At 42.1% G+C, this 144,179-nt stretch overlaps 1 protein-coding gene and 1 pseudogene across 2 annotated transcripts; both read left to right on the top strand.

The window, feature by feature from the left end:
* Positions 1-41,469: 41,469 nt before the first annotated feature.
* LOC128051839 (uncharacterized) lies at positions 41,470-41,621 on the top strand (annotated as a pseudogene).
* Positions 41,622-44,220: 2,599 nt separating this feature from the next.
* Positions 44,221-122,449, top strand: PJA2 (praja ring finger ubiquitin ligase 2). 2 transcript variants are annotated; one of them, XM_052642916.1, is made up of 10 exons: positions 44,221-44,303; positions 65,239-65,356; positions 68,534-68,734; positions 70,365-71,412; positions 83,558-83,743; positions 97,415-97,600; positions 103,250-103,361; positions 116,307-116,421; positions 116,810-116,931; positions 119,352-122,449. In XM_052642916.1, the coding sequence occupies exons 2-10, from the start codon at positions 65,326-65,328 to the stop codon at positions 119,475-119,477; spliced, it is 2,127 nt and encodes a 708-aa protein (XP_052498876.1). In that variant the 5' UTR covers positions 44,221-44,303; positions 65,239-65,325; the 3' UTR covers positions 119,478-122,449. The 2 variants fall into 2 exon arrangements, with proteins under 2 accessions (XP_052498876.1, XP_052498877.1); XM_052642917.1 differs by lacking the exons at positions 116,307-116,421; positions 116,810-116,931.
* Positions 122,450-144,179: the final 21,730 nt, after the last annotated feature.

Here is a 144,179-nt window from a genome sequence, read left to right as displayed (position 1 = left end):
AACCAAAGTCTTCCCCTCTCAGCTGACTCGTCTCCTCTGCAGCAGTGAGCACACCTCAGCAGCCTCTCTGTCCGCACACAGTGGTCCTTTGGCGTCTTTCCTGGTTTCCTCCTCTCTCTCTCTGGCTCCTCTTTATTCTCACCTGCAGGCATGGCTTCCTTTGCATGTCTATTACAAACATTTCTGTTTTTGCATGGTGTATTCTTCCCCATTGAAGATTGCCTATACCCATTCAGGTGTGAATCAAAGTATCGGCATCAGAGTAATTTGTGGACTAAGAAAGCTTTTTCAGAAGAGATGAGTCTGAAGGATAAGGAGGATTTAGCTAGAGAAGAAAAAGAATCCCTGGGTCCGGAAGATCCCCTGGAGGAAGAAATGGCAACCCACTTACAGTATTCTTGCCTGGAGAATCCCCTCTTGCTAGACAGAGGAGCCTGGCAGGCTACAATCTTTGGGGTTTCCTAAGAGTCGGACGTGACTGAACACGTGTGTGCGTGTGCAAAGATATTTCTAGATGGAGGGAAGAGCATATAGAAAGAAATACAGATAAAAGAGGGACAAAATTTGCAAATAGTGATCAGCTCAATGTCTAACAACAAATATTTGTTGTGAATATTGATTGAAAGGATGAATATTATAAAAGGCATTTTTAACAGAAAAGAATTATTTTGCTAAATCATCCATGCAAATTATACAACCTGAATGAAATTAAATGGAACCTATAAGAACTGGATCTGTGAGCAAATTGAGTGAATAAAAGTGAAACCATTTGAATGTTTTAACTGGTTAACTAGTGTCTCAATCTGCTGGTCATTTCGACATAGCAGCCTGCTTTAGGTCAGCTTGCTGTGTGGGGAGCTTGTCACAGCTTTGCAGAGTCTCTGAGCCTCTCTCCATCTGCTATAGAAGATTCTGCAGCAGAACCTTAAAGTATCCTTCACCAGAGGGCAAGACCTTCACTGTTAATTGCACCGCTTTTTAAGTCTATCAAACATAAGGGCATGGCAAAGTCCAGTTGCTTTCTCTCAGCTGAGAGAATAGAACAGTCTCCGATAGTTACAAATTCATGGCCAAAAGCCAAATGAAAAGAAGCCATTCAGCATCTCTGCCTCTGTGAGGACAGCATTTTGACTGCGAGAAGGTGAAGTGAAGGTGAAAGTTGCTCAGTTGCCTCCGACTCTTTGCAGCCCCATGGTCTATACAGTCCATGAAATTCTCCAGGCCAGAATACTGCAGTGGGCAGCCTTCCCTCTTCCAGGGGGTCCTCCCAACCCAGGGACTGAGCCCAGGTCTCCTGCACTGCAGGCGGATTCTTTACCATCTGAGCCACCAGGGAAGCCCAAGAATACTGGAGTGGGTAGCCTGTCCCTTCTCCAGCGGATCTTCCCAACCCAGGGATCGAACTGGTCATGGGAATTTTGTCTTTAACTGAATACTTCCAGTTGTTTAATCTTTTTTTAAAAACTTCATTTATTTATTTTAATTGGGGGATAATTACAATTTTGCGATGGCTTTAGGCATACATCCACCTGAATCAGCCGTGGGCATATGCTGTTCCCCATCCTGAGCCCACGCCCCGCTCCCTCCCCGCCCGACCCCTCCGGGGTATCCTGGAGCACGGCTTTGGGTGCCCTGCTTCAGGCATCAAACATGCGCCGGGCATCTACTTCACACACAGCAATGCACGCTTCAGTGCTCCTCTCAGATCATCCCACCCTGGCCTTCTCTGTTGCTTAATCTCAATTTTGTTAAACTGACTGTCTGCATGTCCGTAAGATCCCTCTAGCTGCATCAGCAATGGTTAGGAGCCTGAGGAGCAGGTCCCCGTGCAGAGTCGGCACTATGGCCAAGTCTTACTGCTCCATCCCCCTGGACCCCGCCACCCTCATCTGTGCTAACATCACAGAACTGGTAAGAGGGTCATATAAAATAAAACTGCTTCTTTAGATCTTAGAATGCGGTCATAGAGTTGCTGTAGAAGTCTCCTGAACTTGGACTTACCTCTGTTTGGGTTAAATTTCTTCTTATTGCAATGAGAAAGAATTAACAATTTACCAACAGATAGAGCATTTCATACTGCCTTCATTCCCTGTGAATTCCATGTTCCCATAAGAAAAAGGAAATCATCAGATGGAAATGCCAGAGGTCTTAAGCCCATTTGGAAGTTTTTAGGAAGCTCTCTCGTAACAAGGAGTATGACATGATTGCCGAGGTAAGAAGGGCTGGATTCTATGTCCTACTTGTAGTGTGTAATGCTGACAAGTCGCAACCTTTGCAGGATATGTTTCTTTACCAGCAAAATAAGTCCATATGATCTCCAAGACCCCTTACAATTCCAAAACAAACCATGATTTTTCTTATGACAGCTGTCTTTAAATGTATAAATGTTGATGTCATATATTGGAAGGGATAACAAAATAGAATTTTAATTTCTCAGTCTATTTCAATGACTTAAAAATTACAGTTTTTAAATCGAAAAGGCAAAATCTTTAGTGGTGCTAATAAAGGACCAATAATGATTTCTCTTCTTCACGCAGATGTATTTAGAAGGATGCTAGCCACATGGAGGCTAATTTTGCACTGAGCCAGAGCCGATCCAGTGACTAAGCCTGAACGTCCATCTCGGCGAGATCGCAAAGGGCATTGATAGGAGAGGAGGTGAGAGGGGATGAGGTCTCTGTATCAAGTAAATTATTGATTTGCACCTAAAAGCCAAGGTGTCTATTCAAAGGCCATGTTTTTGAAAAAGACAAATATTCCTTGGCTAGTTCAAAAGCTATGAAGCCATTTTGGGGTTTCTATTCAATAGACTGAAAGGGAAGAACTGAGAATTCTAAGTTCAGTTCAGTATTGAAATACTTCTGAGTGTCAGCTTGCTGCTAAATATATGCTAAATGCGAAATTTCTCAGTTATCATAGACATAGAGAAAACTGACTACATCTCTCAGTTTTCCGTTAACTTTGAAAAATTAATTTGATTTGGCATCAGACGTTGTCAACACATAATTTTAAAGTAGTGAGATCAGGACTTTTTAGGGGAAAGTCAGCTTGGAAAGGTTGAACTTAACAACAACAAAAAATAAAACCCTTGATGTCCTCCATACAAAGATAATATGTGTGTTCCTACATATTTTTTCAAATGCAGGTGGGGTTGCTCGTCTTAATCTGCTTTTCTCACCAACACTGCATGTTGAACACCCTCATGCGTCCCTGAACCTCACGTGTGTAAACAGCAGTTTCACGCTGGTGCTCTGAGGAGGCCCAGGCTTTTCCTGAGGTTCCTGAGGGGTTTCCAGGGTTTGGACTGTGGCCGAGTGGACAGAGGGCCTCCACACCCTGACCCCACCCCGAATCCAACCTTCATCAATAGCAGGCTTTCAAACACATGCTTTACTTAAAAAAAAAAAAAAAGCTTTTCTGTTTAAAAGATTCTGCCTCTAAAAAGAAAAATTTTGAATCACTGCTGCTTTTTTCCAGTTTTGTTTTATTTTTGGCTGCACTGGGGCTTCACCGCATCTTGCGGGGCTTGTCTAGTTGCGGTGAGCAGGGGCTACTCTGCCGAAGTGCATGGGCTTCTTACAAGGCAGCTTGTCTTGTTGCAGGGCACAGGCCCTGCGTGCACGGCTGCAGTCGTTGCAGCCGCTGGGGCTCAGTAGGTGTGGAACACAGGCTGAGTTGCCCCACGATGTGTGGGATCTTCCTGAGCCAGGGATGGAACCTATGTCCTCTGCATTGGCAGGCAGATTCTTAGCCGCTGGATCACCAGGGAGGCCCGAGGCAAGTTTTAATGTCTGTAATTGTGAGCATGTATATATGCATCATGGGGTTCCCTGGTGGCTTGGGTGGTAAAGAATCTGCCTGCAATGCAGGAGATGTAAGTTCCGTCCCTGGGTCAGGAAGTTCAATCCCTGGGTCCCCTGGAGGAGGACATGGTTGCCCACTCCAGTCTTCTTGCCTGGAGAATCCCATGGATGGTTGAGTCTGGGAGGCTACGGCCCATGGGGTCACAAAGAGCCAGACGTGACTTAGTGACTATATAAAGCAGCGTATGTATCATATTCCGATTAATAGACTCCTTTTGACACAATAGGTAAGAGTCACTTCCTAGATTTGAATCCCAGCTCTGTCACTGGTGAGCTACACCACTGTGGTTGTCTTAAAACACCCATAAATTCTTTGACACTCCTGCCACAAATACATATATTAATCAAGAACCTGTGTTAATCAGAATGCATTCAGCTTCAACGACAAATAATCCAACCCAAAATGACTTTTGCAAAAAGAAAAAAGAAAAAGGACTTATCTACTTCCATAGGTATTCATTGGAGAAGGAAATGGCCACCCACTCCAGTATTCTTGCCTGGAGAATTCAATGGACAGTGGAGCCTGGCAGGCTGCAGTCCATGGGGTCGCAAAGAGTCGGACACAACTGAGCAATTTTCACAATTTTCAAGTACAGGTATTCATATTAGCTTCAGGCAAGGTGGGATCCAGGTACTCATCAAATCTGTTTTTAACTCTTGACCACTCGGCCATCCTTACTTTCATGATCACTTTATTTTCAAATTTACCTTCACATCAGGGTCCCTGAAGTTTCCGGATTTATATCTAGAAGTTTCACATTATGATCAGAGTTCTTACTTGTAGCTATACACACTGACTCTGAGGATTAAACAGAAAATGAGTTTATTAAAAGACTACTTTGTAAGCTGCTGCTGCTGCTGCTAAGTCGCTTCAGTCGTGTCCGACTCTATGCGACCCCATAGACGGCAGCCCACCAGGCTCCGCAGTCCCTGGGATTCTCCAAGCAAGAACACTGGAGTGGGTTGCCATTTCCTTCTCCAGCTTTGTAAGCTACAGAATTGTAAAGGCAAGAACCACGCCTGCAGCCAAGCTTCCAACAAGAATGGTCTAAAGAAACCACCACGAAGCTGCCACGGGCTCTACCAGCGCTGGACGCTTTCTGTACACTGGTGTCAGAACATTGTCAAATGCTGATGGGAGTGAAGCCAGTCCCCGTCCAGAAACTCATCCATGCAACCGCTGCCACCCTCAGAGCCGCTCCTCTTGGTCATATTCCTCGCCAGCCCGGTAGGACCCCCAGAGCGTCCTTCCTTGAGCTGTTGACTTCCCAGTCAAAGCGTCACACAACAGAGTGCTTGATGAAGGCACGTAGGCCGTATGCCGATTTCTTCACTGCTAAAGAGACCGGATCTTCTGTCTTCTACCTTGGTGAGACAGACCTCATAAAGCAGAAATTCTGGGAACCTTGGGACTTCGGTTCAAATGTGCTGGGCCAAAGCCATGGCAAATATCCCGAAGAACAGCGCCGGGGGCGAGTGACTTCGCAGCAGTTACAGACCCAGCCGCCCTGGTATCCACATGCAGAGCTTGGTTTGACTTCAGCACTGCCTGCCTCCTACCAGAGTCAGAATATTAGCCTGTATGAACCAAAACCAAGCTGGAACAGTAGGCTCCTTCCCAGAATGCTTCCAGCAGACGAGCTGTTTCATACAACTATCGTATTGTGAGCTTTTAAAAATGCTCTAAAATAAGGGCCACGTGAGAAAGGAAGTTAACTTGGCAGATAGGCAGAACATAAAATTGTAAATGAGTTAATGACATTTCATAATTTTTAAACTTTGCTTATTTGAAAAATAATTGAGCTGTATCACTACATCATATGAATAGTTTAAGGAAAGAAGAGCAATGTGCAGGTGGCGGCATCTGAGCAGTTTATAGCTGATAACACAATTCCTTCGGTATTATTAACGTTTCGACCTTTCATTCAGATATGTGCTATGGTCTTCACAAAAGGGTCTCAACCTTAATCACTCATTCTAGAAACAAATTTACCCTCATCTGATGCTGATCGCCATTATACAGTTAATAAGATATGAACGCATCAAATATTAAAAATCAATTATGTTACAGAAAATGTGATGAATGATCGGAAAGGATTGAATGCCATTTAGACTAAGAAAAATCTTCCGCTGTGATTATTTTAAGAATACATCTTTTATAACTAATTTAACTCGGTAACTCAACATTTTCGCACCTGTCTATTGCACTTCATAATATAAAGATAAATTTCTAAACTAATATCTGTCAGTTTCTTACATGTTTTTCTCCATATGGCAACAAATTGAAAATGCTGTGCTTGTCAGAAACTAGATGTGATGGGAACAGAGAAGCATATATAGAGATGGCCCTCAAGAACTTAGAAATGAAGGGGGTGGGTTGCTGTACGAGACAAGCTGTAGCATGAGTATAATTACCATATTTTGATGGACACGTTCTCCTGCAAAAGGGATAACTTGCTAGGTCTTCAGAACTATAAAGTGTAGATGCTGTCTATCACGTTACTGTCAGGTCAGCCAAGAAACCCAGAAAAAAGAGGGCCAGGAGGTTTGGGGTCCTTCCCCACACACACAAAGGAGAGTTATCAAGGATAACATTGGCCATGTCCATCTCAACAGATTCTTAATGAGAAAAGGGCTTAGACATCACGTTTTGAATACCGTCCCTAAGGCAAAACTATATCCATGGAGTTTTGGATACATCAACCCTGTTAGTAACAGACCTTTGATTTATGCAATTCCTGTTACTAAAATCTTTATGTGTAGGGAAACTTTTAGTCACATAATCTTGATTATAAGAAGGGGAAACTCTTCATTCTGACTGTGGGTCTTCTAGTTCTCGTGACAGTTATTTCTCACTTTAAGCTAATAAGTATACATCCTGATCCTCCCAGATCTCCTGGGCAGCTTACCTTTAGTCAGTGTCACAGGACTTGTAGAAATTGACCATTGTCAGTGGCCTCTCCCTAAACCCCCTTGCAAGCACTGATCTATCTGGGGATTTTATACTTGATCCTAAACTAAGCTATGGCTGCAATACTAGAAACCAAACCGAGGTCTGTAAACAAAGAAACCACAGTTGGCTAAGAAAAAAGAGTTGGGGATGAGTGATTTCTCAAGCTGGATTTCAACAGCCACCACTGGGTAGGTGGTCCAATCAGCTGAAAGATGGTGCTGCAAATGAGCATCTTTTCAGAGCCCGGGACGGACGCATGTGGGACAAGAAGGCCTCCAAGTGAGGCATTCCTCCTTGCATAACTCTTTTCTAGATTCATTTACTTTTGACTGGAGGATAATCTGCTTTACAGCATTGTGTTGCTTTCTGCCGCACATCAGCATGAGCCAGCCACGGGTATACGTGTGTCCCCTCCCTCTCGAGCCTCGCTCCTGACTGCCACCTCAGCCCACCCCTCTCGGGTATCACAGAGAGCTGGGTTGAGGTCCCTGTGTTACCCAGTAACTTCCACTGGCTATCTGTTTCACTCAGGGTAACGCATGCTTCCATTCTACCCTCTCAATCCACCCCACTCTCACCTTCCCCTACTATGCCCGTAAGCCTGCTCTCTCTGGCTCCATTTCCGTTGCTGATAGTCACGGAGTTGGGTTCAGTTCTTTGAGATCCCAGGGACTCTAGCCCACCAGGCTCCTCTGTCCACGGGATTCTTCAGGCAAGAATACTGGGCTGGGGTTGCCATTTCCTTCTCCAGGATATTTTTCTGACCCAGGGATTGAACTCAGGTCTCCTGCATTGCAGGCAGATTCTTAACCATCTAGCCACCAGGGAAGCATCTCCATTGCTATTCTGAAAATAAGTTCATCAGTACCATCTTTCTAGATGCCATATACACCTTCATAACTCTAAATTTTATGGTGAACAATGTGTGTGTGTGTCCACATGCAAATGTATGAGAGAGAGAGAGGCTAATAGACTTTCCTGATATCAGGCCTAGAAGTCAAACTATTGCCAAATCAAAATCGTCACTGTGGTGGCCAGTGTGGTAGATGTCGACCATCTGAGTGAGAAAGGAGGAGCAGGCTCAGAGTGCCCTCCATGTAAGGATGTATCCTGGGCCTGACCTAGGAGAGGGTCCTGATGCGTGCATTGCTGCCTCCGTAATGCCCACTGTGGTCACTCTTACACTCCTTCCAGTCTCCAAGACCTACGAGGGAAGTGTGTTTCAATTTCAAGCTGTCCGTGAATGGAAATTTTCTCAAACATGGATTTTGCCAAAAGTCGAATAACAATTTACTAGCTGACATTAATCAACCACAGCAGTACTCTTGCCTGGAACATCCCATGGACGGAGGAGCCTGGCAGGCTGCAGTCCATGGGGTCGCTGAGAGTCGGACATGACTGAGCGACTTCACTTTCACTTTTCACTTTCATGCATTGGAGAAGGAAATGGCAACCCACTCCCGTGTTCTTGCCCGGAGAATCCCAGGGATGGGGGAGCCTGGTGGGCTACTGTACGGAGTCGCACAGAGTCGGACACGACTGAAGCAGCTTAGCAGCAAGCAGCAGCTGACACTAATGAAGTGCTTCGTATGTATCAAGTAGTTACGACTGACTGGGTTAACTAGAAGTGCAGCGATGTAGTGGGGTGGAAGAACACTTTTCCACAAAAGGGAGCACTGTCTCCAAGAGAAGAAAGATGTTCTGCAAAAACAAAATGAGCAATGTTTTGATTTGAGTTTCTCAGTCCCTTGGTCTGCAAGGAGATCAAGCCAGTCAATCCCAAAGGAAATCAGTTCTGAATGTTCATTGGAAGGACTGATGCTGAAGCTGAAACTCCAATACTTTAGCCACCTGATGTGAAGAGCTGACTCACTGGAAAAGACCCTGATGCTGGGAAAGATTGAAGGCAGAAGGAGAAGGGGACGACAGAGGATGAGATGGTTGGATGGCATCACCGACTCGATGGACATGAGTTTGGGTAAACTCCAGGAGTTGGTGATGGACAGGGAGGCCTGGCGTGCTGCTGTCCAAGGGGTTGGACACGACTGAGCGCCTGAACAACAACAACAATATCATATAAGTGAAATTGAACAACTTTTCACATCTTTATCGGCAGTTTTTATACTCTTTTAGGGAATTGCCTGTTTCTGTCTTTCCCCCATTTTCCTAATGCTTTTTGCTTCTCTCTCCCTCTATTTTTTTGATCTTATTTCAATTTTAACATAGACTTTGTTTCAGAACAGTTGTAGTACGAGCCGGTATTCCACATGATGTCCCACTATTGGCTTCCAGAGGCTGCACGCATTCATTGGCTTATAGTCTCTTTCAATCTCTGAAGCCAGCAACGGCAGATCATGTGTTTCTCAACATGTCTTCTCTTTCTGATTCTTCTGCTTCCCTCTTCCCCATTTAATGCTGTGTGATTACATCAGGTCAATTGAAATAGTCTCTTCATCTTAAAATCAGCTGATTAGCAATCTTAATTTTATCTGCAAGCCCAATTCCCCTTTGCTGTGTAGCAGAATATATTCATGCGTTCTGGTGACTCAGTTCAGTTCAGTTCAGTTGCTCATGTCCGACTCTTTGTGACCCCATGGACTGCAGCACACCAGGCCTCCCTGTCCATCACCAACTCCTGGAGTCCACCCAAACCCATGTCCATCGAGTCGGTGATGCCATCCAACCATCTCATCCTCTGTCGTCCCCTTCTCCTCCTGCCTTCAATCTTTCCCAGCATCAGAGTCTTTTCAAATGAGTCAGCTTTTCACATCAGGTGGCCAAAGTATTGGAGTTTCAGCTTCAGCATCAGTCCCTCCAATGAACACCCAGGACTGATCTCCTTTAGGATGGACTGGTTGGATCTCCTTGCAGTCCAAGAGACTCTCAAGAGTCTTCTCCAACACCACAATTCAGAAGCATCAACTTTTCGGTGATCAGCTTTCTTTGTAGTCCAACTCTCACATCCATACATGACCACAGGAAAAACCATAGCCTTGACTAGATGGACCTTTGTTGGCAAAGTAATGTCTCTGCTTTTGAATATGCTATCTAAGTTGGTCATAACTTTCCTTCCAAGGAGTAAGTGTATTTTAATTTCATGGCTGCAATCATCATCTGCAGTGATTTTGGAGCCCAGAAAAATAAAGTCAGCCATTGTTTCCACTGTTTCCCCATCTATTTCCCATGAAGTGATGGGACTGGATGCCATGATTTTAGTTTTCTGAATGTTGAGCTTTAAGCCAACTTTTTCACTCTCCTCTTTCACTTTCATCAAGAGGCTCTTTAGTTCTTCTTCTCTTTCTTGCCATGTAGCAGAATATATTCATGGGTTCTGGTGATTAGCTTGTGAACATCTTTGAGGAACCATTTTTCTCTCTACAAAGGCCATCAGTATTCCTTGTTTACAGGCAATAGAAATTGTCTCCAACTTAGGCAGATAGAGAATTTATTAGGTGAATAAAGGTTTAGCTCATAGAATTACAGAGAAGCTGAATAACTTTGTGTTGGAATGGATGTGAATCAGAGCAGCTCTGGATATCTAGAAAGTAGGGGATGATTGACAATCTTTTTAATAGACACTACTATCTTGATGAATAGCTCTCACTATGCTTTATTCTTATACTGCTCAAGATTGAAATTCCAGGGGGAAATAGACTCTGACTGGCGTTTCATAAGTAATGTATCCACTCCTAAGCCAAAATTGGGAGGAACACCTTGATTAATGAACCCACAAAGATTGTATGCAACGAGAGGTGGTTCTTCCCCAAGGCCAATTCCAGACATTATTACCAGAAGAAGAAATGTATGTTAGGCAGGCAAGATAGGAGATATCCACGGTAGTATGGGAAGGTATTCTGAGCAATAATAGCAGAGTCAGCTAGACTGTAGTGGCATCGTAATAAAGTGTGTATGGTATGAACAAGTTTCATTTGCCTAGCAGGGGGCATGTAAACAGCCTCCCCAGATAACAACAGGAAGATAGACTCAGCCGGTAGCACTGTCCCGGAGTGTGCAGATGAGAGATTTTACCCAATGTCACAAGGCAAAGGCAGCTAGCAAATGCTTTAGCTTTGAAGAATACTAATAGCAGCTACAGTTAAGGAAACTCAGGTCAACGGACCTGGGAGCAAACGGAGTCAGAAGTTAGATTCAAAATGTAGTTATGCCACTAGCAGGTAAGCACAAATCTTACCTAGTTATTTCCATTCTCTCTTTAGTGAAAGACAAGTCTGATTTCCTAGAGATCAATTATTTCTTCAGATCTTTGCAGCAAGGAGGCAGGACACATGATTTTTGGTACTGTGCTTAGTCACTCAGTCGTGTCCAACTCTTTGTGACCCCATGGACTGCAGCCCGCCAGGCTCCTCCATTCAGGGAGGTTCTCCAGGCAAGAATACTGGAGTGAGTTGCCATGTCTTCTTCCAGAGGATCTTCCCAACCCAGATATCGAATCCAGCTCTCCCGCATTGCAGGCAAATTCTTTACTGTCTGAGCCAGCAGGGCAGCCCAAGAATACTGGAGTGGGTAACCTAACCCTTCTCCAGGGATCTTCCCGACCCAATAATGGCATATCTAAAAACTCCTACGCAGTGACTCAGCATAACCTCTCATAATGATAACCACAGAAGCAAGACTACACAAACCTTCTTTATCCTACTCCATTCGTTTTTGTCTCTCAAGCCCCGTAATTATCTGCCTCATTGTTCTTTGTACCCAGTAGCCATTCTTTCACAGTTAGTCAGTAAAGAAATTTATACATTCATCCTAGCCAAATCCTTGACGAGAATGTGCTCCACATAAAATTGCCAGATGATTTTCAAAGAAACTAATTTTAAAAGTCACACATTTGAAGGTTGATGTTTAGGCTTCACAAAGAGAAATCACTAAAGTAAAATGATGCTCAAAAATACTTGCAACTTACATCTATGACAAAGATAAAAAGGATTCCTGGTCAGAACTACTACTCGTCAGGAATCCTGAAAGCAATATGAGACTCAGGCTGTGAATCTGAAAAGGAATGTGAAGTATTAGCAAGTACTATCAATGTACCATCATCATTGCCTAGAAATATTTCCCCCTTGCTTCTGAAATAGCATCCGTTTTTATCTGGATTATAGCCGCTCCTCCTCTGTCCCCCTCGTTTTGCTGGCCAGTGGAATAGATGATTCATCTCACCATCTGGGCTGCAGGGAAGAGAGCTGCATGGCTGAATAAAGCTGAATATTATCTACATAATGATGGCCCTGCAGTCCAAAATATCTCTCTTTCTCAGTGTCCTCATCGACACTTAGTCTTTCTTCAAAACAAAATTAGGGGGTATTCTACAAAAGCAATTTCTGGCTACTTCTTCCCACCTCTAAGTCAACATTTCCAAACTTTTGGCAATATAGACTCCAGGCAGCACTGACTTTTCAAAGGCTTGGTAATGCCTGAAAAGCCTAGATTAAATTATTTTAGCAAAATATTATAGCACCATGTTTTTTGAGGTGCCATTCAAAACTCTTCATAACACCATTCCTCAAAAGCAAAGTCAGCACCTGAAGAGACAAATGTCTGTCTTTGCTTTGAGATAAGATTTACGGTTGCACAAATGTGGCAGATTTTCAGTTTATCATGATGCCTGTCTCTGTGTGTGTATGTTTATATAGTCTTTGCTAAATGCCAGGATACAGTGGAGAAGAAAAAGGCATGCATCTTGCCTTCATAGAGTTTACAGATGAGTGTGATCAAATATACAGACTATCTGTAGAATACACATGTATTTCTAAGCATATAAGACCTGTGTTTAAAACACTGCTGCTGCTGCTGCTGTTGCTGCTGCTAAGTCGCTTCAGTCGTGTCCAACTCTGTGCGACCCCATAGACAGCAGCCCACCAGGCTCCCCCGTCCCTGGGATTCTCCAGGCAAGAACACTGGGGTGGGTTGCCATTGCCTTCTTCAATGCGTGAAAGTGAAAGAGAAGTCACTCAGTCGTGTTTGACTCTTCGCGACCCCATGGACTGCAGCCTAGCAGGCTCCTCCGTCCATGAGATTTTCCAGGCAAGAGTACTGGAGTGGGGTGCCATGCCTACTCCAGTTTAAAACACAGGTAATCAAATTCTGTTTATGTAAGATTACTTTCTTTTTGTAAAGAGCTAATGCAAGCCATGTGGTTCATAGCTTTATATTGTTTATATATATATATATATATGTGCACATATAGGCTCCAAAACCACTGCAGATGGTGACTGCAGCCATGGGATCAGAAGACGATTGCCTCTCGGAAAGAAAGGTATGATGACCCTGGGCAGTGTGTTGAAAAGCAGAGACATTACTGTGCCAACAAAGGTCTGTATAGTCGAGGCTGTGGTCTCCCCTTTGGTCACGTACAGTTGTGAGAGCTGGACTATAAGGAAGGCAGAATGCCGAAGAACTGATGCCTTCGAACTGTGGCGCTGGAGAAGACTCCTGAGAGTCCCTTGGACTGCGAGGAGACCAAGCCAGTCAATCTTAAGGGAGATCCACCCTGAATATTCCCTGGAAGGGCTGATGCTGAAGCTGAAGCTCCAGTATGTTGGTCACCTGAGGCGAACAGGCGACTCATCGGAAAATTCCCTGATGCTGGGAAAAATTGCGGGCAGGAGAAGAGGGCATCAGAGGATGAGATGGCTGGATGACATCACCAATGCAGTGAACATTAACTTGGACAAACTCCGGGAGATGGTGAGGGACAGGGAGGCCCAGCGCGGTACAGTCCATGGGGTCACAAAGAGTCGGACATTATACATATATATATCCTTATGCTCTCTTTTCAGTTTCTGAAATATGACTAAGAATTTCAGGTATCTGAAGAAACAAGTCTACTAATAAAATAATAGTCTGAGTACTGGCAAGCATTGCTGAGGAAAGGGAACCAAGACTGTGATGAGTCTGTTAGCTTACACAAGGCACAGCTGAGGGGACTGGTAATGTTCAGTATGAAAAACCGTTGGCATGTGTAAATCTCAGAAATTTAGAGCTGAAAGGGATTTTATTAGGATGGTGCTGGTTTAGGTGCTAAGTTGTGTCCGACTCTTGCGACCCCCTGCCTTCCAGTCTCCTCTGTCCACAGGGCATCCCAAGCAAGAATCCTGGAGTGGGCTACCATCTCCTTCTCCAGGGGATCTTCCCGACCCAGGGATGGGGACCGGGTCTCCTGCAACACAGGTGGATTCTTTACCGACTGAGCTACCGAGGAAGCCCTTTTACTAAGATAATTTAATCCAAATATTTCATTTTGCAGGAAAAAAAAGGATACAGTAACTTCTTTTAGACTGTGGACTTGGCCAGTGGTAGAATAAGGTTTCGGAGAAGGCAATGGCGACCCACTCCAGTACTCTTGCCTGGAAAATCCCATGGATGGAGGAGCCTGGTAGGCTGCGGTCCATGGGATCACGAAGAGTCAGACACAACTGAGCGACTTCACTTTCACTTTTCACTTTTATGCACTGGAGAAGGAAATGGGAACCCACTCCAGTGTTCTTGCCTGGAGAATCCCAGGAACAGAGGAGCCTGGTGGGCTGCCGTCTGGGGGGTCGCACAGAGTCGGACACGACTGAAGTGACTTAGCAGCAGCAGCAGCAGCAGCAGCAGCAGCAGAATAAGGTTCATGACTGGAATCTCGCAAAGTTCAATGTTCCTTCTTCAGTTTCATTCTGTATTTCCATGCAGCTGACTTTTAACTTCAGAAATGCTGTTTCCATCATCATCAGTGATTGACTAATCAGCCAGTCAATCATTGTCATCACTAATATTTGCTGAATGTCCACTCTGCTGGTTACTGATCTATGCGCTAAATAATTGCATTATATCTCATAGCAACTCTCTAGGGTAGTTACTGTTCTAATCCTCATTTTTCAGTTGTAGCAAACAAGAATTAGAGCAGTCATCCAGCTAGAAAGAAACAAAGTCAGAAATCAAATATTGGTCTGAGTCCAGTAGTTAAAATAAACTTGTACTTCACTGTATTCTGAATAACTAGAGTCATCAGATCTAGGATTCATGAGTGGATGTTGTAAGAGAGAAAGTTCATCCTATATAAAGAGGAAACTTCTAACATTACACTACTAACATGTCAGAGTTGGAGTGAAACTCTATTTCAATGAACTCCTCAAATACTACAAGTATTGAAATGGATCGTGGGGGAAGATTTCTGCATTGACTAAGAAGCTGAACCATTGATATCAACTCTTTCTTCTAAATCCTTCATTTTTTATCTTTCAGAAATCATTTGATATAGTATTTTAGATCTCACAACCTGTTTATCTCTGCATTTTGCTGTTACTGTAATTAGAAGAATCTATTTTCTAAACACATTTAAGCATTCACATTTCTAAAAGTCATACTGAATGTTGGTTCTGAATATCAGCTATGTGCTTGGAGGTGGCCATGTATTCTGTCTTTTGGCTACCTAGAATGCAAACCTCTTTGCTGTTTGAGGAATTTCCTACTATACAAATCCTGCTGCTGCTGCTGCTGCTGCTAAGTTGCTTCAGTCGTGTCTGACTCTTTATGACTCCATAGACAGCAGTACACCAGGCTCCCCCGCCCCTGGGATTCTCCAGGCAAGAACACTGGAGTGGGTTGCAATTTCCTTCTCCAATGCATGAAAGTGAAAGTGAAGTCACTCAGTCGTGTCCAACTCCTAGCGACCCCGTGGACTGCAGCCCACCAGGCTCCTCCGTCCATGGGATTTTCCAGGCAAGAGTACTTGGGTGAGGTGCCATTGCCTTCTCTGATACAAATCCTAAGTGGAGGCAAAACTTTCCATTATAGCAGCAGAAAATGCCAGATACCTGCTTTCCTACCCTAGTGGCACATGACAGGCTCTGGTAATCAGATGCCCCCTTCAGGGACTTTGGCTCAGGAGCCAGTGATTAAAGCAGCACAGTCAGAGAATAATTCTTTTGGCAACAAGGGCAATCAGTTTTCCAATGCAGAGCCACCAAGAGCAAAACTCAGCACTGGTGCAGGTGTACCATCCAGTGCTCAGTGGGATGGTGTATATACATAACACTTCTTCTTTATCCATTCGTTTGTTGATGGACACTTAAGTTGCTTCCACATCTTGGCTATTGTGAGTCATGCAGCTCTGAACACTGGGTTGCATGTACTTTTCGGAATTTGTGTTTTCACTCTCTTTGGATGCATACCCAGCAGTGGGTTTGCTGACTCGTATGGCATTTTGAGAAAATCTCTGGTGGCTCAGATGGTAAAGAGTCTGCCTGCAGTACAGGAGACCTGGGTTCAATTCCTGGGTCAGGAAGATCCCCTGGAGAAAGGAATGGCCACCCACTCTAGTGTTCTTGCATGGAGAATCCCTATAGACGGAGGAACCTGGCAGGCTGCAGTCCGTAGGGTCAAAAGGAGTCAGACAGGACTGCGTGACTATGCGCACAGCGCATGGTATTTTGGGGCTTCCCAGGTGGCGCCGGTGGTAAGGAACCCATGTGTCAGCGCAGGAGGCATGAGGGGTGCAGGTTCGATCCCTGGCTCGGGAAGATCTGGAGGAGGGCATGGCAACCCACTCCAGTATTCTTGTCTGGGAAATCCCATGGACAGAGGAGCCTGGCGGGCTACAGTCCATGGGGTTGCCAAGAGCTGGACACAACTGAAGTGACTTCGCACCCCACACACATGTGGTATTTTTAGCTTTTCTGAGAAACCTCTGTGCTGCTTTCCACAGTGACTACACCGGTTTACACTCCCACAGACTCAGTACACTAGGGCTACTTCCTCCCGAACATTTGTTATTTATAGTCTTTTTGATTCTAACCTTACTGACAGGCATGAGTTTTTATTGCAATTGGTTTTGATTTGCATTTCTCTGATGATTAGTAATGGTGAGCATCTTTTCATGTGCCTGTTGGCCATCTGTATGTCTTCTTTGGAATAATGTCTTTTCTTATCTTCTGCCTATTTTTCAACTGGGTTGTTTCGGGGGTTTTGATATTGAGTTATACAAGCTATTTATATTATTTGTATAGTAACCCTTTATTGGTCATATCATTTGCAAATATTTTCTTCCTTATACTAGGTTGGCTTTCCATTTTGCTAATGGTTTCCTTTCCTGTGCAAAAATTCTTCAGTTTAATTAGGTCTTGTTTGTTTCATTTTGCCTTTGTTTCCTTTGCTTTGCTGCTAAGTCGCTTCAGTCGTGTCCGACTCTGTGCGACCCTGTAGACGGCAGCCCACAGGGCTCCCCCGTCCCTGGGACCCTCCAGGCAAGAACACTGGAGTGGGTTCCTATTTCCTTCTCCAATGCGTGAAAGTGAATCACTCTGTCGTATCCGACTCTTAGCGACCCCATCAACTGCAGCCTACAAGGCTCCTCCACCCATGGGATTTTCCAAGCAAAAGTACTAGAGTGGGTTGCCATTGCCTTCTCCTCCTTTGCCTTGGACTTATCCAAAACATTGCTAGGATTTATGCCAAAGAATGTTCTGCCTATGTTTTCTTCTAAGGATTTTATGATTATACTCATATTTATATCTTTAACCCATACTGAGTGTATTTCTCTATATGATTTGAGATGTTGCAATCTCATTCTTTCACACGTAGCTATCCAGCTTGCCCAGCACCATTGAGTAAATGAACTGTTTTTCTCCACCGTAATGCTTACCTCCTTTGTCACAGACTAATAGAACAGGCGTGTGGGCTTATTACTGGGCTCTCTATTCTATTTGTCTGTATGTCTGTCTGATGCCAGTACCGTGGCATTTTGATTACTATAGCTTTTTGTAGTATAGTCTGAAGTCAGGAAGTATGGTATTTCCAGCTTTGTTCTTTTTTCTCAAGATTACTTTGGTTATTCAGGGTCTTTTGTGGCTCAATATAAACTTTAGGATTATTTGGCCTAATTCTGTGAAAAATGTCATGGATATTTTGATAAGGGTTGCATTAAATCTGTAGATTGCTTTGGGTAGTAGTGCCTTTTAACAATATTAATTTTTCCAACCCATGAACGTGAACATGTTATATTTCCACTTATTTGAGATATCTTCAATTTCCTTCACCAGTGCTTTACAGCTTACAGAGTATAAATCTTTTGCCTCCTTGGTTAAATTTATTCTTATATTTTATTATTTTTTATGCAATTATAGATGGGATTTTAAAAAAATTCTCTTTATGATAGTTTATTAGTGTATAGAAAATCACAGACTTCTCTCTATTAGTCTTATATCCTAAAACTTTACTGAATTCATTTATTAGTTCTCATTTTTTTGGTGGAGACTTTAGGGTTTTCCATATATATTACCATGTCATCTGTAAAGAGTGACAGTTTTATTTCTACCTTTCAAATTTGGATGCCTCACATTTCTTTTTCTTGTCTGATTGCTATGGCAATGACTTCCAGTATACTAAGTCCCCTACACATGAACTTTCACGTTGCGAACTTTCAAAGATATGAGCATGGTTTGTGTGTCCAGTCACATGAGTTAGTCCCCATACCTGGCATACACTGTCACGTATGTTCATCCTCTACGAGTGGCTGTGGTCTGGTGAGGCTGAGCAAAAGCAGCCGGCTACGACGGACCGCGCAGAAGCATGGCTGAGAGGAGCTACCCCACGCCCAAGGTCAGGGGCAGCAGCCAGGAGGAGCTACCCCATGTCCAAGGAGTGGCGGCTGCTCAGGCGCAGGAGGGCCTAGAAGAGCTATTCCACGTTCAAGGTCAGGAGGGGCAGCCGTGAGGAGATACCCCTCGACCACGGCAAGGAGCAGTGGCTGCACTTTGCTGGAGCAGCCATGAAGAGATACCCCACGCCCAAGGTAAGAGAAACCCAAGTAAGACGGTAGGTGTTGCAAGAGGCATCAGAGGGCAGACACACTGAAACCATAACCACAGAAAACTAGTCAATCTAATCACACTAGGACCACAGCCTTGTCTAACTCAATGAAACTAAGCCATGCCGTGTGGGGCCACCCAAGATGGGCTGGTCATGGTGGAGAGGTCTGAGAGAATGTGGTCCACTGGAGAAGGGAATGGCAAACCACTTCAGTGTTCTTGCCTTGAGAATCCCATGAACAGTACGAAAAGGCAAAATGATAGGATACTGAAAGAGGAAGTCCCCAGGTCGGTAGGTGCCCAATATGCTACTGGAGATCAGTGGAGAAATAACTCCAGAAAGAATGAAGGGATGGAGCCAAAGCAAAAACAATACCCAGCTGTGGATGTGACTGGTGATAGAAGCAAGGTCCGATGCTGTAAAAAGCAATATTGCATAGGAACCTGGAATGTCAGGTCCATGAATCAAGGCAAATTGGAAGTGGTCAAACAGGAGATGGCAAGAGTGAACGTCGACATTCTAGGAATCAGCGAACTAAAATGGACTGGAATGGGTGAATTTAACTCAGATGCCCATTATATCTACTACTGTGGGCAGGAATCCCTCAGAAGAAATGGAATAGCCATCATGGTCAACAAAAGAGTCCAAAATGCAGTACTTGGATGCAATCTCAAAAATGACAGAATGACCTCTCTTCGTTTCCAAGGCAAACCATTCAATACCACAGTAATCCAAGTCTATGCCCCAACCAGTAACACTGAAGAAGCTGAAGTTTAATGGTTCTATGAAGGGCTACAAGACTGTTTAGAACTAACACCCCCAAAAGATGTCGTTTTCATTATAGGGGATTGGAATGCAAAAGTAGGAAGTCAAGAAACACCTGGAGTAACAGGCAAATTTGGCCTTGGAGTACGGAATGAAGCAGGGCAAAGGCTAATAGAGTTTTGCCAAGAAAATGCACTGGTCATAGCAAACACCCTCTTCCAACAACACAAGAGAAGACTCTACACATGGACATCACCAGATGGTCAACACCGAAATCAGATTGATTATATTCTTTGCAGCCAAAGATAGAGAAGCTCTATACAGTCAACAAAAACAAGACTGGGAGCTGACTGTGGCACAGATCATGAACTCCTTATTGCCAAATTCAGACTTAAATTTAAGAAAATAGGGAAAACCACTAGACCATTCAGGTATGACCTACATCAGATCCCTTATGATTATACAGTTGAAGTGAGAAATAGATTTAAGGGTCTAGATCTGATAGATAGAGTGCCTGATGAACTTTGGATGGAGGTTCCAGACATTGTACAAGAGACAGGGATCAAGACCATCCCCAAGAAAAAGAAATGCAAAAAAGCAAAATGGCTGTCTGGAGAGGCATTACAAATAGCTGTGAAAAGAAGAGAAGTGAAAAGCAAAGGAGAAAAGGAAAGATATAAGCATCTGGATGCAGAATTCCAAAGAATAGCAAGGAGAGATAAGAAAGCCTTCTTCAGCAATCAACGCAAAGAAACAGAAGAAAACAACAGAATGGGAAAGACTAGAGATCTCTTCAAGAAAATTAGAGATACCAAGGGAATATTTCATGCAAAGATGGGCTCGATAAAGGACAGAAATTATAGGGATCTAACAGAAGCAGAAGATATTAAGAAGAGGTGGCAAGAATACACAGAAGAACTGTACAAAAAAGATCTTCATGACCCAGATAATCATGATGGTGTGATCACTCATCTAGAGCCAGACATCCTGGAATGTGAAGTCAAGTGGGCCTTAGAAAGCATCATGATGAACAAAGCTAGTGGAGGTGATGGAATCCCAGTTCAGCTATTTCAAATCCTGAAGGATGATGCTGTGAAAGTGCTGCACTCAATATGCCAGCAAATTTGGAAAACTCAGCAGTGGCCACAGGACTGGAAAAAGTCAGTTTTCATTCTAATCCCAAAGAAAGGCAATGCCAAAGAAGGCTCAAACTACCTCACAATTGCACTCATCTCACATGCTAGTAAAGTAATGCTCAAAACTCTCCAAGCCAGGCTTCAGCAGTATGTGAACCGTGAACTTCCAGATGTTTAAGCTGGTTTTAGGAAAGGCAGAGGAAACAGAGATCAAATTGCCAACATCTGCTGGATCATCAAAAAAGCAAGAGAGTTCCAGAAAAACATCTATTTCTGCTTTATTGACTATGCCAAAGCCTTTGACTGTGTGGATCACAATAAACTGTGGAAAATTCTGGAAGAGATGGGAATACCAGACCACCTGACCTGACTCTTGAGAAATCTGTATGCAGGCCAGGAAGCAACAGTTAGAACTGGACATGGAACAATAGACTGTCTCCAAATAGGAAAAGGGGTATGTCAAAGCTGTATATTGTCACCCTGCTTATTTAACTTTTATCCAGAGTACATCATGAGAAACACTGGGCTAGAAGAAGCACAAGCTGGAATCAAGATTGCCAGGAGAAATATCAATAACCTTGGATATGCAGATGACACAACCCTTATGGCAGAAAGTGAAGAGGAACTAAAAAGCCTCTTGATGAAAGTGAAAGAGGAGAATGAAAAAGTTGGCTTAAAGCTTAATATTCAGAAAACAAAGATCATGGCATCCAGTCTCATCACTTCATGGGAGATAGATGGGGAAACAGTGGCTGACTTTATTTTTTTGGGCTCCAAAATCACTGCAGATGGTGACTGCAGCCATGAAATTAAAAAATGGTTACTCCTTGGAAGGAAAGTTATGACCAACTTAACTAGAATATTAAAAACCAGACATTACTGTGCTAACAAAGGTCCATCTAGTCAAGGCTATGGTTTTTCCAGTGGTCATGTATGGATGTGAGAGTTGGACTGTGAAGAAAGCTGAGCACCAAAGAATTGATGCTTTTGAACTGTGGTGTTGGAGAAGACTCTTGAGAGTTTCTTGGACTGCAAGGAGATCCCGCCAGTCCATTCTAAAGGCGATCAGTCCTGGGTATTCATTGGAAGGACTGATGCTGAAGCTGAAACTCCAATACCTGGCCACCTCATGCAAAGAGTTGACTCATTGGAAAAGACCCTGATGCTGGGAGGGATTGGGGGCAGCAAGAGAAGGGGACAATAGAGGATGAGATGGCTGGATGGCATCACCAACTCGATGAACATGAGTTTGAGTGAACTCTGGGAGTTAGTGATGGACAGGGACGCCTGGCGTGCTGCGATTCATGGGGTTGCAAGGAGTCGGACACGACTGAGTGACTGAACTTACTGACTGTTCTATAGAGAGTATGGTAGCACTGTATCTTTATTTCAATCCCAGGATGTCTAGAAGTAAGTGTAAAAGCAGCAGTGATATAGATGTACTCTAAGAGGTACCAAGCAATAACAATGGAAACAAAAATGAAAGTGATTTAGAGTGGAGCAAGGCAAAGAGATGTACAGGTCACTCATTCATAACATGAGTCATTCAACCATCAGCACGATTCTAACAAAAAAAAGACAAGATGTAACGACTCTTGTGCTGATGCTGTTTACAATAGTATCAAAGAGGCATGGGAAGTGATGGAGGAGATGGAGAAACTTCTCAGTGTGTGGATGCAGGACCAGCATAGGATCAAGTTCCACTCAGGTTAATGCGGACTCAAGAGAAAGCTGAAAGCTTTACAAAGATTTGAAGAAGAAACACAGCAAAGACTCAGAGGTTTTATTTTAATGCTCGCCACAGCTGGTTTCATCAGTTCAAGGCTGGAGCCAGCGTTTGCAACATAAAGGAAAGTGGTGAGGTGGTGAGTGTTGATATGGTAGCTGCCCAGGAATTTCTTGAAACACTTTGAGAAATTACTCATAAAGGCACATATTAATGCAAGCAGGTTTTTAAAGTGGATGAGACAGGACCGTACTGGAAGAGAATGCCAGACCACAGTTACATCAGTAATGAGGAAAAGTTGATGCCAGGCTATAAAGCAGCAAAGGATAGGTTAGCCCTACTGTTTGGTGGCAATGCTTCTGGCAATATGAAGCTGAAGCCTACCTTAGTTTATCATTAAGAGAACCGAAGAGCCCTTAGAAACATAGCCGAGGGCTTTCTTCCTGTTATGTGGAAGAGTAGCCCCAAAGCCTGGGTTCCACAGATCATTTTCCAAGACGGGTTTTCCCACCACTTTATTCCAGAGGAAGAGAAATATTGCTTAGAGAAGGACATTCAATATTTTGCTGCTTGACGACCCTCTGGTAAACCCTCAGAGGGTAAATGCTCTTGGTAAATCCATGGGTGACCTTCATCCAACATCAGAGTAGTGCATCCACCCCAAATACTGTGTTGCTCATCCAGCCTTTGGAACGGGGAGCTACAGCAACTTTCAAGCCCTATCATTCATGTCACACTTTTTTTCTGGCAGTAAAGGTGAGTGATGAATCAGAAACAACCCTGCAACAACTTTGAAAGGATTACAACATATTCAAGGCCATAAAAAAAAGAGAAAAAGCATTGAATTTGCTTTGTGTTGGCTGTCACCATGATTGAGAGAACCTCTGCTCACAGTTTGTTCACAATTTTCGTGGATTTGAAAAGGTAGATGAGGAGTCCAGAAAGTTGTTCAGCAACTCAGGGACACTCAGGGAGAAGCTGGAGCTGGATATGCAAGAGGATGAATGCACCGAACTGCTTGCTGCTCCACACAAGGAGTTTACTAATGAAGACCCTTCTGGAACTGGAGTTCCAGAGAAAGGATTAAGAGAGACGAGAGGGAAAAGAAAGTAAGTGGAGATTCATGACACAAGAAATGGCAAGGGGAGTCTCTTTATTTGAGGAAGCGCTCTTTGCTTTTGAGGCACAGGATCCGATCATAAGATGGTACACGAAGGCGGCAGCAGCCATGCAGAACGCCAGCCAGAGCCACCTCGTCGTCTATGAGGAGGAAAAGAGAGCTACTACCCATACACCACATCATTGTTTTCAAGACGGTAGATACAGTTGAATCCAGCAAGGAATAAGAACCTGTGCTATCGGCGTCAGTCATGAGTGAAACTGCACCTTGCCCTTCACCTCCTATTGCTGACAACACTTCAGCTCCACCATCTCCTCCTTCCTCTCCCTCTTGCAATCAGTAACTCTTCGTTCCTGTTCCCTTGATGCCAGCCCCTGTATGCCAGCTGTTGTACTATAGTCCTGTATTTTTCAAAGTATTAGGCTATAAGGTTAAAGACCTTTATTTTTGTGTGTTTGTTTTTTATGTATCAATATTATTTGCATGAAAAGTATTATTAACCTATTGCATTATAGGACTATATAGCCAATCCTGGTACGTGGGTACCAAGGCTGATTTTGTTTAACTAACGGATGAATAGGACTTAAAAACACATGATTAGAATGGAATTCGTCCGTATATAGTGAACTCACTATACTACGTTAGGTACATGTGACAAGAGAGGTCATTCTTCTCTTCTGTCTGGTTTTAAGGGGAAAAGCGCTTTCAGTTTCCACCATTATGATGTTAGCTGTAAGAACCATATAAAAAAAGATCTTCACAACCCAGATAATCCTGATGGTATGATCACTCACCTAGAGCCAGACATTCTAGAATGTGAAGTCAAGTGGACCTTAGGAAGCATCGCTATGAACAAAGCTAGTGGAGGTGATGGAATTCCAGGTGAGCTATTTCAAATCCTAAAAGACAACGCTGTGAAAGTGCTGCTCTCAATATGCCAGCAAATTTGGAAAACTCAGCAGTGGCCACAGGACTGGAAAAGGTCAGTTTTCATTCCAATCCCAAAGAAAGGCAATGCCAAAGAATGCTCAAACTACCACACAATTGCACTCATCTCACATGCTAGTAAAGTAATGCTCAAAACTCTCCAAGCCAGGTTTCAGCAATATGTGAACTGAGAACTTCCAGATGTTTAAGCTGGTTTTAGAAAAGGCAGAGGAACCAGAGATTAAATTGTCAACATCCACTGGATCATGGAAAAAGCAAGAGAGTTCCAGAAAAACATCTATTTCTGCTTTATAGACTATGCCAAAGACTTTGTGTGGATCACCACAAACTGTGGAAAATTCTGGAAGAGATGGGAATACCAGACCACCTGACCTGCCTCTTGAGAAATCTGTATGCAGGTCAGGAAGCAACAGTTAGAACTGGACATGGAACAATAGACTGTCTCCAAATAGGAAAAGGAGTATGTCAAGGCTGTATATTGTCACCCTGCTTATTTAACTTTTATGCAGAGTACATCATGAGAAACGCTGGGCTGGAAGAAGCATAAGCTGGAATCAAGATTGCTGGGAGAAATATCAAACCTCATATATGCAGATGATACCACCCTTATGGCAGAAAGCGAAGAGGAACTAAAGAGCCTCTTGATGAAAGTGAAAGAGGAGAGTGAAAAAGCTGGCTTGAAGCTCAACATCCAGAAAACTAAGATCATGGCATCTGGTCCCATCACTTCATGCAAATAGATGGGGAAACAGTGGAAACAGTGACAGATTTTATTTGCGGGGGGCCTCCAAAATCACTGCAGATGGTGATTGCAGCCATGAAATTAAAAGACATTTGCTCCTTGGAAGAAAAGTTATGACCAACCTAGACAGCATATTCAAAAGCAGAGACATTACTTTCCAACAAAGGTCCATGCAGTCAAGGCTATGGTTTTTCCAGTGGAAACGTATGGATGTGAAAGTTGGACTATAAAGAATGCCGAGTGCCAAAGAATTGATGCTTTTGAGCTGGTGTTGGAGAAGACTGTTGAGAGTCCCTTGGACTGCAAGGAGATCCAACCAGTCCATCCTAAAGGAAATCAGTCCTGGGTGTTCTTTGGAAGGACTGATGTTGAAGCTGAAACTCCAATACATTTGCCACCTGATGAGAAGAACTGACTCATTGGAAAAGACCCTGATGCTGGGAAAGATTGAAGGTGGCAGGAGAAGGGGACGACAGAGGATGAGATGGTTGGATGGCATCACCAACACAATGGACATGAGTTTGAGTAAACTCTGGGAGTTGGTCATAAACAGGGAGGCCTGGCATGCTGCAGTCCATGGGGTCGCAAAGAATTGGACACAATTGAGTGGCTGAACTGAGCTGAGCTATGGGTTTTTCATATATGCCTTTTATTGTGTTCAGTTATGTTCCCTCTATACCGACTTTGATGGATTTTTATCATGAATGGACGTTGACTTTTGTCAAAAAAATTTTTCCACTTATTGAGATGATCATATAGTTTTTATTCTTCAGTTTGTTAATGTGGCGTATCACACTGATTGATTTGCAGATACTGAAGCATTCATGCTTCCCTGGAACAAGCCTCACTTGATCACAGTGTATGATCTTCTTTATTTGTTGAATTCAGTTCAATAGAACTTTGTTGAGGATTTCTGCATGTATATTCATCAGGGATATTAGCCTATAATTTTCTGTGATGGCTTTCTTTACAGTATCACAGTAACTGTGGCCTCATAGTATGAATCGGAAGTGTGTCATCCTTTTCAAGTTTTTGGAATCATTTGAGAAAGATAGTATTAGCTCTTATCTATGTGTTTGGTACAATGCCTCTGTGAAGATGTTCAGTCTTGGACCTGTGTTTGCTTGGAGTTTTTTAAATCACAAATTCAATTTTACTACCAGTGATTGTTTTATTCAGATTGTCTATTTCTTCCTGATTCAGTCTTGGAATATTGTATGTTTCTAGAAATGTATGTCTTCTATTTTGTCCAATTGTCAGCATATAACTGTTCATAGTATTCTCATACTATTATTTTTGGATCTCTGTGATATTGGTTATTTCTCTTCTGTTTAGGCCCTCTTTTCTTCTTGATGAGCTTGGATAAAGGTTTATCATTTTGATAATCAATTCAAAAACACAGCAGTTGTTTTCATTGGTATTTCTATTGCTCTTGGAATCTGTTTTATTTATTTCTCTGATTTTTATTATTTCCTTTCTACAGCTGATTTTGAGCCTTGTTTGTTCTTTTCCTAAATCTTTCAGATGATAGGTTAACTTATTTGAGACTTTTCTTATATCTTGAGGTGCACTTGTATCACTATAAATTTCCCTCTTAAAACTGATTTTGCTATATCCCTTAAACTTTGGAATGAATGCTACGATTTCATTTTCATTTTTCTCAAGGTATATTGATTTCCTCATTAGTTTCTTCATTGACTCATTTTTTTCTTAGTAACCTGCTGTTTCAGAGAAGGTAATGGCACCCCACTCCAGTACTCTTGCCTGGAAAATCCCATGGATGGAGGTGCCTGGTGGGCTGCAGTCCATGGGGTCGCTAAGAGTCGGATACGACTGAGCGACTTCACTTTCCCTTTTCACTTTCATGCATTGGAGAAGGAAATGGCAGCCCACTCCAGTGTTCTTGCCTGGAGAATCCCAGGGACGGGGGAGCCTGGTGGGCTGCTGTCTATGGGGTCACACAGAGTCGGATACGACTGAGCGACTTCACTTTCCCTTTTCACTTTCATGCATTGGAGAAGGAAATGGCAGCCCACTCCAGTGTTCTTGCCTGGAGAATCCCAGGGACGGGGAGCCTGGTGGGCTGCCGTCTATGGGGTCGCGCAGAGTCGGACACGACTGAAGTGACTCAGCAGCAGCAGCAGCAGCTGCTGTTTAATCTCCACGTTTGTGTTTTCCCCATTTTCCTCCCAGTCCTTGAATGCTAGTTTCATATGTTGTGGTCAGAGAGCGCGCTTGATACGGTTTTCACCGCTTCAACGCCCTGAGACTTGTTTTGTGCCCTAGTGTGTGATCTACCTCTGAGAACGTTTCCCTCGTGCTTGAAAAAAAAATGTGTATTCTGCTGTGTGGGGATGGAATGTCCTGTAGATATCAAGTCCAACTGATCTTTCGTAGTAATTAACACCACTGTTGCCTTAATGATTCTATGTCTGAATGGCTTGTCCTTTGACGTGAGTGGGGTGTTGAAGCACCTACTACTCTCATAGCAGGCTTCCCAGGTGGCAGCAGCGGCCAGGAAGCCGCCTGCCAGGGCAGGAGACAGACGAGATCTGGGTTCAACCCCTGGGTCGGGAAGATTCCTGGGAGAAAGAAATGGGAAGCCACTCCAGTACTCTTGCCTGGAGAGTCTCATGGACAGGGAGCCTGGTGGGCTACCGTCCACGGGGTCACAGAGAGTCAGACATGATTAAGCACACCTCTAGTGGTAGTATTATCATATTGTTGGTGACTTTCCCCTGTATGTCCATTAATATTTGCTTCATGTATTTAATTGCTCCTGTACCTGTTACATATGTGTTAATAAATGAAAAATTCTCTTCTTATACTGATCTATTTACCATGATATAATACCCTTCTTTGTCTTTTTTTTAATAGAGTTTGTTTTTGATTCTATTTTGTGTTATATGAGTATTGCTACACCCACTTGCTTGGCATATGTTTGCATGAAATATGTTTTTCCATCTCCTCATTTTCAGTCTCTGTATGCTTTTAGCTCAGAATTGAATATCTTAAAAGCAACATAGAGGTGAGGTTTTTTTTTCTTTTCTTTTTTACTCAGTCAGTCACCACACACCCTTTGTTTGGAGCATTTACTCATTTGACATTTAAAGTGATTATTGGGGACTTCTCTGTAGTCCGTGATTAAGAACCCACAATCCAGGCTTCTGGTTCAAGAGGGTGAAGTAGGTGGCCATGCGCTCATCTGCTACTGTGAGAGCACCAAAATCATACCTAGCTGTTGAACAACCATCTACAGGAGGACGCCAGAACCTGCCAAAAAAAGAGACCTCACTTCCAAAGACAAAGAAGAAGCCACAGCAAGATGAGCAAGATGGCAGGACGGGCACAATCGTGATAAAATCAAATCCCACAGCTGCCAGGTGGGTGACCCACAAAGGGGAGGACAACAATATGAAAAACTTCTCCCAAGGCTATGGTTTTTCCAGGGGTCATGTATGGATGTGAGAGTTGTACTATAAAGAAAGCTGAGTGCCGAAGAATTAATGCTTTTGAAGTGTGGTGTTGGAGAAGAGTCTTGAGAGTCCCTTGGACTGCAAGGAGATTCAACCACTCCATCCTAAAGGAGATCAGTCTGAATATTCATTGGAAAAACTGATGTTGAAGCTGAAACTCCAATGCTTTGGCCACCTGATGTGAAAAGCTGACTCATTTGAAAAAACCCTAATGCTAGGAAGGATTGAAGGCAGGAGGAGAGGGGATGACAGAGGATGAGATGGTTGGACAGCATCACTGACTCAATGAACATGAGTTTGAGTAAACTCCAGGAGGTGGTGATGGACAGGGAGGCCTGGTGTGCTGCGGTCCATGGGGTCGCAGAGTTAGACATGACTGAGCAACTGAACTGAACTGAACTGTTGTGAAGGTTTGGAACCTCATGTCAGGCTTCCCAGCCTGCGGACCCAAGAAGGGACTGGAAATCCCCACGAAATCTGACCACAAAGGTCAGCGGGATTTGTTTACAAGACTTCCCATAGGACTGGGGGAAACAGAAACTCCAGTCTTGGATGGTATAAACAAAACCTTGCCTGCACCCAGACCCAGAGGAAAGGAGCAATAGCTCCACAGGAAACTGAACCAAACCTCCCTGCTAGTGTTGGAGGGTCTGCTGTGGAGGCGTGGGTAACCAGGGGCTCACCACAGGGACAGGGGTCTAGCAGCAGCTGTCTGGGCAGGTCCCCTCTGAAGTAAGGGACCATAGACCCTATAGACCCAAGGGCTAGGCTGTCTCAGGCCAAAAACTACCACCTGCGAAAGTGAAAGAGGAGAGCGAAAAGGTTGGCTTAAGGCTCAACATTCAGGAAACGAAGATCATGGCATCCGGTCCTATCACTTCATGGGAAATAGATGGGGAAACAGTGGAAACAGTGTCAGACTTTATTTTTTGGGGGGCTCCCAAATCACTGCAGATGGTGACTGCAGCCATGAAATTAAAAGACGCTTACTCCTTGGAAGAAAAGTTACGACCAACCTAGATAGTATATTCAAAAGCAGAGACATTACTTTGCCGACTAAGGTCCGTCTAGTCAAGGCTATGGTTTTTCCTGTGGTCATGTATGGGTGTGAGAGTTGGACTGTGAAGAAGGCTGAATGCTGAAGAACTGATGCTTTTGAACTGTGGTGTTGGAGAAGACTCTTGAGAGTCCCTTGGACTGTAAGGAGATCCAACCAGTCCATTCTGAAGGAGATCAGCCCTGGGATTTCTTTGGAAGGAATGATGCTGAAGCTGAAACTCCAGTACTTGGGCCACCTCATGCGAAGAGTTGACTCATTGGAAAAGACTCTGATGCTGGGAGGGATTGGGGGCAGGAGGAGAAGGGGACGACCGAGGATGAGATGGCTGGATGGCATCACGGACTCGATGGACGTGAATCTGAGTGAACTCCGGGAGTTTGTGATGGACAGGGAGGCCTGGCGTGCTGCTATTCATGGGGTTGCAAAGAGTCGGACATGACTGAGCGACTGAACTGAACTGAACTGAACTGATGTCAACCCCACCCATCAGCAGATAATTGGATTAAAGCTTTTCTGAGCAAAGACCTGCCTACCAAGAGTAAGAACCAGCTTTTCCCACCACCATCAGTCCCCCCTTATCAGGATGCTTACACAAGCCTCTTAGCCTCCTCCATCAGAGGGCAGACAGAAGAAGCAGAGAGAACCACAATCCCACAGTGACTGAAACAAAACCACATTACATTTCATCACGATAAAAAGCAGGTAGTTACATCGCAGATAAAGGAACAAGATAAAACCCCAGAAACAACTAAATAAAGGGAAGCTAGGCAACCGTCCAGAAAAAGAATTCACAATAATGATAGTGACTGTGATTCAGGGTCTTGGAAAAAGAATGGAGGCATGGATTGAGAGGATATGAGAAATGTTCACCAAAGACCTTAGAGAACTAAAGAACAACTAAACAGACATGAATAATACACTGTAAGGGACCCACAGCACAAAAGCCAAGGCAGAAGCACGGGAGAATGACCTGTTGGACACAATGTTGGAAACCAATGCCACAAAACAGAATAAGAAAAGAGGATGAAAATAAATGAGGACAGCCTAAGAGGCCTCTGGGACAACGTTAAACACACCAGCATTCTTGCTATAGGGTAGCAGAAGGAGAAGAGAGAGAGAAAGGCCCTGAGAAAATATTTGAAGGATAATAGCTGAAAAATTCCCTAACATGGGAAAGGAAATAATCAACCAAATCCAAGAAGCACATAGCGTGCCAGGCAGGATAAACCAAAGAAGGAACACATCAAAGCACAGAGTAATCAAACTGACAAAAATTAAAGACAGAGATAGAATATGAAAAGTAACAAGGGGAAAAGGACAAATAACATACAAGGGAACTCCCATCAGGACACCAGCTGATTTCTCAACAGAAACTCTACAGGCCAGAAGGGAATGGCATGATATACTGATGAAAGGAAGATATACCCATTTGAATGCAGAGTTCCAAAGAATAGCAAGGAGAGATAAGAAGGCCTTCCTCAGTGATCAGTGCAAAGACATAGAGAAAACAATAGAATGGGAAAGACGAGAGATCTCTTCAAGAAAATTAGAGATACCAAGGGAACATACCATGCAATGAGGGGCTCAAAGGACAGAAATGGTATGGACCTAACAGAAGCAGAAGACACTAAGAAGAGGTGGCAAGAATACACAGAAGAACAATACAAAAAAGATCTTCAGTTCAGTTCAGTTCAGTCGCTCAGTCGTATCCGACTGTTTGCGACCCCATGAATTGCAGCATGCCAGGCCTCCCTGTCCATCACCAACTCCCGGAGTTCACCCAGACTCAGGTCCATCGAGTCCATGATGCCATCCAGCCATCTCATCCTCGGTCGTCCCCTTCTCCTCCTGCCCCCAATCCCTCCCAGCATCAGAGTCTTTTCCAATGAGTCAACTCTTCACATGAGGTGGCCAAAGTACTGGAGTTTCAGCTTTAGCATCATTCCTTCCAAAGAAATCCCAGGGCTGATCGCCTTCAGAATGGACTGGTTGGATCTCCTTGCAGTCCAAGGGACTCTCAACAGTCTTCTCCAGCACCACAGTTCAAAAGCACCAATTCTTCGGCCCTCAGCCTTCTTCACAGTCCAACTCTCACATCCATACATGACCACAGGAAAAACCATAGCCTTGACTAGACAGACTTTAGTCAGCAAAGTAATGTCTCTGCTTTTGTATATGCTATCTAGGTTGGTCATAACTTTACTTCCAAGGAGTAAGCGTCTTTTAATTTCACGGCTGCAATCACCATCTGCAGTGATTTGGGAGCCCCCAAAAATAAAGCCTGATACTGTTTCCACTGTTTCCCCCATCTATTTCCCATGAAGTGATGGGACCGGATGCCATGATCTTCGTTTTCTGAATGTTGAGCTTTAAGCCAGCTTTTTCACTCTCCTCTTTCACTTTCATCAAGAGGCTTTTGAGTTCCTCTTTGCTTTCTGCCATAAGGGTGGTGTCATCTGTATGTCTGAGGTTATTGATATTTCTCCCGGCAATCTTGATTCCAGCTTGTGTTTCTTCCAGTCCAGCATTTCTCATGATGTACTCTGCATATAAGTTAAATAAGCAGGGTGACGATATACAGCCTTGACGTACTCCTTTTCCTGTTTGGAACCAGTCTGTTGTTCCATGTCCAGTTCTAACTGTTGCTTCCTGACCTGCATACAGATTTCTCAAGAGGCAGGTTAGGTGGTCTGGTATTCCCATCTCTTTCAGGATTTTCCACAGTTTATTGTCATCCAGACAGTCAAAGGCTTTGGCATAGTCTATAGAGCAGATATAGATGTTTTTCTGAAACTCTTTTGCTTTTTCCCTGATCCAGTGGATGTTGGCAGTTTGATCTCTGGTTACTCTGCCTTTTCTAAAACCAGCTTGAACATTAGGGAGTTCAAGCTGATCTTCAAAAAAGATCTTCACAACCCAGATAATCACGATGGTATGATCACTCATCTAGAGCCAGACATCCTGGAATGTGAAGTCAAGTGGGCCTTAGAAAGCATCATGATGAACAAAGCTAGTGGAGGTGATGGAATTCCAGTTGAACTATTTCAGATCCTGAAAGATGATGCTGTGAAAGTGCTGGATGCAATATACGAGCAAATCTGGAAAACTCAGCAGTGGCCACAGGACTGGAAAAGATCTGTTTTCATTCTAATCCCAAAGAAAGGCAATTTAAAGAATGTTCAAACTACTGCACAATTGCACTCATCTCACATGCTAGTAAAGTAATGCTCAAAATTCTCCAAGCCAGGCTTCAACAATACATGAACCGTGAACTTCCAGATTTTCAACCTGGATTTAGAAAAGGCAGAGGAACTAGAGATCAAAATGCCAACAGCTGTTGGATCATTGAAAAAGCAAGAGAGTTCCAGAAAAACATCTATTTCTGCTTTATTGACTATGCCAAAGCCTTTGACTGTGTGGATCACAATAAACTGTGGAAAATTCTGAAAGAGATGGGAATACCAGACCACCTAACCTGCCTCTTGAGAAATCTGTATGCAGGCCAGGAAGCAACAGTTAGAACTGGACATGGAACAACAGACTGGTTCCAAATAGGAAAAGGAGTACGTCAAGGCTGTATATCGTCACCCTGCTTATTTAACTTATATGCAGAGTACATCATGAGAAATGCTGGGCTGGAAGAAACACAAGCTGGAATCAAGATTGCCGGGAGAAATATCAATAACCTCAGATATGCAGATGACACCACCATTATGGCAGAAAGCAAAGAGGAACTAAAGAGCCTCTTGATGAAAGTGAAAGAGGAGAGTGAAAAAGCTGGCTTAAAGCTCAACATTCAGAAAACGAAGATCATGGCATCCGGTCCCATCACTTCATGAGAAATAGATGGGGAAACAGTGGAAACAGTGTCAGACTTTATTTGGGGGGGCTCCCAAATCACTGCAGATGGTGATTGCAGCCATGAAATTAAAAGACGCTTACTCCTTGGAAGAAAAGTTATGACCAACCTAGATAGCATATTGAAAGCAGAGACATTACTTTGCCGACTAAAGTCCATCTAGTCAAGGCTATGGTTTTTCCTGTGGTCATGTATGGATGTGAGAGTTGGACTGTGAAGAAGGCTGAGCGCCAAAGAATTGATGCGTTTGAACTGTGGTGTTGGAGAAGACTCTTGAGAGTCCCTTGAACTGCAAGGAGATCCAACCAGTCCATTCTGAAGGAGATCTTTGGAAGGGATGATGCTAAAGCTGAAACTCCAGTACTTTGGCCACCTCATGCGAAGAGATGACTCTTTGGAAAGGACTCTGATGCTGGGAGGGATTGGGGGCAGGAGGAGAAGGGGACGACAGAGGATGAGATGGCTGGATGGCATCACGGACTTGATGGATGTGAGTCTGAGTGAACTCCGGGAGTTGGTGATGGACAGCGAGGCCTGGCGTGCTGCGATTCATGGGGTTGCAAAGAGTCAGACATGACTGAGCGACTGAATGAACTGAATGTATGACTGAATCACTCACACAAAATAACTTTTTGAAATTTAGAATGTTTATCCTTTTGCCAGTTTTTCTAAATGTCCTATGGATAATAACATATACAAAATTTTACATATATTTGTATAGGATATGATTAATATAAATTAATTAAATATAAATCTATTATATTTTAATTATTAATAACATCATTCAAGGTGCTCCTATGCTCATTTTTTCTGCATTTGATAAAGTATTCTCAGAGAATTGTTAATATGTCTCACTGTGATAATATATTTTTACTTTTCCCTTATATGTCTTCTGATTTTTGCTTTATGTATCTTTGCTTCTTTTAAGATGTCTAATGGTTCATGCTATCTTCTTTGTGAACTGTAGCCTCTATCATTAAAAATATTCATCTTTGTTTCATTTTTAAAATAAATAAAATTAAATTTGAATTGAAAAACAAAAAAGAATCCACCTTCCAATGCAGGCAACATGGGTTTGATGGCCGGTTGGGGAACTGAGATGCCAGCTACCGGGAGAGCACCTGGCCAATGCCACACCAGAGAAAGAGAGCCCACAGACTGACCAAGACTTGGCACAGCCAAACAAGCACCGGAAACGCTCAGTGACCATCGATTGGTAAATACGCCAGTTTTTCACTTGTTTCTTGGTTATGTTCATAGTTCCTTCTCATTTCTTTTCGCTTCTTTCCTTGTGGGTTGATGTTTTTCTTTAGTGGTGTGCTTGGTCCTTTTCCTATGGTTTTTGTGTATCTATTATACGTTTTTGTTTTGTGGTTACCAAAGGATTCAAATATATTGACCTAGAACAATATCTGCTTGTTTTAAACTGGTAGTCATTTAGGGTCAAAAAGAATTGAAAACATTATTATATCTGTATTTTTTGCTCCTCTCCCCTACATTGTGTGTTTTTTGATGTCACACTTTGCATCTTCATGTTTATCCCTTCTCCGTTTATGGTAGTTAGTGTTGATCTTACTTTTTGGTCTTTTAATCTTTGTACTAATTTATTTAAGTGGTTGATTCATAGCCTTTGGTATACATTTACTTTACTTGTGGGATTTTTTATTTCCTGTAGATTCTTACTTCTTGTTGTAGCCATTTCCTTCCCACTTAGAGAAGACTCTCTATATCTTTTAGGGTAGGTTTAGTATTGATCAACTCTTTCATTCTGAGAAATTCATTGTCATTTCTTCAATTCTAAATCATAATCTTGTTGAGTAGAATATCCTGGAGTTCACTGTTGGCAAAGGCAGACTTTGAACAGACCATGATAGAACCAGGATTGGGAGAGAATTGGGCCAGAGCCCTGTGAGCATCAGGGTGGAAAGCAGGGTGATTGCAGCCTGATCTCAGCTTGGTTCATTCTGTCCTGCAACAGGAGCTTCTCAGCTGTGGAGTTGGAATGCAAGGCCTCTTGAAAAAAATGGACCCTGTTCTTTACTGAAAAAGTATGAAGGTTCTGGTTGAATCAATGCAACAAGGTTGTTGTGTAACCTGAGTGTCCAGAGCTAAAAACCTTGTGACTGTTGTGAAGAACCAAGTATTGTATTAAATTTGGGTAAAAATTTCAACCTTTTTAGCCTTCCTATTTGGAGAAAGTATAACCCTTTAAATAAAAATATTATTAACATAGAAATTATACAGAGCTCCTAAAATTCTGTTATGCTGGTAGAATGTTGCTAGTCCTATTTCTCGTAATTATCTTAAATTGTAACCTGCCTGCCAGTGCAGGAGACAGAAGAGACCCGGGTTCCATCGCTGGGTCCAGAAGGTCTGCGGAAGAGAGCCATGGCAACCCGCTGCAGTATTCCTGCGTGAGAATCCCTGTGGACAAATGAGCCTGGCAGGCTGCAGTCCCCAGGGCCACAGAGAGGGGCACACAGTGGCTGAGCAGGCACACACACTACCTGCCACCCCGGTGGCCACACTTCTTTCAACTGCAGTGTAATCAGATCTTCAAGCTTGACCTTTCAAAGGTCTTTTGCCGTTTATTGTTATACTCTGATGCTTTTACAAAATTCTTCATCTTCAAGAAGACTCATGAAAAGGACTTTGTGAGAAGTGCAGGCTTCTGAGAACTCTCAGATCATACTATCAAACTGGATAAGAAATTAAAGAATTCTAATAAGGAGATCCAACCAGTCCATTCTGAAGGCAATCAGCCCTGGGATTTCTTTGGAAGGAATGATACTAAAGCTGAAACTCCAGTACTTTGGCCACCTCATGCGAAGAGTTGACTCACTGGAAAAGACTCTGATGCTGGGAGGGGTTGGGGGCAGGAGGAGAAGGGGACGACAGACGATGAAATGGCTGGATGGCATCACGGACTCGATGGACGTGAGTCTGAGTGAACTCCGGGAGTTGGTGATGGACAGGGAGGCCTGGCGTGCTGTGATTCATGGGGTTGCACAGAGTTGGACACGATTGAGTGACTGAACTGAACTGAACTGAACTGAATGGAAAATCCAATGGCTTCATAAAACTATTAACGGAAGATTAGCATCAGGGATTAGTTAAATAGGACTGAGTGGACCTATAAGTATGGTTATAATTCTTTGGTTTTGTCTGAAATATTACTGTTTTTTACCTGTGTTTTCCAGATATAAGGAAGGTTTTAAACTACACCCCTGCAAATAGAATTGAAACTGTCTTTCCTCGCTACCTGATCTCTCCAGAATTTGGAAACTCTTAGGCTCCCAGAAGCTTTCTCAGATGTGCATGTGTGTGCTAAGTCTTTTTAGCCATGTCCAACTCTTTGGGACTCTGTGGACTGCAGCCCACCAGGCTCCTCTGTCTGTGGGATTGTCCAGGCAAGATACTGGAGAGGGTTGCCATGCCCTTCTCCGGGGATCTTCCTGACCTAGGGATCAAACCCATATCTCTTACATCCCCTGCACTGGCAGGCAGGTTCTTTACCAGTAGCGCCACCTGGGAAGCCCTTTCTCAGGTATAAGGAAGGTCAACTTCTAACAGGTGCCAGAATCTCAAGGTATTTCAGGACCTCCAGATGAGAAGAATTCACTCGAATCTATCATCCAAATTTATAGATATCACAGGTGAAAACTGTAACACATCCCTGTTGTGACTTTCCTGGCCCTGAAAGGTTTTTTGCGTGTGTGTGGTTTTTTTTTTAGGTTCAGTCTGATCGCTTATGAAAAGCTTCAGCACAACCAACTTAAAAGCCTATTGATCAATTTACCACAGACTTATTTCACAAACAGATTAGTCTTAATTTGGCCATACTTGGTAGAAGTAAGGGTAATTTTAAAGAGAAAACAGATGTTTTAGTGAATATTAAATTCTAGTTTTATCCATGGAGGTCTGTATTTACTGGCTAAGACTCACTTTCTAGACAGTTGCTTGTGAAGTTTAGTTTCTGAACAGACACTCTGAGTTTGTTTCTGAAGTTCGTCTAACTTTGGATGAAGATCTGAGTCACCGTGGCCAGCAACTGGGAGATGGCGCATCCTGGAAAAGACATCAGGCAACAGCCTCTTTATAGCCGCCCTGGAAACCATGCCAGGCCACTCCTGGATGAACGGCAACTCCTGGTTTTGACACCTGATTGCAACTCAGACAGGCGCAACCGCACCAGGACGAGCAGATGGCGGCATCTGAAACAGACAGATGACTCAAGATGCGGGACTAGGCCTGTGTGCTGACCTCTGACAGTTGCTCACACTTGTGCTTATGAACCAAATGTATCTTGTCTTTGTGCTCAATCTTAGGCAAGCTTCAAAAATAAATCAAATTGCTGTTTATGGCCAAATACCTATGTTCACTACTCCTCGATTGCCTTGTTGGATTTTTCCTCTCCAGGGCCCTAACTGGATGGCTCTTGGAAATTTTTAAAGAAAAGAAACTCTGGCACCACACAAGCTAATGTTATCACCAGTATAACTGAGACTTTCTGATCCAGCCAATTAATAATGCCTATTCTCAACCTGGCCATAAATACTCCTTTTCAGGAGGTGTTATATTTTGGGTAGCTCCTAACAGGCCCCAGTGGATTTTTTCAACAAGTTTATGACATTGGCTCTCCCCAGGTTGTTTAGGAAGATATATAATTGGTTTCCCTTGGGCTCAAGGTCACCTACAAGTAACCTTGGAAACAGCTCCAGCCAGTCTGCCAATCTGTGTTTAATACAGGCACACTGAGCTCAGTCAGTTTTCCAAAAGTATGATCATTTGATCACAGTGTTTGTTCCTTCACTTAGAACAGAAGATATTACTCATGTACAGGCTTTAACAGAATGCACTCAGCAAGCTTTGAATGACAGTAACCAACCCATTAGGGTCTCAGTTTGGGAGTCTCCTTGATGAGAAAAGCAGTCTCAGGAATTCACAGCCCTCAGCACTTTAGCTGCTTCCCAAGGAGGAATTTGGCGTGCTGCCGTCCGTGGGGTCGCAGAGTCGGACATAACTGAGCGACTGAACGGAACTGAATGGGGAATTTGTGCTGTAATATGTACTGAATGCTGTGTCTTTATACCTGGTGAGGCTTCAAATGTAACTAGCCTTACAACCCACGTGAAGTGTCACATCTCTGCTCAGAACGATTCTCTTCCCTTAGAGGAAGCACCAGGAAAATGCTTTGGTTTAGGAGGATCTTGGCTTAAGTTTTTGCTAATGATGTTGTTGATCCTACAAGCAATTTTAGTTACACTTTGTGGAACTTACAAGGTAATAGTTTCTTTTATGCTATGTGTCACTTGCTTATACCAAGATAGTATGTTTATATTTTCAATCAAATGACAATATAGATTATGCCAATAGTTCTCTATAAAATAATAGGCATACACAATGTACATGTGAGAAAAATTGGTTTAAGTCTTACTGGACAACCTAGAATTGACTGTCAGTCCTTGCCAAACATTCTGCTAGTATAAATAACCCCATAAAAACAGAACCAACATATTAGGACTTGGTATCAAGGGATATGACAGACCCAGGGAAGGAAAGCAACTACCCTAGAAAATATTTGCTCACCCACTGCTTTCTATCAAATGATGAATGATCAAAGGGGGGAAATTGTGAAATAAAATTCATATTTTATGACAAGACAAGAAACATTTAAATAAAAAAATTTTTTGTTTACCGTTTGGTTTCCTCTCTCCCCTCTACTGCACATGACACAATGACCAAACCTCCTCCATTAGAAGTACCTGCTCAGCCACAAAAAGCAACATTTTCCTGGCATCAGTGAGACAGCGCCTTAAAAGATAACTTTGCTTCTAGACTTGTAAGGGACCATGATGATGCTTAGATATGGACTATGTAAACTGTCAACGATATGTCATTTAATGCATCTCCCTCTGCCTCAAAAAAACTTGTATTACTGTGCCTTGAATTCAAATGGGCAGAATAGTTCTCAGAGCTTTTTTTATCAATAAAAAAAAATGAGACTTTTTTATCAACAGTGGTGTCTGGCCATTGAAATTCTGTTTGGTTAGCTTAGTGCTTATCTAATGATCAGACTGAGATTTCCTTAAATGCCTGGAATCAGTATGTCTCCCAGGGTTTGTTGAGTGTCTGGTGTATGTGTTTGGGTCACGGTTCAACACCAAGCCAGGCAGTTGACAGTTTCCCATTAGTCTTCATTTCTTACTTATGCAAAGCCTCAAGATCAGCCGTCGCTGTTGTTGTTCAATTGCTCAGTCGTGTCCCACTCTTTGAGACCCCATGGACTGCGGCACACCATGCTTCCCTGTCCTTCACCATCTCCTGGAGCTTGCACAAACTCATGTCCATTGAGTCGGTGATGCCATCCAACCATCTCCTACTCTGTCATCCCCTTCTCCTCCTGCAATGAGTCGGCTCCTCGCCTCAGGTGACCAAAGTATTGGAGCTTCGGCTTCAGCATCAGTCCTTCCAATGAGTATTCAGGGTTGATTTCCTTTAGGACTGACTGGTTTGATCTCCCTGCAGTCCCAAGGACTCTCAAGAGTGAATATTCAGGGCCTTCTCAAGTCTTGCCCAAGTTTATGCACTGCTTAGCATAATCCTTGGCATGCGTGTTGGTTTCTGGATTCTTATGAATGTGCTGGAGCTTAAAAGCTTCTACAGACATTCTCCAGCTTTTCCTTTTAAGCTTTCTGTTTAACCAATTTTGCTGCTCCAAACTGTTTCCACTGCCTAAGGTGTGGCAGAGTTAATCAATTCCCTCTCAGTGTTTGTTTGCTTCTTTTTTGACAAACGCTTCTGGGGGAAAAGCTTTCCCAGCCTTGCAAGTGAGATTTTCTGGGGAACCAGCAGATCGGTCAAATGATGACTCTTCTCTTGGAAATAGGCTCTGAAGGAGCTACAGCCTCATTCTACCTTGTCTGGTATCTGCCACTATGCTCCTTTTCACCACGATTGTCAGCTATTATTTTTCAGTGCAACAGTGGAGCTGGAGTTGAGGAGATTGGATTAGAGTAAGCTATTTTCTTGAATAAATGCTTCCTAGGTTGCTGCAAGCCCTTGGTTGATTTCCAGAGTTCTGAAAAAGTTGACTCTGATAATTTTGCCAGCTTTCTCATCACTTTTATGGAGAAAATAATTTTCAGAGGTGCTTACATCTCCATTTTTGTGATGTAACTCTAAGGGTATAATTCAAATTCAGGTCCTCTCCCTTGCTGACCAATCCTCCACCTATTACATCTGTGGTTCTCAGACTTTACATGCATCAGAATCACCTCAAAGGCTAAAATACAGATTGCTGGACTCCACACCTAGAGTTTCCAAGTCAGGTCTGAAGTTGGACCTACCTGAGAATTTGCATTTTAAAAACATTAATGCTGATTCTGTTGGTATGGGGATCACACCTCAAGAACTACTGCATTCTATCCTGTAGAAATCAAAAGTGGCGCCTTCATTTCATTGCCATAGGCAGGGCTTCCCCTCTCTGAAATCAACAATAATACATATAAATCATTAATACATATCTGAACTGAGGTGTTGGAGAAGACTCTTGAGAGTCCCTTGGACAGCAAGGAGATCCAACCAGTCCATCCTAAAGGAAATCAGTCCTGAATATTCACTGGAAGGACTGAGGCTGAAGCTGAAACTCCAATACTTTGGCCACCTGATTCGAAGAACTGACTCATTGGAAAAGACCCTGATGCTGGGAAAGATTGAAGGCAGGAGGAGAAGGGGACGACAGAGGATGGGATGGTTGGATGACATCACTGACTCAACGGACATGAGTTTGAATAAGCTCCAAGAGTTAGTGATGGACAGGGAGGCCTGGCGTGCTGCAGTCCATGGGGTCACAAGAGTCAGACACAACTAAGTGACTGAACTGAACTGATATACCTATATCTATCTATCTATCTATATTATACAATACATAAGTATTTAGTACTTACTACATGCTAGGTATTGAAACATGGGGAGAGAGACATGGCACAACCTTTGAAAAAAATGGCATAGCCCATATTTACCTGACAGGGGAGATACAATGATTCTGAAGGTAGTTTTTCCAAAGTGGGGCTTGTCCATTGCACTCCGGCTGTGCTGACCTCTGCGATCTCCCTAAATGTGGGAAACACGGCTGCATGGTTTGTGGTAGTGGGGAACTCTCCCCCCAGGGGAAAAAAAAAAGAATAACATAGCCCAAGATACAACATAAACAGATTGTAACCAAATGGGTCCAAGATGTCAGATAAGTCAATTTCGACTAGACCTTAATCCTCAATATATGCTCATTGTAATACATTAACAAGCTAAATGACAAACCCAGAGGCACCATGGCAGTTCCACAGGAGCTAGTATGCAGTGAGAGTATAGCCTTTTGATTCTAGAATACATGGAGTGTTTTTCAAAGAGTAACATAGATCGATTCTGATGCCTTGGGACATGCATGCAGGATTAAAAAAAAGACTCACATAGTGAGAGCGATTCCTATTTTGGTTCTATTTTTCTCTCCTTTGATTACATCATGATAAAAATGCCATTTCTCTGCTTGCTTTTAAACTATGTTTCTAGTGCTTGGTAACCTTCCGTTTTTCACAGGCAGTAGGTTTTAGGCTTAGAGATTTTAGTAGAAAAAATGCTCTTTAATTCCCAGAATTTAAAAGCTTTGCTTTATGTTCACTTCTCCTTCAGTTGCTTTCAACTTGGGAGAGGTGATACAGGCTTTCAATTTACAGTAATTTACGAAGTCTCCCTCTTAAAGAAATTGAAGGAAAAACACATTTATTTAAAGAAAATAAATACTACTGTGAATGTATACACAGATACGATATGGAAGAGATTAAAACTTGGAAAACCCTGCCCCAACAAACAGGTTAGTGTATCCAATTGGATCAGTATAGTTAGTTAGTTCAGTTGCTCAGTCGTGTCCCACTCTTTGCGACCCCATGAATCGCAGCACGCCAGGCCTCCCTGTCCATCATCCTAAAAGGAGACAAGGGAAACGTGACTAAAGTATCAGTTCTTCAAAGAGGAAGAGACTTGGATGGAGAAAGAGCAACACCTGTGAAACGGAGAAACATCAAGCAGGAAATGGTTTCTTGGTAAGAAATGTACTACATCAGTGGGCTGAGAGTTTCGTTCCACAAACTGCCCAGCCAATTCTCATAGTCCAACTTTTATAGTAAATTTGAGATACTTTTGTTTTCATCAACAGTAGTCTGGGTTCCCTGGCAGCTGGGTTCCCTGGCAGGAGGTTTTGCAGTTGCCAGGGACAGCACAGGAAGTGGGGCTCTTGACTCTTGGTGCAGGTGATAAGATAAATGCATCCTGGGCACTGGGTGCGTGTGTGGTGGGGGTGAAGGGGCTTGTGGTAAGATGGGAGGAGAGAGGGACTGTAATCACAGAAGCAGACAGGTTCAGCATGAAAAAAGGACATGTGCAGGGCGAAGAAACAGTTCAGCATCAGGGACACGACTGACTAGACTGTTAGCCATGTTTAAATTAAGCAAGGTGTCCAAGGACTACAGCTGTTGTATGTATTTTGGTTTCAAGTGATGGGAGCTGATACTTACCAGCTTGACAACCCATCAGCCCCAAGGTGCAAACTGGAAGCCTCTGGTCAGGCCATGGCTATACAGAGGAAACGTAGGCATCCCCATATAACCCGCCCCCACCCCAAGAGAATCAGAAATAAGGGTACAGACGACTGCCTGCTGGACTGTGGGGTGGCAGGGGAGAAGGCCAAGGTGGGCAGGGAGGGAGAGCTGCCCTTCTTCCTTCTGCTAGCTTCTCTCGGCCTACCCATGACGCCGGGAGACCTTAATCTTGTTAGTTAGGTCTAACAAGATTAACAGTCAAATCCTAACAGTCAAATTAGGATTGATTTTGGAAACTGTGGTGTTGGAGAAGACTCTTGAGAGTCCGTTGGACAGCAAGGAGATCCAACCAGTACATCCTAAAGGACATCAGTCCTGAATATTCATTGGAAGGACTAATGCTGAAGCTGAAACTCCAATACTTTGGCTACCTGATGCGAACAACCGACTCATTGGAAAAGACCCTGATGCTGGGAAAGATTGAAGGCGGGAGAAGGGGACGACAGAGGATGAGATGGTTGGATGGTATCACCGACTAGCAAGCTCAGGGGGTTGGTGATGGACAGGGAGGCCTGGCGTGCTGCAGTCCAGGGGGTCGCAGAGTCGGACAGGACTGAGCGCCTGGACTGACCGAGGACTGATTTTGATACCTCCCTCTCGCGTGCTGCGCCTTCATTTCTCAAAGCCTAACTGCGCCAGTCCTTCTCCAGATCTCGGCACGGCCTCCCTTCCCCTGAGACCCCGCCCTTATCTCCCCGCTCAACCCACTGAAGGCCTAGCGGGCCCGGCCCGGCCCGGCGCCCCGCCCCCTCAAACGTCGCAGTGCTGCAGGGAAAGGGGGCGGGGCCGGGCGGGGGTGGGGTTTGTCCTTCCGCTCTAGGGCCAATCGGCGAGGCTCCCCCTTGCCGAGACCGGGGAGCGGGGGGCAAAGACAAGACGAGTGTTTTCCCCTTCTCCGCCACGTCCCAACTACTGACGCGCGCCCACTTCTCAGGTTCCGATTGGGCATGCGGCTTACCCCCCGCAGCGGTCCGTTAAGCCTATTGGTCGAGTCGGCTTTGGGGGCGGGGGCTTGCGTGCTCCCCGCCCCCGCCTGCGCCGCGGCGCAAGGGGCGGGGCGCGCCGCCGCCGCCCGTGTTTCCGCCGCCGCCGGCTGCTGCGCGGTGGGCGGGGGAGGAGTCGGAGGCGGAGAAGAAGGCGGCGGCGGCGGGTGGAGGACCGAGCGCCGTCCTCGCTGCGGAGCCGCTTCTCAGCTCGGTGAGGGGGTTGCTTTCCTTTTCTTTAGATGAGGCTGGCCCCGGCGTCTGGCGTGCGCGGGGCACGGCCGGGAAGCTGCCGCCTCCGCCGCCGGCGTCTCCGCCCCGGCCCTCGAGCGGGGCCCGCCCGCGGCCCGCCGCGCCGGCCATGGTGGGTGGGGTCGCTGGCTGGGAGAGGCCGTCCTCGCCGCCTGGGCCCGCTCCTCCCGCGGCGGCCGCGGGGCCTCCGCAGGCCGCTGCCCCTCGCTGCCCTTGGCGGCTGGGCCCGCGAGCGCTGCCTTTCTCCGTCAGCGCGGCTGTGAGGAGAGCGTCTGCCCCGGCGCGCTCACCGCCCCCGGCGCCCCGTGGGGAGCCCCCCGCGCAGCCCGCTCGCCCGGCCCGTGGGGAGCCCCCTCCCGCGCAGCCCGCTCGAGAGCCCCGCGCGCCCGCGGTCAGTCGCGCCGTGTGGAGGCCCCCCCGGTGACCCCCGGCCGGGCACCCCGTTAGAGCCGAGCCGTCGGACGCCGCGGGCCCGCGGCAGCTCCGCGCCCCCGAGAGCCGCCCGCGGCCGTCGCCCCCTGCCCCGCGGTCGTCCCCGAGGCTCGGGCGCGCAGCCCCGCGCCCCCGGCGCCCCCGGCAGCGCGCTGGGTCAGGGCCGGCCCCCGCCGCGGCCTGGCTCGGCGGGACGGCTCGGCGGTGGCTCTGCGCGTCCAGGCGCTGAGCGCCGCTCGCACCGAGGCCAGCAGGAGACGGGCAGCCTGCCTCGCTGCGAGGGAGAGCTGTGGAGAAGACGTCTCTCTCCAGGCCTTTTTTTTTTTTTCCTCTTTTTTTTCCAGCAGGCGCATAGGCTCTGCGTTGAGTCGGCTGCTTCCGGGAAAGTTGTTTTTTTAAAGGCCTAATATAGTCTTATTTTTTATCATGACCTGTTTGGTAAGTTAGATTTCTTTACACTGGCAGCCCCTTTTGGTGAAGACTATAGATCATTTGCAGAGTGTGCAAATAAACACGAAGATAAACATTTAAAAGATTTTTAACGAACGTTTGGACTTTTTTCCCACATGTCTTCTGGAATTTATTATTTTTATATGAAATAATTTTAATTTTTAAAATTCAGTTACAAACATGCAAACTAGATGTAAAATTTCAGCAATACAGAAAATGAACCATTAAACTACAATGTGAACATTCCTGTTTGTCCTCCCGTCTCATCCCAGAGTCTAGAACAATACGGTACGTCTTCCTAGTGTGCACTTTTATACACATGTGCGTACACGTAAAGTTGGGAGAGTTTGGTGGGAATATACTAAACACGTTGATATAGCACTTGCTTTTTTCGCCGAATTATGTATCTTGGCCATCTTCCCTTGTAAATTATAAGTCCCCTTGGTACTTTTTAAAAGTAAATAATATTTAAATAATTTCAGTGGGCTTTATTAACCGTTCCCTTACTGAAAGACATTTAAGTTAGTTTCTTTTTCTAATCACAAATAATGCTTTATTGGAATCCACGTTTTACAGTTACTTGTTTTTATTAATATCCTTTAATTTTTCTTAAATTTAAAACTTCAGACAGCATGGGAAGGCTGTGAGGTAGAGTGCACCTCCCCCTTCCCCTTCTAGTTCTGCCTTCATTCTAGGAGTCAGCTGTTCAGTAAATTTCCTCTTTATGTGATTATTTCTGGAGCATGTATTCCTAGAAATTGAATTGCTAGATTAAAAACAGTATGCATTTAAATTTTGATAACCGTTTCTCCCTACTTAGTACTCTTTTCGAAGTTAATCTTTTGCATTCTACAGATGAACTTTAGACTCAACTTGCAAATTAGATAAAAGATCCTTTAGGTGTTTTGAGTGAGGTTATATTGAAATTTTAGATTAATATGGAGCAAATTAACCTTTGTGATACTGAATCTCTCCCTTCTGATAGATATGTATGTATAGCATGTCTCTTAATTCACATCTTGCTTAAGGAAAGTTTTATAGTTTTATTCCATAAAACTCTATGTATGGCATACCATCTTGGTAGCTCTGCTGGATAGAAACTTTCAGTAACATTTATTTCTCACCCCCCAGTTATACCAAAGCTTTTGAATTTTTTTCTGCTTATCATGTATCTAACCACTTAACTCCGAGAAGGCAATGGCACCCCACTCCACTCTTGCCTGGAAAATCCCATGGATGGAGGAGCCTGGTGGGCTGCAGTCCATGGGGTCGGGAAGAGTCAGACATGACTGAGCCACTTCACTTTCCTTTTCACTCTCATGCATTGGAGATGAAAATGGCAACCCACTCCAGTGTTCTTGCCTGGAGAATCCCAGGGACAGGGGAGCCTGGTGGGCTGCCGTCTATGGGGTCACACAGAGGCGGACATGACTGAAGTGACTTAGCAGCAGCAGCAACCACTTAACTGAGTTGATTTTCTGAAAATATTCAGTTTTGTGGCTTTTAAATTTTATAATTTGTGTTTTCCTCATTACATTAGGACTTTCCTGGTGGCTCAGCTGGTAAAGAATCTGCCTGCAATGCAGGAGAACCGGGTTCGTTCCCAGTTTTGGGACAGTCCCCTGGAGAAGGGACTGGCAGCTCACTCCAGTATTCTTGCCTGGAGAATCCCCAAGGACAGGGGAGCCTGGTGGGCTGTAGTCCTTGGGGTCACAAAGAGTCTGACTGGATTGAGTGACTTAACACTTTCACTTTTCTTTCTCATTACTTTGGCTAGTAACATTTTTATACAATGTTAAATAATAGCAGTGATAGTTCACAACTTGGTGGTGGTTTAGACTTTAAGGGGATCTGATGTTTTAGCATCAATTACGATGTTTACCGAAGCTTCCTGATAAACGGAGAGTATAATAGGTTAAAATATTTTCTTGTATTCTTAACTTTCCAAGTGATTTTATTGTTGTTTTTAACTTCTGATGATATTTTAAAAAATCATAAATGGGTATTGAATTTTATTGATGTTTCTGATACCTTTTGAGTATTTGTATAGGGGCATCACCATTATTCCCTGGTTAGTATTTTCTCAAAAGAGCTGTTTTTTTACAGAATCAATTTTATCGAGGATAATTTACTTATAATAAAATACATAGATTTAAAATGTACGGCTCCGTGTGTTTTGACAGATGTATACAGTCATGTCACCACTACCAAAATCAATAGTAGAATATTTTCGTTACTACAGTCAAGATATTGAATATTTCTCTCATCCCCAAAAGTTCCCTTCTACCCTTTCTCAGTAAGTCACTTTTTTACCCTCGGCTCTAGGAAACAGTTTGTCCTCTTTTTCTCACTCTAGATGGGTTTCATTTGTTCTAGAATTTTATATAAATAAATTATGTAATGTATATTCTTCTGTGTCCATGTTTTTTTTTTTCCACTGTGTTATTTTTAAGGATAATCCATGTGTTTGTATGTTTAGCTGGTTCACGGCTTTTGTTGCTAATTAGTAGTTTATGGTGTATTGATTTACCACAATAATTGACCATTTCACCTATGTATGGGTATTTGGATTGTCTCCAGTTTAGGATTCTTATTAATAAAGCTCTACAAACATTCATTCATGAATGTGTGAACATATATTTTCATTTCTCTTGGTTAAATACTTATAAATGGATTTGTTGGGTTGTATTGTAAATGAATATTTAATTGTAAGAACGTGCCAAACTGTCCCCCATTTTACAGTCCCAGTGGCTCTATGTTCTCATCAAACTTGGTTAATTTTAGCCCTTCTAGTGGGTATGTAGTAGTATGACACTATTTTAAATTTGTATTTATGTGATGTCTAATGCTGCTGAAAACTTGTCGTTTATTGTGGGTCATTTGTATGTCTTCCTTTGTAAAGTGTGTGTTCAGATCTTTTCTGTCTTTGAACATTGAGTTGCTTGCCTTACTGGCTTGGAGGAATTCTTCATACAGTTTGCTGTAGAAGTCCTTTGCCCCGTACGGACGCACACACGCTCAGTACAGTCTGAAGCTCACCTTTTAATTGTCCCAGAGGAGCTTTTAATTTTGATTACATTCATTTCATCAATTTCCGTTTTATAATTTGTGTTTCTGTGTTCTAAGTTTGCTCAGTACAAAGTCAGGCATATTTCCCCTTAAAGTTTCTTCTTCAGATGTTACTGTTTTTATGTCAAGGGGTAGCAGTCTGTTTTGAGTTATTTTTGTATATGGTGTGAAATAAGGATCAGGTTTATTTTCCCGGTTCTAGCACCGCTTGGCCTTGTCTGTGAGTGTGCTTCTGGCCTCCCCTTGATCTCTGCTGTCTTCCGCTCTGCCAGTGCCACTTCGCCATCCGTGATCATTGTTGCTTTATAATAAGTTTTAAAATCCGATAGCGCAAGTTCTTCAGCTTTATTTTCCAAAGTCATTCTGGCTCTTCTAGTTCCCTTTGCTTTTCCATAAAATTTTTTAGCAGTAACTTGTCGGTTTCTCCAAAAAAGACTGAGGGGATATTAATCTAGATTACAGTGAATACATTGATCAATTTGATAAGAATTGACATCTTAATATTGAATAATCATGTAGGCACATGAGATATCTCTGGCTTTAATCAAAGGTCTTCATTTTCCTTCCTTAATATTTTATAGGTGCAAGATACAGAAGTTGTTGCTCTTGTCAGGTTTATATCCAGGTATCTCATCACTTCTAATAATATTGGAAATGATAATTTTCCAAAGTTTCCACGTCCAGGTGTTAACTGACAGTATGTAGAAATACAGTTGATTTTGTATACTGATCTTGAACCTCACAACCTTGCTAAACTCACCTATCCTAGTAACTTTTTTTTCCTTTGTCGATTCTTTCGGATTTTCTCACGTAGAAAGTTAGCATCATTTGTGAATACAGAGCATTTTTGTTTCTTTTGTTTTCAATTTGTATGTAGCCACCTCCCCTGTACCTTTTTTCCCCTTATTTCCCTGACGAGGACCTCCAGTATGATGTTGAAAGCAGTGGTGAGAACAGGTACCTTTGTCTTATTCGTAATCCTAGGGAAAGAAATCTTTCAGTCTTTCATTAGTAAGGCTACTAGGGCCTTTTATCAGGTTTTATTATATACTACATATTATAGTTAAGTAAAATAATCCTTTAATCAAGTTAAGGATGTCCCCATTCTGTTCTTGGATGAGAATTTTTTAATCATGATTGGACATTGAGTGTGCTCAGATGTTTTAACTGTTGTTTATTTAGATGATCTTCTGATTTAATCTTCCTTGGTGTGTTAATAAGATGAATTACATTGATTTATTTTCAAATGTTGTGTCAACCTTGCATTCTCTAGATAGGCCTCACTTGGTAATGATGTATTATTTTCATAAGTTAGGTTAGATTTGCTAATATTTTGTTGAGTATTTTTTTGTATCTGTGTCCTTGAAAGATACATTTTTGTGTAATATTTTTGTATCAGGATAATGCTGGTCTCATAGATATAAGTGTTTCTTCCTCTGCATTTCCTGAAAAATTTTGGATAGGATTACTATTTCTTTCATAAATGTTTATCAGAGTTTGCAAGCTAAGTTACCTGGGCCTAGGTTTCTCCATTGAACAGGGATGGTTTAGTTGCCTTAATGGATGTAGGATGGTAAGGATACCCTAATTCTGTCTTAAAAACATAGTCAGCCTTTGAGTATGTGAGTCACCTAATATATGAGTTTTAGTAGTTTGGGCGTTTCAGGGAATCTGTCTCTGTTAATTGCCATGAAGTTGTTTCTTGTTGTCCCTTTAGTAGCTGTGGCATCCGTAGTGATGTCCTTTCTTTCATTCCAGATGTTGTCAATGTGACCTCTCTTTTGTCTTCATTAGTTCATTTCCAGGTTTATCAATTGTGTTAACTTCTCTAAAGATCCAGCTTTTTATTTTATTACTTTAAAAAAAGCTTTGAGATAACCCTGATTTTAACTCTTTACTGTTTCTTCTTAAGTGCTTTGGATTTAAATCCACTCAGATTTTTCAGGTGTAAGCTTAAAAGGCTGTTGATTTGAGACCTTTCTTCTTTTCCTTCTAAGTACTACATCACATGGTCTCACAGATCTTTATGTTGATATTTTCTGAGTTCTTTTGTGACTTTCACACTGACCCGTGGGTTATTTAGATGTATATTGTTTAATTCCCAATTATTTGGTGATTTTTGCCCATCTCTTTCTGTAACTGATTTCTAGGCTTAATTTTATTGTAGATGGAAAACATACTTTGTGTAATTTTGTTTGACTTCTTTGAAGTTTTATAAATCAGAATATGGTCAGTCTTGGTAAATGTCTGTGCAATTCAAAATAATGTATGTCATGTTGCTTTGGGGCAGGATATTCTATAAAGTCTGCATTCCATTTTAAATACTAAATTAATCATTTGTATTAAATACTCTGTAATTGTTAGGTCAGGTTGACATGTGATGCTCGCTGAGGCTTTGTCTCCTTGTTTCGCTGGTCACCGCAAGAAGAGCTGAAGTTCAAGCGTAATTGTGGGTTTGTCTATTTCTGCTTCATCTTCTAACTGTCTTCACTTCATGTGTTTTGAACCTCTGTTGTTAGGTACGTGTGTGTTTAGGAGTGGTGAATTGACCCCTTTATCATTATGTAGTACCTTTCTTTACCTCTGGTAATATTTCTTCTGCAGACTACTTTTCTGATATTGATAGTGCTACTCTGTCTTCCTTTTGGTTAGTGATTGTGTGATTAAAAAACTTTCAAAGGCATTTATTTAAAAAAACACTTTGAAAACACGCATAATATGAAGATAAAAAGACTGAGTAAGTATCCAGTACTTTGGCCACCTCATGCAAAGAGTTGACTCACTGGAAAAGACTCTGATGCTGGGAGGGATGGGGGTCAGGAGAAGGGGACGACAGAGGATGAGATGGCTGGATGGCATCACTGACTCGATGGACGCGAGTCTGAGTGAAACTCCGGGAGTTGGTGATGGACAGGGAGGCCTGGTGTGCTGTGGTTCATGGGGTCGCAGAGTCGGACACGACCGAGCGACTGAACTGAAGTATTGTTTGCAAGTACTCACCGAAAGTAAACTGATATGCCTGCATTAGTTGTAATATTATTCAGAATAGACATAAAGGAAGAAATATTGCAAGAAATAGGAAAATATCATAATAAGTAGGTCAATTCATCAAGACAACATAATAATCCTAAGTGTATGTTTATCTGATAACATTGTCTCTGAATGTAGAAGTTAATATAATTAGTAACGATAGGTATGCATTCATAACTGGAGATTTTAAATATGCATTTGGTATAACTAATACAACAAATATATAAAAAATGTCAGGAAATAGGAAATTTGAATGACATGATTAATCATCATCATATAATTGACATTAATAGAACATTTTGTCTAAACCTGAAGGCTGTGCTTTTCTTTTCAAGCACATATGGGACATTTGTTGAAATACTGTGGTCCTTAAAAAGTATCATCAAATTTCACAGGATGGAAATTATATAGTACATGTTCTTTGAACCCTGTGGAATTAACTACAATTCAGTCTTGCCTGGGAAATCCCTTAGACAGAGGAGCCTGGCAGGCTACAGTCCATGGAGTCGCAAAAGAGTTGGACATGACTTAGCAATTAAACACTTTAAAGACGCACACAGTACAAAAGTAAAAAGCCGCTGAACAGCAGCAGCAACATAAAAATAACTAGTTAGGTCCATGGGGTTGCACAGAGTTGGGCACGACTGAAGCGACTTTGCATGCATGCATGCATGCATTGGAGAAGGAAATGGCAACCCACTCCAGTATTCTTGCCTGGAGAATCCCTGGGACAGAGGAGCCTGGTGGGCTGCCATCTGTGAGGTTGCACAGAGTCAGACACTACTGAAGCAACTTAGCAGCAGCAGGCTGCAAATGTTTGAAAATTAACCAAGACATTTTAAATAGCACATGAATCAAAATGAAGTCATGATGAAAATTAGAAAACATTTTTATCTGAAAAATAACAAAAAGATTACATCCGAGCTTATTGAGTGCAAATGAAGCAGTGCTCGGAGAGTACTCTATATATAGGCATACTTCAGTTTTTATTGTGCTTTGCTTCATTGCAGTTCATGGATACTGTGTTTCTTTACGGATTGAGGAATTCATTAGTGCCACTTGTCCAGTAGCATTTTCTCACTGATAGAGTTAGCATATCCTTATCAGTTGAGGAATAGAAGAAAACTGTTAATTTTCTGTATAGTATCAGCAACAACAAAAAAATGCTACAGCTGATATAATACTCAGTGAAAAACCTTGTTTCATGTCCCCTATCTTTTTCTCTCTTTAACTGCATTGGAATCTTAACCAGTGCCCTCAGGTTAGAAAAGGTTAATTTTAAAAAATGGAAAAAAAATTTTAAAAGTGTTTGCCAGTAAAGTTTTAGAATATGTGAATTTAGAAAGATACAAGGGTACAAAGACAACTTGCAAAAATGTAAGTTGTATACTAGCAACCAAAAGTACTTTTAGAAAAGCATCAGAATATGTAAGATACCTAAGAATAAATCTAATAAAAACTTTGGCAAAACTTCTACACTGAAAATTATAAAACGGTGCTAGGAGACATTTTGAAATACCGAAGTATGTGGAGAAATACTTCATGTTTATATCGTAGGAACTCACTATTGTTAAAATGTCAGTTTCCTCCAAGTTGAGCTGTAGGTTCAATATGATTTCACTTAAAGTCCCAGAATTTAAAGATTAGGATGAAATGGATTGCAAAATTCATATCAAAATGTAAATGTCTCAAGACTTGCTATAAAGTTAGAGTAATTAACAAGTTAGAGTAATCAGAACAAGATGGACAGAAAGACCAGTGGAGGAATATGAGTGTCTAGAAGTGGAACCTTCACATATGTAGTATCTTGGATTATGGCAAAAGCTCCACTGAAGTTAATAAACATGTTTAATAAATTGTGTTAGGTAAATTGGATATTGAATATTTGGGGAAAAAATGAACCTTGATTTCTACCTGATACTGTAGTCATTTGAGTTGAACCTGTATAAGCTAAAATTATCAAGTTTCTAGAAGCAAACCTAGAATGTCATCAGCCTGGATTAGACAAAAATTTCTTAAACATAAAGGTAAATTAGACTACACTAACTTATGAATTTCTATTCATGAAGATGTAAAAACAACAGGCAAGCCACAGACTACAAGAATATACTCACATTAAGTAAGTCTGGTGAAAGACTTGTATCCAGAAAGTATAACCTAAAAATCAAAAAGGAAAAGGGAAGCTACACACTTTTTAAAATCTGCAAGAAAGCAGGCAGGTTCCTCACAGAAGATACCCAAAAGGGCAGTGTGCACAGGCAAAGGCACTCTGCATTATTACTCATCAGGGAAACGTCACAATGAGGCACCGTCCCATCACACCCCTGCCAAATGGCTGAAATTAGAGACCGACAGTACCAAGTGTTGCCAAGGATATGAATCAATATCAAGTGTTGCCAAGGATATGAAACAACACTCTTATATATTGCTGGTGGGAATGTAAGTTGTTTCCGCTGCTTTACAAAGCTGTCAGGATCTGTTATAGCCGAATGTAGCTTTGTACTGTGACCCAGTAATTCCAGGTCATGGATACTCAAGAAAAGTTGGGGAAAGAAGCTCATACAAAGATGTTTATAACAACATGAGTGAATCTCAGAAACATTCTGTCAAGCAAAAGTAAATAGACACAGAAGAGTTTATGATGCCTGATTCCACTTCTGTGAAGGTTAAAATCTGAAAAACTTAACTGGGGTAATGGAAGTCAGGAGACCGGTTGCCTTTGGGTTGAGAGGAGTCAGTGTCTTAGAAGGGATGAGAGAAAACCCTCTGAAGTGATGATAAATAATTTTGATCTAGGTGAGTAGCTAGATAAATATATGTAAAAATTCTTTGGATTGTAGTGTATGCTTAAGAGTTTTGTATGTGAACAATTCTTCAATAAATGATTGCAAAGAAAAGGGAAATAATGTCAAAGTTTTTATCATGGAAATTTCCAAACATGTCTATAGATTACAAGGAACCCCCATGTACATATCATCTTGCTTCAACATTTTGCCTTGCTAGTTTTTTGTATCTCTTCAACCTTCACTCACGTTTCTTTCTTTTTTTTTGATAGTACACACATCTCAGTATCTGTCACAGATACATTATTCTGAGCATATTTTGTGTTTTTTTAGCATCAAATGACATTTGTTACCTTTTGGTATGCATAACATTGAATTTTTTACTTTTCTTTGTTTCCTGTACCCTGGTTTTTTCTTTCTCTGGCTTATTGACATGAAAATAAATCTCTACAGCTTTTTTTTTTAATTGAGGTGTAGTTGATTTACAGTGTTATGTTGGTTCTTTCCAGCTTTGCTGCTTAAAGCTCATTGATTTGTGTATCTCGAAGGAGGGTAGGTTGAGCAGCATTCTTGTTACTTGTGACACTTGATTCAGAGATCTTCCTATCTAAATGAGAGGTAAACTTGAGGAGTATTCTTCATCTCTTTTTAAAATGAATTAATATTTTATTCTTTCATCTCACTTTTCTTTGACTCTAATCTTTTCCTGCCTTAGCCAATTATACTTTAAGGTAAACCACAGAAATTACTTACTGTTCTAGTGTGTTGAGAGTTGTATTTCACTTCTTGCCTCAAAGATTGCTATTGATAGTCTTAAAAAAATTTTTTTACAAGACTTTTCTTTAACAGAATGAGAAGTTTATAAAAACTTAGATACAAGCTTTACCAGAACAGATTTTGAAAATACAGCTTTTTGTCTATAAAAAATTTTTAGATTATTTGTTTCTGATTACATATGTTTTATGTTTGAGTTACATTTTGTAATGTGGTTCTCACTGTACTGTGCTGAGTTCATTGTTCCTTTTTTACAATAGTTTGCAAAACCATCTTCAGAGAAGAGTAATAGGTAAGAGTAGTAGGTAAGGGGGAGAAGGCAGTGGCCCCCACTCCTGTGCCCTTGCCTGGCAAATCCCATGGGCGGAGGAGCCTGGTGGGCTGCAGTCCATGGGGTCACTAGGAGTCGGACACGACTGAGCGACTTCACTTTCACTTTTCACTTTCATGCATTGGAGAAGGAAATGGCTCCCCACTCCAGTGTTCTTGCCTGGAGAATCCCAGGGACGGGGGAGCCTGATGGGCTGCCGTCTGTGGGGTCGCACAGAGTCGGACACGACTGAAGCGACTTAGCAGCAGCAGCAGCAGCAGCAGCAGCAGGTTAAGGGAAGAGTAGTAGATGACCAAGCATAGCCTTCTGTCTCATCTCTTGCTACTAGGGATAACAAACCCTTTTCATCTCAGAAGTTTTAACAGCTGTTCCTTAAAATTTCTCTCTGATTTAGGTAGTATTGTTATCGTTTCTAAAGTTGTTCATTTGCAGAGTTTGCTAGTCATACCTTGGAAGTTTTCTTGTGGTGATGGTGGTCATTCACTTAGTCATGTCTGACTCTTGTGAGCCCATGGACTGCAGCACGCCAAGTTTCCCTGTCCTTCACTATCTCCCTGAGTTTGCTCAAACTCATGTCCATCAAGTCAAACTCCTGTCCATTTCATCCTGTCATCCCTTCTCCTCTTACCCTCAGTCTTTGCCAGCATCAGGGTCTTTCCCAGTGAGTCAGCTTTTCTCATCAGGTGGCCAAAGTATTAGAGCTTCAACTTCAGCACCATTCCTTCCAATGAATATTGGGTTGATTTCCTTTAGAATTGACTGGTTTGATCTCCCTGTTGTCCAAGGGACTCTCAAGAGTCTTCTCCAGCACCACAGTTCAAAAGCATAAATTCTTTGGTGCTCAGCCTTCTTTATGGTCCAAGTCTCACATCCATACATGACTGCTAGAAAAACAATAGCCTTAATTATACAGACCTTTGTCAGCAAAGTGATGTCTCTGCTTTTTATTACACTGTCTAGGTTTTTCATAACTTTTCTTCCGAAAAGCAAGTGTCTTTTAATGTGGTGGCTGCAGTCACCATCTGCAGTTACTTTGGAGCTCAAGAAAATGATATCTGAGACTGTTTCTACATTTTCCCCATCTATTTGCCGTGAATTGATGGGACCGGACTCAACATTTCTGAATGTTGAGTTTTAAGCCAGCTTTTTCACTCTCCTTTTTCACCTTCATCAAGAGGCTCTTTAGTTCCTCTTTGCTTTCTGCCACAAGGGTGGTGTCATCTGCATATCCGAGGTTATTGACATTTCTTCCCACGGTCTTTCCATCTAGCTGGGCATTTCACACGATGTACTCTGCAAATATGTTAAATGAGCAGAGTGGCAGTAGACAGCTTTGATGTACTTCTGTGCGAATTTTGAACCAGTTCATTGTTCCTGTTCAGTTCTGACTGTTGCTTCTTGTCCTGCATACAGGCTTCTCAGGAGGCAGGTAATGTGGTCTGGTATTCCCATCTCATTAAGAATTTTCCACAATTGTTGTGATCCATACAGTTAAAGGCTTTAGCATAATCAGTGAAGCAGAAGTACATCTTTTTGTGGAATTCCTTGCTTTTTCTGTGATCCAGCATATGTTGGCAGTTTGATCTCTTGTGTAGCAGCCTGTAACTTTAAGTCTGGTTGGTTGCTTGATTTACTGCAATTAGTTGAGGTAATATGTCCAGTTGCTTACAGTGGTATATGGAATTAATATCACTTTAGTCCTCATTAATTGTGTGTATACTAGTTAGATGTACTGAATATTTTGCACTTGTAAATATGTATAAGCAATCATTGGTGCTTGTTGATAGAAAACATGAAAAATCTAGAGATACATTAAAAATACGTGTTAGACGTAATGAAAGTATAAGCTTAAGTTGCTGACAGTGGATCTTTATTAATCTCTTGGGACATTTACTTTGCCTTGGCAGCTGAAAATGGGAGGATGAGACGATGCTAGGGAGCTAGGCTTGAATGCAATGGGCTCCAGCATGTATGAGACTGCTTTCTGGTGGCATCTGTCAGAGCTCGTCATAAACCTATTTTGTCATGAAGTTTTTATTTTTGAATTTATAGCTTAAGTGTGGTAATAATTACAAAGCTTTGTGTGACTAAAAAATTATTTTACTGAAAGGAAATATGGGCTAGGTAATTATAAAAGTTTGTTTTAAGAGAAATTTTAAGAACCGTTTCTAGGGCACTTTGATATATGTAAAGCTAAATATGGGAGAATACAAAATAAATATTTCAGAGAGCTTGGAAGAGTAATTAAGACTCCCCCCCCTTAAAATAGTTGGATCAAGCTGTATTTGTTTCTGAAATATTGTTTGTTCTTTTTTTTTAAAAAATATATAATATTATCTAAGCTTTAGGTGTTCAACATTTGTGTTCATTACAAAGTGATCATCACCAGAAGTCTGGTTACCATTCATCATCATTTACTCGACCCCTTTCACCTCTTGTGCCCACCCCGCTTAATTAACTTTTCTGTTTCTGCCTCTAAGTCACGTCAGTCACTTTAAAAGTAGATTATTTCTAGGCAGTCTAATGAACGGGCTTCCCCGGTGGCTCAGATGGTAAAGAATCTGCCTGTAATGAGGGAGACCTGGATTCGATCCCTAGGGTGGGAAGAGCTCTTGGAGGAGGGCATGGCAACGCACTCCAGTATTGTCTGGAGAATCCCGTGGACAGAGGAGCCTGGTGGGCTTTGGTTCACGGGGTCGCAGAGAGTCATTTCTAAGAGTGATCATGACCAAAAGTCTCGTTGCCGTTCATTACCACATACTTGACCGCCTCCACCCATTTTGCCCACCACCTTAATTAACTTTTTTGTTTCTAAAAGGACACTTTTAAAGTAGATTATTTCTAGGCAATCTGTTGAATAGGAGAAAATATTTGCAAATCATGTATTTGATAAGGGGTTAATATTCAAAATGTATAAATAATTCATGCAAGTCAATAACAAAAAAATAAGTAGACCTTTTTCCGAAGAAGACATACAGATGGCTCTCAGACACATGAAAACATGCAGAGTTTAGGTGCTAAGCCGCAGTGCAGACATTGTCAGCAAGCGAATGGTGCAGATAATTCATTTACACTGTCGTCCCCAACATGGCGCTCCCAGGATGAGAATAGGCAGGTCTCTTACAGGGAGAAAACGCACTTTTGTGAGATGGTATTAGAGAATCTTTGTGGTGGGGATGCATAAGAAAATTCAGAATCTAAGCACAGGTAATTTAAATCGGTTGTATTTATTTAATACAGGATAGTTTTGTGCAGTAATAGACGTAACAGCTCAGGATGTGTATTATATCATAGTTTCTGTGGGTCAGATGTCCAGGAGCAGCCTGACTGGATGGTTTTGGCTCAAGGCCTCATGAGGGTTACAATCAAGATGGAACTGCAGTCATAAAAAGCCTTGAATGAGGCTGAAGAATCTGCTTCCTAGATGGTTTATGCTCATGGCTATTTCCAGAAGACGTTGGTTTCTTCTGCCTTTGGCAGAAACTGCCAGTTCCTCATCACATGGGCCATTCTGCAGGACTACGGAGTGATCTTAGGGTACAGCGGCCCGCTTCTCTGAGAGAGCGCGAGCCAAGAGCGTGAGGAGGAAGCCGCAGTGTCTTGTGCCTGAGTCTCGTACATCACATAGTCACTGCTGTCACTTTGTCTTCATTAGAAACAAGTTGCTAAGGATAGCCCACACTTAATGGGAACCAATCAGGTTCTGCTTTTTTAAGGAGAAGTATCAGAGGATTCGTGGACATGCTGTGAAACCACTACGTTATCCTAACAGCTATGGCGATATTACACAAATGAGTAGCCTACATTGCAAAAATAATAGTAATGAATGTGAACTTTGAATATTACACAGGCCGGAGCATTAGTTGACTACTCAGTGGCATGTGTGCGTGCATGCATGCATGCTAAGTCACTTCCTTTGTGTCTGGCTCTTTCTGACCCCATGGACTGTAGCCTTCCAGTCTGGACAGAGTTGCCACGTGTAGGGTGGAGTTGCCATGTATAGGAGAACTGATTCTGAAGGCAATTCAAGGTGTAGCTTGGTGTGTGTGTTCAGCTTCAGTGTGTATTGTGTTCATTTAGGTATATGAGCACTCATTATTCTGTTCGCTTGAGTCTTTTGCTTTATTACTATTTTAGATTTTTAGTTTTCTGAATTACTTCTACTACTAGCTTTCATTTAATGTGTGTGAGTTGGAACTTGAATCTAAGTATTCCCAACTCTTTGTTTCTTTTAACTGTATTTCTGTATTTCCATCAGAGAAAGGGGCACAGAATTGTCATGCGTTCATTCATCCCTTCATTGACAGCTGTTTAAGTATGTATCATTTTGTTACACAGTATACCGACACAGTTCATTTAATAGGCATCACACACTTAAAGCAAGGTCTTTGTCTTTAAATTCACTGTTTCAGCTCTGCCGTGGGAGGGTAGAGCCCATATTCAGCCTTTTCCTTGTGTTCTTTTGAAGATTGTTCCCATTACCTATCTATAACTGCTGGCATATTATCCTAGTTAAGGGGTAAAATGATGACACCTAAGTTAATAATTGGAAGATCTAGAATTAATACTTCCCTGATTAATTCCTTTAATTCTTAGACAATAGCACATTTGTATAGTGTTTTTTTGTTTTGTTTTTGCAATTAGGAGGAAGTATGTGATCACTCAAGAATTTGAAATGAATAATTGTCACAAGTAGAGAGGAATCATATGTTATCATTAGATGAATAGTACTAGCAAAGGAAACATTTCTTCAGAGAAAAGAGACCAAATGTTCCCAGTAAACTTTACATACAAATCTGCCACTGATGAGTTAATTGTTTTAATCTTGACGTATAACTATGGTTTTTATTGTTCATCCTCTGTTCTGCTTTCTTTTCTCTTTTATACTTCAGAGATAGGAAAGAGTAGCCCTGTTGTAGGGCTTATCTGTGGGAGAAGGCAGTGGCACCCCACTCCAGCACTCTTGCCTGGAAAACCCCATGGACAGAGGAGCCTGGTGGGTTGCGGTCCATGGGGTCACAACTGAGCGACTTCACTTTCACTTTCCAGTTTGATGCATTGGAGAAGGAAATGGCAACCCACCCCAGTGTTCTTGCCTGGAGAATCCCAGGGACGGCGGAGCCTGGTGGGCTGCCATCTGCGGGGTCGCACAGAGTCGGACACGACTGAAGTGACTTAGCAGCAGCAGCAGCAGCAGCAGCAGCAGGACGTATCTATATAGCTGGCCTGGATAAAACAGAGATAATTGATATCCACAGAGAGATTCTAGTTTACATTTTATTCATAAGACAAGAACCACTATTGAAAATGACGATGATAGAAGAAGCAGGGAACAAGAAACACAAGAAATCTGAAAAATTATAGAGACTATTAGAAAGCCAGAAATACAAAAGTACATGAACTCTATCATTCTGTACATTGAAAATGAGAAAGAAAAGTTTAGAGACAAAGAATTAAACTCTGTGGGCCAAATACAGAGAAAATAAGGAAAGAAAAATGAATAACTGAGGAAATTTTATGTGAGTCTTTAAAGCAGCCCTTGGAACTTAGAACTGGACATGGAACAACAGACTGGTTCCAAATAGGAAAAGGAGTACGTCAAGGCTGTATATTGTCACCCTGCTTATTTAACTTCTGTGTAGAGTACATCATGAGAAGTGCTGGACTGGAAGAAGCACAAGCTGAAATGAAGATTGCCGGGAGAAATACCAATAACCTCAGATATGCAGATGACACCACCCTTATGGCAGAAAGTGGAGAGGTGCTAAAAAGCCTCTTGATGAAAGTGAAAGAGGAGAGTGAAAAAGTTGGCTTAAAGCTCAACATTCAGAAAACGAAAATCGTGGCATCTGGTCCCATCACTTCATGGGAAATAGATGGGGAAACACTGGAAACAGTGTCAGACTTTATTTTGGGGGGCTCTAAAATCACTGCAGATGGTGATTGCAGCCATGCAATTAAAAGACGCTTACTCCTTGGAAGAAAAGTTATGACCAACCTAGATAGCATATTCAAAAGCAGAGACATTACTTTGCCGACTAAGGTCCATCTAGTCAAGGCTATGGTTTTTCCTGTGGTCATGTATGGGTGTGAGAGTTGGACTGTGAAGAAGGCTGAGCGCTGAAGAATTGATGCTTTTGAACTGTGGTGTTGGAGAAGACTGTTGAGAGTCCCTTGGACTGCAAGGAGATCCAACCAGTCCATTCTGAAGGAGATCAACCTTGGGATTTCTTTGGAAGGAATGATGCTAAAGCTGAAACTTCAGTACTTTGGCCACCTCATGCAAAGAGTTGACTCATTGGAAAAGCCTTTGATGCTGGGAGGGATTGGGGGCAGGAGGAGAAGGGGACGACAGAGGATAAGATGGCTGCCTGGCATCACTGACTCGATGAACATGAATCTGAGTGAACTCCAGGAGTTGGTGATGGACAGGGAGGCCTGGTGTGCTGCGATTCATGAGGTCACAGAAGAGTCGGACACGACTGAGCGACTGAACTGAAAGCAACCCTAGTAGTGCTATGTGATAGAAATTTTTTAAATGGCCAAAGAAAGTCCTTGTGAAATACAGAAAACCATTTCATGAGAGAAAATCCTAGTTACTCTAGAAAGAAAAATTGCTTTACTTACAAAAGAACAAGAAATAAACTGACAGGACAGTTTCTTAACAGCAACATGGGATGCTTAGAAAGCAGTGCCTTTTAGAGGTTGGAAAAATGATTTTGTTTTGAACAGAAGTCAAGAGTGTGATGGAAAGAGGAACTATTTTGATATGTAAAGACTCAACTTCGACCTGCTTACATAAAATTCCTAAAACAATTACTTGAGAATCTTCTAATAAAGACAAAAGGAACACACCCCTGTTCCTGAAACAAAGAAAAGAGGGGAGAACATGGATTTCAAATGAGGGGACCTCACTCAGAACACAACCAGAAGATAGCCCAGAAGTGTCGGATCTTGACAGCAAGTAGACTTCGTTTTTATCAGGAAGTTGGAGGGCTCCAAAAAGAATCTTTTGAAAAGAAATGGATTTATGTTGAAGGGAAGCATGATTAAGAAAGAGGGGGATTTTAACGATTTCTGCGCGCTCACCACCTCTCTCTCCGCGGCACGCTCTGATGGGGCTTCTGTGTTCACCGTCCTACCTAAGACGCCGTTGCCAAGAGCCCCAGTCCCCTCCCTGTTGCTAGGCCCAGGGTCAGCTACAGATCCTTGCCACGTGCTGCTTTTAGCAGCACCAGGCTGGCCCAGGCGATCGCTTCTCTCATCTGAAGTTCTTTTTTCATTGGCATCCACACTCCTGGAGTTTTCTCTTTCTCTCCCGTGCCTCTTTCACTGGTTGGTTTTCCAGGCAATTCTTTTTTCCTGACCTCTTAATTTTAGAGGCCATCTCTAACAAACCCTTTTTGAATATTAATCTATATCCTGATAACTCCCAAATTATACTGGCAGTTCAAAATTCTCCAATCAGCTCCAGCCTCTTATTTAACGTTTCTACTTGGAGTGTTCTTGCCTGGAGAATCCCAGGGACGGGGGAGCCTGATGGGCTGCCGTGTATGGGGTTGTACAGAGTCGGACACGACTGAAGTGACTTAGCAGTAGCATCTAGTAGATACCTCAGATTTAATACATCCAGAAGTAAACTCAGTATACTTTCTCCAAACCTGCTTCTTCCACAAATTTCCTACATCAGGTAATGGCCCATCTGTTTTTCTAGTTGCCTAGGCTGTAAAACTTAAGAATCAACCTCATATTCTGACCTTCCTTTATAACCTATATCAGAAAATTTTGTTGCCTCTGCTTTCAAAATATAGCCACAATCTGGTAAATTCTCACTGCCTCTGTTTTTACCCTGGTCCAAACCACTCTGTTCTGGTGTCAGTATTTTCATAGCTTTCTAACCAGTCTCACGACCTTTGACCCTGTTCCCTTCAGTCTAAACACAGTAGCCAGAGTGTTCCTTTTAAAGAAGTGAGGTAATGTCTCTTCTGAGAACTATTTAGTGGTTTTCCATCTCAACTCAGAATAACACCTGCATTTCTTACATTGGGCTTCCCTGGCAGCTCAGTTGGTAAAGAATCCGCCTGCAGTGCGGGAGACCTGGGTTTGATCCCTGGGTTGGAAAGATCCCCTGGAGAAGGGAAAGGCTACACACTCCAGTATTGTGGCCTGGAGAATTCCATGGACAGTCTGGGGTTGCAGAGTCAGGCATGACTGAGTGACTTTCAGTTTGACTTTCTGGTCTTACCTTGTAAAGACTTACGTGATCAGTTCCATTTTACTCCCCCATCTGTAATTTAACCCTATCTGTTACTTTCTTGCTCATTCCACCCCAGACTTGTTGCCATGGTCACTTCTGGGAATCGTCACTTGAGAGTCTCCTTTTGTACTGCTGAGGGTGTTCTTTCCTGCATGTGGGGCTCCCTCTCTCACGGGTGTTTGCCCAGTGATCCCTTCTTGGTGAGGCCGTCCCTAACTGTGCTGTTTTAAGCTGCATAATCCCAGCAGCTCTTGAGTCCCAGCTCTGCTTTGCTCTATAGATGTTATCTGTGGGCTTCCCAAGTGGCTCAGTGGTAAAGAATCCGCCTGCCAATGCAGGAGACACAGGTTCAGTCTCCGGATGGAAGAGATCTCCCTGGACCAGGAAATGGCGGCCTACGCCAGTGTTCTTGCCTGGGAAAGTCCCATGGACAGAGGAGCCTGGTGGGCTCCAAGTCCCTGGGGTCGCAAGAAGACTGACTCCACTGAGCAACTGCGCGCGCACACACGCGTGTGTTGTCTGACATCTGTTTCTTGTTGTATTTAGTGTCTGTACCCCGTGCTACAATGTTAGGAGGGCTTAAGATGGCAGGAGTATTTCTCTATTGTGTTCATTTTCGTATCTTCAGCACTGAAGATAGTGCCCGGAATATTGCCTTATTTCCAAGAAAAGGCTTTGGGTGAAATATCCATGTGCTCAAATCCATGGCCATGCTTTAAGTCTGCCGTGTATTGTGCTGTGAGTCTGTGAAGATGCCAGTTACTGCAGGTTATTTTTCTTATTATTGAAACAGTATTAATCAGAGCTTGTGTTTTTGCCAGTATGGCAGGATTATTGTTTTGATATTCCTTTCCCTTTTAGCTACTGTTAACAGTCTGACTTGACTCAGCAATATTAGAGCAGTAAACAGCCTACTGCTGGGTTTATAATTTATATGGGAGAATGTGTATGTATACTTTTATATGTGTTAATTTATAGCTAGCTGTATGGCTAGACAGATAGCATATAGATTGAAACTAATTTTCAGAGCTGGCATCTTCTAATAACTTTAAGTTGGTGGTGGGCAGTTAGCAGTAGCTCAGGTGTTAAGGTATTTAAGTAAAAAAAGCTAAGCTCTTGCCAAACTTTAAAAAGCACAGGTTGTAACTTTTAAAATACAAAATAAATGGATTTCAAAACATGAAGTTTTTATATGTTACATGGTAAATTTTGTTTTCCTGATTTAGAATAGGTTCTTTGGGATTAAAATATCTGGTCAATTGACTATTCTAAAGAATAGTCGACGTATCATTTTTTACACTTCTCGTCATAAGCCATTATACATTTTTTAAATGAAGTTTGTGTTCTTAGGGTTAACTTCTTTTAACAGTGGCAGGGCTAAGGGAACTTTAGTGTTTGATGGAGAAGCAAAGATAGCATAGTTTGTAGTAGATGCCCACAGTGCTGTATAACAGAAGTTTGGTCATATACCCCAATCCACACTTCTCCTGATATATTTGCTTATGTACTTATAAATTATTCATGTGTTATCATCATTGTCTTTCTTAAGGATGATATGTACTTAAGGCAAGGTTTTCCAAGAGGATGCTAAATGTTTTCGAATAGCCATCTTCATAGTTTTGGGATTTTTGTGATTGCCTTTTCAAATCCAGCGTGCATTTCTTTGTTGTTATGGGCAAGCTAAGAACTTCACTAGAAGCGCTAGTTTTGCCGTTTTGTTTTGTGCTTCTGTTTTTATTAATGTTGTGTTTAATCTGTGGTTTCTTTGTAGGAATCTTTTGCAGCTTATCCATTGTGTGAGTAGAAACTAAATCACATCCATAATTCCACTGAACTGGGTACACGGACACTGCCGTCTATGTCACAGTTTATTGAGAACGAGCCAGCAGGTGAGCAGAGTTTGCGTTAGTCACTCTAGATGGAGGGCTTCATATTTTCCCCTCTGGGTTCCTTGTGAACTGTATATGATGTTTAATCTTGGTCTTATTTAAGGCCAGTTTCAGTCCATGTACTGAATATTTATAAAGCTTAATTTCTAATTTTTGATACAAAAATGAGTATAAATAGAAATTGTTAAATTTTCTTTTCCTACCCTCTTGGCATCTATTGTGGTTTACACTTTGGAGACTATTTTTTTGGAGGTGTTAAAGGTACTGGTTCTGGAGTCACCAGTTCAGTCCAGTTGCTCAGTTGTGTCCGACTCTTTGTGACCTTGAACCGCAGCACGCCAGGCCTCCCTGTGCATCACCAGCTCCCGGAGTTCACTCAGACTCACGGCCATCGAGTCAGTGATGCCATCCAGCCATCTCATCCTCGGTCATCCCCTTCTCCTCCCGCCTTCCATCTTTCCCAGTATAAGGGTCTTAGTCAGCTCTTCACATCAGGTGGCCAAAGTATGGGAGTTTCAGCTTCAGCACCAGTCCTTCGAATGAACACTCGAGACTGATTTCCTTTACGATGGACTGGTTGGATCTCCTTGCAGTCCAAGGGACTCTCAAGTCTTCTCCAACATCACAGTTCAAAAGCATCAGTTCTTTGGTGCTCAGCTTTCTTTATAGTCCAACTCTTACATCCATACATGACCACTGGAAAAACCATAGCCTTGACTAGACGGACCTTTGTTGGCAAAGTAATGTCTCTACTTTTTAACATGCTGTCTAGGTTGGTGATAGCTTTTCTTCCAAGGAGAGTGTCTTTTAATTTCATGGCTGCAGTCATCATCCGCAGTGATTTTGGAGCCCAGAAAAATAAAGTCGGCCACTGTTTCCACTGTTTCCCCATCTATTTCCCATGAAGTGATGGGACCAGATGCCATGATCTTACTTTTCTAAATATTGAGCTTTAAGGCAACTTTTTCACTCTCTTCTTTTCACTTTCATCAAGAGGCTCTTTAGTTCTTCTTCACTTTCTGCCATAAAGGTGTTGTCCTCTGCATATCTGAGGTTATTGATATTTCTCCCGGCAGTCTTGATTCCAGCTTGTGCTTCATCCAGCCCAGCGTTTCTCATGATTTACTCTGCATATAAGTGTGACAATATACAGCCCTGACGTACTTCTTTCCCGATTTGGAACCAGTCCGTTCTTCCATGTCCAGTTCTAACTGTTGCTTCCTGACCTGCATACAGATTTCTCAGGAGGCAGGTCAGGTGGTCTGGTATTCCCATCTCTTGAAGAATTTTCCACAGTTTGTTGTGATCCACACAGTCAAAGGCTTTGGCATAGTCAGTTAAGCAGAGTAGATGTTTTTTTGGAACTCTCTTGCTTTTTCTGTGATCAGGCGGATGTTGGCAATTTGATCTCTGGTTCCTCTGCCTTTTCTAAATCCAGCTTGACGTCTGGAAGTTCACGGTTCACGTGTTACTGAATCCTGGCTTGGAGAATTTTGAGCATTACTTTACTAGCGTGTGAGATGAGTGCAATTGTGCAGTAGTTTGAGCATTCTTTGGCATTGCCTTTCTTTGGGATTGGAATTTGTGCTTAGAAGCAATTATATTTTTTGTTTTAATACCCTAAAACAGAAATATGTAACTTTCATTTACTGACTATTCCATATTCTGTGAGGAAATATTTTATTAGTTCCTGCATAATATGTGTAAATTGCCCTTGACTAAGCAAACTTATTCTGTGTGTAGATGTGAGATAATGTCCTCCTTAGTGAAAGATGCTAATCTTTGCTGTTATATATCGCTTAGGCTCAGAACTTAGTACTTACGTTGTTCAGATATTTTTGACTTTTTTTTACCATGCGTATAACATTGGTAGTTTTGAAAAGTTTGACTTGGCTCAGCACTGTTTTCTTTTGGAGAGTTTTACTTGACCCTAATCTTTGGGGTATATTTTATTGTGGTCCAGTTGGTTCTTTGTAGTACAGATAGCATTAAATAAATTACTTGTGAGAAACGTAGACAGCATATTAAAAAGCAGAGACATTACTTTGCTGACAAAGGTCCGTATAGTCAAAGCTGTGGTTTTTGCAGTAATCATGTGTGGATGTGAGAGTTGGACTATAAAGAAGGCTGAGCGCCGAAGAATTGGTGCTGCATTTGAACTGTGGTGTTGGAAAAGACTCTTCAGAGTCTCTTGGACTGCAAGGAGATCCAACCAGTCCCTCCTTAAGGAAATCAGCCCTGAATATTCATTGGAAGGACTGATGCTCAAACTGAATCTCCAGTACTTTGACCAGTTGATGTGAAGAGCCATTAGAAAAGACCCTGATGCTGGGAAAGATGGAAGGTGGGAAGAGAAGGGGACGACAGAGGACAAGGTGGTTGGATGGCATCACCGACTTGATGGACATGGGTTTGAGTAAGCTCTTGGAAATAGTGAAGGACAGGGAGGCCTGGTGTGCTGCAGTCCATGGGGTCACAAAGAGTCGGACACAGCTGAACAACTGAACAGCAATTTGACTGGAATTTATTCACTTTTAATGTAATTGAAACCATTATATTATATGCGAGTGATTCACTCAACAAATTTGTATTGAGCAGTTACACATAAGGTACTTAGATAATTTGAAGGATCATTCTCCAATCCTTTAGCAGCTTTTACAGTCTAGTAATTCGGCATGTGGAAAAAATTGGGGGTAGGTTATGTTATAAAAAGCTGCAATACCTTAAAGGAACCAAGAAAAGATATTTGGGGGAGGGATGAAGGGGGTCACATAACTCTCAGAAAGTAATATACTTACTTTTCAGGTTAGTTTTATGTTACTAGTAAGGGGCACTTGGTGTTCAGTAGCATATGATTTGACAGATAACAGCATATATGTCCATTGGCAGGCAGGCATGCTGGCCCCTGAGCACCCCGAGTGGTCGGGATGTCAGTCTCAGTGAAGAAGACTCCCACCAGAGTCGCCATGTGTTGCAGGAAGGGGGACCCCTTCCAGGGCCCGAAACTGGGCTCTTGTCTAACACTCGGAGATGAATTGTCTGAGGAGACACATGTGCTGACACAGCAAGAGACTTTATTGGGAAAGGGCACCCGGGGGAGAGCAGCAGGGTGAGGGAGCCCAGGAGAGTGTCACAACGAAAGCCACGGCTGTGCCTCTTTCTGACTGTGTCTTTCAGTGATGGATCAAGACTCTAGCAAGGCTGCCTGGCCGAAACCAGCAGGAGGGTATCAGACCATTACCGGCAGGAGATACGGCAGAAGACATGCGTATGTCAGCTTCAAGCCGTGCATGACCAGGCACGAGAGGAGCTTAGGTCGGGCTGGCGACGACTATGAAGTGCTGGAACTGGACGGCGCTCTGGAGGAAAGCCCCTCAGGTACGCAGCCTGGAGGTGCTCAGAGCTGTGAGTAGTGATGCAAAAAGTGACCTTGTGGTGCTTGAGATAGTGAGTGGGTTTTGTGTGTGTCTTGAGCATAAGTGCTGTATATTTCTTATCAGGAATTTCTATTTTAAAATTTTCTGTTAAACTTAATAGTATATTCATAGAAGAAAATAGAACGCAGCCTGTCGTTAATCCATAACAGCATTGTCATCACCGGGATTACACTGTCCCATCGTTCCGCCAGAGGACATGTTCAAGGAAAAGAATTTTCTTTTTTAATGGGCACTGAGTATATTCTCCCCTGCATATTACATTTAAATAGCTTTTTTTGTTGTTTGGTTTTATTTGTATCTCTAAATAATTTAACTTGGTTAATTTGATATTTTTAGAATCATTATATAAAATACAAAGGTCAAGTAATAGTTTTTTTATTTAAAATTCCTTAATTATTCATTACTCAAACAGTATTTTGCAGGTATCCATGAACCGTGGCTTCCCAGATGGCTCAGTGGTAAAGAATCTGCCTGCCAGTGTGGAGAGGCGGGTCCGATCTCTGGGTCGGGAGGATCTGGAGAAGGAAATGGCAACCCACTCCAGTACTCATGCCTGGGAAATCCTGTGGACAGAGGAGCCTGGTGGGCTGCAGTCCATGGGGTCGCAGAGTTGGTCACACTTTGCAACTAAAGAATAACAACAGTGCGTGTACTGTAACTACACATTTTTAATGTCAATTTCCTCTTATCCTGAGCAAGCTTGATAATTCTAGGGTTTTTTTTTTCTGTCATTTATGTATAAGAATATGAATTATTAGTTAAGGTCATTCTGCTAAAGAAGCCTTTTTGTGATATGACAAGACTTACCTTTAGTTATGTATAATTTATAAAATTTTGTCTCAACAGGTCTTGGTGTCTTAATTTTTTTTTTAGTTATACATTAGTGTAAAAGATAGTTGTGCTGAAAGTAATTTGGAGGGTATATAGCATTTTACTCTTGTCTCATAGTTCTTAGAAACTATGACAAAGAGAATCAATATATTGACTTTTTTGTTGTTTTCCAGTCATAGCTGTAACATAACTGAAGTTAACTCATTGTAGATATAACAGTTCGTTTTGGGGATAGAAATTTAATATTATATATCTGGTGACTGAGATATAATCTGAATTGACGTAGAACACAGTCTCACTTCTGTTAGCTCTGTTACCTGTTTCTGTAGCTATTTTAAGCCCTCTAGAGGGATCTGCGTGTGATAGAATAATTTAAGTCTGAATCGCCCTTTCCAGCCTCTGGAAGAGCAGATTGGTTATCCTAGGCCTTCTCTCAGGCCTCTCATCAGTCTCTCTTAAATATCTTGTATAGAACGCTTTAAGTGTTAGGGTTTGGGTGACAAACCTACAGAAGACGTCCGAGAGAGAGGATATTGAGAGGCTATACAATGGCATAACAGAACTCACAGGGTAACCAGTCTGCCCCTCCCGGCTAAGTTAGGGCGTATAGAAGCACCAGTCAGAGAAATTCACTCATATTCTCAAATAGGTAATAATTGGTGTGGTTTCTAGTTAAAGAGTCATTATTAAATGGTATCTAAATTAGCCCCTCTAAATATGTTTTCTTTTGTTCTGTGAAGGTTCCAGTCCACTGGATCAAGTTCATTCTTCTGGCCCCAGTGACCCTTTATCAGAAAAAAGTGAAGCAGAAGTTCCCATTTGTGATACAGCATTGAACCAAACCATTGAGAGCACTCCATCCTTCGCTGCAGTGCGTCATAGCGAGGAAGGCAGGGAGCCCTTAGGAAGCGGCGTGGATCTGCACAGTCACTCTGAGGGAGAATGTACTCCAGGAGTTTGTAACGCTTCAGGTGTCCAACATGGAGTTACACTGGCTCATACTGACTTTTACGATCCCGCCGGCAGACGTGGAGAGGATAATGGCCAGCTTCAGCTCCCTGCAGGCGTGGAAGGTGGCAGCTGTCAGGCAGCACTGGGCGGCACGGTATTTGAGCTGGAAAATGGAGAGGCAGAGGCGTACACTGGTCTTGCACCAGCAGCTCCCTCTTTCAGCTGTGAATTAAGAGACGAGTTTGGAGGGGCAGATTCAGCACCTCCAGCGGAAAGGCCTGCTGATCACGCTGAGCTTGTCAGTCAGAACAATCAGGAGTTTCAGACAGCCTCTTCTGAAGATGAAGCGGTTAGAAAGGAACAACAAAGTAATGCTAGCCAGGAGAGACAGAGAGAAAGTTCAGCTGAAGATTCCGCCTGTGCTCCCAGGCATATTTGCAGTGAAGAAACCACCAGTGATAGGGGCAAAAACCAGGGAAGTTCCCTTGAGCAGGTGGTGAGGCCCAAAGTTAGGAAAGTGATAAGTTCGAGCCAGGTGGACCAAGAAACAGGTTTTAATAGGCATGAGGCCAAACAAAGAAGTGTTCAGAGGTGGAGAGAGGCTTTGGAAGTTGAGGAAAATGGCTCAGATGACCTCTTAATAAAATGTGATGAGTATGACGGAGAACATGATTGTATGTTCTTGGATCTGCCTTTCGCAAGAGTCACACAGAGGGAAGCAGAAGATCGCCAGCTAACAGCGGAAAGTGGAGCCCCAGTAAGGCGAGAGGCTGTGGATAACACATTTTGGAATGGCTGTGGAGATTATTACCAACTGTATGACAAAGATGAGGATAGGTGAGTTTTGTGCAGTGCTTTGTGAGATTGTGTGGTGAGCAAAGCGGCTTATTTTCTAGCACCGTTTATGTTTGGTGGATCGGCTCTTGGCCATGGTCATGGAATCAGCTATTTTGACTCATCAGATACTCTTATTTACCCAGTGCTAGCCATGCATACTGGTTAGTTTTCATAGAAATGCTCTCTGAGGTGTTTCAGTAGTTTATGGATCTTAAAAGTTCAGGTAGTAACTATTCATTATTAAAAAACGATAGTGATACTAATTACTTCAATTCATGGCATTTCAGTTAATGCTGATAAAATGCAAGGTAAACATTTGTTGTATTTTAAAAAATTTCTTATGTTAAGCCAGTCTGGATTTACAATGTGGTTAAGATCAAGGAAATTTTGGTTGATAGTATTATGTTTACTTTGCCAATATTTATTAATATCACCTGTTTATTCTTCCTGTTGCCGTTCCTATCAGTTTATTTTTTATTTATTTTTATTTAGCATTTATTTTTCATTAGTAACTTTATGTGGTACATTTGTTATTTTCCACATTTGTAGATGAAACTGAGGCATAAGAGTATTTACTCACTTCTAAGGTCACAAAGCTAGTAAAAGGTGGACCTGGAATCTGATGGTCTACTTACTAACTCCAGGCTCTCTGTTCTTCACTGCTGTAATTTACTGTTTTGAGGAGAACATATCACTTGTCTTGTAAGAATCATTCTGATTCCTCTTACATAGATCCTTCTTTCGCATACTGTAAGACAACAGAGAGAACAGGGAAATGGAGGATCTCTTTGTCCAGCTGCTGACTTCTCAGCGCCCCAGAGTCTAGACTCCCATCTGCTCTTTTACACCTGTGGTCACGCTTGGAATGCTCAGTTGCAGTGCAATTTCAAGATTTTCTCAAGTTTAGAAAAATATTGTTTTTTTTAACTAGAAAGTTCTACAAAGGAAGAAATTTATCTGTGTGAATATGAATGCATTTTATATATTTTCTTTCACATCATAAAATTAATAAAATTGTCTTGATTTTGGGGGTGTGTAAATTGAGCTTCCATACTGAAGCGTGTAGCTTGTAGCAGCGGCTGGAGCCTTTCTCCTGTCGCCTTGACGTTGAGGGCGTGTGCCGGCCTGTCTTCTGCTTTTCCAGTGTAGGCGCACAATCTTTTACCCAAAATCCATGAAGTTCTAAAAACAGCAATTGACCACCGAACCCGACTAGTCTTGATTGCAGATCTAGATATGAACTAAAATTAGGCCCCTTTTCAAGTATTCATACAGTTCACTGCAGAAGTATGAAAACATTTGATTTTTGGTGCTGACTTAGACTCCATTGGCAATGTTAAGTAGTATTTCTAAACCTTGAGGGGAGGTTGAAGTTCTAAATTCTGAAACATAGTCCTCAGGGTTTTGGATTGGATTATGAACATCTGTTAGACCTTGAGATTACTATTAAAAACACTTAATAATCCTCGATATCTTATGATTTGAAAGTGTAAGGTTGGTGTACTTTTTTACCACATTTTTGCTTTTTTGAAGAAGATCATTTAGCTTGGCTGTGCTTTCTCCACTGTAGACACATTAATCAGAAATAAGAACCTCTTTAGTTTGCATTTTGTAGTCAAGCCTAATGTCATCTAATGAAGTTGCTGAGATATTTATGCTATTTGCCAACCACAAGAAAAAGGATAGTTTTGAGTCTGTGAGGTTTTTGTATTTTTTCTGCTTTATAAAACTTAAAGATGACATACTTGAAGAGTTTTCTCATCATGTTGATAGTATAATAGCTACAAGTAGAACTCTTTTATCAAGAAAATAAACTAAAATTTACTGTGACATTTTACGGTATAGGATTTTTTTGGCCACTTAAAAATATATAGTTTATTCTTTATAAGTGGAAAATATTTTAAAGAATATATGTTTGCTTCCCTGAAAAATTCTAAATGATCATATAAGCACATGTGAAACATTATACTTTATGGGATAAACATTGCAGCTGGTGAAGTTGCTCTGAGCTGTTTGACAGGAACTGAGCACCACCTTATTAAATTAGAGCTGCAAGGGGAATTTTAATAGGTAGTGTATAATTACCAGACTTGGAATTAGACCAAAGAGCTAAGGTTCATACTCGTCTCTTTTGAAATATACCCTGAGAATGTTAACTGTTTGAGCACAAGATCGTGAGTTTAAAAGAGCCTTTTGCCCATGGCAGCAGATTTTAACCTTGGGCCTAATTGTTCTGAAAAGAGGTGTGCCATCTCCTGACCACTTCTTACAGCACTTAAGGTTTTTTTCTCAGAGTTTCTCTGTTCGTAGGCCTTAACCTTGCTTAAAAGGTAAGAAACCTTACCTTATCTAATGTAAACATGTCAGGACAACTTTTTGTTGTTGATGACTTTGGGAGAATGAAAGGAATATTACTTATAGTTGATTTTGATTTGATTTATTTAAAAAGAATTTCTTGAAATCCTCCTAAAGGTCACATTTTGTTCCAGGTACTCTGTAAATACAAATAATAGTGATCCCTATTGCCTTGATCTTCATCAACCTTATGAGAAAGACAGAATATACAGATAATTACCATGAGGCTAAATTAAGCTCCTTTCCTCTCCTATGTGTTAGTTGAAATCTGTGAAGAAAGCTCCTCTGATCATACTATCTCCCAACAAGTGAAATATCTATGAACAGCCACAGCAAATATCTGTAAGCACAATACTCTAGTATTTCAGCAAAATTTTCTATCTTGTTTCCAAGTTCATAGTTGAGAAGGAATAAATTAGTGATAAATAACTTTGTTCCTCAGGCATACCTGGGGAGTCGTAGATTACAGTATTTGGATATTGAGGGAAAAGACCAGAAAGTTGTGAAAGGCAGACACAATTCAAGAGGAAGCCTAGGGGCTCCCCTGGCAGTCCAGTGGTCGCAACTGCACACTGCCAAGGGCTGGGGCTTGATCCCTGGTCGGGAGACTAAGCTCCCACAAGCCCCACGATGAGGCCAAAAAAAGGAAAAAATCGTAACTATTTCAGTGTTATTTATTAAATGAAGCCGACTTACAGATTTGAACAACTTCTATCGTATCATTTTATCACAACATAATTCAGTGTTAGTACTAGTAAAAAGCCCCAAACTGCTTAGATTATGGTTAGTATACTATTTTTGAGAACGCCAAGAATTATATAATCAGTTCAGTCGCTCAGTCATGTCCGACTCTTTGCCACCTCACGGACTGCAGCACACGGAGCCTCCTTGTCCATCACCAACTCCCGGAGTTTACTCAGACTCATGTCCATTGAGTCAGTGATGCCATCCAGCCATCTCATCCTCTGTCCTCCCCTTCTCCTCCTGCCTTCAGTCTTTCCCAGCATCAGGGTCTTTTCTAGTGAGTCAGTTCTTCACATCAGTCGGCCAAAGTATGGGAGCTTCATCTTCAACATTAGTTCTTCCAATGAATATTCAGGACTGATTGCCTTTAGGATGGACTGGTTGGATCTCCTTGCAGGCCAAGGGACTCTCAAGAGTCTTCTCCAGCACCACACTTTTTAATATAATTTCCTTCCAGCGTATTTTCAGTAAAGTTCTAAAATTGTTTTTGATCCACAGCTGGTCAGATAAGAAAACTATGTAAAATTTCATTCTTCCCTAAGCTTCTATATAGTTGAATTTTTAGGGGTGGTATAAATATATAAATATCAGAGAAGACAGATCAATTCCTTATGAGATTTAGGGACTCAGAGGTTGATTTGGGCTAATTTTGCTTCTTATTTCTAACTAGGATTTGTACCTAAAGTATTTTATCTAGAAACCACTTATAGTTTTTTTTAATTGGAGGATAATTGCTTTATAACGTGTTGGTTTCTGCTGTACAATAGGTGTGAATCAGCTGTAAGTATACATATATCTACATATATCTCCTCCCTCTTGAGCCTCCTCCCCACCACCCCCATCTCACCCCTCTAGATGGTCACAGAGCACCAAGCTTGAACCCCCTTTGTTACACAGCACCTGCCCACTAAGTGTCTGTATATTCCAGTGCTACTCTCTGTTTGTCCCACTTTGTCCTCCCCTCACTGTGCCCACAAGTCTTTTCTCTGTGCTTGCATCTCTGTTCCTGCCCTGCAGATAGGTTCATCAGTACCGTTTTTCTAGATTCCACGTATCTGTGCTTTTATATTTGCTTTTCTCTTTCTGACTTGCTTCACTGTGCATAATAGGCTCCAGGTTCATCCACCTCAATTCAGCTGACTCACATTTGTTCCTTTTTATGGGTGAGTAATATTCCACCGTATATGTGCACCACAACTTCTTTATCCGTTCACCTGTCAATGGATGACCAGTTGCTCCCCTGTTCTGGCTGCTGTAAACAGTGCTGCCGTGAACATTGGGGTGCACGTAGCTTTTTTGAATTACGATAGAAAAACCACTTACATGAACGTTGGGGTGCATGTAGCTTTTTTGAATTATGATAGAAAAACCACTTACATGCAGAGTCCATCACGCCAAATGCCAGGCTGGATGGAGCACAAGCTGGAATCAAGATTGCTGGGAGAATTGTCAGTAAGCTCAGAGGTGCAGATGACACCACCCTTATGGCAGAAAGTGAAGGAACTAAAGAGCCTCTTGATGGAGGTGGAAGATGAGAGTGGAAAAGCGGACTTACAACCCAGCATTTAGAAGACGAAGGCCATGCCATCTGGTCCCACCACTTCTGGCAAATAGATGGGGAAACAGTGAGAGGCTTTATTTTCTTGGGCTCCAGAATCACTGAGGACAGTGCCTGCAGCCATGAAATTCAAAGATGCTCCTTGGAGAAAAGCTACGACACACCTAGGTGGTGTTTTAAAAAGCAGAGATACTACTTTGCTGACGAAGGTCCATATAGTAGTCAAAAGTTGTGGTTTTTCCATTAATCATGTACGGATGTGAGGGTTGGACTATAAAGAAGGCTGAGCATGAAAGAATTGATGTTTTCGAATTGTGGTGCTAGAGAAGACTCTTGAGAGTCCCATGGACTGCAGGGAAATCCAACCAGTCAATTCTAAAGGAAATCAACCCTAAGTATCCATTGTAAGGACTGATGCTGAAACTGAAGCTCCAGTACTTTGGCCGCCTGATGCAAAGAACTGACTCATTGGAAAACGCCTTGATGCTGGGAGAGATTGAGGGCAGGAGGAGAAGGGGGCCACAGCGGGTGAGGTGGCTGGATGGCATCATCAACAACAGACGTGAGTTTGAGGAAACTCTGGGAGGTAGTGAAAGACGGGGGAACCTGGCGTGCTGCAGCCCACGGGGTGGCAAAGAGTCTGACGTGACTGGGCAGCTGAGCAACGGGCAGCAACAGGGGCCACACATAATTTCATTCCTATGAAGACCTTTCTTGGTTCACAGTTAAATCTGTAAAGAGCGTAGTATTTGAGTAAGTCACGGTTTTCTGCTTTTGAATATGGTTCTAAATGCTCATGGGCGACAGTACTAGTGAAAGAGCGTGTGGAACGCTCAGGGGTATCTTAGTTTCTCCTTTGAGAAATTTAAAATGTTTACCTCATGTGCTTTCACAATCAAGAACAAATGAGTCCTCACGAGTCCAAGACTAATCTGTGTCCTGTCTGTTCTGTTGCTTGTTCTTGGAAAATTACTTTAAAATCTTTTTCTCTTAGTTCCTTATCGTCATGTCACTCAGTCTGTTAACTGTGTCTCTGCTTTCCTGGAGACACTGAGATAGTAGGATGTGATCATCTTGTTTTCCTCCCTCCATAAGAATATGTATTAGCATACTAACATAAGTGAAAAGTGAAAGCGAAGTCGCTCAGCCATGTCTGACTCTTTGTGACCCGTGGACTGTAGCCAACCAAGCTCCTCCGTCTATGGGATTCTCCAGGCAAGAATACTGGAGTGAGTTGCCATTCCCTTCTCCAGGGGATCTTCCCAACCCAGGAATCGAACCCAGGTCTCCCACATTGCAGGCAGACGCTTTACCCTCTGTGCCACCAGGGAAGCCTGTACTAACATAATACATTGTTATTGGTTCCTGTTTTAAATTTCTTCCGAAATTTTTTCTTTGGCGTTGTGTCTGATACCTTGTTTACCCCTAGGTTCCTTCAGTTTTTCTAAATCTTGGGGGCAACATTGATTGATCTTGCTTCCTCTTTTTATTGCTTGCCTGCTTATGTTTCCCACTGCTCAGTTTTCAGAATAAGTGTTTCACATCACTGCATTTTTTATTTCACTATCTACTCTTATTAAATGCCTCAAAATTTTAATTCCCTTTATTATTTCTATATTCTCTAGTTTCCATAGCTAATTGATTTTTTACTCTGTACACATCTTCTGCTGCGATTGAGCTGTTTGCTCACCCTTTTCTGCTCACGGTTTCTCTTCCACTGGTCTATGTTGGATGCTTCTTTGCTATGTCTTCTTTGGGGTCTGCAAACTTTTTTTTTAAAGATTAACCAGATAGTAAATATTTTAAGCTCTGTGGACCAAAAGGCAAAATTGAGGATATTATGTGGATACCTATATGAGCATTTTAAAATGCAGAAAACACCCTTAGCTTCCAGGCCAGTGAAAAACAGACGGGTGGGCAGATCCTGCTTTTGCACCAGGGCATGATTTGCTGAGCTCTGGTGTAAAGCTGTCAGGGGACCAGGAGACTGACAATACTGTCAGTTTGTCTATTCAGTAAGACAGACCGGAAGGTATTGAGTAGATTTCCTTTGGTAGAGAAAGGGAAGTGGTGGTGTGCTGGCAGGAAATCCTATTGAAATTCCTAAGCAGGTTATACAGTGAAAGAAGTTAAACTACCACTTTTATTAAATGTTTGCCATTTTCTGAAAATTGTGCAAATCATTTTATCTGTTTTTCATTTAAACATCACTGTAACCTTGAAAGGTAAACATTAATGTCCTCATTTTACAGATGAGGAAAAGTGAACTCAGGGAAGTTCATTCATTGTCCAGGCTTGTACTGTAAGTACTGAGCAGATCCTAAGTTAACTGTCAGACTTCAAAGCCTGCTCTTGCCATCATCATATTCCACCGTCAGGGTGAAAAAGGCTGTCATACATCATAGATGGAACTTCACCTGATGTTAAATGTGGTATCTTGTTTCTTCAGTAAAGAAATAATCTATAGTAGGTTTTTTGCTTTTCGTAGTAAAAAATCATAATCATAGTTAAATTTCCTTTGACTAGCTCTCTGAACCAATTTGGAGTTTTAGAGCTACAAATGAGTAGCAGACATTAAATTGGGAAATTTGTCATAGATAATAATGTTCAGAATGAAATAATAATAGGAAATTATTGATATATTTTTACCAATTATATCATCCATGTGTATTAATTTCTAGAGCACATACACTAAAGATTGTTGGTCCTTTTTAAATAAACTGATATCACTGAAAATTCACTATTTAAAATCATTTGATAATACAGTCTTAGAAGAGCTTACAGATACTTCACAATACAAGCGAATCTCCTTGGATGCCTTTCTGGTAAAAAGAAACTGAGTTTGCACTTACGAAAGATGCCTTTAAATGCCGCGCTAAAGGGGCAGCTGCATCTCAGTGGCTCAGACTGAGTGAATAAGAAGGCTAGTCTACGAGTTAGTTGAAAAACAAAGGAAACAGTGCTGTAGGGGAAGGTCTTGAAGGAACGACCTGGCCCTGAAATGAAGAAAGAAGGTGAGGCGATGGTGAACACATCCATGGTGGTGGGAGCGATAGTTGTGATGAAACTTTGTATTAGAGGGGCAGCGTTTGGAGTAGAGCCTGTTGGAAGGAAAGTGCCGGATGTGAGAATGTACTCGCAACTGGGGTCAGATTGTACTGAATCATCAGTGCCATTCGAAGTTAACACTTTTTTTTTCTATACACTAATATTTTTTCGAGTGGCTAAAATATATTAAATGGTACAAAGTTTTCTTAATTATCATTATATATTTATTTTGATGTGAATCTGAAAAAAATAAAAGCTGGCACATCACATTAGGAACTTTACGAATATTGCTTAGGAGATAACTAAAATGTATTTAGGTAACAAAAAAAAGTATTGTTTAAAAAAATGATTTGTTAATAGTTGCTGATGACTGACTTTTACCAGGCCCTGTTAGAATGTTTTCTGTATATTAACACATTTACTCCTCAAATAAACTCTGTGATAGTGGATACTATTATTATATTATTCTGATAGGTGACACAGTAAAGGCACAGAGACATTAAATAACTTTTCCGCAGCTAATAACTGGTGAATTCAAATCCAGGCTAGCTGACTCCAGAACCTGTGTTCTCAGCTGCATTACCTTAAGGCACAATGTTACTGGACAGCTAGAGCAAGAATGGTGAGGGCCGTAGGGAGATGGCTTATGTGTGTGAAATAAGCTTTAGTGGAGAGGAACTGTTGAAGTTCCTATATTGTTTTAATGTAAATCTATTATAATATTTTATTATAAAATATAATATTTTTGGAGTAACATTATAAATGTACTATTTGAGGTAAATTGAAGTGATAGGAATATTCAGAATATGTTTTTTAATTGAGTTGAGGGAGTTGGGATTAAATTTAGGGACACTAGCTAGTAAAGTAATGCCTAAAATTCTCCAAGCCAGGCTTCAGCAATACATAAACTGTGAACTTCCAGATGTTCAAGCTGGTTTTAGAAAAGGCAGAGGAACCAGAGATCAAATTGCCAACATCCGCTGGATCATCGAAAAAGCAAGAGAGTTCCAGAAAAACATCTATTTCTGCTTTATTGACTGTGCCAAAGCCTTTGACTGCGCGGATCACGATAAACTGTGGAAAATTCTGAAAGAGATGGGAATACCAGACCACCAGACCTGCCTCGTGAGAAACCTATATGCCGGTCAGGAAGCAACAGTTAGAACTGGACATGGAACAACAGACTGATTCCAAATAGGAAAAGGAGTATGTCAAGGCTGTATATTGTCACCCTGCTTATTTAGCTTAGATGCAGAGTACATCATGAGAAATGCTGGGCTGGAAGAAACAAGCTGGAATCAAGATTGCCGGGAGAAATATCAATAACCTCAGATATGCAGATGACACCATCCTTCTGGCAGAAAGTCAAGAAGGACTAAAGAGCCTCTTGATGAAAGTGAAAGAGGAGAGTGAAAATGTTGGCTTAAAGCTCAACATTCAGAAAACGAAGATCATGGCATCTGGTCCCATCACTTCATGGGAAATAGATGGGGAAACAGTAGAAACAGTGTCAGACTTTATTTTGGGGGGCTCCAAAATCACTGCAGATAGTGACTACAGCCGTGAAATTAAAAGATGCTTACTCCTTGGAAGGAAAGTTATGACCAATGTAGACAGCATATTAAAAAGCAGAGACATTGTCAACAAAGGCCCATCTGGTCAAGGCTATGGTTTTTCCTGTGGTCATGTATGGATGTGAGAGTTGGACTGTGAAGAAAGCTGAGTGCTGAAAACTTGATGCTTTTGAACTGTGGTGTGGGAGAAGACTCTTGAGAGTCCCTTGGACTGCAAGGAGATCCAACCAGTCCATCCTAACGGAAATCAGTCCTGAATATTCAATGGAAGGACTGATACTGAAGCTGAAACTCCAATAGTTTGGCCACCTCATGCGAAGAGCTGACTCATTTGAAAAGACCCTGATGCCGGGAAAGATTGAGGGCAGGAGGAGAAGGGGACGACAGAGGATGAGATGGCTGGATGGCATCACCCACTCAATGTACATGGGTTTGGGTAGACTGTGAGAGTTGGTGATGGACAGGGAGGCCTGGTGTGCTGCAGTTCACGGGGTCGCAGAGTTGGATACGACTGAGCAACTGAACTGAACTGAGTTAATAATTAATTGTCTTAAGTCTAGGTTTGGAGAAAACACTTGAGCCAGAGAGTTTTAGGGGAAATGGAGAAAAGGGGGCTAGAATATAAGAGCCATTGAACAGAAAAGATGGGAAGAGAGGACTTACGTGTGGGGAGCTTGTGAGGAGTCAGAGACCTCTCCAGCTGAAGGGCAGGGTAATCCCATTAGCAGATAAAAAATCAAGATAGGGACTTAAATAGCAGATGAATTTTGTTATGACTACATAATTTTTAAAAGGAATGTGAAAATCTAAAAAATATTTGGTGGGCAGTTAGTGGTTATGAAAGCTTAGTGTGTGGTCAGGGCTGGGGATATATGTTTAAAAAGTTACCTACTTAGAGGTGAGTGTTATATATAATGAGTAGCAGTGATGTAGGCCAGGTGTCTACAAGCTTTCTTTAAGGGTCAGATGTTAAGTATTTTAGGTTTTGCTGACTAAGAGGCAAAATCAAATATAAAAACCATTTTTGCTCACATACCATTAAAAAATAAAAGCGGCAGCAGGGCCAGATTTGGCTAACGAGATGCATAGCTTGCCAGTTCTCAACATAAGCGTCTTAAATATATTGATAGTTGATCATAGACATCCTTTTTATATTGAAATTTAGAGGTATTACATCAGGTATTTCACTAATTGATAAAAGTTCGGAAGTTTCGTATGATATCTTTCTGGACAGGACCTTACTCTGAGTGAAATGTTTAATAATGAAGTTTGTTTTTAAGCAAGGGTGTTAAACATTTCCACAAACTAATGTAGAAATCTTACCCTGCTTCTTAAAGACAAACCAAAATTGGAGTTGGTAATTTAGCTATAAATTTGAGAAGCTTCATAGTCAAGGAAAGTTAGTTCAGTAAGCTCCTTTAAAACTGTTTCTTTGTTAGATTTTGACACTGATACAAGTCTGAAAATGATTTGCTTGATCTTAGGGTATTCTTTGGGTCAGAGAGGGTTTTACAGAGTAGAAGCAGCTTTGGCGCTTACCCAGTGAAGGCCCACCTGTTACTCGCTATGCCAGGGCTTTGTTCTCTTCCTTCCCCAGGATATCTGTGTCCTGCTGCCCATTGTTTTCTGAAAATTGGAAGTTGACTTTATTTCTTTACTTCTGTTAGCTTCTCAGAGCTCAGATCAGTGCTGCTCTCTGTTAATAACATCTTGATCTCTTGGGTTCATCTGCCTGTAGAAGAAGACACGACCAAGTATCACGTCCTTTCAAAAACATAAAGCTTGTTATTTTTTTGTTTTCTTAAAAGTCAGTGCGAAAAAGGTAATCTTTAAGGGAATTCTTGACCAGAATGATTGATATGACTGGAAAGAGCATTTATGGTTTATATTCAGCACTGTTAAGTAATATGGTAGCTTTTGGTAACGTAAGATGTGGCTTCCCTGGGGGCTTGGGGGTAAGCTAGGAACCCACCTACCAACGCAGGAGATGCAGGTTGGATCCCTGGGTCAGAGAGACCCCCTGGGGAAGGGGATGGCAGCCCGATCCAGGGTCCTTTCCTGGGAAAACCCACGGACAGAGGAGCCTTGGCGGGCCACGCCCGTGGGGTTGCAGAAGAGCCGGACATGACTTACTGACTGGACAACAGCAGATGCGAGATGGTGAATGCTTTGCAGGTTGTTGAATGTAGACAGATGAGCCCGTTACATACATGTAACTAAAAGTAGTTTTTCTGAAATTTTTCTCTGACCCTTTATCACTACTTTTATTCCTTATCTGAATATTCTGTTGAGATTTATTTTGTGTTCATAGTCCTACCAAAGGACTTCAGTAAAGATTTGTCAGTGCAGTTTTGTATGAATTTGAATCTTTCTCCATTGCAAAGTGTTTTTTGTAAAAGGAAGAGGAAAAAATAGGTAAGCTTTTTAAGCATGGTAATAGTGAAAATTTATTCACAGAGGATATGATACCAGTTGTCAGTAGGTAATTACAAAGTTGTTGTGGATAGGTCCGGTGAGTAACAGCTCTTATTATATATTCTGGATACCATTTAAATTGTGATTATTAAAATTTTGTTTAGAATATGTCTAAAATATAAGGAACCTATATCTAAGCATCATGGAATTAGTTACTTTAATGAAGAAAAAAATAAATTGATAATTTTATAACTTGCCATATAATATATTCATTTGAAAATGTTACATTCTGCTGAATATTTATATTTATTTTAAAATGTGTTAAAATTGAATCAGCTCCTGATGAAACATCTAGAGCATCAGTAGTCCGTTCTCTACCATAATGCCTGGTTAACACTCCAAATGATAAATACACTTATAATGACAGTTTTTTTCTGTTCTAAATTTGCAGTTCAGAATGCAGTGATGGAGAATGGTCTGCTTCTTTGCCTCATCGATTTTCTGGTACAGAGAAAGATCAGTCCTCAAGCGATGAAAGCTGGGAGACCCTGCCAGGAAAAGAGGAGAATGAGCCTGAGCTGCAGAGTGACAGCAGTGGTCCGGAGGAGGAGAATCAGGAGCTGTCTCTTCAGGAAGGGTGCGTTAGCAGGGGGACCTGTGATCGTTACGCGTGTCGCAAGGAGAGCCACGCAGCACACTCAGATGCTCGGTGTGTGCTAACCACAGTTACAAGCCCTGTGTAGGACCGGTAGATTCTGCTCAATTTTGTTATGCTTTCGGTTATTTTCCAAAGAACAATTAACTTGAAAATACTGGTAATTACAGTGTCTTCTCTTGAAGTACAGTCTGTTTCCATTTTGCTTTATTAAAAGAAACCGTGGGCATTTCAGCAATCATTTTGGTTAAGTCAGGTATGAGTGAATCAGAGCCACCTGCTCCTCAGTGGAGACACTGACGAGGCGGAAGGGACAGCCGTCGGGGGGAGTCAGTGGTTTGTTGTTAGGGATGCAGGCAGTTGTAAAAGGTGAAGTTTTACTGTTGCTATCTGATTGCATTGGGTGATATATCCAAGTAGTGGGTTGATGTTAAATATCTGTGTTTTCCTAACTTTAATGGGAATGCTCTAGTGCAGAGCTTGTTAAGTTTATACTCTGAAGGGCTAGATAGTAAATATTTTCAGCTTTGTGTGTCAGTGTCTATTGGAGCTACTCAGTTCTATTGTTGCAGTGTTAAAGTAGCTGTAGGCAATATGTAAATCAATGGGTCATTTACATAGCTGTCTTCCAGTAAAACTGTTTCATGAAAACAGGTGGCAGGCTGGAAATAAGCTGTGGGCCATTGTTTACCAGCTCTTGCTCCACTAGTATTTCCCGGGTAAGAGAGACTCTGGTGTTTAGATTGATTTCATACATACAGAAAGAATATGTACTCATATTCTCATATACAAAGAATTTTTTTTGTTTTAAATCACATTAAAGAAATTTTCCCCATTTTGTATTTTATAGGTTTCTGGTAAGAATGTTTGTTGAATTTTACAGTCTTGTTAGCACCAGTGGAAATGACATAGTGATTTTTTACTTTTGTCCTAGTAATCTTGAGCAGTTATTCTGTTACTCAATTTCCTCATATTCAGCTACCCTTACTACTTCTTATAATTAGCCCAGCATGATCACACAGTCATGGTTGATTGTTGTTTTAATAAGCTGCTAGATTGTTTTTGCAGTGGCACCCCACTCCAGTACTCTTGCCTGGAAAATCCCACGGACGGAGGAGCCTGGTGGGCTGCAGTCCATGGGGTCGCACAGAGTTGAACACGACTAAACCGACTTAGTAGTAGTAGTAGATTCTTTTTGCGGCGTTTTACATAGGATTTTTACATGAGAGCTGTGTGAATTTTCCCTATTTGTGGTTTTTTTTTTTTTTTGGTCTTGATAATTTGATAACTCTCATTGCTAAAAGAGTATATAAATATATATATATATTAATATGCATTGTATCTCTTGGTGTTTAAATAGCTTCTTATTCCTTTAAAGGCTGTTAGTATTTGTGAAACCTTTCAGGCTTAGTATTTTATTTTGAGGGAGTATTTCTTTGATAATTAAAATTTCTTTATGATGATAATTGGTTCTAATTTAGTCTCGTGAAATCTATTTTGGTAAGTGTGTTTTCTTAGGAAAAAACTATTTCAACTTGGACAAATGTCAAATTTTTACTTTTCAAAAAATATTAATTTCCAGCTTGAGATTAATTCTATAAGAAAATCTACAAATAAAAAACATTAGAAAATTTGTAAAGAAAGGAATGTACAAACTATTGGTTTTGATCATTGTTTTGATAACTGGTTGAAGTGGCATTTTTTTCCCTCTTCCTAACTTTATGTTTGATCATCTTTATTATTAGTTTCAGTTCAGTTGAGTTCAGTCGCTCAGTCGTGTCCAGCTCTTTGCGACCCCATGCACTGCAGCACACCAGGCCTCCCTGTCCATCACCAACTCCCGGAGCTTACTCAGACTCATGTCCTTTGAGTCGGAGATACCATCCAACCATCTCATCCTCTGCCGTCCCCTTCTCTTCCTGCCTTCAATTAGTTAGTTTACTAAGTATTAAATTTTTTGTGTGTAATTTGTGAAAAATTCCACATGTAATGTCTGGTATGTAGCTATGCCGCAGCAGACACTTGCTGAGCGTGCCGTATGCGCCACGTGCTGAGCGTGCAGTAACCGTTGTGCTGGACCCTGGGCTCATGTCAGTGAGCAAGGCCAGGCTCCGTCACGAAGCCTACGTGAGGGTGGCGGTGGCAGGCAGTATGTAAGATGGAAATAATCGTAAGTCACAAGCTGATGACCATGCTGAAGGGGATGAAGCACAGATGTAATGAAGCAACCAAGAGGCGCTTATAGCACTTAGAATGGTCAGGGAGGACTTCTCTTAGGAAGTGACTTTTGAACTGAGTTCTAAAAGATGAGAATCGGCAGTTGAGGGAGAGCTTTTTTTTTTTTAATATATATTTATTTTAGTTGGAGGTTGATTACTTTACAATATTGTATTGGTTTTGCCATATATCAACATGAATCCGCCACAGGTATACACATGTTCCCCATCCTAAACCCCCCTCCCTCCTCCCTTCCCGTACCATCCCTCTGGGTCGTTCCAGTGCACCAGCCCCAAGCATCCAGTATCATGCATCAAACCTGGACTGGCGATTCGTTTCATATATGATATTATACATGTTTCAGTGCCATTCTCCCAAATCATCCCACCCTCTCCCTCTCCCAGAGTCCAGAAGACTGTTCTATACATCTGTGTCTCTCTTTCTGTCTCGCATACAGAGTTATCATTACCATCTTTCTAGATTCCATATATATGTGTTAGTATACTGTATTGGTGTTTTTCTTTCTGGCTTACTCTACTCTGTATAATCTGCTCCAGTTTCATCCACCTCATTAGAACTGATTCAAATGTATTCTTTTTAATGGCTGAGTAATACTCCATTGTGTATATGTACCACAGCTTTCTTATCCATTCATCTGCTGACGGACATCTAGGTTGCTTCCATGTCCTGGCTATTATAAACAATGCTGTGATGAACATTGGGGTACACGTATCTCTTTCAGTTCTGGTTTCCTCGGTGTGTATGCCCAGCAGTGGGATTGCTGGGTCATAAGGCAGTTCTATTTCCAGTTTTTTAAGGAAACTCCACACTGTTCTCCATAGTGGCTGTACTAGTTTGCATTCCCACCAACAGTGTAAGAGGGTTCCCTTTAATCCATACCCTCTCCAGCATTTCTTGCTTGTAGACTTTTGGATCACAGCCATTCTGACTGGCGTGAAATGGTACCTCATTGTGGTTTTGATTTGCATTTCTCTGATAATGAGTGATGTTGAGCATCTTTTCATGTGTTTGTTAGCCATCTGTATGTCTTCTTTGGAGAAATGTCTATTTAGTTCTTTGGCCCATTCTTTGATTGGGTCATTTATTTTTCTGGAATTGAGCTGCAGGAGTTAGTCCCAAACAGGATAAACCCAAGGCGAAACACCCCAAGACACATATTAATCAAATTAACAAAGATCAAACACAAAGAACAAATATTAAAAGCAGCAAGGGAAAAACAACAAATAACACACAAGGGGATTCCCATAAGGATAACAGCTGATCTTTCAATAGAAACTCTTTAGGCCAGGAGGGAATGGCAAGACATACTTAAAGTGATGAAAGAAAATAACCTACAGCCCAGATTACTGTACCCAGCAAGGATCTCATTCAAATACGAAGGAGAAATGAAAAGCTTTACAGACAAGCAAAAGCTGAGAGAATTCAGCACCACCAAACCAGCTCTCCAACAAATGCTAAAGGATATTCTCTAGACAGGAAACACAAAAAGGGTGTATAAACCAAAACCCAAAACAATAAAGTAAATGGCAATGGGATCATACTTATCAATAATTACCTTAAACGTAAATGGGTTGAATGCCCCAACCAAAAGACAAAGACTGGCTGAATGGATACAAAAACAAGACCCCTATATATGTTGTCTCAAAACAAGGGACACATACAGACTGAAAGTGAAGGGCTGGAAAAAGATATTCCATGCAGATAGAGACCAAAAGAAAGCAGGAGTAGCAATACTCATATCAGATAGAATAGACTTTAAAACAAAGGCTGTGAAAAGAGACAAAGAAAGACACTACATAATGATCAGTGGATCAATCCAAGAAGATAAAACAATTATCAATATATATGCACCCAACATAAGAGCACCGCAATATGTAAGACAAATGCTAACAAGTATGAAAGGGGAAATTAACAATAACACAATAATAATGGGAGACTTTAATACCCTACTCACACCTATGGACAGATCAACTAAACAGAAAATTAACAAAGAAACACAAACTTTAAATGATACAATAGACCAGTTAGACCTAAGTGATATCTATAGGACATTTCACCCCAAAACAATGAATTTCACCTTTTTCTCAAGCATACACGGAACCTTCTCCAGGACAGATCACATCCTGGGCGATAAATCTAGCCTTGTTAAATTCAAAAAAATTGAAATCATCCCAAGCATCTTTTCTGACCACAATGCAGTAGGATTAGATCTCAATTACAGGAGAAAAACTACTAAAAATTCCAACATATGGAGGCTGAACAACACACTGCTGAATAACCAACAAATCACAGAAGAAATCAAAAAGAAATCAAAATATGCATAGAAATGAATGAAAATGAAAACACAACAACCCAAAACCTGTGGGACACTATAAAAGCAGTGCTAAAAGGAAAGTTCATAGCAATACAGGCATACCTCAAGAAACAAGAAAAAAGTCAAATAATCTAACTCTACACCTAAAGCAACTAGAAAAGGAAGAAATGGAGAACCCCAGAGTTAGTAGAAGGAAAGAAATCTTAAAAATTAAGGCAGAAATAAATGCAAAAGAAACAAAAGAGACATAGTAAAAATCAACAAAGCAAAAAGCTGGTTCTTTGAAAGGATAAATAAAATTGACAAACCATTAGCCAGACTCATCAAGAAACAAAGGGAGAAAAATCAAATCAATAAAATTAGAAATGAAAATGGAGAGATCCCAACAGACAACACAGAAATACAAAGGATCATAAGAGACTACTATCAGCAATTCTATGCCAATACAGTGGACAACGTGGAAGAAATGGACAAATTCTTAGAAAAGTACAATTTTCCAAAACTGAACCAGGAAGAAATAGAAAATCTTAACAGACCCATCACAAGCACGGAAATTGAAACTGTAATCAGAAATCTTCCAGCAAATAAAAGCCCAGGTCCAGATGGCTTCACAGCTGAATTCTACCAAAAATTTAGAGAAAAGCTAACACCTATCCTACTCAAACTCTTCCAGAAAATTGCAGAGGAAGGTAAACTTTCAGACTCATTCTATGAGGCCACCATCACCCTAATACCAAAACCTGACAAAGATGCCACAAAAAAAGAAAACTACAGGCCAATATCACTGATGAACATAGATGCATAAATCCTTAACAAAATTCTAGCAATCAGAATCCAACAACACATTAAAAAGATCATACACCATGACCAGGTGGGCTTTATCCCAGGGATGCAAGGATTCTTCAATATCCGCAAATCAATCAATGTAATACACCACATTAACAAATTGAAAAATAAAAGCCATATGATTATCTCAGTAGATGCAGACAAAGCCTTTGATAAAATTCAACATCCGTTTATGATAAAAACTCTCCAGAAAGCAGGAATAGAAGGAACATACCTCAACATAATAAAAGCTATATATGACAAACCCACAGCAAACATTATCCTGAATGGTGAAAAACTGAAAGCATTTCCCCTAAAGTCAGGAACAAGACAAGGGTGCCCACTTTCGCCACTACTATTCAACATAGTTCTGGAAGTTTTGGCCGGAGCAATCAGAGCAGAAAAAGAAATAAAAGGAATCCAAATTGGAAAAGAAGAAGTAAAACTCTCACTGTTTGCAGATGACATGATCCTCTACATAGAAAACCCTAAAGACTCCACCAGAAAATTACTAGAGCTAATCAGTGAATATAGTAAAGTTGCAGGATATAAAGTCAACACACAGAAATCCCTTGCATTCCTATACACTAATAACGAGAAAATAGAAATTAAGGAAACAATTCCATTCACCATTGCAACAAAAAGAATAAAATACTTAACGAATATATCTACCTAAAGAAACTAAAGATCTATATATAGAAAACTATAAAACACTGGTGAAAGAAATCAAAGAGGACACTAATAGATGAAGAAATTTACTGTGTTCATGGATCGGAAGAATCAGTATAGTGAAAATGAGTATACTACCCAAAGCAATCTATAGATTCAGTGCAATCCCTATCAAGCTACCAACGGTATTTTTCACAGAGCGAGAACAAATAATTTCACAATTTGTATGGAAATACAAAAAACCTCGAATAGCCAAAGCAATGTTGAGAAAGAAGAATGGAACTGGAGGAATCAACCTGCCTGACTTCAGGCTGTACTACAAAGCCACAGTCATCAAGACAGTATGGTACTGGCACAAAGACAGAAATATAGACCAATGGAACAAAATAGAAAGCCCAGAGATAAATCCATGCACCTATGGACATCTTATCTTCGACAGAGGAGGCAAGAATATACAATGGATGAAAGACAATCTCTTTAACAAGTGGTGCTGGGAAAACTGGTCAACCACTTGTAAAAGAATGAAACTAGATCACTTTCTAACACCATACACAAAAATAAACTCAAAATGCATTAAAGGTCTAAACGTAAGACCAGAAACTATAAAACTCCTAGAAGAGAACATAGACAAAACACTCTCAGACATAAATCACAGCAGGATCCTCTGTGACCCACCTCCCAGAATATTGGAGATAAAACCAAAAATAAACAGATGGGACCTAATTAAACTTAAAAGCTTTTGCCCAACAAAGGAAACTATAAGCAAGGTGAAAAGACAGCCTTCAGAATGGGAGAATATAATAGCAAATGAAGCAACTGACAAACAACTAATCTCAAAAATACACAAGCAACTCTTGAGGGAGCACTTTCTAGGCAGTAGGAAGGATCTGAGCAGAGGTGCTGGAAAGGAAAGGGCGTGGCATGCGAGAAGACCATCGGGCTGAAGCAGATGAGCAGCAGAGAGCAAGATGAGAGGGCGTGGGCGGGGCCCAGGCTGAGCAGCACACAGCAGCTGAGTGTTGAGCGCGGTGAGAGTTTAAGTGTGGAGGGGTAACTGATTTAATGCACAGTTTTAAAAGATCAAACAGACTTGTGGAGATTGAATTGGAAGGGGACTAAAGTGAAAAAGAAGGTAAGAGTGAGTTAGGCTCTGAGGGGTTATCTGATAGAATAAACAAGTTTGGGACTATTTTTGAGTTTGGATTGGTGTGTGAGAGAGGGAGAAGTCAGTCAATTATGACTGGGTATTTTATTTGAGCATTAGGGAGACATTAATGTCATTGACTAAGATGAGGAAGCCTGGGGAGAAAATATGGGAAGTAGGAGCCCCTTTTTGGAATTTTAAGTGTGAGTTAGACATGCATTGTAGGTGGCAGGAGACACGTGGATATTTAGCTTATAAGTTTAAGGGAAGTGTCCTGAATTGTAGATGTACAGATACATGCATACAAACAGAAACACATTTGGAAGTCATCTAGTGCTTGCATTAGTATCCTGTAATAAAAAATACAGTAATTTGATTTAAAAAAAATAGAAGTCAATTGGTGAGAAGGGCAGAACTAACACACTGTGCAGCAGTGGTATTTCCGTTGATGGGCAAGGTCGGCGTTGGAGTGTATAGTTTGGGAGAGGTCCGAAAGTTATCTTTGGACATAAGGTAAATTTGTATGGTAAAATTTTAAGGATAGCCATTATAAGAATAAATACAGAGTATATGTGTTAGAAACCTGTATACAAGGAAAAAAGAAACTTGAGACATGGAAAAGTAACATTTAAAGTCAATCCAAATAACAGTGAAGAAAGGAAGAGAGAGCATTGAAACATGGAAGAAAAACAGAGATTAAAAAAGCAGCACGTAAGAAAAGTTCTGTAATATAAGCTGTTTACTCTCTGCTTGTGAAAGATAAAGCTTCAAATCAGTTAGATTTTTAAGTTAAATGTTGTTTATAAAACCCACACTTAAAGCATTAGCATACAGAAAGATTGAAGGTTAAAGGACAGAAAACGATATTTCAGAGAAATGCTGACTGAAAGAAAACGGACTAGCCATACTAGCGTTAGCAAAGCAGGCTTAAAGAGAGAAGAGCGTCACTGGGGAGGGCCATACTAGCGTTAGCAAAGCAGGCTTAAAGACAGAAGAGCGTCACTGGGGAGGGCGACGGCCACTGCGTGATAAGGCCAATTTTCCAGTAAAATGCAGCAGTTTTAAACTTGAATGTACCTAATAAAATAGACCCAAAAGATTTAAATCAAAATTTAATCAAACTAGAGAATATTGACAGATTTTCTGTCATATTAGAAAAATTTTAAATACCTTTCTGAATTTCTAATTCATGGATACAAAAAATTAATCGCAGATTTGAGGCACTCATTTAAACAAGGTTTAATGAACACTGCATGCTGTGGAATACAAACACACAGGAAGTGAATGTGTCCTAGAGACAGCACAGCACAGATTGACACGTTTCGAGGAGTCAGGATCCTGCAGACCAGTTTCTCTGACCGTCATGCAGTTAATCTTATAAATAATACATGTATGTTATATAAAACCCCCTTTGCATTTGAAATTATCTGTCCTTCTAAAAAAACCAGTAGGACAAAAACAAATCATACTAGAAGTTTAAACAGCATGCAACTCAATGATAGTGAAACCACCACCAATCAAAACCTGTGGGATTATAGTAAAATTGATATTTACAGGTACATTTATCTTTATAAATACTTATGTTAGGGAAAAAACAAAAGCTGAAGATGGAGTAGCTATGCATTTAACTTAAAAAAAAGAAAAGGAATATTAGAATAAATAAACTAAGGTAGGATAAGAATCAAGTTAGAGAAGACGAGAACAAAAGTCAACTTAATTAGAAAACAGTAACAGCAGGGAGAATCAGAGAAGCCGGAAGCTGATACTCTGCAAAGGTAAGAGCAAGAAGACGTTGCATTTGGTAGTGAGCAGGAAAGTACAGATGACACAGATGGGTGACCTGGGAGTGCGGACGGGGACAGAGCTGCAAAGCCAGTGGAGGCCTGTGGACCAAGAAGAGCACCGTGAACTTGGGAGCGGTGCACCCGAAGACTTAGAGGCTGACAGATTCCCAGAAGAGTAGAGTTCATCAACACTCACTGCCCTAGATAATGTGATAACTATTACAGATATGCAGTCAGTGGTTTATACTCTTTCCATGGAGAAAACAACCAATCCAAATGGTTTTAGAGCTGAATTCTCTTAAATTCTCTCTAGACTTTCAAAGGTCATATCATACTATTCCAGAGAATGAGAAAAGAACTGTTTTTCCACGTCATTCAAATAAGGCCAGTATAACCCTAGTACCAAAAGAGTATGTGAAGAAAATTACAAGCTTATGTAATTCATTAAAGTATACAGCAGACTCTTAAACAGAATTATTGGAAATCTGGATTTGTTAAGTGTATTTTTTAACAGATAAAATTCAGTTACCAATTTGAGTTTATTCCAGGTATGTAAAAGTAGTTTCGTGTAGAATACCTATAAATGTTAACACCACATTAGCAAAATACAGGAGAAAATTCAAATGACAGATTCTCTGGGTTTTTCTTTTTTTTCTGTGGGGGAAAAAAGTCACTTGTAATGTTCAGCATCTCATCATGATAAAAATTCAGAAACTAGGATCACAACAGAATTTCCTTGCCCTCATAAAACCTATCTAAAAAAACAAATAATTTTCAATAAAGAAGCATTAAAAAAAGCTTCCCCCTTAAGATCAGGAGTAAGACAAGTGTACCATTTCTGTGGGCATTGAGGGGGAAGTGTTAGCATGGCAGGATGGGAGATTAGTAAAAGATAAAAAAGATAGAAAAGAAGAGAGCCAAATTAGGAAACTGTGCTTACAGTGTGAGTCTTAATGTGCAGAGTAGATAGTGAGCTAGAAATCAGTAAGCAGAACTTAGTCTGATTGTGAAATGATCAAAACCATGAGCAGATAACTCACTGAAGAGGAAATATTAACAGTGAATTAAAAATATCAAAAGATGCTTAGATCATTAGCAATCAGGGAGAGCACAAGGAGGGGGACTTCCCTGGTGGCCTCGTGGTTAGGACTCTGAGCTTCTCATGCAGGGAGTGCAGGATCAGTCCCTGGTCGGGGAACTAAGATCCCGCATGCTGTGTGGTGCAGCCCAAAAAATAGCAGCAGCAGCAATGAAAGGGCCGCAGGGAGGTGTCTTCTTTTAATCACCTGTTGTGTTAGCGGTGTCAGATGTCTTGGAGGATGCAGATCAGTTCTTACTCGCTGCTTGTTGAGGTGGACGTTTCCCAAGTATGTATTAATAAGAAAGATTAATGTATTCATACATGGAGTATTACACAGCAGAGGGGATGAATGAGCCATAGTTACACACAGAAACATGGGTGAGTCTTAAAGATAGAATGCTGAGTGAGAGTGACCACCCCTGGGAAAATGTGTATCATACCTATTTCATACAGTTTAAAAACAGGCAGTAGTCAGTGTCTCATTTAAGTATAGGGAAACAGTGAAAACGCCTTTCAGAAGCAGTGGAATGGAAGCAGCATGGACATGATGGTACCTCGTCAGGCCAGGGGGATAGAGGCAGTGTAGACAGAGCACAAGGGCGTGCTGGTCGGAGCCGATGTTCTTCCTGGCTTGGGTGGCTGGGCTCCGATTGCTCAGCACAGTGTACTGGGGAACTAAAATAGGTGGCATATATTTTGCATTTGAAAAAAAAAAAGGAATTAAAAAATTAAGGGAATTGAAGGTGAGGAAGTGGAGATACCCAGTTCTTTACAAAAGGGAAGAGATCCCAGGTGGATTTGGGGCCTAGAAAAGGGTTGTCCTCACCCCTAAAAACCGAGAAGCATGATTGTTTGCTTATAGACTGTTCAAAGAGAAAGTAACTGATAATTAGAGCAAAGGTAAGTGAGATTCTTGAAAAGATGGTCCAGAGCTCAAGAAGAGGGCCTCTGGGATCAGAGAGACTCCTCCATTGTGGTTCGTGGGGAGCTAACAGCTGGTCCTTGGTACTTCTGTAGTCCTGTTGTTCTTTTTTTTTTTAGATCAGAATTCCTTTTGTCACACTATCAGGCCAACTCGGTCCAGCCACAGTGCCCCTCTTCTGGCCTGACGGGTCCTGTGTTAAATGGTGAATGACTCTGAGCACACGTGCCACACAGCACTGATTCTCTGTTTCACAGCTGTGTTGTGATGAATTGTGAGCGAGAGAAACAAATGGTTAAGCAAAATATGTAGCCAAGGATTATATAGTTGAAAGAGTATTAATGACATCATCATTTAGATTCAGAATAATTTCTTATTTTAGTTTTCTTCTTTGAATTTAAAAACCTCACAAATTAATATTTCTTATACTGAATAATTTTCAACCATTTATTGGAGTTTTATGTTAGCTATCTGAATTACAGCATAATAGTCATTTTGATAGCTGTATAATAAGAAAAAATGTATTTCTTGTAGGTGTATATTGAAATAACAGACATTTTCAAGGACTGTTCTAGGCTTAATCTAAATTATTTGACTTTTAAAAGATTTCTTTTTCAAGGGTTTATTATTACATTTGCAACACAGAGAGGGAACCTATTAAGTGTCGAGCGCATGTTACAGGGAGTGAGGCTCTGAGGAGTGCGCTGGGCTCAGTTGCTCAGGCGCATCCGACTCTGCGGCCCCGTGGACAGAAGCCCACCAGGCCCCCGGGCCGTGGGATTCCCCAGGCAGGAGCACTGCAGTGGGTTGCCATGCCCTCCTCCAGGGTAGTGAGGAGAGACAACAGCGTGTCATGCCCTTGAGAAGTGGCCAGCCTAGGAGGAGGCGAGTGAGTCCCAAGAGTCAGAGGACTCTGTGCCAGGTACGCCCAGAAAGCTGTGAAGAGAGGCCTGCTGCGCAGAGACGCTTAGCTTGATTTGTACTTGAAAACTGCTTGAGGCTTAATTTCACTGAAACTAAATTATGCACAAGAAAGCATCTACTGTCTTTATGTATTAGACATTAAAACTTTAACAAAATGAGCATATTTTGGTATGCTCGTTTCTCTTGTTCTATTAGACTAAGTCATGAAAGCATGTTACTGCGAAGTGTAGTTGAGGGGCAGAGGTTAAGCATTAACGGATCTAAGTATAGCAGGAGATGTTTCTTTCAAATGTGCTGCTGCTTGTGTGTGGGCACTGTCTGCATCTCTTTCATAAATGTTTTTATCCCTGAAGTTAAATTTTCACATCACAGTGAATAGAGTTCCAATTAGCTGTTCTTCAAGTTGAGATACATAAATTGTTGTATGACGTTATTTCTCATCTTAAACCCAAACTAAAATGAAACTTTGCTGAGACTATATTATTTAACCTCCTTTTGGTATACCAAAAGGTATTTTTTTGTCAAATAAAATGAATAAGAAGATTCTACCAGTACTATTGTCTTATTTGTAAATTTGAAAGTAGCTTTTGTTCAGTGTTTGCAGCCTTGAAATGCCATTTTTTCTTATGTATTATAATTATTAATTTTTCTCAGTTTGGTCTTTGTGTCCAAGTTTTTGGTGTTTCCATGAGCATTTTCTTTAATGTGTATGTTGTGAACTTTAGCGATTAATTTGTCTTTGGCTTCAAAGATAAATTAAATTTATTTAATTATAAAATTAATTTATCTTTGGCTTTTCCATGAGCATTTTCTTTATAATGTGTATGTTGTGGACTTTAGCAATTAATTTATCTTTGGCTTCAAAATTTTGCATCATGTTTAGAACGACACTGAGATTTTTGTGGAAATTTCTCTTGTGGTTCTTTTAGTACTTGTGTTTTTTAGAGGCATTGAAGGGAGACATGCATTTCTGTAAAATAGATCTGGAATTTATTTAAGGTAAATAATGATATCAGAATGTGACGCCCCCCCCCCCCATGTGTGTGCCCAGTGGTCTCAGTGTCATTCATCAGATGGCCTTTTCCCCTGTTGTTTTGAAATACTTTCATTTTTCTTATCTTCATCTGTGTCATTGATTTGCCTATCCCTATTTCTGTTAGCTTATTTTCTTGTGGATGAATGACTAATAATAAACAATAAAGTGATAAGTAAAAGGAAGGTCTGTAAGGAGAATAAGCAGAATGCTGCATCAGCAGTGACTGGTGAGCTGCTTGAAATGAGTGGTCACGACAGGCTTCCCTTGAAGCAGCGACATTGCCTCTGGTCTGAGCAGCATGCATCTGGTGGAAGGCATTTCACGTGGAGGGGGTGTCGGCGAGGCGGGCTGAGCTCCACAGCTCCGGGAGGGGAGCGCGCAGCGGGAGAGCAGCGCAGGTGGGGGCGGCGAGCCCAGGGGCAGGCTCCTGCTTTGCAGGGTTAGTAGGCCAGGCCGAGCAGTATGGCCTTACTGTAACTGAGGGGAGCTACTCGACGTCGGGATATAACCATTCAGATAGTGAGAGTACAGATAATAGATATCAAGTAAACGGATTCACATCTAAACAAGGCAGATTTTTTAGAATCATGTAAGTACCAAGAATTTAGAATTTAAATTAAGTGTCTACTTGCACTAAAGAGAGCTCTTTAAAGGAAAAACTCATGATATGCTTTAAAGTAGTAATACCTTTTCTTCCATGAAAATGTTTGTAATAGGGAACAAACATCCTTGGAAGAGGGAGAAATTCCTTGGTTACAGTACAATGAAGTCAATGAGAGCAGCAGTGATGAAGGGAATGAGCCCGCTAACGAATTTGCACAGCCAGAAGCTTTCATGTTGGATGGTAACAATAACCTTGAGGATGACTCCAGCGTGAGTGAAGACTTGGATGTGGACTGGAGGTATGTAGCACAGTGTGCGTGCCATGCTCACCGTTCACTGCGTAGAATTCGTTCATGACTCTAAATTATGAAGACTGGATCTCTGACACTAAGGAATATTTCGATTTTTCTCATCTGTCAGTCTTCCTCTCCTTCCAAGCTCATTTCAGATATTGCTTCCTACGTGAACTCTAGTCATTGACCTCTTCCTGCTTTGACCATTAACTCTACAGATGTTTACCTTGTATCCTAGTTATTCACATACTTGTTTGAGATTTCTGACTTTTAAATTTGGTGTTAAAAATTTTTTTATGACAAATTATATTGTGTGTGCTGATCCCCTTAATATAGCACTTAATATAATCCTGTAAAAAATAAAAGTCCATGATGAATACTGCGTGAAGAATTTCAAAACCTGTGATTGAATCAGAAGAATCAAGACTATAATTTTCCTTCTGTATTTGCAAAATACAGTTGTATATTCCCAGAGATGTTGAATGGATTAAATTTACTTCATGCTGCAAAGAATAGTGAGCTTCAAATAAAAGTAACATATACATTAAATGGATTATAGAATTGTTACTGCTTGTGATAGAATGATCAGAATTTATCTATTTTGGTTTATAAACTTAGACGTTTTTTTCAAGTGTGCACAGCCCTCTGGAATAATTACTGAGATGTAGAGAGAATGTTTGTTCCAGCTACTCTGTTTTTGTTACTTTTTCTGGAAAAAATTATGGCTTGATACTACCCTTATTTTCTTCTCTGCACAGATATATTTTTAAGAATTTGTCTTATTTTTCCAGTTAAAATTCCATTACAGAAAATTTAGAAAAATAAAGGTAAGAAAAACTCATTCAGACCCCTGGTGATATATTTTTAAGGCCTCCTTTATGTCTTCAGTTTCTCTTTCTGAATATTTTTTCTTTGTACTTCTCTAAATTTTTCCAGACACGAAACACAGTGTCTCCATGATTCTCCTTGCTGACCCTTTTCTCCCTCCCTAGGGGAAGAGTCAGAGCAGATCTTAGTGACCCTGTTACAGAAGCAGAAGTGGGATTTCTTCACAGCCACACAGTTAGTTTGTAATGCATCCTACAGGCTCTCTTCTGAGACCTGTTTTCTGTCTTCCCAAGCATAATGGAATCAGTGGCCTCACCTGGTCCTCGTCTGGGTGACCTTGAACACCCCCTTTGTTTCTCCCCTCCTTCAGGCCTGCCCACTCGCCTCTTACTGAGCTTGTTCATTCTGACTTTTTTCCTGATGACAGTATGCACCATCGTTTCTGGCAGTGCTCAGCAGGATTGTATACTCAGCATCATCTCTGCATGTTGGGAGACACGTAGGGTTTCATATGAGAAATACTGGATAAACACTCCACCCTGCAGAAGCATGAAAATTTACTTGATTATTTCCTTAGTGAAATAGTGCAGTAAATTTTTCACCCATAAAACTTGATCTGTACATCAGATTGTTTCTCTAGGACAGATTAATAAGAGATGGTATTACTAATGTGATATTTTTTAAGATCTTGATGTATATATTTCTAAATAACCTTCAAAAAAGGCTTCCCATAAAAATTTGAAGAAATGATTGAGGTCTTTATTGAATGAATTTTAACTTAAATTTGAAAGCTTCCAATTCATTGATGATTGTTCTGGATATGGCTGTTGTATTAAGCTTGTAAAGACATTACTGATTGCTCCCCAAGTTGTGAAGCTTCAAAGTAGTTTGTTTTTTTCTAATATGGAAACCAATTTTTAGCCTTGATTTTTAAGACAAAATTTATGAAATTACTGTTCTGAATTTTGTCTAAATATGGCAACACCTCATTATTTGCTTTGGTGGTATTCTGTTTGATTTATGTGGTAGTAGCTAAATGTTGATAAGGTAAAAATATGGTTTGATTTTCACATTAAAATAGCATGTCATTTTGTCATCTTAAAGGAATGCCCATGGTGAACAGCAGCAATTCTTATGTGACTCCAAAATTTAATGCTTTTTTTTTCTTTTCAGTTTTGCCTCTGCATAGAAAAAAAAAATTAAAGTCTTTGGTTTTTTATTTTAGCTTAAAGGAAAATGGAAAAAATCCTCTATCAAAAGTTGGCTTGCTTTTTTTGTTTTCATTAAGTCACAGAAATGCTATAGGATAACCAGAGACTATTTCATGGATTTGTATGGTAGGAGTTCATGTGCAAAAAACATAGATTTTAGATTTAGACACATCCCAAATGTACCATTTATTTATTCTTTGATAACAACTTAAGTTTCCTCTTGGTTAGAAATTGAGTTACCATTATTATTTTTTAATAATTATTAACCTAATAAGAAATTGAGATGATAATACTTAACCTAATTAGATTGTGAGAAATTAATTCTTTATGGCTATAATCATGGTTTAAGAGTAGAATTTTTAAAACTCTTGAAATTATTTCAGACTTAACAGAAAAATGGCAGACAGTAGTACAGAAAATTCCCATATACCTTTCACTAAGATTCTGTAAATATTAACATTTACCATGTTCATGTTGCCATTCTTTCCTTTATTTATATTTTTTTCTGATGCATTTAGTAATGATTGCCTCTCTACTTAGAAATCACCTAGAATGAATTTCATGAAAATGGGAAGATTTTCATATACAGTAAAATTATAAAAATCAGAAAATCATTACTGATACAAGTACTATTCTAAGCTACAGACCTATTCAGATATCTGTAATTGTCCCACTAATGCCATTAGAGATTTTTTTTCTGATGCAGTCCAAGATATATTAGTTAACATGTTTTCTTTAGTTTCTTTTAATCTGAAACATTTCCTTGGTCTTAGTTTTTTATGAATTTGGTATTTTTAAAAGTACAAGCTGCTTATTTTGTAGAATGACTTATCGGGAGCCACATTAGGCGTTACTGACAAAATGGAGGCATGGCCCCCAACCCCCTCTCCTCACCTCATAGGCTCGGTCCCAGGATGAACGAGTTAGCTCTTGTGATTCTGACTTGTTTCTTCCTTTCTTCAGTTGAGTTGGCTGGAAAGAATGTTAAGGTGCTTATTGTTCTTGAGAGAAGCATGAGAAAGCACAAAGCCTTCTGCAGTTGTGCCCAGAAAATAATCTATAAAGTAACCATTGACATTTGTTCAAGGATCTTTACAAACAATGTCCCAGGGTGAGCGTGTAGGCCGCAGCTTGAGGCCACGGGAAGGATTGTTATCTGAGACCTGTTTGTGAGGGAAATGTTTATGGCAAAGAAGTTTGTTGAGCTTAGGGTTTAGGAATAATTAGGAATAGCTAGAAGCCTTTTTAGCAGATAGTGAGCTTAGGATCCTAGGGGCAAGCAGGATTAGAAAGATAAGAAATGAACTGAGGAGTGTGGTATGTGGCCCAGACATGGCATGCAGTGTACTCACAAGGAAACACGACTCTGAGAGAGCCGCTGAAGCAGGAGCTCTGCTTGAAGGGCAACAAGGAGACGACAGTCTGGGTGAAGGGAAACTGAAAATGTCAAACCTCTGACCTGATGCTTTTGTCAAAGGATAAAAGAAGACCTGATGCTTGAAATAAACGTGTAGCCCCACGCCTCGAGTCAGAGGCTCCATCATTCCCTGCCGACACCGCTCATCCCTTCAGGCTGGTCCCCTGGCTGCTGGAGCTGAACTCCAGCAATGTCTCTTAGGTTAATTTTGTCTGATGGCATGGTTAGGTGTGAGTTAGATGGCGTTAGCAGGCAGACCATAGGAGCAGGGTTCTGTGTCGAGCCGTCCCATGAGGACATTGATTCTGATCACTCTGTGAAGGTACTGCCTCTCAGAGTTCACCCCTGCACAGTTCCCATTTTTACCATCAAGTGGGAAGATAACCTGTCTCCTCTCAAGCTGCTTGTGTTAGTGTCTGTGGTGCTTCTTGTCTGAGGCAGTTTTTACCAGAGTTTTTACCAAGTGAACAATACTGGAATGTTTAATGTTCACTGGTCGTTCTTCAGTTACCAGGTACAGCCAAATTATGCTCTGAGTGTCTAGGTTTGTTTAGCTTAGACAAGAAAAGAATTTTATGGGATGCTCGATTCTCATCACTTGAAAGAGTAAGGGGACATAGTTTGTGTTGCTTCAGCAGGCAGAGCTCGAGCACGGAACTCGTACATTTCAAACTTGGAATGTGGGCTCTCCTCTGCCACGCACGCCTGCTTGGAGAGCAGTGTGTGTCCTGCGTGCAGGAAGCGCCTCTGCTGCTTCCTGAATGCCTGACCTGGTGCCATCTCTGCACAGCACCTGTGTGTACTTACTCATCTAATTTGTTTTATAGATAAACAGTAACAACCCAATAAAAGTTTCATATTGTTTAACAATAATTCAGTTAAATGTGACATTAAATTCCTATCTGTCTGACTCCGAGATTCTTCCTCTCTGACCTGTATCTCACTGATAGATGAAGGAGTTAACAGTGTGGTTGGATTCAGTAATCTAAGGTTTAATTCTAATTCTGAAATCTGTGATTGTGTGAAAATGCCCGTTCCTTTCGTACCGTATGATGTCTGCTGATTTTTAGATACTACTAAGCTGTAGTATAGTCTTCATAGAAATACTTCAGATCTCTGGGCCATAGCTTTGTAATTTTAATGGAGGCACAGAGGCACATCATAACTGTTTTGAGCTAGCATAAGTAGCTGGGTGTTATTGACTGTGATACTCAGTTTCTGATAGGAATGTGGAGGTCAACAGAAGCTTGTCTTTAACTAGACAAAGTAAGCCCATTTTTGGAGATGTTGAATTCGAGGTGGTAGGAGTTCATTGAGGTAAAGTGCCCCACAGAAAATTAAAAATATAGGTCAAGAACTCAAGAGAGAGTTTGTATTAGGTAAAGGCTTAGGAATTGTCTGCAGAAAGGATATTGAGGAGATGGAATTCCAGCAGAACAAGATTTAGAAAGATGATGGAGGATATCTTATATTTTCTGAATCTTGAAGTATTTCGTATTTCCAAGTCTAGAGGAAAGGGAGGAATCTGTGTATATATAAAGGTGGAGGGGAGAAGATGAGAACCAGATTAAGACATAATATTTTCTTCTAAGTGGCTTACAACCTTCAGAGTAATAGAAGTGAGCAGTTAGCAGCTCAGATCTTTTTCAGACTGAATGGTAAGGGAGAAACCCTAGTCCTTAGAAAAATAGAAGAGAAATTAATGAGAAAAACTTGAGAAAATAAAGTATTCTTAAGCCAGAGTGATGAAGCAGTGCAAGGTAAGAGAAGACAAAGAGGCTTTGACCAGTGATAGAATTAAAACAGATGGAGCAGTTCTTACCATGTTCTCACCAAAGTTCACATTGGAAACCGAAATGAAGGGGAAAGACACGGGAAAGAATTAATAGATAAGAAGTGTTGCCTTTATCCCAGCCATACACGGTTCCCAGAACTAGAACTAGAAACAGCAGAGGATTTTCTTACGAACTTTGTGCAGTGAGTGTGGCAGCCTGTTAGGGATGGGAATGGTATCTTAACTCCTTACACCTAGCGTTTAATTTCCTGTTGGGTTCTTCTCGCGCCTCACCCCGTAAGATTATACTAAAATATTTTAAGGTTTTCTGCTTGTGTGTTTATTGGCTTGTCAGTATGCTAGTGTATAATTATGTCTTCACCATTAAGGTTTCCCAAATCACGGTTGTACTTTTTTTTCCCCAGCTTGTTTGATGGCTTCGCAGATGGACTCGGAGTTGCTGAAGCTATTTCTTATGTGGATCCTCAGTTCCTCACTTACATGGCGCTGGAAGAGCGCTTAGCCCAGGCTATGGAGGTATTTTAGTGCTCTGGTACCTATATATGGCTGGTGGGATGCACAGTGATAAAAATGAAAGATTTTTCTAAACTGCTTTCAAGAAAAGGTGAATAATTTTCTTGCCAGTATAATAGCAGTTACTGAGTAGTGGTTCAGGGTATATATAAATTATACTTGACATCCTGCCCATTTGCCTGAAATTACAGTATTTTCCAGTATCTACTGCAGAGTATAGTATTTGTTTTTTTACATTTAGGAAATACACTTCCTCTATTGAATTATACAGGTCTGTGAATCTGAATATTTTTTATACACATACACACAAGTATCTTTGTTAAATGAAATTAAAGATATCTAAAGATACATTTCAGATTACTTCCCTTTTTTGGTTCGCATGGCTTCTGAATCTATGTAGCTGCTTAATGCAGTTGGAAAATTTACTCCCTCTCATCCCCACACACGTACACAGGTTCATAAACATGGACATTGGGTGCCTATTTGTCTTGCCTTCTTTGCTTTGTTTGACCAAAACACAAATAGCTTCTTCAAAATTGTATTTGCCTGTGGTCGAAAGCCCAGGCTTTTTCACGTTTGGGAACTTGCATTGCACCAGTGGATGTTGTTGTTAAGAAGTCTTCTCATCACTGTCTCCGTGGTGATTTCCAGTGGAGGAGTGGTAATAAGATGAATGAGTCAAAAGTAAAAGAAGGAAACAGAATGAGAGGACTTTCAGGGACACTGTAATGGTATCTTACCTTGAAACCCCGTGAGATTAGATTTGTAAAGTAGGAAACAGAGACAGGCCTCCTTACCTGCACATGCGTGTGCACATGTGGGTCACCTCTGCCTCAGCGTCACTGAGGCGTGTGTCATCCTCCACGGAGATCATTGCTCTCAGTTCCTCTTTATAGTGTATGTTTTTTTCAGAGTGGCTGTAGGAGAAATACTGTATTGTGGTGATTGTTTTGAAATGTATAGAAATACCCAATCACTATGTTGGTAGTGTACTAATGAACTAATACACTGTTGTAGGTCGATTATACATTGAAAACAAACAAACTCAGGAAAAGAGATGAGGTTTGTGGTTACTAGAGGCAAGGGATTGTGGGGAAGCAGGGGTTGGATGAAGGCGGTCAGAAGCATAGACTCCCAGTTATGCGATGAATGCGGAGAAGACGATGGCACCCCACTCCAGTACTCTTGCCTGGAAAATCCCACGGATGGAGGAGCCTGGTGAGCTGCCATCTGTGGGGCCGCACAGAGTCGGATGCGACTGGCGCGCCTTAGCAGCAGCAGCAGCAGCAGCACACAGTAGATGCCTGCTGGAGATGGATGTGCAACGTGGTGGGTGTAGGTGATGCTGCATATAGTGACCGCATGTGTGAAAACTGTGAAGAGGGTCAATCTTAAGACTTCTCATCACAAGGAAATAATTTTTTTCTGTTTAATTTCTCATGTGTTGAGATGATGGGTGTTGACTAGACTTGTTGGGATAATGGTTTCATCGTGTTATCTATGTCAAATCATCATGCTATATATATCAAATTTACATGGTACTGTATATCAATTATATTGCAGTAAAACTGGGAGGGGGGGAAATACTATATACTAGAAGAAAAGTTAGAACGTCATGAGACAGAATTATACATTCTTAGGGCTTTTCCCAGGTTATATAACTTGCCTTGCCAAATTCTGACACGAAAACAGTGGTGCAGCATGATAACCTGCATCAGAAATAGAATATGTAAAGGTTAAAGAGTACGAACTTCCTTGGGTCAAATTTTAAGTGACCACGCAGACACGTCAGTATCAGAGTCTGGTTTTGCAGTGCTTAGGTAGTTTTTCCCATTATGCTAGTGGCTTATGGTCTCCTACAGTGTGGCAATATCTCTAGAAAGACGTTTTGAAAATTAAAAGCTTCATTATTTGCTATTAATGAGAAATGTGACGTTTGGCATCTTAAAAGAGCTAGAGAGGCTTGTCCCGAGGGGCATGCTGGGTAAAGGCAGTAGCTGCGTGGCAAAGACTCAGCAGGAAAGAGCCTCGCACGCCCAGGGAGCTCAGGCTCTCTCGCTGCTGCCCTCCGCTCCCAGGGAGGCCCCGTGGCTGCGCACTCTCAGTCGTTCTTACCCATCAGGTTAGCGGCGTTAAGTGTCTCCCTTCCCCACAGCATACCCGCTTCTGCAGATTGGGTGCTCAGCTTTGCTTTATTTGGATTTGACTGAGACGTGTTTCACTTCTAGGGAGCCAGTGCAGTTCCTTCTTCTGTCGGTCTTGGGAAATCTTTATTTTCCTTGGTCTGGCATGCACTTACTTAATCATTTGGGAAAATGAACTGAAATAATTTATAATTGAGGATTTTTCCTTTTAGTTTTAACACTAACATTTTGTAAATAAGTGAAAAACGGGTATGAATAATAAGCAAACTGAGCGCTTTGCTTTTGTTTTTTTTTTTCTTAGCAACCGTCTCTTTTTGGCAGTGGTGGTTTTCATTTCTGTTATCCTTCCAATACTAGACTGACCTTTCTTTTTGCGTAGTGGCTGTTGGTTAATACACTGGCAATAAACATTTGCCTCATATCTTTCTCAGATTTGAGTGAGAAATAGGGCAAAATACTTAAGGTTTTTAACTGTTTGACACAGTGTTATTAAAACTTTTTACTTAGTCTCCCCCAAATTTAAGTATTCCTTTGTACATCTTGACATTGACATCTAAAGACTTTTAGCATAAAACCTAAGTAATATTATCTAACCTATTACACCAGTTTGCAGTAAAAATATCTTCAGCAATTTAAATGTAAAAAAAAACCTGGTGTAGATTGAGTTAAAGTTGTTTGTGGTATCTATTGATAAAGAACAAACTTACAAATTTTATATATAATTACTTAAACATAAAGGAAACTTTCATTAGAAATGCATCTCTTAATGACAGAGGCTTTTTTTTCCTTACTGATTGAGTGAATTTATTTGTAGAGTGAGACACAAGTCAGCATGAACTTTATTTCTGCTTTTCATCTTTATGAATGAAGGTTGGGAAACCTTATTCAGATAAATCAGTTGGTAGGGATGGAAGGAGTTTACCATAACGTTATCACTGAATTCTTCTGAGGTATTTGCCAAAATCCCCAAAACTTGCTGAGAGCCTCCTTCAGTTTTTTTTGAAAGTGGAAGATGGGAAGTCCTCCACAAAGGTTTGTTACTCAGTCATTACAGCTCAGTTTGACCCCAGTATTTGAGATTGCCCCTCTGAATGGGAAAGAAGTATGCGTTTATTTATAAAGTGGAAAAAGAGGAGCGTATAAAAAGGCATGCAGAGTAGGAGAGCCAGCATGATACTGTGATAGGAGGTGCGTTGTTAGGCAGACTCCTTTGAAGAGAGATTACATAAGAAAGTTAATGGAAATTTGGTCTTTTCAAGGCTCCCTACCCATAAGCCCTGAGGAAAATCCTCACATATTTACAGAGCACTGCATATACACTGGGGTGCAGGCCTTAGAAAGATAGTAAGTGGGATGAACACATAGGCTTTTGAGTCAGAGTGATTCTTTTAGGCAGTGTGACCTTGGATAGTTGACTTATCCTCTTTAAGTTGTAGGTCCTCATCTACAAAATGGGGAAAACAAAGTTTTCCACTTAGCAAGATATCTGGTATCGTCATAAGCTCTCAGTAAATGGCTCTATTCAAAGATGCCTTCGGATTATCAGCTAGCCAAGTGGTAATCGTCTAACATCATGAATTAGTGGTAATCACTAATCTGGAATTAGTGGTCATTCAAAGTCTGTAATAAATCATTTGGTGTAAGTCTTCATTCTTTAAAAGCTAAATTATTTTATTCTTTAGAAACTAGATTCTGTGCTGACAAAGGATTGTGCTGCTTTAAGGCTGTTTAGGCCATCTAGTTGTCTTTCTGACACTTGGGCTAACATCTGAATATATATTGTACTAAGGTGTAGACAGGTTTTTACGGATTTTCGTAGCAGTGGCTGTAAAGTGGTCTTTCTTGCACTTGTTGCTTACAAGTGACCCCAGATCATCTTAAATATATGTAAGTGCCAAGACAATAAGTTAATTTTACCTATATTGAAACTAACAGATGAGTTCTTACAGAGTTTACCTTGAGAAGTACATAGGGAATTGAAGGGCATTCATGATTGCAGCTGTAGTTAACTCATGAGAAAGAAAGGAGAAGTAACAGGCTCTTACTTTCCGTTTCCCTGTCTCTTTATGGGAAAGTTTTAATATAAAGAGAGCTCGTAAACAAACAGAAGGGATTCTATTATAGAGGGATCCATTGGGGGGGGTATTCTAGGCCAACTGTGCTCTAATACGCGTTTGTGTCCCTGGGCTCCTTATTCCTTTTTGATGACTGCAATATGTAGTGCTGATAAATACCTGAAATTTCCACATATGTAAAAATCACTGTAACAAGGGATTAGAATGAAAAGGGCGTGTTCGGTAATAAAGATCGTGCTAGAGAATATAGAGCAAGCACACGCAAGGAGCAGCCGCCACCAGGCCCACCTGAGGAAGGGCCCGCACTGTGCTCCGTGGCTGGGGTCCACACCTTGGTGGAGACGGCACAGCCGTGGCTCAGTGAATGGCAGAGAGGGCACTGCGGTCCTCGGCTGGCAGAACCTGGGGCAGACCAGCCCTGGGGGGTGATGTCTGCCTGGGACGCTGTGTCTGCGGTGGGGCTGGGGAAGCCTCCTGGCCGCGTGCCCTGCAAGAGCTGGGTGCTAGAGAAGCTGTGTGCACTGCAGGAGTCAGCTGTTTGTGCCACAGAAGCTGGTTGGGCTTCTCACGAGGATCGGGAGCAAAGTCCTCTCCCTGCTGCTCCGTCTCTTGAGCAGTCTCTGCGAACAAAGCTTGACATCCTGATAGCTGTCAGGAGGGAAAATATTTAATGGCCCAAATCCATTTTCACAGAGCTTATTAAAGTAGTGAATTTAGATCTGAGAAGTGAGAATTGGTCATTGGAACAGTCCATATATCTTTGACTGCTTAGAGTCTGTATACCCCTTTCAACAAACATTTGAGCTCCCATCCGATACACAACAGTTACGTTTCTGTCTAACAAGATACAACAGAAGTTTTCACTCTTTCCCCCGATGAGCAGATGCAGAGCCCCAAGAGTCACTGCATTCATTGCTGGCAATGTTAATGACTCCACAAGCTAAGTCAGTCGTACTGAATGTTCTTTTCCATAAAGATTAAACTGTAAAGTTGACTTCTGTATAAAATAAAAATGGGAAGGATGGAAAAATGGTTAGATGCAGATAAACGTAAACATACACCAAGCAGATGGAGCGTCTGCAGAGCCGCTGGCCCCCGTTTCCGTGCTTGGCCACGGGCTGTAATTGGCAGCTGCAGTGTCCTTTCCCCTTGTTCTCCCTGTCTTCAGCGAGGGTCTGCCTGGTTAGGGTTCTTTCCTTGGTGGTGGGACCCAAGCCTGCGGCTCTCTGGAGCCTGGTGTCCTCAGTCACCTTGCCTTTTCTGGCTGCTGTAGTCTTCTGGTGACTTTACTGTCGGAGATAGACGTACTAAGAGATGTGGGCCCTGCACGCAGTTATCCCTCTACAGGATGTTCAAGGAGAGGAAAGTGGTTTGTGGATGGTCAGCCGCTCCTGCTGGTAAAGGAGACTTGAGTGGCAAGGGGATTCAAAACAGTTACATCTGAATTCAACCACAAATCCTCATTCTGAGCTTTAGGATCCTGTTTTTAACCAGTTAGTGGTATAATATCTGAGAAACTTGACTAGACTTAGAATTAATTTAAAATGTATGTTTGATTTTTAGAAATAAGAGATTTTTTTCCAGGGCTATCATGGGCACACTATGGTTCTCATCCTGTGCTTCCCTTTGGAAGATAGTGGGCCCAGGTTTGTCCTTTTCCCCTTGTTGACCTGCAGGGACACTCGGAAGGGCCCCTCACACGTCAGTTTCTGCAGTCGCCGTCCCTGCCGTGAGGTCGGGTGGGGCGGGCAGCTGGGCTCCCCAGGCGTGCGCTTCAGTGGGCACGTGGCTGCGTTTCGCCACAGACAGTTCAGTTCTGACGCTGCAGCCTGTGCCTCGAGGGCCTCCCACTCCAGGCGGTGAGGCGCTCAGCACTGAGCTCATGCCGAAAGAGCCCGCCACACAGTCCGTTCTTCCTTCACGGGATCGCGCCTGACACCAGTTCTGTGTGTGTCTGGGCTCAGCCGCAGGAAAGGAAACAGGAGTTTGAGCAGGATAAGGAATCCTAACTACAGGTAGGCTGCGTGTGTGTACCCGACTGTTTCCGACTCTGTGGCCCCATGGACTGCAGCCCGCCCGGCTCCTCCGTCCATGGGATTTCCCAGGCAAGAATCCTGGAGTGGGTTGCCCTGCCCTTCTCCAGGGGATCTTCCCGAACCCGCCTCCCCTGTGTCTCTTCACTGTGCCTCATGGGAGGCCCGAGTAAAGTGAGCTCAGAAGAATACAGGGATAGCAGATTTAAGGGGCAGCCCTAGGGCTGAGGTGAAGCACTCTACTCTCTGCCCACAGGGTTAAGATGCAGACGGCGCTGAAGAGGACGCAGCCGTGGCTCTTAGACGAGTGTTTGTGCTGATAGGCTGGCAGGACTTGCTGGAAATACGCCCTCTGGTTTTTGGCAAAAATCTGGCTTTGGAGTGCTAGAGAAGCTGTTCCCAGGGAAGTGACTAACTGGAAGCACTCCTACGATAAAGCCACCCAAGAAGGGTGCCGGGGAGGCTGCTGGCGCCTCACCCTGCAGCTGTGAGGCACGGGGAGAGTGCGTGGGCTTCTCGAGCCAGATGCTAGGGAAGCCACTCACTGGAGGCCCTGTGGGTAGAGACAGGAAGGCTTCCTCCCCACTGGGGGCAAGGCAGCTGGAACCAAGCAGCAGGCCTTCCCTCCGGTCTCTCCAGCGCCCTCTACTGCCTGAGCCTGAGGCAGAGGAAGGACGCCTAACAGGCCCAGACCCGTTCCACAGCCTGGAATGAAGGCGCATCTGGCGCTGAGAGGCAGGGGCCCTGCCGCTGGCGCACTGGGCTGCTGTCTGCAGGTGTGTCTGCAAGTCCAGTGTCAGACTGGGGTTCAGGGTTAATAACCGTGTTTATTAACTTCTACAGAAAACCTGTCTTTGCCATTTCCTTTTTCAGTCCTGACTTTGCTTTGGCCCTATGCTGTTGTAAGTCTTCTCAAATTCTTTTGGAAAGGTGGTTGTTGAAATACGTAGGCTAGATTATGAGGAGTATACAAAAGACTGTGTTAACCATCCAAGGCAACACAGTGTTAACCATCAGGCAGAATCCTATTCCTACCTAGAAAGCCTAGTTTATTTTGTATTGTGGTAACAGGCATGTAATGTGAAATTTACCATTCTAACCATTTTTAAGTAAATAGTTAAGGGGCATTAAGTACATAAACAGGAACCACACCCCTCCTCTTCTCATTCTGTGGCAGCCTTCATTCTCCTGTCTGTCCTATGGATTTTACTGCTTTAGGTACCTCGTATGAGTGCAGTGCAGTCGCTCAGTCGTGTCCGACTCTCTGCGACCCCATGAATCGCAGCACGCCAGGCCTCCCTGTCCATCACCAACTCCCGGACTTCACTCAGACTCACGTCCATCGAGTCAGAGATGCCATCCAGCCATCTCATCCTCTGTCGTCCCCTTCTCCTCCTGCCCCCAATCCCTCCCAGCATCAGAGTCTTTTCCAGTGAGTCAGCTCTTCGCGTGAGGTGGCCAAAGTACTGGAGCTTCAGCTTTAGCATCATTCCTTCCAAAGAAATCCCAGGGTTGATCTCCTTCAGAATGGACTGGTTGGATATCCTTGCAGTCCAAGGGACTCTCAAGAGTCTTCTCCAACACCACAGTTCAAACGCATCAATTCTTTGGCACTCAGCCTTCTTCACAGTCCAACTCTCACATCCATACATGACCACAGGAAAAACCATAGCCTTGACTAGACTGACTTTAGTTGGCAAAGTAATGTCTCTGCTTTTGAATATGCTATCTAGGTTGGTCATAACTTTTCTTCCAAGGAGTAAGCGTCTTTTAATTTCATGGCTGCAGTCACCATCTGCAGTGATTTTGGAGCCCCCCAAAATAAAGTCTGACAGTGTTTCCACTGTTTCCCCATCTATTTCTCATGAAGTGATGGGACCGGATGCCATGATCTTCGTTTTCTGAATGTTGAGCTTTAAGCCAACTTTCTCACTCTCCTCTTTCACTTTCATCAAGAGGCTTTTTAGTTCCTCTTCACTTTCTGCCATAAGGGTGGTGTCATCTGCATATCTGAGGTGACTGATATTTCTCCCAGCAATCTTGATTCCAGCTTGGGCTTCATCCAGCCCAGCGTTTCTCATGATGTACTCTGCATATAAGTTAAACAAGCAGGGTGACAATATGCAGCCTTGACGTACTCCTTTTCCTATTTGGAACCAGTCTGTTGTTCCATGTCCAGTTCTAACTGTTGCTTCCTGACCTACAGGAAGATTTCTCAGGAGGCAGGTCAGGTGGTCTAGTATTTCCATCTCTTGAAGAATTTTCCACAGTTTATTGTGATCCACACAGTCAAAGGCTTTGGCATCGTCAATAAAGCAGATGTTTTTCTGGAACTCTCGGTTTTTCCATGATCCAGCGGATGTTGGCAATTTGATCTCTGGTTCCTCTGCCTTTTCTAAAACCAGCTTGAACATCAGGAAGTTCACGGATCACGTATTGCTGAAGCCTGGCTTGGAGAATTTTGGACATTACTTTACTAGCATGTGAGATGGGTGCAACTGTGTGGTAGTTTCAGCATTCTTTGGCATTGCCTTTCTTTGGGATTGGAATGAAAACTGACATTTTCCAGTCTTGTGGCTGGAAAAGCCATGCCCTCCTCCGTGGACCATCCTGACCCAGGGACTTGAGCACTAGCAGAAGCCCTACGGTCCGCCTTAAACCTGCACAGCCTCGTATCAGGGATACAGTATTTATCCGTCTGTGATTGACCTATTTCACCTTGCACAGTGTCTTCAGTGTTCACCCTTGTTTTAGCGTGTGTCAGAACTCCCTTATTTTTCAAGGCTGAATTGTACTCCACTGTTTGTATGTACCACATTGTTCCAGCTTTATTGGGATATAAGTGACATGTAACATTGTGTAGGTTTAAGGCAGACCGCAAGGCTTCCCGGGTGGTGCTGGTAAAGTCCCTGGGTCAGGATGGTCCCTGGAGGAGGGCCTGGCAACCCACTGCAGTGTCCTTGCCTGGAGAATCCCATGGACAGAGGAGCCTGGTGGGCTGCAGTCCACGGGGCTGCACAGAGTCTGACATGACTGAAGCGAGTTGGCACACAAGCGTACCAGGCGCACAGTATGTTGGTTTGATACACTTGTGATTATCAATCACAGGAGAGTTGCTACCCTCCGTCAGCTCACGTAACTTCCGTTTCTGTCTTGTGAGAGCATCTGAGACTCGCTCCCTCTCCTGACTTCAGGCACACAGTGCAGCTTTGTCACCTGCGGTCAGCTTGCCGCCCTGGATGCCCAGCCCTGGCTTGCCTTGCACCTGGAAGCCTGCTGTTTCCGCCCTCGTGCACCAGTCTCTGCTCCGTGTCAGGCTGACTCTTGGTGAGTGGTGTAGGGCGGCTGTTGCTCAGTCACTGAGCCGTGTCTGACTCTTTACAGCCCCTGGACCGCAGCACACCCGGCTTCCCTGTCTTATACCTTCGCCCACAGCTTGTTCAGACTCAGTCCATTGAGCCGGTGGTGCCCTCCAACCGTCTCCTCCTCTGGCGTCCCCTTCTCCTCCCACCTTCAGTCTTGCCCAGCATCAGGGTGTTTTCCAGTGAGTCGGCTCTTCACATCAGCTGGCCAGAGTACTGGAGCTTCAGCTTCAGCATCAGTCCTTCAGCGAATATTCAGGGTTGGTTTCCCTTAGGATGGACTGGTTGGATCTCCTTGCAGTCTGCAGTACTCTCAAGAGTCTTCTCAAGCACCGCAGTCCAGAGGCGTCCGTTACTCTTAGGGATTCAGCTTTACGCACGTGACGCTCCATCTGCATGTGATGGCTTGGTCCTCCCAGTACCGCTTGTTGAGGAGATTGTCCTTTCCCCATTGAGCAGCCCTGGCTCCTTTATCAGGTCCTGTATTTTCCAGGGTTTATTTCTGGGTTCTTCATTCTGTTCCACTGTTGTGTGTGTCTGTATTTTTCCAGTTCCATACTGTTTTAATCACTGTGCTTTATAGTACCAGGAAATGTGATGCCTTTAGCTTTGTTCTTTGCTTTGGCTATTCATGATCAGGGTCTTTTGTGGTTCTATACAAATTTTAATGTAAAGTTAGGTTGCCTGAATAATTCCTTTTTTTTTTTTTAATGTAGACTTTTTTTGTTATAAACTTTCCTCTTAGATCTGTTTTTGCTTCATCCTGTAAGTTTTGGCATACTGAACATGTGAACAACCCATTGGTTGTTAGAAGTGTTTTGTTTAATTCCACGTAGTTACGAATTTTCCAGTTTCTTCCTGTTGTTGGTTTTTTATTTCTTGCCATTTTGGTCAGAAACGATTGTCGGTGTGACTTCAGGCTTATCAAGTTGTCAAGACTTGTTTTGAGCTAGGCTCTAACGTGGAGACTGCCCCGTGTGCACCCAGGAAGAGTGTGCCCTGCTGCTTGCTCTGTGGAGCGTTCTGCGTCTGCCTGTTGGGTCCGTGTCATCTAGAGCAGAGCCCAAGTCCAGGGTTTCCTGTCTGTTTCCTGTCTGGGTAGTGTGTCTGCTGCTGAAAGTGAGTTGCTGAACTCCCCTGATACTACCTTATTGCTGTCTAGTCTCACTTGAGGTCTGTCTCACTTGCTCACTATGCTTAGGCCTGATCTCACTTGAGGTCTGATCTCACTTCAGGTCTGGTCTTACTTGCTCACTGTGCGGAGGCCTAATCTTACTTCAGGTCTGGTTTACTTGCTCACTATGCTTAGGTCTGGTCCCACTTGGGGTCTGTCTCACTTGCTCCCTGTGCGGAGGCTCTCCTCCTCATTGCTGCCTAGCCTCACTTGGGGTCTGTCTCACTTGCTCCCTGTGCCGAGGCCTCTGCTATTCGGTCGCTATCTTTTATGCTTGTCACACCCTCTTGATGAGTTGATTCTTCATAGAATAGTCGTCTTTGCCTCTTACTACAGTTTTTGGCTTAAAGTTTCTTTTATCTAATGCAATATAGCTGCCCCTGCTCTTTGACTTCTCTTGAATAGAGTGTCTTTTTCCATCCCTTCACTTTGAGCCTGTGTGTGTCCTGAAAGCTGGAGTGAGTCTCTCACAGGTACGCATGGTTAGTTGCGTCGGCTTCTCTTTCTCCTTTTGCCGCTGTGTGCCTTGGTAAGAGGCATGCAGAGAGTGGTATGTAGAGTGGTGGGGAGAATGGTGAGAAGCTACTAATTCTCTCTCACCCACTATTTTCTGGCTGTTTTGTAGGTCCCTTGTTCCTTTCTCTCTCTCCTGCTATCTTCTTTGTGACTTGAGTCCATTATCTTTTGTGTGGATAATGTAGATGTATTATCTACACAGAAATCTAATGCAGATATTTGCTTTATGATTTCTGTGAGCTTTACATAAGACATCTTAATAGCTTATTTTTGCTGGTAACAACTTCAGTTGCATGCAAAAACCTCTGCCCTTTTATTCCCCCCTGACGTTTTTGATGTCCCAGTTTCTCTTTGTATATTGAGTATTCTTTAGCAAGTTATTGTAGTGTACTTATTTTTGATACTCTTATCCTTTAACCTTAATACTAAGTAAAATGGTTAATGTACTGCCATATTACAGTATCAAAGTATTCTGAATTTGACCATATACTTACCTTTTCTAACCAGTTTGTTCATTCATTCATCAGTAGATATTTGGTTTATTTCTACCTTTTAGATCTGGTGAGTATAGGTCCTGTCTGCAGTCGTAATTTAATTGTAGTCAGAAGGGCTAATCAGGCCACAAGAGGAGGAGGCTGAGTCCTACTGGATGGTCCTGTGATCTGCTGTCTTCCTGTCTTTCTTAGAAGAGTGACTTTTTCCAGACATTTGAGTCCTTAAATAAAGTTCACAGCCCGGATAGCTGGGAGTTCGGGCACATCTCAGTGAGGTCACAGGTTTAGTCCGGGGGCACCACAGAGGAGTGAGGCGCACGGGTGTCGTGTCCCTTGGTGCGTGCAGTTAGGTGCATGCTGTGCTGTATTAAGTGTGCGGTAGCTGCGTGTCTGAAGAAGTGTGTGCGCCTGAGTGTGAGAGTGCTTCACTGCTGGAAACACTGGCCGTCATCTTAGCCTTCAGTGAGTCACAGTGACGGTGAAGTTCACTGATCCCAGATAATCAGAACGAAGATAATAATAGAAAGTCTGAAATGGGAGGATTACTGAAATGGGACACAGAGGCATGAAATGAGAAATGCTGTTGGAAAAAGGGGCACTGATAGATTTGTCTGAGGCAGGGCTGCCAGAAATCTTTGGTTCGTAAAAAGTGCCGTATCTGCCGGGTGCAGTAAAACAAGCTGCGCCAGTACTGGTGAGCTGGTAACGTGGGTGCACGGACTCCATGCCAGGAGTAGATGCTGCCATTCAGGAGCGCAGTGTTTGCCTCCCTGCCTTGAACATCTTGTAACCTTGGCCATACTTTACTTTCATGAGTTGAACCTGTCCAAAATATTACTTTCTTTCATGTGACTGATCTCACACAGAAACTCACAAGTTAGAAGACAACCACTGTTGTGAAAATATAAGTATGGTAGTCAAATAAATGGTTATTGAGACAAAATAGATTTTTGTTGTATTTGTAAGAAATAGGTTTGTTTGTTTGTTTTCCCTGTGTTTATGATATTTTTGGTTCAGTGTGGAACCAGAGCAAAAGAAACCAACAGGAAGAGGGGTGATGTTGGATGTGAGTTTCGATGATACCTTTAAACATGGCTTTCATTGCTGCTTAAAAAGTGTATCTAACAGTGTTGTGACTGTCCATTTTCAGACTGCCCTGGCACACTTAGAGTCTCTTGCAGTGGATGTGGAAGTGGCCAATCCACCAGCCAGTAAGGAGAGCATTGATGGTCTTCCAGAGACCCTTGTTCTTGAAGATCACACTGGTAAGAGCAAAGTTTATCTCGAATAAACGTGTCAGATGGCACGTTGCGTATTCAAGTATGTTCACCAGGGCACATAGAAGACAAGAATACTGTCAGACATTTTCATTAGATTCTCTGTGAAACTCAGCTCTGACGAACTTACCTAATGGGATGTTCAAGTTCGTCAGGTAGCAGCTTGGGCAGATGCTCTCCAGTCAGCCTTTCTACAAAAGCAGTGTTTGTTAAATTCCGAGTTGTCATGCATTCAGCAGAAATGCATTGCCAATTAACTGATCAGATCCTGGCTCTTTCATCTTCTGTAGTTAGCATTTATGAGTTAGTGTGTTGGATTTCAGCTTTATTAAAACGGAGCTTCGTGGGATTGATGAGTCGCGTCATCTGTTCTCAGCTGTCGGTCAGGAGCAGTGCTGCCCGATCTGCTGCAGCGAGTATATTAAGGACGACATAGCGACCGAGCTGCCCTGCCACCACTTCTTCCACAAACCTTGCGTCTCGATTTGGCTACAAAAGGTGAGCTGCGGGTTTACTTGTTGAGAATTAATACTTTAATAATTTCTTCTACAAGTGAATCATGATAGTAGTGTTTAAGCCTGTTAGCTATGTACTCAAGATATTTTTTCATTTAGTGCTTAAAATTGGTTACCTTTTAAAGATTACAGATTAACGGTAATATCAAGCTATTTTACCTTCCTAAAGTGTGAGTTGCTCAGTCGTATTCATCTCTCTGTGACCTCATGGCCTGTAGCCTGCCAGGCTCCTCTGTCCATAGGATTTCCCAGGCACGAACACTGGAGTGGGTTGCCATTTCCTTCTCCAGGGGATCTTCTTACCCAGGGATTGAACCTGGTTCTCCTGCACTGCAGGCCGATTCTTTACTGTCTGAACCGTCAGGGAATCCCTTTAACTTACTAACATTTTCTAAAAAACAATGAGAGAAAATGATGTTAGGATAAAACTAGTTAGATCTTTGATTGTATTTCTGAAATTGGATGTTTTCAAAAATAACTTAAGCCAGGAAGTCTTTGGGACTACTCAGAGTACTGTAACATTGTACAGATGTTCTGCTAACATGAGACGGTCTCTCTAAAAAGGAGGATAAACAAGGTCTTCCTGTGTCGCACAGGCAGCTATAGTCAATATCCTGTGAGAAACCGTAATGGAAAGTAATATGAGAAGGAATACACAGATTTGCCGTATAGTAGAAATTAACACAACATTCTAAATCAACTGTGCTTCAATAAAATATTTAAAATGTAAAGTGAAAATGTGTTTGATAAATATTTAATAACCTACCAAGTACCTCTGGTGTGATTTTTATATACTGTGTTTTAATGTTCACCCAATAATTTTTAAGTATATTTGAATTACTTAAAAAAGTATTCTTTAAATCTCAGTGAACTCTGTTCTCCCATAAAGGATATTCACATGCAGTTCAGCGGAAGCTTTCCCAGCTTGGTCACTTCCGGATGCGGCACTCTGTCTCCTCCGTGACCGCTTCCTCTGATCGCCTTTCTCTCACATCCACCCTCTCCGTCCTCCCTTTTCTTTCCTTTCCTTTTGCTTTGGTCTTGGTCCCCTTCTACTGCCACTTCATCTCTGTCGAAATTCGAGTTAGTATCTCTCAGATCCAGTGCAGAGGTGTTGATTATTCCTTTATAATACCCAGAGTTTCTGCCTAGGCTTTCCAGGCCTTCTGGGACCTGGTCTGTCCTTCAGATTTACCCCTCGGTACCTTTACTCATGCCTAGCCTGGTGTGAGCATCTCCTCGCTGTCAACAGAGAGGTTCTGGGGAGGTCCGGCTTGCGTTCCGCCTTTTCTGTTCTCGGCATCCCTTCCGATAAACGCCCGCAATAGTGTCAGAGCCGCAAGGAGGGCCTCGTGTGGTCTCTGCTGCTGCGTGTCCCTCCTGGGTGGCGCACGCGCGCTTCCCCGCTTCATCCTGGCAGCTCGGGGACACGTCGGTGTCCTCACTCTCGGCTCCGGGTAGCTGTCACTCCCGCAAGGCTCCGCGGCCGGAGTGCTCGGTGGAGACTGGGCTCCTCTGTGTGGCTCTCAGATGTTGCTCTTCGGCTCCATCTCTGTGGCAGGTGCACGGTGCCTGTTTGCTGAATTAAGGTCTTGAGTTGTACATATCACTTATGTTGTACAGTCTTGAACTGTGAATGATTTTGCCTTAACCCAAGGTCGTAGTTTCTTTATTCTCTTTCCTGTCAGGAAGCAGCATAGGGTGAAGCCTTTGCTCTGGGGAGAAGGTTCCCAAGATTCGTATCTTTGTCACCTTCAAAAGCATGATTTCTTCAACCTGTTTTCTATCGGGGAGATCGCTGGGAGAAAGATTTGTGAGGGGATTATCTATTGCCAGGTGGCAATCTCTGTAATCTGCCGTTGGTCCTAAAACCATGCACTCCCAGTCTAGCTGCTTTCCCTGGCCCACCTTCCCTCATTGATTTATTATTCAGAAGGCACCTAACTCTTAACTTTCTGAAAAGGAAGTATATGGCTTATAAAGAAGGGCTGCAGTCCATCTGCTCTGACGTATCTGTACCACACTAGAGTGAGGTTTTACTATATATGTGGAAGATCCTAGGGGGCTGATTTGATGTAATAAATACGTGAATTAAGTAGGTCCCTGGTTTCTCTTAATACATACATCATAGATGCATAATAATTCACTTTAGAGGAGGACGTGCCACACAGAACTGATGGGGAGACATTGGTCCCCTCAGGGAAGTCGAGAGTCTGACTGGGGTGAGGGGAAAGCGCCTCAGAATTCTGCTTCTCTGTATTCGTGGATTGGCATTCATTTGTTTTTACATTATTAGACTTTTTTAGGATAATGCTACTGTTCTGATACTTCATAGCAATTCAGACCTTTCCGTTTGTTGGCTGCGAACTTGCTTTTTCTCTCCCTCCATTTTTCTCTCTCCAGTCCGGGACCTGCCCCGTGTGCCGCCGTCACTTCCCACCTGCTGTGATGGAAACGCCCGCCGCTGCTTCCTCTGAGCCTGATCGTGACACCCCCCCTGCAAGTGACAGTGCTGCAGAAGCCCCCTAAGCCTTCCCACTTGAATGAGATCAGTCTATCAAAGTAAATCTGCAGATTCCTTCTAAATCTGATGTGCAAATAATTATATATAAATATATTAAAAATGCTATATATAGTCTATGCCATAGTTTAGAAAGAGAATATTAACCTTTCTAAACTTAAGTTTAGGTTTGCAGAAAGTGCTAAACGTTTTCAAGCTGAATGTTGAAGTAGTGCATCCGTTTTCTTTAGTTTAACATGTTGTTAATTGTAAAGTCAAGCTTATCAGTTCATTCTCTCCAGAAGAAATAATCATCTATGTGGCACACATTGTTGATTTTGTCTGGAGTACTGCCACTAAGTGATTATAATTAAGCTTTCCTATTTGCATCAAATGTGAAGATTGTGATTACAACAGTAGTAAAATTTGGTTTCGCTGGAAATAAAAAGGAATTATAAAGCATGCTTTTTCTTTGGTCCCTTTGCTTCATCAAAACCTCTTGGTTCGTAATACTGAGTGGTTTTGTAAGAAGGTGTCTCTTCTTTCAATAAGGCTGTTTAGAATGCCAACCAGGACTTCCAGCTAGAGCATCGCAAAGTGCTTCTATCCTACCTGTGGTCTCTTTGCAATGGTCAGGTAGGAAATTAGTCATTATATTTGAACTGGTGGACGCGTGTAAAGTAAAGTTAGTAAAGAAAAGTAACCAGTCTCCTGTGCTCAGTGCTTGGTGCAGTGAGACGAATTAGATGGCCTTATGAGATCCTTTCTGTTTGTCCAAAGTTATACTTGAAGGTCCAGAACACTCATGGCACATTTATGTAATAAATATTGGATATAGTTAAAGGTAATTTTCACTCTGTAATATTTTGGAAAGTCTGAAAAAGAAAGCATGAAGTGTTTTAAAACACTCATTCTGTTGTATCCCAAAAGAAAATCTGAATCCTTAAAAAAACTAGAAAGTTAATTGTACTATCTTGTATAAAGCATCAAATTGATGGAGTACAGGACAGATTTGACCACAGCTTTTTACAACATAGCTAAACCTTCCTCTGTTATAATTTATTATTTTAAAGTATTGCTGGACAGAGATTATTCATATTACATTATCAGCCTTTGTTTCTCTGCACTAATATATTTTGGTGAAACTGTTCACCCAGAGTTAAAATGGTGTCACATGAAGCTGCAGATGAAAAACGAATAGACTGTGTGATTCCCTCGTAACTGTGTGGACAGAACTGAGCAGGTAACACAGCTCTGGTGTCGGTTTCCTTTCTATAGAAGGAACGATGCTGACCTCAGATTCATCCTCTGAAAGAGACCTGTTCACAAGCTTTTACACAAGAGAGGAAATCAGCTTTCCTCACATTTTCTTTTTTTAATGGGAAACCTGACCACAGAGTCATCTCTGTAATTATGAAACCAAACTAAGACTGCACAGCTCTCTGTTTAGGTCATCCCACCCGGTAGGCAAGTCTGTATCAACATGGACATGAAATTTAACTTAGAGATGCTTTAGGTGCCAAGACCGGAAAAGGATGAAGGGTCTTAGAATGCCACATTTGAGCAAGTAAAATAGTGAAGCACGTGGTGAGTGTACATCCATCAAAGTAGTACATTGATAATTTAGTTTGGACACTAAAACAGGAGTGTTTATATGGCTTCCCAAATGCAGAGTTTATGTTGTATTTGTGTAATTTCTCTGAGTATTTATATTCCATCTCTTTTCTCCTTTCTTAAAAATAAATGAATTTTCACTGTTGGCACATTTGAGGCTTAAATATAAGGAACATAAAACTTGCATTCTAATTTTTGCATATATTGTAAATGTGTCTGGTATTTACAGCAAAGTACTGTGTATCCTTTTATGGGTAAAACAAAGCTGAACGTTGCATGCCTGCACTGTGGTGGCTTTGTAGTTTAGAGGTCCTGTGGGGCATCTGTGACTTCGGAAATGCTCACATTCAGGCCTTAACGTTGCATTAGGTAGCATGTTTTCCTTCTGATGTATATAAGCACTGTTGTATAAACTAATCTTTGCTTGTTTTCTACTCCGTGGTCTTTCCATACCATATTTCATTGATAATCAGTTAGTGTCAAGGGGTCAAATCAGATTAAAGTTAATTCTCATGTGTATATTGTGGGAATTTGTGGTTAGTGTGATTTTTGTTGTTATTTGTTTCCTTTATGTAATAATGATCAGTTGTGACACTTACTGGTTAAAATGACATTGTTACAGGTTTTCTCTGTAATAAGCCACACATTATATTTAGGCAGTATAATGGGACCTTGGTTTTCTTCTAGATAGCAGCTGTCAGAAAGAAAATATTTCTTCTTTGCCTATTAAGATTTAGCTGTTATCTGCCAGTTGTTGAGAGGTTTTGGTTCCAGATTCAACCAGCAGTGTTGAGAGCTGAACTTAAGAGAGCTGTTGTACTTTTTGCTTTCCATCTGTTTCCGCCCTTCGTTCGTGGCTCCCTACTGTCTATAAACAGCTGCTGTGAAGGAGAAAAGTTCAATAAGAGTTGGCTTAAAAATTCTGTAAAAAATAAAATTGAGGTTTTAGAATTGTCGTTGTAACAAGCTGATATAATCTGAGGCTGACAAGGCAACTAAATTTTGAAAAAGTAAAAAATATATGATGGTAAATTAGAAGTGTTAATATTACTTAAAATATTGTTTCTCTTATTTCTCTATTATATGTTAAGTGACTTGACCTAATAATTTTATTTTTTTTTTAAGTTTTCTTCTTTCTTGTAATATGAATGCTGATATTTAAAGGTAAATCTATGTGGTTTTCTTTTGTGTTTCTTGTTTATCTCTAAGCTAAGTCTTTAAGATTATTTGTGATCTGGATTTATATATAAGCTGTTAAATATATGTGAACTGTTAAAATGGAATGCAAGCTTTTCAAAAGCCCAGGTCTAAATGTAGTGATTGGTTTATTGTTCTACAACCCCAGACCATCATTTTTCGTGTAAGTCATAAACAATAAACAGGATATACTCAGTGGTCATTTCTAATATTTAATTGTGTAGTCATATCACTTCTATAAAGTAACCTCCTCGAGGATTTAGTGTTAATAGCAAAGAATACAGGTCTTAACAGGAAGTCTGGAATTAGGCTCCTGAGCAAATGATTTTATAGTCCTTCCGCTGTGATCCAAGAAGGAAGAGGCTAAAAGAGAACTCGGCTGTACAGAAGTGGTTGGTGGCCTTGCAGAGGGTGAGCCACTCAGCGCCCCTGCAAGGGCTGGATTTCATTATCACGGGAGTGTCGCCCGCACGCTCCTACAGATAGCACGTGTGAAGCTAGGCAGAAAGGTCTTATTCCTTCTACGTGGCTGCCTCTTCATATCTCCCCTCAGGCTTCATACTTTTCTCAGATCTTGGATGATACCTATTCTGGACCAGCTGGCATTGACTGTTTCAGTCTCTCACGTATAATGCGTAGCTTAGAACTAAACACAGTTCTGCAGTCTGACTGAAGCAGGATCCAGAAGCATTATTGCCATCATCAGGGTGAATCTCATATGACCATTAGAACTAGTATATGTTGACATTATTATCACTACCGTCATTTTTAGGCACATGTATCACATTATTGTCTTTTGCTAAACCTCAAGGTATTGCTGGTGAGCCAGGCTGGTTCCTAATAATTACTTACACAATTTGCCATTAACCTAATTGAAGGACTACGTTCATCCTTACTAAAATTAACTTGTAAAGGTCTGTATGAACTCTTGATTCTTCTCCCAGCCTGTGTCAGTCCCAGTTTTGATGAAGTATGCCTCTGGTGTTTAGAGGCTTTCTCCAGGTTACTGATAGATACTGAACAAAACAGGATGAAATACAGGCCCTCTTCAGAATGCCACTGTGGACAGCGCTCTAGATTACCTTGACCCACCAATCAGTGCTTTGGGTACAGTTGTTGAAGCAACTACTAGTCACTTAGATGCTTACATTTCCTAGAAGGACACTGTAAGAATAAGAAATATTGTCCTGTTTGGTTGACAAGCACTATGGAAGTAGCCTAATCTTGCTAGTATGTTAAATCAAGAAAGCAAATGAAGTTACCTGGAAATGCTTCACTCTTAGTGAAAGCATGCCGCCTCCTTTCTAACTAACTGCTCACATTGCCATCTGTTAACCTTCTCTCTAGAAATTTGGGAAATGACCAGTGTCAACCTAACTTTTTTTAATTTTTGGAATCTACCATTTTTCTTCAAAAATTAATGATATTTGAATTAACGTGACCTTAACAAGTCACTTAATCACTCTGCTTCTGTTTTCTCTATAAAGTAAGGACTCTGAATTAAAGGTTCAGTACTACTTGTTTGTGCATGGGTAAAAGTGTGAAAAAAAATGTTCTTTGTTGATGTGCAGAGTGAGGGGGAAATACAGTTGCTTTCTATCATTGTTTGATGTTAGCACTGCCTTTTAGGATTGATGGAACATTTTAGCTAAAAACCTTAAAAGCATCTTAATCACTTCTTAGGAGCCCAAAGAGTTTGACATGGGAACTTTATTAAATCAAAAGAAAGAAAATTAATGTCAGTTTTACTAAAAGGCTACATGCCTAGATCTGGGGTCGCAAAGAGTTGGACATGACTGAGCGGCTGAACTGAACTGTACATGCCTAGATATGGCAATTTATTCCATTTTCTTTTTAATTTATAATCATATGCAGTTCTTTAGTGAATATTAGAGGGAGGAGGTCTAATGCAGGGAAAAATACTGCATTTTAGACCTTCACTGTCAGAGACATTCAGTAAGCCACCATGATTTCTTTTTCTTTGATAATAAAACAGCAATTCTTCAGATTAATTGAGAAAAGTGCATTTTTACATTCTAAGAATAGTTCCAATTTACGAGGTATTAAATATTAGACATAGTTTGAGGCTGTCTGTTTTAGCTAACCCTCATAATGAGTCTGCAGAGTAGTTTATGCTGTCACAACTTTTACAAATGAAAAATTTGAGTCCTGGTTCCGAAGCAGAAACCCCAGGGTTCTGGGTGGTCCATGCCACCTTTCTGGGTAGGAACAGTGTGATTGGTGTGAGTATTTAACCATCATTGTTTGAAATGATGTCTGAGTTTTTAAAATGGGAAAGGAAGCCTGTTTAAAATTCTGAAAAATACTTTGTTAGTTTTTCCTTTTCATATTACATTACTAAATTGTTACAGAGAGACGTTTTTGCCTTAAGTAATGTATTGCTGACCAAAGTTCTAATGTCCTAGTTAGTGAAGTTTCTTAGTCACCATTAAAATCTATGAGAACTTCTCCCTTTGCCTAATTTGGAGGAATCCTTAAGTTATTCTGTGGAGGCTGTCTCTAGCCCGAGAGGTAAGTAGCATCTTCTTATCTCTTCAGCCAGTGAGACCTCACTGGTGCAGACAAGCCCTGCTCTTTCCAGGCCGTTGGAGTCCTTGCATCAGAAGCCTTGGGCATTTGCCTCCACACTTGCAGTCAGTAGGAACAGACATATGACCCAGGGTTTCCTTTTGATTTTAGTCCTTAAGTGATATTTTAAATTCTTTCCAGGCATTTAAATCTGTGCCCTAGTTCTCCTATTTCATTCCCATTTTCTTGTTAAAAGACCTCAGATGTTACAGCTGTTATAAGGGGCCTCCCTCCATACCATTGTGCTGATTGGCCTTTGGCCGCCACAGGTACCTCTTCTTGGTCTGGACCAAGGAGCCTTCATTCCTGGTATTGCAGTACCTTCGGTTTGGAGCCACGAAAGAATGTCAGAGTTTTCGTTTTAGTTTAAATTCACGCTTCAGGCAGATGAGGATAGAAATGGGGAGCTTACAAAATCAACCTTGTCTGGAAAGCAAGCGCTAGCCTAGATTGGATGATGAGTCACGAGTGAACTGTGATTATGGCCCACATCTGCTTGAGTAAATAGCACCTGAAAGAAGACGTTTAAGTTTTTTAGTAAGAACTGCCTGCCTTATAAAAATAATACATTAGACATGGCCTGGCAACCGCCCTGAATCTGTGGAAACAATTTCGTCAAACCCAACAAATGAACTCTGTACCTTGACCTGCTGTCTAATAATGCTTACCAGGGCCTCCTCTAGCACTACTGAGAACAAGATCGCCAGCCTCCCTGGCCGCCTCAAGTGTCTTGTATTGAGGAGACTCGACCACGCATTTTCCCCAAAGCAGCCAAATGCTCCGTATGGGAAGGGGTTCATCTTGGCCTGGGGTGTGCCTGGCTTTTCCGTGATTATCCAAGTGAGAAACAACCAAAGCAGGGAGAAAGACCAACACGTGCTGAGCCCTGCAAGGTGACCAGCTTCCAGCAGCTCCTTTCATTCCCCAATGACTTGTAGCTCTGTGATTGTGTTTATAAGTTGAAGATCTTCTAGGAGGTTACATGCCCTGTGGCCTCCGGAAGGTCCTGATATCTCCCAGTCCAGGAAGCTGGCAAGAGCTTTTCTCCAGAGAGAGGGCTGGCTGTAACAGAAGCAAAGGTGGCTGTCCCGCCTCCCCCCACGCTGCGCTGCATTGCCTTCTACTCCCTGTGCTCGGGGGCATTTACACAGAGGCGTCCAGTTTGTTTTTCCCCAGAAAATGGAACAGAAAGCCAGCAATTCTCAGTCACCGGCTTCCTGCTGGCTGAGTAACCTCTGGTAACAAGATACCGTGTAAGTTTTGGTCACGATGCTGCAGGACCAAAACTTGTTAGATGTAGACTTAACTCCCCAAAGTCATCGAAAGGTTACGTAGCGGCCGAGGGTCACATGGCTGGCGAGGAAGCGAGTCGGGATTCAGCCCAGTGCTCCTCAGTGCCTTGTGCTGCTTCCTGCACAGGTCAGCGAGTTAACACTCATGGTAAGCATAAAGGAAGTAAACTTCAGCTGATGTAAGGGGGGTGTTAAAGTCCCTTAGATTCTGAATAGACTAACCTGCCTGTTCAATAGCCTAACTTAGCATTTGGAGGAAGAAAGCTACTCAAGTTGGTAATTATCGTTATTAATAACCACAGAGAATAAGCCCAAAGAGGCTAAGGAGAGGATCCTAAACGTATTAAACCAAATTATAGTCTCCTACCTAAAACGGTAGGAGGAGTGAAATCGTGTTTAGAATCGAACCCCATTCCTGCCAGAGACGCTCAGAGGGCTCAAACACACCTTGTGCACACACAGAGACCGAGACAGGACTGTCTCTGGGCGTCTCCTGAGGAGATGCGGGTCAGCAGTGGCCTGCCGCAGGGCCAGGGGCTCTGGATGCAGCAGACCAGTGTCTGGCATAAGCCCTCTTGGAGGAGGTCGCCATTAACCCCACCATGGAGCCGCCAGAACTTCCCCAGGACTGGGGAAGCAGACTCGGAGGGCACGAACAAAACCTGGTGTGCAGCAGGACCCAGGAGAAAGGAGCAGTGACCCCACAAGAGACTGACCCAGACTTGCCCATGCGTGTCCAGAAGCCTCTGGCAGAGACGTGGGTGGCGGTGGCCTGCTGCACAGCTGGGGGCACTCGGTGCGTGGGATCTTTTGCCATAATCTTCATTACGTCCACCATAGTTTGGCCTCAGGTCAAACAAGAGGGAGGGAACACAGCCCCACCCATTAATAGAATATTGGATTAAGATTTACTGAGCATGGCCTGCCTCCAAGGCCAGGGAGGAGTTACCCCCCTTCTGAGTTCAGAGGCAGCCCTGAGGCCAGGGGCAGTGGCCCTGAGGAGCAACCTAAGGAGCAGTGGCTGCACAGGCGTAGGAGGGCCTAGAGGAGCTATCCCACGTTGAAGGTCAGGAATGGCAGCGGTAAGGAGACACCCCTCGTCCAAGCTACAGAGCAATGGCTGTGCTTTGCTGGAGCAGCAGTGAAGAGATACCCCATGCCCAAGGTAAGAGAAACCCAAGTAAGATGGTAGGTGTTGCAAGAGGGCATCAGAGGGCAGACACACAAACCATACTCACAGAAAACTAGTCAATCTAATCACACTAGGACCACAGCCTTGTCTAACTCAATGAAACCAAGCCATGCCCCCGGGGAAACCCGAGATGGGCGGGTCATGGTGGAGAGGTCTGACAGAATGTGGTCCGCTGGAGAAGGGAATGGCAAGCCACTTCAGTATTCTTGCCTTGAAAACCCCATGAACAGTATGAAAAGGCAAAATGATAGGATACTGAAACAGGAACTCCCCAGGTCAGTGGAGAAATAATTCCAGAAAGAATGAAGGGATGGAGCCAAAGCAAAAACAATACCCAGCTGTGGATATGACTGATGATAAAAGTAAGGTCCGATGCTGTAAGAAGCAATATTGCATACGAACCTGGAATGTCAGGTCTATGAATCAAGGCAAATTGGAAGTGGTCAAACAGGAGATGGCAAGAGTGAACATCGACATTCTAGGAATCAGCAAACTAAAATGGACTGGAATGGGTGAATTTAACTCAGATGACCATTATATCTACTACTGCGGGCAGGAATCCCTCAGAAGAAATGGAGTAGCCATCATGGTCAACAAAAGACTCCAAAATGCAGTACTTGAATGCAATCTCAAAAATGACAGAATGATCTCTGTTCGTTTCCAAGGCAAACCATTCAATATCACAGTAATCCAAGTCTATGCCCCAAGCAGTAACGCTGAAGGAGCTGAAGTTGAACAGTTCTATGAAGACCTACAAGACCTTTTAGAACTAACACCCAAAAAACATGTCGTTTTCATTATAGGGGATTGGAATGCAAAAGTAGGAAGTCAAGAAACACCTGGAGTAACAGGCAAATTTGGCCTTGGAGTACGGAATGAAGCAGGGCAAAGACTAATAAGAGTTTTGCCAAGAAAATGCACTGGTCATAGCAAACACCCTCTTCCAACAACACAAGAGAAGAGTCTACACATGGACATCACCAGATGGTCAACACTGAAATCAGATTGATTCTATTCTCTGCAGCAAAAGATGGAGAAGCTCTATACAGTCAACAAACACAAGACCAGGGGCTGACTGTGGCTCAGATCATGAACTCCTCATTACCAAATTCAGACTGAAATTGAAGAAAGCAGGGAAAACCGCTAGACCATTCAGGTATGACCTCAATCAAATCCCTTATGAATATACAGTGGAAGTGAGAAATAGATTTAAGAGCCTAGATCTGATAGATAGAGTGCCTGATGAACTATGGAATGAGGTTCGTGACATTGTACAGGAGACAGGGATCAAGACCATCCCCATGGAAAAGAAATGCAAAAAAGCAAAATGGCTGTCTCGGGAAGCCTTACAAATAGCTGTGAAAAGCAGAGAAGCGAAAAGCCAAGGAGAAAAGGAAACATATAAGCATCTGAATGCAGAGTTCCAAAGAATAGCAAGAAGAGATAAGAAAGCCTTCTTCAGCGATCAGTGCAAAGAAATAGAGGAAAACAACACAATGGGAAAGACTAGAGATCTCTTCAAGAAAATTAGAGATACCAAGGGAACATTTCATGCAAAGATGGGCTCGACAAAGGACAGAAATGGTATGGACCTAACAGAAGCAGAAGATATTAAGAAGAGGTGGCAAGAATACACAGAAGAACTTACAAACAAGATCTTCATGACCTGCATAATCACAATGGTGGGATCACTCATCTAGAGCCAGAAATCCTGGAATGTGAAGTCAAGTGGGCCTTAGAAGGCATCACTACGAACAAAGCTAGCGGAGGTGATGGCATTCCAGTTGAGCTATTTCAAATCCTGAAAGATGATGCTGTGAAAGCACTGCACTCAAATATGCCAGCAAGTTTGGAAAACTCAGCAGTGGGCACAGGACTGGAAAAGGTCAGTTTTCATTCCAATCCCAAAGAAAGGCAATGCCAAAGAATCCTCAAACTACCACACATTTGCACTCATCTCACATGCTAGTAAAGTAATGCTCAAATTCTCCAAGCCAGACTTCAGCAATACATGAACCGTGAACTTCCTGATGTTCAAGCTGGTTTTAGAAAAGGCAGAGGAACCAGAGATCAAATTGCCAACATCTGCTGGATCATGGAAAAAGCAAGAGAGTTCCAGAAAAACATCTATTTCTGCTTTATTGACTATGCCAAAGCCTTTGACTGTGTGGATCACAATAAACTGTGGAAAATTCTGAGACAGATGGGAATACCAGACCACCTGACCTGCCTCTTGAGAAATCTGTATGCAGGCCAGGAAGCAACAGTTAGAACTGGACATGGAACAACAGACTGGTTTCAAATAGGAAAAGGAGTACATCAAGGCTGTATATTGTCACCCTGCTTATTTAACTTATATGCAGAGTACATCATGAGAAACGCTGCACTGGAAGAAACACAAGCTGGAATCAAGATTGCTGGGAGAAATATCAATAACCTCAGATATGCAGATGACGCTACCTTTATGGCAGAAAGTGAAGAGGAACTAAAAAGCCTCTTGATGAAAGTGAAAGTGGAGAGCGAAAAAGTTGGCTTAAAGCTCAACATTCAGAAAACTAAGATCATGGCATCTGGTCCCATCACTCCGTGGGAAATAGATGGGGAAACAGTGGAAACAGTGTCAGACTTTATTTTTTGGGCTCCCAAATCACTGCAGATGGTGATTTCAGCCATGAAATTAAAAGACCCTTACTCCTTGGAAGAAAAGTTATGACCAACCTAGATAGTAAATTCAAAAGCAGAGACATTACTTTGCCGACTAAGGTCCATCTAGTCAAGGCTATGGTTTTTCCAGTGGTCATGTATGGATGTAAGAGTTGGACTGTGAAGAAGGCTGAGCACCGAAGAATTGATGCTTTTGAACTGTGTGTTGGAGAAGACTCTTGAGAGTCCCTTGGACTGCAAGGAGATCCAACCAGTCCATTCTGAAGGAGCTCAACCCTGGGATTTCTCTGGAAGGAATGATGCTAAAGCTGAAGCTCCAGTACTTTGGCCACATCATGCGAAGAGTTGACTCATTGGAAAAGACTTTGATGCTGGGAGGGATTGGGGGCAGGAGGAGAAGGGGACGACCGAGGATGAGATGGCTGGATGGCATCACTGACTCGATGGATGCAGGTCTGAGTGAACTGTGGGAGTTGGTGATGGACAGGGAGGCCTGGCGTGCTGCGATTCATGGGGTTGCAAAGAGTCAGACATGACTGAGCGACTGAACTGAGTGAGCATGGCCCGGAACAAGACCCTGTTACCCCCTCAGTCTCTCCCATCAGGAAGCTTCCATAAGCCTCTTGTCCTCCATCAGAGGGCAGACAGACTGAAAACGACAATCACAGAAAACTAAGCAAACTGATCACACGGACCACAGCCTGTCTAACTCAATGAAACTATGAGCGATGCCACATGGGGCCACCCGAGATGGACGGGTCATGCTGGACATCTCTGACAAAATGTCCACTGGAGAAGGGAAAGAAAACCACTTCAGTATTCTTGCCTTGAGAACCCCATGAACAGTATGAAAAGGCAAAAAGATGGGACACTGAAAGATGAATTCTCCAGGTCAGTAGGTGCCCAATACGCTACTGGACATCAGTGGAGAAATAACTCCAGAAACAATGAAGAGAAGGAGCCAAAGCAAAAACAATACCCAGCTGTGGATGTGACTGGTGATGGAAGCAAGTCTGATGCTGTAAAGAGCAATATTGCATAGGAACCTGGAATGTCAGGTCCATGAATCAAGGCAAATTGGAAGTGGTCAAACAGGAGATGGCAAGAGTGAACGTCGATATTCTAGGAATCAGCGAACTAAAATGGACTGGAATGGGTGAATTTAACTCAGATGACCATTATTATCTACTACTGTGGGCAGGAATCCCTTAGAAGAAATGGAGTAGCCATCATGGTCAACAAAAGAGTTCAAAATGCAGTACTTGGATGCAATCTCAAAAATGACAGAATGATCTCCGTTGGTATCTAGGGCAAACCATTCAATATCACAGTAATCCAAGTCTATGCCCCAACCAGTAATGCTGAAGAGCTGAAGTTGAATGGTTCTGTGAAGACCTACAGGACCTTATAGAACTAACACCCAAAAAAGATGTCCTTTTCATTATAGGGGACTGGAATGCAAAAGTGGGAAGTCAAGGACCACCTGGAGTAACAGGCAAATTCGGCCTTGGAGTGCGGAATGAAGCAGGGCAAAGGCTAATAGAGTTTTGCCAAGAAAATGCACTGGTCATAGCAAACGTCACCAGAGGGTCAAGACCTAAATCAGATTGCTTATATTCTTGGCAGTCAAAGATGGAGAAGCTCTATACAGTCAGCAAAAACAAGACCGGGATCCGTGGCTCAGATCATGAATTCCTCATTGCCAAATTCAGACTTAAAGTAAGTAGGGAAAACCACTAGACCATTCAGGTATGACCTAAATCAAATCCCTTACGATTATACAGTGGAAGTGGGAAATAGATTTAAGGGACTAGATCTGATACACAGAGTGCCTGATGAACTATGGACGGAGGTTCATGACATTGTACAGGAGGCAGGGATCAAGTCCACCCTCAAGAAAAAGAAATGCAAAAAAGCAAAATGGTTGTCTGAGGAGGCCTTACAAATAGCTATGAAAAGAGAAGCAAAAGGCAAAAGAGAAAGGGAAAGATATACCCATTTGAATGCAGAGTTCCAAAGAATAGCAAGGAGAGATAAGAAAGCCTTCCTCAGTGACCAGGGCAGAGAAATAGAGAAAAACAATAGAATGGGAAAGACTAGAGATCCCTTCAAGAAAATGATCCCTTCAAGGGAACATTTCATGCAAAGATGGGCACAGTAAAGGACAGAAACGTTAGGGACCTAACAGAAGCAGAAGATATTAAGAAGAGGTGGCAAGAATACACAGAACTATACAAAAAAGATCTTCATGACCCAGATAATCACGGATGGTGTGATCACTCACCTAGAGCCAGATATCCTGGAATGTGAAGTCAAGTGGGCCTTAGGAAGCATCAGTCCAAACAAACCTAGTGGAGGTGATGGAATTCCAGTTGAGGTATTTCGTCCATTTCAAAGCTTGTAGATGATGCTGTGAAAGAGCTGCACTCAATATGCCAGCAAATTTGGAAAACTCAGCAGTGGCCACAGGACTGGGAAAGGTCAGTTTTCATTCCAACCCCAAAGAAAGACAATGCCAAAGAATGTTCAAACTACTTCACAATTGCACTCATCTCACACACTAGCAAAGTAATGCTCAAAATTCTCCAAGCCAGACTTCAACAGTATGTGAACCATGAACTTCTATATGTTCAAGCTGGATTTAGAAAAGGCAGAGGAACCAGAGATGAAATTGCCAACATCAGTTGGATCATCAAAAAAGAGAGTTCCAGAAAACATCTATTTCTGCTTTATTGACTATACCAAAGCCTTTGACTGTGTGGATCACAATAAACTGTGGACAATTCTGAAAGAGATGGAAATATCAGACCACCTGACCTGCCTCTTGAGAAATCTGTATGCAGGTCAGGAAGCAACAGTTAGAACTGGACATGGAACAACAGACTGGTTCCAAATTGGGGAAGGGGTACGTCAAGGCTGTATATTGTCACCCTGCTTATTTAACTTCTATGCAGAGAACATCATGAGAAACGCTGGGCTGGATGAAGCACAAGCTGGAATCAAGATTGCTGGGAGAAATATCAATCACCTCAGATATGCAGATGACACCACTCTTATGGCAGAAAGTGAAGAAGAACTAAAGATCCTCTTGATGAAAGTGAAAGAGGAGAGTGAAAAAGTTGGCTTAAAACTCAACATTCAGAAAACCAAGATCATGGCATCCGGTCCCATCACTTCATGGCAAATAGATGGGGAAGCAATGGAAGCAGTGGGAGACTTTATTTTTTGGGCTCCCAAATCACTGCAGATGGTGACTGCAGCCATGAAATTAAAAGATGCTTGCTCCTTGAAAGGAAAGTTATGACCAACCTAGACAGCATATTAAAAATGCTGAGACATTACTTTGTCAACAAGGGTCTGTCTAGTCAAGGCTATGGTTTTTTCAGTGGTCATGTATGGATGTGACAGTTGGTCCATAAAGAAGGCTGAGTGCCAAAGAACTGATACTTTTGAACTATGATGTTGGAGAAGACTCTTGAGAGTCCCTTGGATGCAAGGGGATCCAAGCAGTCCATCCTAAAGGAAATCAGTCCTGAATACTCATTGGAAGGACTGATGCAGAAGTTGAAACTCCAATCATTTGGCCCCTGATTGGAAGGGCTGACTCATTTGAAAAGACCCTGATGCTGGGAAAGATTGAAGGCAGGAAGAGAAGGGGATGACAGAGGATGAGATGGTTGGATGGCATCACCAACTCAAAGGACATGAGTGTGGGTAAGCTCCGGGAGGCCTGGCGTGCCGCAGTCTATGGGGTCACAGAGTCGGACACGATTGAGCGACTGAGCTGAACTGAACCTGAGAAAAAGATCTCAGCAGATGTAGACGTTTATGTTACTTTCCAATCCACTGCAGACAGAATTGTGCGTCCACTGATCTCTTGTCATTCCCTGTGGTTCCTGCAGTACCACTTGCCAGTATCCACCTCTCTGAGTAAGCAAGAGCAATACTGCGGTCAACAGAAGCCTGCTGTTTGCACACTGATCAAACCAGGGTGGAAAGCAGGTTGTGATTGAATGGGGCTGCGTGTCAGGCCCCTGCTGTCTCTCGGCCTGAGTACATGGTCTTCTCCGTCCTAACTAGTGACTGTCCTGGATAGACAGCCCTTCGGTTAATGAATACCCACGGCCTCATCGTCTCCAGAAACAAGCTGGGAGAGCACTGCCCAAGTGACTTGGCCGGAGGTGCCTTTCCTGTCCATAGACTGCTTTGTACTTGGATGAATGAAAAATGAAAAATTAAATTACAAATATATTACCTCACCTAAGGAGGAGGTCGTGGCTTGCCCATGATCATACAAGCAGAATACTGGAGCTAAGACTTGGAGGGGGTTTTCTGACCATGCCCACGACTGTTTCTGCTTTCTTGCCCAGGGTCATCCTCCGGAGAGTCAGGGCAACAGCAAGCGTAGATCAGATATAGGTCGTGTTTGCTTCTAAAGCTGCTTTGTGCCTGGGTCCTCAGCTGCCTGCAGGCCAAGTAGGGAAACAATGACAGATAAGCAGATAAGATTTTGCTTATGAATTCCTACGTTTATTCTTCCTTTCTGGGCCCATTTTGAGTTAGGAAAGGCTTGGGGCGAGGAGGTAGAAGGAAGTGGCAGAGGAAGGAGCCAGAATGAGACAGGACAGGAAAGCGGCGTCTGGCTCTGGAGCCTGAGGGATTTCTCAGCAGGTGTTAGGTGCTCTTGCAGCACAAGCGCTAAGCTTCTGAAGAGTTCCAAGATTCATGTCGTGAGTGTCAGAAGACATTCTAATAACATTTGAAAAGGTGGCTGAGAAACTAAAGGACACACAGCATGTACATGCCGTATACCCGTTCTCGGTCTGCAGGGGACTTGATAACTACACATTTTACCACACTGACAGAAGAATGCCCTATGTCTGTTTGTGTGTAACAGTGGTCCCTGTTCCTCAAAAAGGGCCGTGTCCCTAGGACAGTTGTTTTGGCTTCGACCTCCCCTCCCTGAGACATTCTCACAGGCCCTCCTGAAGCCGAGTGGGTCTCCCACTGTGGAGGGTCGGAAATAGGCTTTGCCCGACTTGACCTTGAGTCTGAGCCGCGGGCTGGAAGGAGGGGCGCAGAATCCAGGCTCCGGAAGACAGAGAGGGAAGGCCCTTCCACCCTCGGTGTGAGGGCGCCGGCCGGGGCCGCGTCCAGCCCCAGCCCGCGCTGCCCGCACCCGCCCCCCAGCCCTCTGTCCGCTGCGGGATGGTCAACAGTCAGCGCAGCGCTGTGCAAGCCGCCTTCCCTGCCGGCGTCCAGACCTGCCGTTGGGATGCTCTGCTTCTGGTCACCGTAAAAGCTGAGCCGCTCTGGTTCAGGAAGACACTGCAATTCGTGTCCTAAAGGAGCTCGTTTCTTCTCCCCTGGTTGGACTCCCTCTGCAGAAAATTCTACCTACCTCTCACCTTGGGCCTGTTTTCCCCCGTGGTTCCTCCTGGAAACTCTGAGGAAGGCCTCGTGGGAATCTGTTTCTTCAGCTCCCGGCAGGAGGTGAGGTGTACTTCATTTCTTCCGGACTGGAGCCTTGCCTGCTTTGCATTTCTGAGAGCTTGCTTTTTACAACAGGCCATTTAGGAAAATGAAAGTACAGGGTGGAATTTTTGAGCTTTTTAAGGATAATGCTGATTAGTCATCCCTGGGAGATGGTGATTGCTTCGTGGTCCTGAAGGAGGGAACCTGCTGGGTTTGAAAAAAAAAAATATCACATTTGAAGGGAATGCTTTGTCTTGTAAATTGAGTAATGGCCTTCTCTAGTGATCTGTTAAAAGTAAGAGATGACGTCCCCAAAAGGGAGAGTAGGCTTCACTGCACCCAAGGAGAGCATCTTTTTCTTTTCAAACTTAAGTTTGTATATACAGACTTAAGGTTGTTTTGTGCAGGGTTTCTTGAGCCTGGGAACTGGGAAGCTGAGGCAACACCTACACACTCCAAATTAGAAAGTAAGAAAAATACCCTCAATCCTGGAGACTGCAGAAGTAAGAGGCACGGCCCGTTTCTCCCCATCTCTCCCTCCTTCCCGCCTTTGCTCCTCCTTCATTAGCTGGCGGACTCAGTTTAAACCCAAACCCACGCATTTATCAGCTGTGAGACGTCGAGCGGCTTGCCGGACCTCCACGCCTCATCTGTACCCTGGGGTGCCTCCTCATCTCTTTCCACCCTGGCCGTGGGCCTGCTAAGATGCACGGCTGGACAGACGGGCCCTCTGGGCCAGGTCAGCATGCGCCCTGGACCCGGCGTCTGCCCTGGGGTGCGTCCTCAGCTGCTTTGATCGCCCTGACCGTGGGCCTGTGGAGACCCGCGTAGATCCCGGCTGTCACATCTGCGGGTCGTTCTGGGGCCCTACGTCTGGCTCTGGTTCCAGGAGGATGGCTTGGCCATGAGTCTCTCCCGCTGACCGACAGGATGTTTCTTTTGAAAAAGTAGACAAGATTAGGCCCCTGAATCATGCTAATATGGGGCACCTCTGACTCACACCAGAAACGGAGCCAGTTCAGTCTTGGCAGGAGCCGCTCAGCCTGTGGCCCTCGGCCGGCACCCATGGGTGTGCTTTCCCTGTTTCACGCCCGCCGCTGGCAGCCAGGGCGGCCAGCCAGCTCTAGCAGGTCATCACTGGGGTGGCTTGCCGTCTTCTCTGAGGACCCTGAGACCCCTGCCCCACCCGCAGACCCTTTGCATACACATCCTCTCCTGCCTCCGGTCATGGTGATACGGCCTCTCACAGGCTGGTCTTAAACCGAGCTGGACCAGGGGTCAGAGTTTCTTGTACCAAAGGAACTGCTTCCTCCGTCCAGCAATATCCCTTCCTGATGACGGTGTGTGGAAGGCAGGGGTGTGGTCCCAGTGGAAAGAGATCAGTTCTAGGAATGGAGTAATTGCAGCCTCAGGAGTTCTAGAGAGGATGCCGTTGGAAGATGCGCTGTTCTGTTTCTGCCATAAAATTCAGAACAGGACATCTCCCTTATCTAGAGAATGAATTTGTGTTCACATTTCCTGCCTACTCTGGGTAGGACCTGCGGGTGTGATCGTCACCCGTGAAGCACAATAGCAGCCTTTGATGGAGCCATGGGAAGCTGGCATCCAGTCCACATCAGGAGTGATGATGTAACCAGCATTAAGTAAGAGAAGGAGGAAGCTGCAGAGGCAAGAAGACCCATGTTGTGTCAACGCAAGCAGGTTGATAGCCGTGGCATCGTGAGTTATGCTGCTGCTAACATTTCCTCACGGTGGGAAATAGGAAGTTAGCCAGGAACATTGGATATGATAATAAAGAACATGAATAAGTGGTTTCTAGATCTGGACAGGAAGAAAGGGCTCCGGCATAGAATGAAAAACCTTCACATGTGCTGATGGATCATAAATATGTAAGTACACCTTTTCTCATTATTGGTGCTAAATCTTGATTGATGAATCACAATACCTCACATGGGCCCTTGAGTTTTATAATGTATTTTTTAATCATTTATATAGACAAGGGCCCAACAAAGGTATTTTCAGAGCTCTTCACACCTTAGGAAATGCCTTGGAGAAAAGCATTTGCTCAAAGAATAAAGCCATTCTCCCGTCTTACCTTTATTAGTAACAAAGGTGCTCTTTTGACCGCTATCTGCCACCCTTCTGTCTTATTCCTCGGTTTCTTTAGAATTTGATCAGGGAAGATGGGTGCTGTTTATTCAGACACTCTCACAGTCCCCAATAGTAAGCATTCGAAGTCAGTTACTGGCTTCCCTGATGGCTCAGCAGTAAAGAATCCGCCTGCCAGTGCAGGAGTTGCAAGTTTGATCCCTGGGTTGGGAAGATCCCCTGGAGGAGGGCGCAGCAACCCACTTCAGTATTCTTGCCTGGGAAATCCCATGGACAGAGGAGCCTGGTGGGCCACAGTCCCTTGGGTCGCAAAGACTTGAACACATGGAGTGACTAAAAACAACGAAGGTTAAATATTATAATTTTATAAGCTTTCAGGTTACATTTTTTTTCTTACTGTTGAGGTATAATTGACATCTAACATCATGATAGTTTCAGGCATGCAAGATCAGGACTCACTGCGGGTATGCGTTGGAAAGTGATCACCACTGTAAGTCTAGTTAGCATCCGTCATCATACGTAGTTACAAGATTTATTCCTTACGATGAGAACTGTTGAGGTTTGCAAATATTTTCTCCCATTCAGTACACTGTCTTTTCATTTTGTTGATGATTTCCTTTGTTGTGCAGAGGATTTGGGATTTGATGTAATCCCATTTGTCTATTTCTACTTTTGGAGTCAGATCCAAAACATCATGGCTAAAATTGAGTCAAGGAGCTTACCGCTTATGTTCCTTCTAAGAGCTTTACGGTTTCAGTTCTTATACTCAAGCCTTTAAATCCATTCTGAGTTAATCTTTGTGTATAGTGAAGGTGGCGCCAGTGGTGAAGAACCCGCTGCCAGTGCAAGTGAAGCAAGAGACGTGGGTTCGATCCCTGGGTTGGAAAGATCCCCTGTAGAAGGCAACGGCAATGCACCCCAGTATTCTTGCCTTGGAGAATCCCATGCACAGAGGAGCATGGCGGGCTACAGCCATGGCCTCGCAGAGCCAGACGCGGCTGAAGCGCCTTAGCACGCACACGTGCATCGTGTCAGCTGTTGGCCTAGTTTCATCCTTCTGCGTGTGCTGTCCTGTGCTCCCAACACCGTTCACTGAAGAGACTGTCCTTTCCCAGTGGCATCTGCTTGACTCTTTAATCACGAATTTATTGACCACATACGCATGGTTTTGTTTCTGGGCTCTCTTCTGTTCCATCGACCTATTTATGTGCTTGTTTGCCAATCAGATACAGTTTTTATTTTGTTTTATTTATTTCTTGATTTATTTATGGCTGTGCAGATTCTTTACCACTGAGCCTCCAGGGACGCCCCAAATACTATTTTGATTACTACAGTTTTGTAATATGGTTTGAAATTAGGGAGCATATGCGGCCTCCTTCACTCTCCTTAAGATTTATTTTAGCTGTTGAGGGTCTTTTGTGGCTCCATACAGATTTTAGCACTGGTTGTTCTACTTCTATGAAAACGTCATTGGAATATTCAGAGATTGCATTGGATCTCTAGATTTCTGTGAGTAGTATGGACATTTAACATTGTTGATTCTTATGAGCATAGATGTCTTTTCATTTATTTGTGTCTTCAATTTTTTTCATCAATGTCTTATACATTTTAGTGTACAGACCTCTCACTTCCATGGTTAAATTTATTTCTAGGTATTTTATTCTTTTTGATGCAACTCTAGATGGGATTATGTCCTCCATTTTTCTTTCTGATAGTTTATTATTAGATTATAGAATCACAGGAGATTTTTGTATATTGATTTTATATCCTTCCACTGTACTATATTCATTGATTAGTTCAAGCAGTTTTTTAGTCTAATAGGGCTTTCTATATATAGAAGTCTAATAGGGCTTTCTATATATAGAAGTCTAATAGGGCTTTCTATATATAGAAGTCTAATAGGGTTTTCTATATATATTATCATGTAATCTACCAATAATGACATTTTTAATTTTTCCTTTCTGGTTTGGATGCCTTCATTTATTATTTATTTATTTATTTTTGCCTAAATGCTCTGGCTAGGACTTTCAGTACTATGGTGAGTAAAAGTGGCCTTGTTTTATTTCAGATCTTAGAGGAAAAGCTTGCGGGTTTTCAGCGTTGACTATGATGTTAGCTATGGACTTGTTTATGGCCTTTATTATGTTGAGATACGTTTTTCTATACCCACTTTGTTGAGACTTTTATCATAAGTCGATATTGAACTTTCTCACGTTCTTTTTCTGCATGTACTGAGATGATAATATGGGTTTTTATACTTCATTTTGTTAGTATGGTTTATCATGTTGATTGATTTATCAATGTTGCGTCATCCTTCTATCCCTGGAATAAATATTTGATCATGGTGTATGACTCTTTTAATGAATTGTTGAATTTAACTTGTTAATATTTTGTTTAGAATATTTTAATCTATGTTCGTTAGTGATATTGGCAATAATTTTCTCCTTTGTGTTCTTTTCTGGTTTTGGTATCAGGCTAATGCTGGTGTTATTAAATGACTTTGAAAGTGTTTTCTTTTTTGCTGTTGTTGTTTGTTTCTTGAAAGAATTTCAGAAGGATTGGTATTCATTCTATGAATGTTTGGTAGAAGTCTCCAGTGAAGCCATCAGGCTCTGGACTTTGGTTTATTGGATGGTTTTCAATTATCAATTCAATTTTGTTGCTAGTAATTATTTTGTTCATCACCAAAAGATGAACTCCCCAGGTTGGTAGGTGCCCAATATGCTACTGAAGAAGAATGGAGAAACAGCTACAGAAAGAATGAAGAGGCTGAGCCAAAATGAAAACAATGCCCAGATGTGGATGTGACCACTGATGGAAGTAAAGTCTGATGCTGTAAAGAACAATATTGAATAAGAACCTGGAATGTCAGGTCCATGAATCAAGGCAAATTGGAAGTGGTCAAACAGGAAGAGGGCAAGAGTGACCGTGGACGTTTTGGGAATCAGTGAAGTAAAATGGACTGGAACGGGTGAATTTAACTCCAGTGACCATTATATCTACTACTGTGGGCAGGAATCCCTTAGAAGGAATAGAGTAGCCATCATAGTCAAAAAAAGAGTCCAAACTGCAGTACCTAGATGCAATCTCAGAAGCGACAGAATGATCTCTGTTTGTTTCCAAGGCAAACCATTCAATATCATGGTAATCCAAGTCTATGCCCCACCCAGTAATGCTGAAGAAGCTGAAGTTGAATGGTTCTATGAAAACCTGTTAGACCTTCTAGAACTAACACCCCAAAAAAGATGTCCTTTTCATCATAGGGGACTGGAATGCAAAAGTAGGAAGTCAAGAAATACCTGGTTCAGTTCAGTTCAGTTGCTCAGTCGTGTCTGACTCTTTGTGACCCCATGAACCACAGCACCCCAGGCCTCCCTGTCCATCACCAACTCCCAGAGTTCACCCAAACCCATGTCCATTGAGTCAGTAATGCCATCCCACCATCTTATCCTCTGTCGTCCCCTTCTCCTCCTGCCCTCAATCTTTCCCAGCATCAGGGTCTTTTCAAATGAGTCAGCTCTCCGCATCAGGTGGCCAAAGTATTAGAGCTTCAGCTTCAGCATTAGTCCTTCCAATGAATATTCAGGACTGATTTCCTTTAGGATGGACTGGTTGTATGTCCTTGCAGTCCAAGGGACTCTCGAGAGTCTTCTCCAACACGACAGTTCAAAAGTATCAATTCTTTGGCACTCAACTTTCTTTATAGTCCAACTCTCACATCCATACATGCCCACTGGGAAAACCATAGCCTTGACTAGATGGACCTTTGTTGACAAAGTAATGTCTCTGCTTTTTAATATGCTGTCTAGGTTGTTCATAACTTTCCTTCCAAGGAGTAAGTGTCTTTTAATTTCATGGTTGCAGTCACCATCTGCAGTGATTTTGGAGTCCAGAGAAATAAAGTCAGCCACTGTTTCCCCATCTATTTGCCATGAAGTGACAGGACAGGATGCCATGATCTTACAAACACCTGGAATAACAGGCAGATTTGGCCTTGAAGTACAGAATGAAGCAGGGCAAAGTCTAACGGAGTTTTGCCAAGAGAATGCACTGGTCATAACAAACACTCTCTTCCAACAGCACAAGAGAACTCTACACATGGACATCATGGTCAGTACTGAAATCAGACTGATTATATGCTTTGCAGTCAAAGATGGAGAAGCTCTACACAGTCAGCAAAAACAAGGCCAGGAGCAGACTGTGGCTCAGATCATGAACTCTTTAATACCAAATTCAGACTTAAATTGAAGAAAGTAGGGAAAACCGTGAGACCATTAAATCAAATCACTTGTGATTATACAGTGGAAGTAACAAAGTGATTCAAGGGATTAGATATGATACAGTGCCTGAAGAACTATGGTTGGAGGTATGTAACATTGAACTGGAGGCAGTGATCAAAACCATCCCCAAGAATAAGAAATGCAAAAAGTCAAAATGCTTGTCTTAGGAGGCCTTACAAATAGCTAAGAAAAGAAGAGAAGTAAAGGAGAAAAGGAGAGATATACCCATTTGAATGCAGAGTTCCAAAGAATAGCAAGGAGAGATAAGAAAGCCTTCCTCAGTGATCAATGCAAAGAAATAGAGGGAAACAGTAGAATGGGAAAGACTGGAGATCTTTTCAAGAAAATTAGAGATACCAAGGGAACATTTCATGCAAACTTGGGCTCAATAAAGGACATAAAGGGTATGAACCTAACAGAAGCAGAAGATAATAAGAAGAGGTGGCAAGAATATACAGAAAAACTATACAAAAAAGGTCTTAATGACCCAGATAACCACGATGGTGTGATCACTCACCTAGAGCCAGACATACTGGAGTGGGAAGTCAAGTGGGCCTTAGGAAGCATCACTACAAACAAAGCTGGTGGAGGTGATGGAATTCCAGGGGAGCTATTTCAAGTCCAAAAGGATGATGCTGTGAAAGTGCTACATTCAATATGCCAGCAAATCTGGAAAACTCACCAGTGGCCACAGGACTGGAAACGGTCAGTTTTCATTCCAATCCCAAAGAAAGGCAATGCCAAAGAATGTTCAAACTACTTCACAATTGCACTCATCTCACACACTAGCAAAGTAATGCTCAAAATTCTCCGAAGTCAGGCTTCAACAGTTCATGAACCAAGAACTTCCAGATGTTCAAGCTGGATTTAGAAAAGGCAGAGGAACCAGAGATGAAATTGCCAACATGTACTGGATCATAGAAAAAGCAAGGGAATTCCAGGAAAACATCTACATCTGCTTCATTGACTTTCCTAACACCTTTGACTGTATGGATCACAATAAACTGTGGAAAATTCTTAAAGAGATGGGAATACCAGACCACCTGACCTGCCTCCTGAAAAATCTGTGTGCAGGTCAAGAAGCAACAGTTAGAACCAGACTTGAAACATCTGACTGGTTCCAAATCAGGAAAGGAGTACGTCAAGGTTGTATATTGTTGCCCTGCTTATTTAACTCATACGCAGAGTACATCATGAGAAACTCTGGGCTGGATGAAGCACAAGCTGGAATCAAGATTGAAGGGAGAAATATCAATAACCTCAGGTATGCAGATGACACCACCCTTATGGCAGAAAGTGAAGAGGAACTAAAGATCTTCTTGAAGAAGGTGAAAGAGGAGAGTGAAAAAGCTGTTTTAAAATTCAGGATTCAAAACACTAAGATCTTGATATCTGGTCCCATCACATCATGGCAAATAGATGGGGAAACAATAGAAACAGTGAGAGACTTTATTTTGGGGGGCTCCAAAATCACTGCAGATGGTGATTGCAGCCATGAAATTAAAAGATATTTGCTCCTTGGAAGAAAAGTTATGACCAATTTAGACAGCATATTAAAAAAGAGACATTCCTTTGCCAACAAAGGTCCATCTAGTCAAGGCTATGGTTTTTCCAGTAGTCATGTATGGATGTGAGAGTTGGGCCATAAAGAAAGCTGAGCACCAAAGAATTGATGCTTTTGAACTGTGATGTTGGAGAAGGCTGTTGAGAGTCCCCTTGGACTGCAAGGAGATCCAACCAGTCCATCCTAAAGGAAATCAGTCCTGAATATTCATTGGAAGGACTGATGCTGAAGCTGAAGCTCTGATACTTCGGCCACCTGATGCGAAGAGCTGACTCATTTGAAAAGACCCTGATGCTGGGAAAGATTGAGGGCAGGAGGAGAAGGGGATGACAGAGGATGAGATGGTTGGATGGTATCACAGACTCGATGGACATTAGTTTGAGTAAGCTCTGGGAGTTGGTGATGGACAGGGAGGCCTGGTGTGGTGCAGTTCCTAGGGTCACAAAAGTCGGACACAACTGAGTGACTGAAGTGAATTAGCCTGTTTAGGTTTTCCAATTTTTCATAATTCAGTCTTGGAAGATGACGTGTTTCTGGGAAGTTGTCCATTTCTTCTATGTTGTCAAACCTGTTGGCATATAATTATTTGTAGATATCTCTTCATGATCCTTTGTATATCTGTGATGTCTGTTGTAACATCTCTTGTTTCATATGTGACTTTATTGAATCCTTTTTTTTTTTGATGAGTCCAACTAAAATTTTGTATCTTTCAAAGAACCAGTTCTTAATTTAATTCATCTTTTCTTTTCTCTTTT

This window comes from Budorcas taxicolor, chromosome 7, assembly GCF_023091745.1.
Source record: "Budorcas taxicolor isolate Tak-1 chromosome 7, Takin1.1, whole genome shotgun sequence".
NCBI classification, from domain to species: Eukaryota; Metazoa; Chordata; class Mammalia; order Artiodactyla; family Bovidae; genus Budorcas; species Budorcas taxicolor.
The sequence above is the reverse complement of the archived record's forward strand: the minus strand, read 5'-3'. Positions and strand labels throughout refer to the sequence as shown.

Bases quoted from the DNA above. Each gene is read 5' to 3' on its own strand.
- PJA2 (XM_052642916.1), top strand. From the start codon at position 65,326: ATGTCACAGTTTATTGAGAACGAGCCAGCAG. The intron at 68,735-70,364 runs GTACGCAGCCTG...TGTTCTGTGAAG, and splicing joins TCTGGAGGAAAGCCCCTCAG to GTTCCAGTCCACTGGATCAA. The intron at 83,744-97,414 runs GTGCGTTAGCAG...TGTTTGTAATAG, and splicing joins GAGCTGTCTCTTCAGGAAGG to GGAACAAACATCCTTGGAAG.